This window comes from Neofelis nebulosa, chromosome 2 (assembly GCF_028018385.1).
Source record: "Neofelis nebulosa isolate mNeoNeb1 chromosome 2, mNeoNeb1.pri, whole genome shotgun sequence".
In the NCBI taxonomy this organism is placed as follows: domain Eukaryota; kingdom Metazoa; phylum Chordata; class Mammalia; order Carnivora; family Felidae; genus Neofelis; species Neofelis nebulosa.
Window position 1 is genome coordinate 112,672,553 of NC_080783.1, and position 144,179 is coordinate 112,816,731.

At 38.1% G+C, this 144,179-nt stretch overlaps 2 long non-coding RNA genes across 5 annotated transcripts; both read right to left on the reverse strand.

The window, feature by feature from the left end:
- Positions 1-23,842: 23,842 nt before the first annotated feature.
- LOC131493139 (uncharacterized) lies at positions 23,843-33,414 on the reverse strand. Its single transcript, XR_009252485.1, has 3 exons — positions 33,344-33,414; positions 24,538-24,599; positions 23,843-23,945 (listed from the first exon to the last, which is right to left on the reverse strand). It is a non-coding gene; the product is annotated as an uncharacterized LOC131493139 (long non-coding RNA).
- An 11,490-nt stretch (positions 33,415-44,904) lies between these two features.
- Positions 44,905-108,382, reverse strand: LOC131503896 (uncharacterized). 4 transcript variants are annotated; one of them, XR_009257682.1, is made up of 4 exons: positions 108,249-108,382; positions 95,798-95,898; positions 65,108-65,148; positions 63,433-63,542 (listed from the first exon to the last, which is right to left on the reverse strand). It is a non-coding gene; the product is annotated as an uncharacterized LOC131503896 (long non-coding RNA). The 4 variants fall into 4 exon arrangements; XR_009257683.1 differs by lacking the exons at positions 63,433-63,542; positions 95,798-95,898 and adding an exon at positions 44,905-45,201; XR_009257681.1 differs by lacking the exons at positions 63,433-63,542; positions 95,798-95,898 and adding an exon at positions 62,395-62,835.
- Between the last annotated feature and the right edge of the window lie 35,797 nt (positions 108,383-144,179).

The following is a 144,179-nucleotide window of genomic DNA, read 5'->3' on the forward strand; positions in this document are numbered from 1 at the left end:
CATCATATTTCCTGATCTCAAACTATAATTCAAAGTTATAGTAATATGGAATTAAAAACAGACACACAGACCAATGGAAATAGAATTGAGAGATCCAAATTAAACCCATAAGTATATGTCTAACTAATATTTTAGAAGAGAGCCAAGAATATGCTATGGAGAAAATACAGTGTTTCTAAACAGTAGTGTTGGGAAAACTGGGTGTTCACAAGCAAAGGAGTGATACTGACCTCCTATTTTACACCATTCACAAAAGGTAACTAGAACTGGGTTAAAGACTTGAATGTGAGACCTGAAACTATAAAAATTCTAGAAGAAAAAATTGAAAAAAATCTCCTTGACATTGGTCTCAGAAACAATCTTTTGGCTATGACACCAAAAATAAAAATTAACAAGTAGATTAAATCAAACTAAAAAGCTACTTAACATCAAAAGATACAATAAAAAAAAAACAGGCAACTCATGAAATGACAGATGTGAACAAACCATTTATCTGAACAAAATACTGGCAAAATGAATCCAGAAATATATTTTAAAAAATCATTCACGGGACTGGCAGAAGAAGGCGGGGTAGGAGAACACTGGGCTCACCGCGCGTTGTGCTGATCACTTAGATTCCACCTACACCTGGCTAAATAACCCAGAAAACCACCAGAAGACTAGCAGAATGGAGTCTCTGGAGCCAAGCGCAGACAAGAGGCCCACGGAAGAGGGTAGGAAGGGCGGAGAAGCAGTGCGCCCTGCACAGATTGGCGGGAGGGAGCCGGGGTGGAGGGGCGGCCTGCTGGCCAAGCAGAGCCCCTGACTCTGGCTTACAAAAGCGGAGGGGCCAGACGGAGTGTGTTCCGACAGCAAGCATGACTTAGCATCTGGGAGGTCATAAGTTAACAGCTCTGCTAAGAAAGCAGGAAGGCTGGAGGACAAAGGGAGGGAGAGTTTCTGAGCCCGGGAGGACAGACCTCAGTTTGGCGGGGAACAAAGGCGCTAGCCAGCGCCAGCTCCCTAACCCATCCCCCAGCCAAAATCCCAAAGGGAACCAGTTCCTGCCAGGGAAATTGCTTGCTCCCTGCAAACACCCAACACTGTGCTTCTGTGGAGCCAACCCTCCAGCAGTGGTCTGACTACCTCCCGCTGCCACAGTGCCCCTCCTGAAGTGGATCACCTAAGGAGAAGCGAGCTGAGCCTGCCCCTCCTGCCCCCGTGCATCTTGCCTACACACCCCAGCTAATACACCAGATCCCCAGCACCACAAGCCTGGGAGTGTGCAAGTAGCTCAGACGGGCCACGCCACCCTACAGTGAATCCAGCCCCTAGGAGAGGGGAAGAGAAGGCACACACCAGTCTGACTATAGCCCCAGCGGTGGGCTGGGGGCAGACATGAGGTCTGACTGCGGCTCCGCCCACCAACTCCAGTTATACATCACAGCACAGGGGAAGTGTCCTGCAGGTCCGCACCACTCCAGGGACTATCCAAAATGACCAAACGGAATAATTCCCCTCAAAAGAATCTCCAGGAAATAACAACAGCTAAAGAACTGATCAAAAAGGATTTAAATAATATAACAGAAAGTGAATTTAGAATAATAGTCATAAAAATTAATCGCTGGGCTTGAAAACAGTATACAGGACAGCAGAGAATCTATTGCTACAGAGATCAAGGGACTAAGGAACAGTCAGGAGGAGCTGAAAAATGCTTTAAACGACATGCAAAATAAAATGGATATAACCACGGCTCGGATTGAAGAGGCAGAGGAGAGAATAGGTGAACTAGAAGATAAAATTATGGAAAAAGAGGAAGCTGAGAAAAAGAGAGATAAAAAAGTCCAGGAGTATGAGGGGAGAATTAGAGAACTAAGTGATACAATAAAAAGAAATAATATACGCATAATTGGTATCCCAGAGGAGGAAGAGAGAGGGAAAGGTGCTAAAGGTGTACTTGAAGAAATAATAGCTGAGAACTTCCCTGAACTGGGGAAGGAAAAAGGCATTGAAATCCAAGAGGCACAGAGAACTGCCTTCAGACGTAACTGGAATCGATCTTCTGCATGACATATCATAGTGAAACTGGCAAAATACAAGGATAAAGAGAAAATTCTGAAAGCAGCAAGGGATAAACGTGCCCTAACGTATAAAGGGAGACCTATAAGACTCGTGACTGATCTCTCTTTTGAAACTTGGCAGGCCAGAAAGGATTGGCAGGAGATCTTCAATGTGTTGAACATAAAAATATGCAGCCGAGAATCCTTTATCCAGCAAGTCTGTCATTTAGAATAGAAGGAGAGATAAAGGTCTTCCCAAACAAACAAAAACTGAAGGAATTCGTCACCACTAAACCAGCCCTACAAGAGATGCTAAGGGGGATCCTGTGAGACAAAGTACAGAGACATCACTACAAGCATAAAACATACAGACATCACAATGACTCTAAACCCGTATCTTTCTATAATAACACTGAATGTAAATGGATTAAATGCACCAACCAAAAGACATAGGGTATCAGAATGGATAAAAATACAAGACCATCTATTTGCTGTCTACAAGAAACACATTTTAGACCTGAGGATACCTTTAGATTGAGAGTGAGGGGATGGAGAACTATTTATCAAGCCAAAAGAAAGCTGGAGTAGCCATACTTATATCAGACAAACTAGACTTTCAATTAAAGGCTGTAACAAGAGATGAAGAAGGGCACTATAGAATAATTACAGGGTCTATCCATCAGGAAGAGCTAACAATTATAAATGTCTATGCGCCGAATACGGGAGACCTTAAATATATAAAACAATTACTCCTAAACATAAGCAACCTTATTGATAAGAATGTGGTAATTGCAGGGGACTTTAACACTCCACTCACAGAAATGGATAGATCATCTAGTCAATAAAGAAACAAGGGCCCTGAATGATACCTTGGATCAGATGGACTTGACAGTTATATTTAGAACTCTGCATCCCAAAGCAACAGAATATACTTTCTTCTCGAGTGCACATGGAAACTTCTCCAAGATAGATCACATGCTGGGTGACAAAACAGCCCTCCATAAGTATACAAGAATTGAAATTAAACCATGCATACTTTCAGACCACAATGCTATGAAGCTTGATATCAACCACAGGAAAAAGACTGGAAGACCTCCAAAAGCATGGAGGTTAAAGAACACCCTACTAAAGAATGAATGGGCCAATCAGGCAATTAGAGAAGAAATTAAAAAATATATGAAAACAAACGAAAATGAAAATACAACAATGCAAATGCTTTGGGACACAGCGAAGGCAGTCCTGAGAGGAAAATACATTGTAATCCAGGCCTATCTCAAGAAACAAGAAAAATTCCAAATACAAAATCTAACAGCACACCTAAAGGAAATAGAAGCAGAACAGCAAAGACAGCCTAAACCCAGCAGAAGAAGAGAAATAATAAAGATCAGAGCAGAAATAAGCAATATAGAATCTAAAAAAAATGGTAGAGCAGATCAACAAAACCAAGAGTTGGTTTTTTGAAAAAATAAACAAAATTGACAAACCTCTAGCCAGGCTTCTCAAAAAGAAAAGGGAGATGACCCAAACAGATAAAATCATGAATGAAAATGGAATTATTACAACCAATCCCTCAGAGATACAAGCAATTATCAGGGAATACTATGAAAAATTATATGCCAACAAATTGGACAACCTGGAAGAAATGGACAAATTCCTAAACACCCACACTCTTCCAAAACTCAATTAGGAGGAAATAGAAAGCTTGAACAGACCCAGAACCAGCGAAGAAATTGAATCGGTTATCAAAAATCTCCCAACAAATAAGATTCCAGGACTAGATGGCTTCTCAGGGGAGTTCTACCAGACGTTTAAAGCAGAGATAATACCTATCCTTCTCAAGCTATTCCAAGAAATAGAAAGGGAAGGAAAACTTCCAGACTCATTCTGTGAAGCCAGTATTACTTTGATTCCTAAACCAGAAATAGACCCAGTAAAAAAAGAGAACTACAAGCCAATATCCCTGATGAATATGGATGCAAAAATTCTCAATAAGATACTAGCAAATCGAATTCAACAGCATATAAAAAGAATTATTCACCATGATCAAATGGGATCCATTCCTGGGATGCAGGGCTGGTTCAACATTCACAAATCAATCAACGTGATATGTCACATTAATAAAATAAAAGAGAAGAACCATATGATCCTGTCAATCGATGCAGAAAATGCCTTTGACAAAATTAGCACCCTTTCTTAATAAAAACCCTTGAGAAAGTTGGGATAGAAGGAACATACTTAAAGATCATAAAAGCCATTTATGAAAAGCCCACAGCTAACATCATCCTCAATGGGGAAAAACTGAGAGCTTTTTCCCTGAGATCAGGAACACGACAGGGATGCCCACTCTCATCGCTGTTGTTTAACATAGTGTTAGAAGTTCTAGCATCAGCAATCAGACAACAAAAGGAAATCAAAGGCATCAAAATTGGCAAAGATGAAGTCAAGCTTTCGCTTTTTGCAGATGACATGATACTATACATGGAAAATCCGATAGACTCCACCAAAAGTCTGCTAGAGCTGATACATGAATTCAACAAAGTTGCAGGATACAAAATCAATGTACAGAAATCAGTTGCATTCTTATACACTAACCATGAAGCAACAGAAAGACAAATAAAGAAACTGATCCCATTCACAATTGCACCAAGAAGCATAAAATACCTAGGAATCAATCTAACCAAAGATGTACAAGATCTGTATGCTGAAAACTATAGAAAGCTTATGCAGGTTATTGAAGAAGATATAAAGAAATGGAAAGACATTCCCTGCTCATGGATTGGAAGAATAAATATTGTCAAAATGTCAATACTACCCAAAGCTATCTACACATTCAATGCAATCTCAATCAAAATTGCACCAGCATTCTTCTCGAAACTAGAACAAGCAATCCTAAAATTCATATGGAACCACAAAAGTCCCCCAATAGCCAAAGTAATTTTGCAGAAGAAGACCAAAGCAGGAGGCATCACAATCCCAGACTTTAGCCTCTACTACAAAGCTGTCATCATCAAGACAGCATGGTATTGGCACAAAAACAGACACATAGACCAATGGAATAGAATAGAACCCCCAAAACTAGACCCACAAACATATGGCCAACTAATCTTTGACAAAGCAGGAAAGAACATCCAATGGAAAAAAGACAGTCTCTTTAACAACTGGTGGTGAGAGAACTGGACAGCTACATGCAGAAGGTTGAAACTAGATCACGTTCTCACACCATTCACAAAAACAATCTCAAAATGGATAAAGGACCTGAATGTGAGACAGGAAACCATCAAAACCCTAGAGGAGAAAGCAGGAAAAGACCTCTCTGACCTCAGCCGTAGCAATCTCTTACTCGGCACATCCCCAAAGGCAAGGGAATTAAAAGCAAAAGTGGATTACTGGGACCTTATGAAAATAAAAAGCTTCTGAACTGCAAAGGAAACAACCAACAAAACTAAAAGGCAGCCAACGGAATGGGAAAAGATATTTGCAAATGACATATCGGACAAAGGGCTAGTATCCAAAATCTATAAAGAGCTCATCAAACTCCACACCCGAAAAACAAATAACCCAGTGAAGAAATGTGCAGAAAACATAAATAGACACTTCTCTAAAGAAGACATCTGGATGGCCAACAGGCACATGAAAAGATGCTCAACGTCCCTCCTTATCAGGGAAATACAAATCAAAACCACACTCAGATATCACCTCACGCGAGTCAGAGTGGCCAAAATGAAGAAATCAGGAGACTATAGATGCTGGAGAGGATGTGGAGAAACGGGAACCCTCTTGCACTGTTGCTGAGAATGCAAATTGGTGCAGCCACTCTGGAAAGCAGTGTGGAGGTTCCTCAGAAAATTAAAAATAGACCTACCCTATGACCCAGCAATAGCACTGCTAGGAATTTATCCAAGGGATACAGGAGTACTGATGCATAGGGGCACTTGTACCCCAATGTTTATAGCAGCACTCTCAACAATAGCCAAATTATGGAAAAAGCCTAAATGTCCATCAACTGATGAATGGATAAAGAAATTGTGGTTTATATACACATTGGAGTACTACATGGCAATGAGAAAGAACGAAATATGGCCCTTTGTAGCAACGTGGATTGAACTGGAGAGTGTGATGCTAAGTGAAATAAGCCATACAGAGAAAGACAGATACCATATGTGTTCACTCTTATGTGGATCCTGAGAAACTTAACAGAAACCCATGGGGGAGGGGAAGGAAAAAAAAAAAAGGTTAGAGTGGGAGACAGCCAAAGCATAGGAGACTGTTAAAAACTGAGAACAGGGGCGCCTGGGTGGCGCAGTCGGTTAAGCGTCTGACTTCAACCAGGTCATGATCTCGCGGTCCGTGAGTTCGAGCCCCACGTCAGGCTCTGGGCTGATGGCTCGGAACCTGGAGACTGTTTCTGATTCTGTGTCTCCCTCTCTCTCTGCCCCTCCCCCGTTCATGCTCTGTCTCTCTCTGTCCCAAAAATAAATTAAAAAACGTTGAAAAAAAATTAAAAAAAAAAAAACTGAGAACAAACTGAGGGCTGATGGAGGGTGGGAGGGAGGGGAGGGTGGGTGATGGGTATTGAGGAGGGCACCTTTTAGGATGAGCACTGGCTGTTGTATGGAAACCAATTTGACAATAATTTTCATATACTGGAAAAAAAATCATTCACCAGGGTCAGTGGGATTTATCACTGGCATACAAGAATGGTTCAATATTTGCATATCAATCAACATGATACATAACATCGATAAGAGAAAGGATAAAAACCATATGATCATTTCAATAGATGTAGAAAAAGCATTTGACAAAGTACAAGATCCATTCATATTAAAAACCCTCAACAAAGTAGGTTTAGAGGGAACATACCTCAATATAATAAATTACATATATGTAAAATCCACAGTAAACATCATACTCAATAGGGAAAACTGAGAGCTTCCCCCCAAAGGTCAGGAATGAGACAAAGATGTTCCACTCTCACCACTTTTGTTCAACATAGTACTTGAAGTCCTAGCCACAGCAAGCAGACAACAAAACGAAATAAAATACAAATCAGTAAGGAAGAAGTAAAACATTTACTATTTGCAGATGACATGATACTTTATGTTGAAAAGCCAAAACACTCCATCAAAAATTGCTAGAACTATAAATGAATTCAGTAAAGTTGCAGGATACAAAATCAATGTACAGAAATCTGTTGCATTTCTATACATCCAATAATGAAGCAAAGAGAAGTTAAGAAAGCAATCCCATTTACATTTTAACCCAAAATAATAAGATACCTAGGCATAAACCTAACCAAAGAGGTGAAAGACCTATATACTCTGAAAACTAAAAACATTGATGAAAGAAATTGAAGATGACACAAACCAATGGAAAGATATTCCATACTCATGGATTGGAAGAATAAATATTGTTAAAATATCTATGCTACGTCGCTTCTTATCAGGGAAATACAAATCAAAACCACACTCAGATATCACCTCACGCGAGTCAGAGTGGCCAAAATGAACAAATCAGGAGACTATAGATGCTGGAGAGGATGTGGAGAAATGGGAACCCTCTTGCACTGTTGTTGGGAATGCAAACTGGTGCAGCCACTCTGGAAAACAGTGTGGATGTTCCTCAAGAAATTAAAAATAGACCTACCCTATGACCCAGCAATAGCACTGCTAGGAATTTATCCAAGGGATACAGGAGTACTGATGCATAGGGGCACTTGTACCCCAATGTTTATAGCAGCACTCTCAACAATAGCCAAATTATGGAAAGAAATTAAATGTCCATCAACTGATGAATGGGTAAAGAAATTGTGGTTTATATACACAATGGAGTACTATGTGGCAATGAGAAAGAATGAAATATGGCCTTTTGTAGCAACGTGGATGGAACTGGAGAGTGTTATGCTAAGTGAAATAAGCCATACAGAGAAAGACAGATACCATATGTGTTCACTCTTATGTGGATCCTGAGAAACTTAACAGAAACTCATGGGGGAGGGGAAGGAAAAAAAAAGAGGTTAGATTGGAAGAGAGCCAAAGCATAAAAGACTGTTAAAAACTGAGAACAAATTGAGGATTAATGGGGGGTGGGAGGGAGGGGAGGGTGGGTGATGGGTATTGAGGAGGGCACTTTTTGGGATGAGCACTGGGTGTTGTATGGAAACCAACTTGACAATAAACTTCATATATTGAAAAAAAAGAAATAAACATTAAAAAATAATATAAATAAATAAATAAATAAATAAATAAATAAATAAATAAATAAATAAAATATCTATGTTACCCAAAGTAATCTACACATTTATAATGCAGTCCCTATAAAAATCCAACAGCATTTTTCACAGAGCTAGAACAATCATAAAATTTGTATGAAACCATAAGAGAACCTGATAGTCAAAGCAATTTTGAAAAAGAAAAGCGAAGTTGGAGGCATCACAATTCCAGATGTCAAGTTATATTACAAAATGGTAGTAATCAAAACAGTATGGTACTGGCACAAAAATTGCCACATAGATTAATGGAACAGAGCAGGAAACCCAGAAATAAACCCACAACTGTATGGTCAATTAATATTTGGCAGGCAGGAAAGAATATCCAATGGGAAACAGACAGTCTCTTCAACAAATGGTGTTGGGACAACTGGTCCGTTACATGCAAAAGAATGAAACTGGACCACTTTCTTACACCATACACAAAAATAAATTCAAAATGGATTAAAGACCTAAATGTGAGATCCGAAGCCATAAAAATCCTAGAAGAGAGCACAGAGAGTAAGATCTCTGGCATCATCAGGTAATAACATTTCTTCTAGATATGTCTCCTGAGGCAAGGGTTACAAAAGCAAAAATAAACTATTGATATTTCATCAAAATAAAAGGCTTCTGCACAGTGAATGAAACAATCAACAAAACTAAAAGACAACCTATGGAATGTGAAAGGATATTTGTAAATGACATATCCAATAAAGGGTTAACATCTAAAATAAATAACTTACAAAACTCAACTTCCCCCCCCAAAAAAAAACATTCCAGGAAACAATATATTTTGGCAAGGATGCAGAGAAACATGAACCCTCTTAAACCATTGGTTGGAACCCAAACTGGTGCAGCCACTCCGGAAAAACACTATGGATGTTCCTCAAAAAGTAAAAATAGAACAATCCTATGATCCAGTAATTACACTATTGTTGGGATATCTACCCAAAAATACAAAAACACTAATTTAAGGGATTATATGTACTCCTCGATTTATAGCAGCATTATTTACAATAGCCAAATTATGGAATCAGCCAAAGTGTTGAAAGATGGATAAGTGGATAAGGAATCTTATTTAGCCATAAAAAATGAAATATTGCCATTTGCAATGACATGGATGGAGCTAGAGAGCATACTACGAAGCAAAACAAGTCAGTCAGGGAAAGACATGTACCATATAATTTCATTCACATATGGAATTTAAGAAACAAAACAAATGAGTTGGGAAAGAAAAAAGAGAGAGAGAAACCAAGAAACAGATCATTAACTGGTGGGTTAATGGGGAGGTGGGTGGAGGGGGATGGGTTAAATAGGTAATAGGGATTAAGGGAAGCACTTGTGATAAGAACTGGGTGTTGTTTGGAAGTTCAAATCACTATATTGTATACCTGAAACTAATATAATATTGTAACTAAATGGATTTAAATAAAAACTAAAAACAAAACAAAAGTAAAATAAAATAAAACAAAACAAAGTAAAAGTTAATTTAATTTAATTTAATTTAATTTAATTTAATTTAAAAAATGACAGCATCAAATACTGGAGAGAACAGAGAAACTGAATCACTCGTGTATTATTGGTGGGATTATGCAACCACTAAAAAATGTAGTTTGATGGCTTCTTAAAAAAAACTGCAAAACTACCATATAACCAAGCAATTATATTGTTGGGCACGTATCCCAGAGAAATGAAATGTTATATTTCCATAAAAAAGTGATGCATAAATATTCATAGTGGCTTTATTTTTAGTATCCAAACACTGGAAGTAGCATAGATGTGTTTAAACATGTCAATATTCACACAAATTGTGGTACACACATTAAATGGAATACTACTAATCAATTAAAAGATACTGTAAACAGCATGGAAAAACATGGATTAATATCCAATGAACTGTGCTGAGTGAAAAAAATATCCCAAAGGATACACAATATGTGATTTAGATTATATACTTTTGAAATGACAAGCTCTTAGAAAACAGGATAAATTAGTGATTGCCATGGCTTACGGATGGGGACAAAGGTAGGTGTGTATATAAAAATGCAAGAGGAGGGACCATTGCAGCGTAGAACACCTTCTATCTTGACTGTGATAATGGATACACAAACATACATAGGTGGTAAAATTAAAGGACTTAATACACACATACACAAAAATACGTACACACATACACATGTACAGCAAAACTGGGAAATCTGAATATATCAGTGAATTATATCAAGGTAAATATGTTGGTTGTGATATCATACTATACTTCTGCAAAATTTTGCCTTTGGGGCAATCTAGGCATAATTTATAAGGAATCTCTCCACATTGTTTCTTAAAACTGCAAGGGAATATGCAATTATCCTATTTTAAAAAGGCATAGTAATAGTTTTCCTTCGCGTTAATCAGTTGTTTTTTGTCATAGTGGTTCTGGTAGTGTTTGACGTATTCTGCCTTCTAGTTTTGTACCGCAATTCAGCTCAAATCAAATTTCAAAATTTTAACAAAAGAGCCCCGATAGAGCAGTATTCTTTATAGACACTGACACAATATTCCTTTAAAAAATTTAGAAAACCAGCAGCATATAAACACTTTTTTAAAAACTTCTTTTAATGTTTATTTATTTTGAGAGACATAGAGCATGAGCAGAGGAGGGGCAGAGAGCAAGGGAGACACAGAATCTGAAGGAGGCTCCAAGCTCCAAGCTGTCAGCATAGAGCCCGACATGGGGCTCAAAGTCACAGAGGTGAGACCATGGCCTGAGCTGAAGTTGGATACTTAACCAACTGAGCCACCCACATGCCCAGCAGCATGTAAACACTTTTATGTGACATGACCAAGTGGAATTTTTCCTAGGAATACATGGCTGATTTATCATCCAAAAGCAAATTAATGTTATACACAATGTAAATAAAAACAAATTTTTAAAAAAACCATCTCAGTAGATACAGAAAAATTATGACAACATCCAAATATTTTCATGTTCATGATAAAAATCTAGAAAATAAGAAAACTTTCTCAAATTGATAAGGGGCATCTGCAAAAACCTGACAGCACTATATTTAATAGTAAAATTCTGAATAAGTTGTATCTAGGATAAGGGAGAATATAAAGAGTTTTGCTTTTGACTCCTTTATTTAACATTGTACTGTGGACTTTAGCCAAGAGAAAAAACAAAAACAAAAACATTCAGATTGAAAAGGAGAAAGTAACAATATGGCTTGATATAGATACAACATCTATAGTAATTCAATGAAAAACATGTTAGAACTAATAAATGATTTCAGGAGGATCACAGTACAAAATCAATACATAAAAACAATGAAAACTAAAAATTAAGATATTTTGCTTTAAGATAGCATAAAAAAGAATAAAAACATGTAAGAATAAACTTCACAAAAGAGTGCCAGATTTTTTCACAGGGTTAAACTACAAAACACTGTTGAAAGATATTAAAGATCTAAATAAATGGAAAGATGTTCCATTCCCATGGATCTGAGGTTTAATATTGTTACCATAGTAGTAATCTCAAAATTGATCTACAGATTCAACGCACAGATGAAATCTCATCTGCCTTTTGTTTTGTTTTGTTTTGCACATGTTAACAAACTGATCCTAAAATTCATAAGTAAATGCAAAGGACCCAGAATAGCCAAAATAATCTTGAATGGGAAGAAAAAATTTACAGGACTAAAATTCATATTTCAAAGCTTACTGCAAAGCTACAGAACTCAAGACAATGCAGTACTAGCAGAGGGATAGACATACATCAGTGAAATAGGTTTGAAAGTGCAGAAGTAAACTTTCATATTTATGCTCAAATGATTTGTTAAATTTATTTATTTAAATTCAAGTTAGTGGGGCGCCTGGGTGGCTCAGTCGGTTAAGCATCCGACTTCAGCTCAGGTCACGATCTCACGGTCTGTGAGTTCGAGCCCCGCGTCGGGCTCTGGGCTGATAGCTCAGAGCTTGTAGCCTGCTTCCAATTCTGTCTCCTTCTCTCTCTGTCCCTCCCCTGTTCATGCTCTGTCTCTCTCTGTCTCAAAAATAAATTAAAAAAAAAAAAGTTAAAAAAAAATAAATAAATTCAAGTTAGTTAACATACAGTGTAATATTGCTTTCAGGAGTAGAATTCATCTACTTACAGTGATTCATCACTTACATGTAACACACAGTATTCATCCCAACAAGTTTCCTCCTAAATGCCCATCACCCATTTAGCACATCCCTCCACTGTACACCCCTCCACTAACTTCAGTTTGTTTTCTGTATCTGAGAGCCTCATATGGTTCAGGGTGCCTGGGTGGCTCAGTCAGTTAAGTGTCCGACTCTTGGTTTCAGTTCAGGTCATGATCTCATGGTACATGAGTTCAAGCTCCACTTCGGGCTCTGTGCTGACAGTGTGGAACCTGCCTGGGATTCTCTCTCTCTCTCTCTCTCTCTCTCTCTCTCTCTCTCTCTCTCTCTCTCTCTTTTTCTCTCTCTCTGCCTCACCCCTGCTCTCTCCCTCTCTCTCAAAATAAATAAATAGGCTTTAAAATTTTAAAAAAAGAGTCTCTTATGGTTGCATCCCTCTCTGTTTTTATCTTATTTTCCCTTGACATGAAAATTCACTGGGAGAAAAAAAAAAACAGTCTTTTCAACAAATGATTCTGGGACAACTGGGTATTTATATGCATTCAAAGTAAAACCCTATCTCACATCAAACACAAAATTTAACTCAAAACCAGACATGATGGAGAGATGGAATACTATAAAAATCTTAAGAGAAAATATACAGTAAATGTTCCTTCCCTGGATTAGACAATAGTTTGACATCACTGGTGATGACACCAAAATATATAAATGACAAGAAATTTTAAGTAAATTGTACTTCATCAAAATTTAGACTTTATGTTTCACCATCAAGAAAATGAAACAATCCAGTGAATACAAAAAAAAAATCTGTTGGTAAATTATATATTTGATAAGGATCTTAGATCCAGAATATATATTTAAGTAATTCTTTCATGTCCATAATAAAAAGACAACCTGACTAAAATATGAGCAAAGTATCTAAACACTCATTTTTCTAAAAAATATATGCAAATTGTCCTTAAACATATGAAAATATGCTCAACATTATTAGTTCTTAATGAAATTCACATTAAAATCGCAATGAAATATTATTTCACATCTACTAGATGCCTTATTAAAATAGAAGGCTGATCACAATTGTTGTCAAGGATGTAGAGAAATCAGAAGTCTGATACATTCTGGGGAAAATTGTATAATGGTGCAGCCCCTTGGAAAGAAGTTCGGCAGTCTTCCAAAAGTTAAATATAGATTAACTACATTACCCAGAAATTTCTCTCCTGTGTATATACTAAAGAAATTAAAACATATGTTCACACTAAAGCTTGTAGGTGAATATTCATCACAGCAGTATTCACAATAGACAAAAATTGGAAATAACTCAAATGTACATCAAATGAAGAAATGGTAAACAGTGTGGTATATCCACACAGTTAAATATTATTTGACAATGAAAAAAAATAAAATGTTCAGACATGCTATAACATGGATGAATTTTGAAAACATTATACTGAGTGAAAGAATCAAGGCACAAAATATAGCATAGTACAGGACTCCATTCATCTGAAATGCCCAGTAGGCAAATCTATGGAGTTGGAAAGTAGATTAGAGTTTGCCTAGGCTGGACATTGGATGAAGAGCAGTGACTGGTGAGGCACAGGGTTTCTTTTGGAGGGGATAAAAATGTTCCAAAATTTTATTTTGGTGATTTCACAACTCTGTGAATATAGTGTAAAAAAATCATTAACGTGAATTTTATGGTATATGGATTATATTTTATCAAAGCTGTTAAAAAAAAAAACACAAAACACCTGGTCACCGTCATTATTTTCCATGAAAACAGCAGTGCTATCCAAGTCATTTACACTGCCAAATAAAAGAAATAGCTGTAATGTCCTAACATTTATGTACTATTGTTCATTTTGTTCTTGACTCAGAAAAGTCCTTCAGGCTATATCATAAAATTTACAAAGTACCCTTTGGCTATTATTTCTGTGGATAAAACTTCAGGGAACAGCTATATTGAAAAGTTTAAATTCTTCTTAAAGTCCCTGATGTCTCTTGACTCACTGTTCTGTGACCTCTGCGCACTCCCACTTTTGACAGCTCGGAGACATGAGCTGTTAAACCATCCTCCTCTGCTTGTCTCCTGGCCACTCTTGCTTCTCCTCCATGTGGGGGTCTTGCCTGATGCTTAACAAAGAGTCCTATGCTGAGGACTGCTTGGAACTATTGCCTTTTTTGGCAAGAACACTCCATGATATATTTCTGATCTAGAACCAAGAGGTATACATTTCTTTTCATGTCATATTTCTTCTTACCTATTATTGTGCCTTCTTGTAATCCTTTTATTTGCTTATCAGATTTTCTTTTTTGTTTGTTTTAGTATTAGCTCAAACTTCAATTCCTTCCTGAATACTTCCGACTGCAATGCATTCTTAATTCTCTGTATTCTAATTACATCCATTTTTTATTCCTTTTATTTAGCATGGGCCACAAATTGCCTGGCACTTTGTTAGCTCTGCTGAGTATATTATGTGCCAAGCACCATCCAGCATATTTAACCATTTGAATTAATTTTTGTTTTCATTGTCACTATGCAAACCATTCTATGAAATTTCATTATTTCTATTTTTCTGTATATATTAAAATGTCCCCCAAAATCCATTACACAAAAGTTAGAGCTTGATAAATTCTAGCAAAGTACTTAAGTTATTAGTTATTTTCTCTTTTTACCTTTTGATTGAAGTATTAAAACCTATTAAATGTGGTTAAAAAATGTTATTTACTCACTGCCACATCTCAGTGAATACCAATAATTTTTCTTTGTATGTGTTTAATTAAAAGACTTTTTCAGAGCAGTTTTAGGTTGACCAAAAAATAAGTAGAAATTACAGAGTTTCCATATATCCTGTCATCACAAAACACAATTTCCATTATTATCAACATGTTTCATTAGTGTGGTACATTTGTACAATCAACAAGCCACTATAGATACATCATCATTAAGTAAAGTCCATAGTTTACATTAGGGTTCACTCTTTGTCTTGCTCATTCTATAGGATTTAACAAATGAATGATTATATGTATCCACCATTACAGTATCACACAGAATAGTTTCACTGCACTGTCACCTAATCTCCACCTATTCATCCCTCCCTCCCTCTCCCAAACCCTAGTTTTGCCTTTTCAAAAATCTCATATATTTGGAACCATGAATCAGTAAGCTATCTTTTAAATTAGCTTCTTTCACTCCTTGCATTTAAGGTTCTCCATGCCTTTCTGGCTTGATAGCTTATTTCTTTGTATCATTGAGTAATATCCCTACAGCTTGTTTATCACTTTACCTATTGAAGGGTATCTTGATTGATTCCAAGCTTTGGCAATGAATAGAGACCCTGTAAACATTTGTGTTTTCTGTAGACCTTAGGTTTTTTGTTTTTGTTTTTCCATGTAAGTGGGCAAATTCCAAGAAGTTCAATGTCTGGATCATATGGTAAGAGTATCTTTAGGTTTCTAGGAACCTAACAAAGAGTCTTCCAAAGTGTCTATGCCATTTTGCATTCCCATCAGTAATGAATGAAAGTTACTGTTGCCCCACTGCCTTGTTGGGATTTGGACTTACGGTATTTTGGATTTTAGCCATTCTAATACGTGTGTAGTAATATGAAATTATCATTTTAATATGTAATTTTCTGACGACATATGATGTTGAGCATCTCTCTGTTTGCCATGCAGTCATCTTCTTTGGTGAAGTGTCTGTCCAGATAATTCACCCATTTTGTAACTGGGCTGTCTGTTTTATTATTGAGTTTTAGGAGTTGTTTGCAAATTTGGGGTACCAATCCTTTACCAGATATATATTTCGTAAATATTTTCTCCCAGTTACTGATTTGTCTTTTCATCCTCTTAACAATCTCTTTCACAGATCAGGAGATTTTTAGTTTTATTTATTTATTTATTTATTTATTTATTTATTTATTTTTAATTTTCAAGAGTTTATTTGAGGAAACATTGATTCAAATATGGCAACACCAAACTGAAAATGGTAGAATACATCTCTAGGAGAAAGAACTTCATAGAGAATCAACAAAACAAGGAAATTATTTGTTCACGCTAGCTTAAGTGGTTGACTTACTCGGAAAATAGCTCTAATGTCTTGGTAGCCTACATAAGCGAATTGAAACCTAAGCCAGGATCAATTCCTGTATGCCCTTATATCTCAGGGGAAAAAAAATGCAAACAGCCAACTAGTTTTTAATTTTAACTGAGTGTAATTTATCATTTTTTTTTTCTTTCATGGATTTGGTTTTATATCTAAAAAGTCATCACCAACCTGAAGGTCACCTAGATTTTATTTCCTATGTTAGGAGTTTTATATTTGTGTGTTTAGGTATTTAGATATTTAGATCTATGATCCATGATCCATTCTGCATTTCTTTTTGTGAAAATTAAAAACTCTATGTCTATATTCTTTTTTCTTTCTTTTTCTTTTTTTTTTTTCCTTCATGGGAATGCACCTTTCCTTGAAAACATTTTTTTCTCCATTGAATTGCCTTTATTCCTTTGTCAAAGATCAGTTGACTATTTTTGTGTGGGTCTATTTCTGGACTCTCTTTTCTGTTCTATTTATCTATGGTCTACTCTTTGGTCAATACCACACAGTCTTGATTGTTATTGAGTATTGTCAGTCCTCTGGCTATTATCCTTCAGTATTAGGTTGGCTATTTGGGGTGTTTTGCCTCTCCATAAATTTGCCCATACCCACAAAAAACTTGCTGAAATTTTGATTGAGATATCATTAAATCTATAGATCAAGATGGGAAGAATACATCTTGACAATATGGAATCTTCCTAACCATGGACATGGACGATCTCTGCATTTACTCATGTTTTTTATTTCTTTCATCAGAGCTTTGTAGTTTTCTTCATATAAAACTTCTACACATGTTGTATAGTTATACCTAAGTATTTCTCTTTTTTTTGGTGCTAACATATGGAATTGTATTTTTTAATTTTTAATTTCAAACTCCAATTATTTACTGCTGACATGTAAGAAAGCAGTTGACTTTTGCATATTAATGTGGTATTCTATAATCCTGTATAAACATTTATTAATTCCAGACAATTTTTGTTGAGTTTTTTGATTTTCTACATAGACAATAATGTCATCTGGGAACAAGTAGTTTTATTTTTCTCTTTTCAATCTGTATTGAGAAGAGAAAAATATTTGTTCTCTTTTATTTCCTTTTGTTATTGTATTAGCTATGACTTCCAGTACAATGCTGAACAGGAGTGGTAAGAAGGAACATCTTTGCTTTGTTCCTAATTTTAAGTGAAAAGCATCCAGTTTCTCATCATTAAGTATAATGCTAGCTATAAATATAATATATAATTTTTATTATATATTATATATATATGATTATATATAATATATAAAATCAAGTGAAACAAGTTTTCCTATACTCCTAGTTTTCTTTTTTTTAAGTTTATTTATTTTGGAGAGATAGAGACAGAGTGTGACGGGGGGAAGGACGGACAGAGAGGGAGACACAGAATCTGAAGCAGGCTCCAGGCTCTCAACTGTCCGCACAGAGCCTGATGTGGGGCTTGAAACCATGAACTGCAAAATCATGACCTAAGCTGAAGTCAGACGCTTAACCCACTGAGCCATCCAGGCACCCTTATATTCCTAGTTTTCCAGTAAATTAATTTGCTTTTCTTTGTCAGCAAGGAAGCTACTTTCTTTTTTAATTTTTTTAATGTTTATTTTATTTTTGAGAGACAGAGCACAAGCAGGGGAGGGGCAGAGAGAAAGGGAGACACAGAATCCAAAGGAGGCTCTAGGCTCTGAGCTGTCAGTACAGAGCTGGACGAGGGGCTTGAACTCACAAACCATGAGATCATGACCTGAGCGGAAGTCAGCACTTAACCAACTGAGCCACCCAGGCGCCCCAGCAAGAAAGCTATTCTAAGAACTCTACTCTTTGTGATTCTTTGTGTATATATCAAAATGCCTCCAAATTCCATTATTACACAGAATTTATGGCTTATTAATATTCTAGTGAATTATTTAAGTTATAAGTTTATTTTCTAGTTTTCACTTTCTTTTATTGTCCTGGATTAAAGTACTGAAAAAAGCTGTTTTATTACATATGGTAGATGTGTTCTTTTTTTTTACTCACTGCCACATCTAAATGAATTCCAGTTATTTTTTTTTGTTTGTATTTTTCTTCATCTGAAGTCTCTAAGTTAGAAAGTGTGTTCTAAAGAACACTAATACTTTGAGATGTGTAACCAAAGAGTACTGAATAAGTACCCCTATTCTTCTTGGAAATACCTACTGTACATTAATACTAAAGGTTCTGAGAAACCTTACAAGAAAGAATCCTGAATAATTCTACCAAATATACTTGATTGTGAAACTTCGCTTTTCACTTACTCATATTCCACATATTTAGTGAACCACAAAATATACCTTGAGGAATGCTTCTAGTGGCTCTGTTCAGGTCATGAAATAAATAAGGCACACATTTTTTTTCTTTCTCTACTAGATATGATGCTTCAGGCACATATGAGGGTTGATGGGGGGTGGGAGGGAAGGGAGGGTGGGTGATGGGTATTGAGGAGGGCACCTTTTGGGATGAGCACTGGGTGTTGTATGGAAACCAATTTGAAAATAAATTTCATATATTAAAAAAAAAGAAAGAAAGATCAATACATCCTGCACAGCCAACATTTTTTTCTGAATTTATTGGCTTATTTATTTCTGAGACAAAGTGAAGGTCTTTTCAGCTGTCATGTAGGTGAATAGTGAATATTGAATTTGGTAGAATCACTTTATGATCACGTTTAAAACACACTGGGTCCAGTCTATGGTCCTCATGAGAAGCAGCCATGCAGAGACACTGAACATCCGTGTCACTGAAACTGATCCCTGCTCATCTCTGGTTCGCAGTGGCTTCTTCTGTAATAGGACCAGACAACTTCCAACATCATCAAGCTCTAGAACTTGATGGACATGTCTGCATCTTCATTTAGATTTGTTACACCAGTCCTGTCCCCACTTTGTGCTTCTTCAGTAGGCGTGTGCTCTAAGGCTGGAACTCCTGGCTTCCCATCATCCAGGGTAGAGTGGCAGGAAATGTCATGGGGAAACAAAAGGATCTGATTTGAAGTGTTACATCAGCTTATTCAAAAAGATTTAAAAGGAAAACTACACATTTTTCAGGTTAACATCTTTTTTCCTTTTGACTCTATAAAAACACAAAGTCCCTTATAACCTACTATTCTCAGTGGAATTTGTATTTAAAGAATGGCTTAAGAGTTCTTTAATGCACTGAGGTTATCATTGAAGTATTTATGGCAAATTATAATATAAAGTAACAGCCTCACTCTGTGACTGGTTAGCTTAGTTATAGGGCCATAAAATGATAAAGTATAAAATTGGAGGGGAACTTGGAGGTCATTGGCCTGACTCAAAGCAAAACAGGAATCCTCCAAGCTTTCCTGAGGAAGATTATTCACTCTCTGTATTAACTAAACCAGTGAGGACAGAGTCTCAGTCTCTGGGAAACTAGTTCCAATCTGGGGCAGCCCACTCTATTGTTTGCACAGCAGTGCTGCTTCCCCAAAGCCCTGACACTAACTTACAATGATGGAGCTCACTTGAAATTTCTTACTACTGGCCTTTTTGCCACAAAGGTTAGTTGGCGATTAGATATCTCCAATAGCAACTGAATATGTACTTCAAATTCTGGACAAAGAGTCACCTGCTGACCTCAGGCACAGGCTTACTCCTAATCTGGGGCTTGTTATTTCAGCAACAATTGCTGATTTTCAACATTCTTTCATGTGCTCTACCACATTAGGCCTTCCAAAGACTCCTGAGGAAGAAGTTAGAGCATTACTGATGTTCATCAAGAGAAAAGAAGTCTCAGGGGAGTTAGGTGATGGATCCTAAACCACACACTCCTGGGTATGGCCAACCGGACTCCAAATCTCAGGTCTTCATAATCTCACTGAAGGGTCTCAGTGGTGTTGCATCTACCATTGGTGTTCAAACACTAGTGTGTATTGGGGTTGTCTGGAATACTTATTGTAGGTGTAGATTCCCAAAGATGCTACCTCAGTGGCTCTGGAACATGTGTTTTCCAGTCCCTCATCCAAGTCTGTGGCTGTGTGTCTAGGTCAGGAGATTAGACTATGATCACAGACCTTTCACTTCTCATCAGCCTTTCTGGCAACAGTAGTGAGTATGAAGTACAGACTTCTATGCCTGCTATGAGGAATATATCCCACAGAACCCCTAATAGAGGTTGTTCAACAATGCTGCCTATTTGAGCTTCCCAAGTAATCTCTGAAATATCAAAATATTCCCAACCTGATTCCCATTTTACCCTACTCAGGATTGCAAGGAATATTAGTCTTTGTGATCCAATCAATCATTTATTCATTTAGTTATGTTTTATTACTACAAACCATGGAACTAGCTATTTTATGTTTCTATTTGTAGTACTCTGGACACTGTTAAACTCCTTTGAATAAGCCATAGCTGTAAACCATGAGCTATTTATCCTATAAATATTTATTGAGGGGCTCCCTACCATGTAATCAACACAATGCAGGTTTAGAATACAAAATACAACAAAATAGGCATGTTTTTGCACTCTTGCAGAAACTTAATTTTAGGCTCCATTGTTTTTTTTAATTTTTTTACATTTATTTATTTTTGAGAGATAGAGTGAGACAGAGCACGATCAGGGGAGGGGCAGAGAGAGAAGGAGACACAGAATCTGAAGCAGCCTCCAGGCTTTGAACAAGCAGTCAGCACAGAGCATGATGCAGTACTTGAACCCATGAACCATGAGATCACGACCTAAGCTGAAGTCAGACGCTTAACTGACTGAGCCACCCAGACACCCCTAGGCTCCATTGTTTTAATTGAGATGTTATTCTTATTACAGAGAAAGCAACTGATCACAAAGTATGTTATCTATTATTTGATATAGAATATCTGCTAATGATTGGAGTCATCTGGCATTATAAAGTCAGACTTTGTAATAAAATGATGAAAAACAAACATGCATATGCAAAGAGACAGATGAGGTGAAGCCATGTGACTGTGGGAGGTGCTGGAGACTGACCAGACATTTGACAATAAGTGTGACACTACACTAGTGTGGCCTGAGAGCAGAGACCAGGTGTCATGGTCAGGAAGAACTTCAAGAGCAGAGCACATAACCCATGGTCTCTATGTCTAGTCTCTTAGGGGGCTAGAGCAGGGAGGATAATGAGTCATGTTAAGGATGTTTTAAGAATGGATAGATGAATGCATGGACAGACGATGGGTTAGAGTCTAATATCCATTAAAGCAGAGATTGTGAAGGATTTTGTTTTTTTTTTTATTTAGAACATCAAATTTGTCTCTTAAATGGTAAAGAAAGGGAAAAAACAAATTATTCTGTTTAATTCTTATCATAAAAGAAACAAAGGACCCAGTAGCTAATGTAAAAGTGAGACCTTATGAGAAGGAGACAGTGTTACCTTAGAACTGGAACATCCATCCCAGTTTCGTCTTGGTCTGCTATGCCCACCCACTCTCAAAGTGCCAGGAACTGCCTTCTATGAGCCCCATTTCTGGTGACAGACTAAGACCACTTACCCTGTCTCACTTCTATCTATCTGCAAAATCATATATTTATTCCATTCTCTATCTTTCCTGGATTCAGAGATATCACTGTAAACAATACATAAATAAAATAAATACATAAACATCATAAACATTTTTTACTGAAACTTCACTCTCTTATCTTTCTCTGCATCAATCACACCCATTCCACAAAACTCCAACCCTAGATCACTTCAGTGTCTGCTGTTGTCACTTTTACAAATATGTTACTACGCATCATTTGAGAAAAACAAAAAACTCCATACATGGTGCCCAACCTAAAATCGTGAGAACAGACCTCCTATATTTCCATAAAAAAGCCCTCTTCCCCAATTTTCTACAGAGACTTCAAATTTCTATAGCCCCTTCTTCATCTCATCTCCTCTCCCAGCAGATATTCTTCACTATAGAGACAGACTCCACTCACAGGGAGTTTTCCAAACTTCCAACACCCAACACAGATGTGTGCAGATGAGAGTCTCAACCTGCCCCATCTTAGGAGAAGAGGCCTCCATGCACCCCCATTCTTTCTGTCTACCTTTAGGGACAGATTTTTTATCCTTCCTTTCCCCTCCTTCTGACTTTTTCCCATCAGCATGTTAACCTAACTCACCTTATGTTAAAAGAAAAAATCTACCTCAGTCACACATCCTTTTGGTAATTTCCCAAACTCGGGATTGTCCACACTCACTGTGTGCCCTTAACTTCCTTCCAATCACCTCTGAACACAGACCATCCAGCTCAGGCTGCTTATCATCAGGGTCACACTGACTTCTTCCCTTCCAGGTCAGATGGACTTCTCTGGGCTCTATGCTAGGAGGTTTTCAGCATCAACCAGCACCACTCCATGCCCTTCTTGATACTACACCAGCTCATTTCTCTACACACACATTCTACCTGCTTCACAGCCTCTGCATAGAACCTTGTTGCTTAATGTGAGTATTCCTGTGGGGCCTTAGGATTTTGTTTTTCTTATTATCACCTTTTCTCTGGGAGAGCTCATTTGAAGAGTAATGATGGCTTCAATTTATATAGTGATAACTCAAAAATCTACAATTTCAGTACAGATTTTTCTTGTACAGTTCAGTCATGTATATCCAACTGTTCACTGGATTCTCAACCTGGATATCCACAGGTACTTTAAATATGGATTGTAAACATGGGATAGTACTGGAATATTGTGTAGTTAATGTTAAATAAAACATTGGTTAGTTTGTGGACTCATTTTATTTCTCTGTTTAACATTTGTAAAAACAACTTTTCTGGAGTAGATTGACATATTCTGTTAAAAACTTACAGTGACCCATTTTGCTTGCACTGTTGCATCACAAAGGATGTGACCAGGGACCATGACCTGCTGATGTGTATGTATATTTACATACAGACAAACCACTCATTAGATACAAGGTAGAAATATCAAACCAAAAACTTTGCCTTTTTTAGGTCGAATACCCAATTCCCAAAGTTAGTTACAGTGGGTTTGTTTTTATTACAGGATATATTCAGATTTCTGTATTCTTCATCTGATGTAACAGAATGCTATTAATCTAAATATTTGTAAAAGTACTTATATCCAGATTTTAAAAAATAATCAGCAGACTCAACATAGCATTGATCATCTCTTCTCACTGCCCACAGAACAAAACACATCAGAATACGATGCACTCCTCCTCCAGATCTCTCTCTCTCTCTCTCTCTCTCTCTCTCTCTCTCTCTCTCTCTCTGAAAGACCCTACTATCTAGCAGTTTCCCATCATCTCTGCTCCTGCCTATCCCCACATCCAAATAAATGCAACTATTATTATTATACTTCTTAATGTACTATAGGCTTTTGAACAGTTTTCTTCATACTCATGTTCTTTTGAGAAGAGGCAAAGGGAGCAGCCTGAATATGGGCTTCTTCAAATGTGCTGATGAATAGTTTGACCTGGAAAACCAATAGGAGTCATACTGTTTAGAGTTACAAGGTGCATTAGTCTATATATGCTATGCTATGCTACGTTAATAAATAAAAGCCAAAATTCAATTGGTTTAACAGATCCAATGATGGATGATTTGTGTCTCACTCAAGCAAAATCCAATGGAGTTGGGTGGTAGTCTTATATTTTGTACCTCTGCCACCTGAAACAGGGAACCCAGGGTTCCTGGGTTCCTGGGAATCACAGAAAAGGAAGAGAGGCCTAGCGTATCATATGGGATATGGTTAAGGTCCAGACTCGGAAGTGGTTTACATCATGTAAAGCTACAACCCACTGCCCACAACAGTCCTGTGGTCACAATCAATTACAACAGAGGCTGGGAAATTAACATTTGGTTGCACAACAGTCTCGATCACAGTAAGGAATATGTTTTGTTTAAAATGCCATGTTAATTAGAAAGAAGCCTAAGTTGAACAAATCTTAAGCAAAAAAAGTTTTCAACACTAATTAAATTTGATCATCTTTAGTAAGATAAAAATGCAGTCCTGTTTCTTTGACAAAGGTTTAGAAAGAAATGAGACAGAGACTGATGAGCCTTACTTCTGCTGCAGCAATCTCTGGAAAATAGTATCCGAGGGTGCTAGTCTTCTGATCATCAGGAGCTGGAAGGAGAAGCATACAGAAGCCTGATTGGCTGGGAGTTTTGACAGCTAACATGGTATCAGAAGATAATTTAACCTCTTCTGGGTTCTCCTGTGGCACTCATCACTAAAAGCTGGTGCTTAGTACAATCATGTCTAAGATCGTCCACTAATGATTGCAACCACGCTGAAGAGCAAATCTCAGGCCTCACGAAAGTCTTACAATGGGAGCAGGACTAACAGGAAAGTTCAGTGGGCAGGTGGTGCCACTGTTACCTGCTTTGTCCAGAAGTCTGATAAACCAGCCACTCTTCTTTCTGCAAGGGCTTGGGATTAAGCAATCTGTTAAACCAAGAAAGGTTATCCATTTACATCAGAAAGAAGTTTTGATATGTTACTTTCAGCTGGCATCTGCCAAACTTTCTCCATAACCCACCCATAATTTAGGACTGCCTCCTCCACTGATGTTCAAATCACCATCCTCTGAATTACTAAAGTAGACTCTTAATTGGATTTTCAGCTCCCCTGGTCCACTAGACCTGTTCTAGGCAGTAGAGTCACTTCCAGCCTCACCTTCAATTCGTTCTCCATACTGGAGTCAAAAGCATGGTTTGCCTAAATAAAACATCTAAATGTCATGGTCATCTTTAAAACGCTTCCAGCTGCTCATGCAGTATAACCTGAGTTCCATGGCTTCATGACCAGGTCCTTCTCACCTCTCCACTTTCACCCTTCCCTCCTCTCCCCATGTTGTATACAGATTGGCATTTTTTTTTAACGTGTATTCAGTTTTTGATAGAAACACAGCGTGAGTGGGGGAGGGTCAGAGAGAGAGAGGGAGACACAGAATCCGAAGCAGGCTCCAGGCTCTGAGCTGTCAGCACAGAGCCTGATCCAGGACTCAAACTCACGGACTGTGAGATCATGACCTGAACTGAAGTCAGACGCTTAACTGACTGAGGCAGTTACAGGTGCCACTACAGATTGGCATTCTTTACCTTCCTTGGAAGTGGCAACATTTTTCTAATTCCTGATCCTTAATATACCCTTTCCCCTCTGTCTGAAATGTTCTTCCATCCACCACCACCTAACTCTTGCCAAGCATTCAAGTCCCAGCTTAAGGCTTTCCACAGCCATCCTGCTTCTGTCCACCAAGTTGGAGAGATTAAGGTCACCTCTTGGCAACTTCCACCACCCTGCAATTGCTACTCCATGTTTATTGCCTCCTTAGACAAAACTATTTAATTCATCATTCTATAATCAGAGCATAGGACAGCAGAAGAGGTACCAAATAAGCAATTACCAAATTAAGAACTTCCACTCTACCCCTTTCCATCTGGCTAATTCCTACTTGTCATTCTGACTTCAGGTGTCACCCCACTTCTTGAAGTCTACTGTGACTCTAGTTTGGACATGGCACACAGTGATTCCCTCCACCAGGGCCTCCATCTCACTGTGGCATAATTGTCTGTCCCCACCATTTGAAGAAAGGACAGAGATGGTGTTTACTTGACACAGTATCTCCAGTTACCATTACAACCCCCCAGTACAGAGTTAGCACCAGTGAGATCTACCAGATGCAAGAATGAATCCAGCATAGCTTGCTATCTAAGCTGGAATTTTGACATAGTCTGACAGGCAGACAAATCATGGTTGAGATAACCTTCATAAATTATCTTAATTAACAAGAGGTACCCAATTTGGTTGACCTCTCTGGGAAGTATCTGCCCTCCATGTGTGCATGGAGGTGCATTGGAAAGATCTTCCAGGGAGAGACTAGGTCATTCTCTAAAACCTCTCTGGATCTGCTTCAATGTTCAGACAGGCTCTCAGGCAAAGTCCAGAGTCCTATCACTCCAACCTAACCATTATCAAGGGGCCCTTCACAGTGACTGTAAGGTCATTTTGTTTCCTGATACCCAGAGACCAAGTCAGACCCATGAGTCTTATTATAGTAATATCAGTGCAAAGTGAACAAGATCAATCCTAGTAAAACAAATAAGGTCCTTCAAAGAATATGGGTTTTGCCAGTATGTGGTCACGATGCATTCATATTTTTTTATCAACATTCACTGAATATGTGATGAGTGCCAAGGGAGAGATTAAATGCTGCACGTGCATGAACACTGCATTCCTTATAATTGTTTGAGTGGCAGATGTTATCTCTGTTTCCAAAGATGAAGAAACTGAAGCTGGGAAGAGTTAAATAAATGGCATGGGGTGCCAGGCCCCCCGTTCATGTAACCCAAAGCTTATGTTCTATTCTCCAAAATCCTCTCATGGACAGGATCAGTTATTTGTCAACCATCACAAAGAAGACTGCCCACAAGAACTATTTCCCTGCCTTGGCCAGGCTCACTCTTCCTCACTTTTCCCTTCACTCATGCTTCGTGAAGCCCCAGGAGTCTCCTGGAGGAGTCTTCATGTGTGCTCATGTGTCATTCACCCCCGAAGCACCACAGCCTCCTGCCCAGAGCTGCTCTCAGTGTGCTGGGGTAAAGGTTTCTCCCTCCATCAGCAGGGTCTGAGTCTCACTGCCTGGGGACTAATGTCTTCTGAATTTTAGTCCAGACACCCTGCATTACATAAGACTCAAATACAGTTCCACAGGGAACATGGGCAGGTGATATCTACGTTACTATATTTCAGTCCCATGACCTGTCTCTCCCTGTGGCACTAGAGCAGCCTCCCTGTGCCTTGACCTTTTCTTCCTTCTTCTAGCAATCCCTCAGTCGTGAAAATAGATTCTTATTGGCTTATCTATGTCATCCTTTTAGGATTTAGCTTGGGATATGGCTACATAAATATCTTCTTACTACACTTGAGGGTCCCAAGTATGAACATACAGAAACAGAAATAGCTGTTTGAACTAGACACTATAAAGGACAATAAACTAAACAGTTCTCCCTGGTCTGTGTGTGCTTTAACTCAGCTCCTATACCCTTCACTCTCTTCCCTGAGGGGAGGGGAGATTAAACTGTGGAAAACTCAAGCTCCAGAATCCTGTTATGGCAGTGTAGTAGTGGTGACATTCTTCCTTCTCATCCAGGAGCTCATGGGCATTCCTGTGTGATTCCCTCTGTGCCTACAGAGTGCTCTGCTATAGAACTGCTCTTGGAGACACTTATGGGGTGGCCATCTCCCATAGTCAATGAGAATGAACTTCTATCATTTATGGGTGTTTCATATGTCCCCTGTGCAGTGGACTCACCTAGGAGTATTGCTGTGACATTTCTGGTTTTATGAGAAGGCAGGCAGATAGCTCTCAGCCCTTCTTCTGAAGCCCACTTGAAGGACTGTAGCTTCTGTGCCAGCTGCTTTGGAGGGAGAATGCATGAGAAATATCTGTGGGAATGTGTGGGGCAAAATGGAGAGAATGTCCTAGGAGGAAGAGAAGAGAAAGTAACCTTGAGATCCACGTGAAGATAAGTCTGTGGGCAAAGATATCCCAGCTGCAAGATTGAGAAAAAAAAAATGCCAGGAAAGGACAGCATGTCCTCGGCTCAGGGGAAGTTGTATCTGGGCTGGAGGCACCTTTGAGGGGAGAGGGATATACATCACAGAAGCTTTTCTGCTTCTGTACCTTGGTCTGGTCCTATTTTGTTATGGCTTTATCTCCACCAGCATGTAGACTGATGTGGGACAGTGTGCCTTGATAAGCTTGCTTCTGAAACTCGGCCCCTCTGCTTGCTGGGTGGTGCTGTCATGGGGATTGCTACTGGTGAGTCAGTGATGCAAATGTCTGTGTAAGGCTTGTGGCATTTGGAGACACACACACACACACACACACACACACACACACACACACACACACTGCATTATTTCACAGCATTGATGAGTCCCTGAAATAAATCATCTAAGTTATGTAGCTTGATTTGTGTTGGAGATCTTTAATGATTTTACAATTGCCATCCAAGAAACCCATAAAGTGGCCCTGAAGCATTTATAGTGTTTGTTTGAATATTTAATAGGAGCTTCTGGAAAACTGTTTTATCATGCACTACTTAGATTGGTAGGTGGATTGCTGTTTTATTTGGAGAATGATATACTTGCTAATCTTGCTATACAAAAAATGCTTTTATAGAGAGGTGAAGTTATGTTTCCTAGGATGTTCCAGGGTAGGGATCATTATTTAAATATTGTAGGTTGGAAATTCAAACTGATAGAAACACAATCTAGTATTAAGACCCTTCCACTCTTCCTAGCCATCAGGGTGTCTACAAAGGTTGACCCTTCAACTTGGCCCTGGAAGTGCAGGATCCTTCACATCACAGGCACTAATGAGTCAAGGGAGGTCCTCTCTTGTGAAGTGCTCTCCCTAGAGTGTGGCAAGGAGCAAGGTCAACCTGGAAAGAAATCAAAATGAGACAAGATATAGGGAGTTGGGACTGGGAAAGAAGAGTCTGTGGTTTCTCTGTTACTTTGTTTCTCCATTTCTTTACAACAGAAAAGATAAAATTCATAGGGTCAATATCAAGATGGAGGCATAGAAGGAGAAGGCAGGAAACAGGCTCATGGGCCTGGCTTTTTTTGGGGGAAAATTCTGAAGTCTGACCCACTATTTTAAGAGCCATCCAAGTGTGTATTGTCTAAAATGTGCTTGTATCTAGGTTGTTATGTGTAGATTTGTGTCCTCTCATCCTCAGGAATCTGGCAGGGATGCTATAGCACTGCTCTTGGAGACACTTATGGGGTGTCCATCTCCCATAGTCAATGAGAATGAACTTCTATAACTTATGGGTGTTTCATATGTCCCCTGTGCAGTGGACTCACCTAGGAGTATTGCTGTGACATTTCTGGTTTTATGAGAAGGCAGGCAGATAGCTCTCAGCCCTTCTTCTGAAGCCCACTTCAGGGACTGTAGCTTCTGTGCCAGCTGCTGGCAGCCATGGGAAAAAGAGTTGTGGAGATCTGGAGAATTCTAGCCATTTGTCTTTACTAGATCATGACTAAAATTTAGTGTTCTTGGCAAGTAAAATGGTTTATACTAAGAAAGGAACTCTGAAATATCAGGGTTTGTAAAAAGACAAGAATATATCAGGTTTTGCCCATCATGTATCTGTGACACTCATGTTTTTTATGTGACAGACTTTGTAGACAAATAAATGCCTGAGGAGCATGGCTGGAGTGAAGCTGCAGTGTGGTCCTGGGGCTTGTAGGGGACAGCGGTGATGCCCCTTGGCCTGACACACAAGTCAGGAAGGGCAGTGATTGTGTGGGACAGAAGTAGCCCTGAGGGAAGAATGGCTGGGAGCTGGGAGAGTCCACTGGGGGCTCTGCTGGGTCCTGGAGGACCCAATGTGGGTGCCCAGGATGAGTAGACAGCTTCAGGCTGAGAGCAAAGAGCTCTGACTGCCAGCAATGAAGCAGATGGCTCTTTGGAGGAATTATTATCCTGATACCTACTGGGTGGGAAATCCAGTCCTCAGATTCTTGCATAGGGATTCTTGCAGCCAGGAAGCTTCTCCTGCCCAAACAACTTTTCCTAGATGTTTTCCTAGGACACCTGCTGTTCATTATTCTGTCTTCACTCAACAGTGCCACCTGCCTATGCCATGCCAGACATGTTCTAAACCTGGAGACACGGCAGTGACCAAGTGAGACCCAGATCCTGTCTTCACCAACTCCCCAGGCTAGGACAAGTCACGTTAGCAAGACATGAGGAATTGAGTGTACAAACATGAAATGTTAGGGGGCGTCCATCTGGCTCAGTCGGTGGAGCATGTGACTCTTGATCTTGGGGTTTGAGTTCGAGCACCACGTTGGATGGAAAGATTACTTAAAAATAAAGTATTTTTAAAAACAAGTAAACAAACATGAAATGTTAGGTCAGGATCACTCTGAAACAATGTGACAAGGTTCTGGTATCACAGTAGACTTCAGCCTTGGAGATTAAACAGTTGCTAACAAAAGCAATTTACTTAACATTCTTCTAAGAGAATAGAGACGGTGTGGGGCTGGATTTGACTGGCTTCATTTCAGAACTCCTTTCAGTATTAAGAAGGGAAAGGTGATTATTCCTATCCTGTGTCTCCTAGTGCTATTGGGAGGAGATGGACAGCTGTTCTATAAACTAATAAATGGGGGCGCCTGGGTGGCGCAGTCGGTTAAGCGTCCGACTTCAGCCAGGTCACGATCTCACGGTCCGTGAGTTCGAGCCCCGCGTCAGGCTCTGGGCTGATGGCTCGGAGCCTGGAGCCTGTTTCGGATTCTGTGTCTCCCTCTCTCTCTGCCCCTCTCCCGCCCGTTCATGCTCTGTCTCTCTCTGTCCCAAAAATAAATAAAAAACATTAAAAAAAAAATTTTAAAAAAATAAACTAATAAATGAATACATTTTACAGTAAAATGAGTATATACACATTACATAAATAGAATTATGTATATGTATTTTTAATCCTAATATATGGTATGATCCTTTAGAATCCAACCATGTCTAATTGGTCTTTAAAACCACAATATAGGGGTGCCTGGGTGGCTCAGTCGGTTGAGCATCTGACTCTTGGTTTCAGCTCGGGTCATGATCTCACGGTTTTGTGGGTTTGAGCCCTGCATTGGGCTCTGTGCTGACAGTGAAGAACCTGCTTGGGATTCTCTGTCTCCCTCTTTCTCTGCCCCTCCCCCACTCATACTGTCTCTCTCTCTTATTATTAAAATAAATAAACTTAAAAAAACACAATATACATGCTGTCAAAGGTCCTTTATATAGTTTTTTTTTTTTTGGTAACAGATGAATATATGAATAATGTAACTCACATATGAGTAAGGCATGCATCTTCAGCTCTGGAATGTAATTAAAGCACTCCCTGTAGCATCTTAAAATCTGTGAACCCTCAGTAGCTTTCTGTCTTATCCTCCTTCTGCTTCCAACCTCTCCCTTCCAGTAAGTCCCTGGGCTCTTACATGCTTCCAAATGTTCCAAGGGCCAGGGCTGTCGTACCACTCCATTCAGGGAGACTTACTGCCCAGCAGTGACCTGTGCTCTGCACACATGGGGGAGAATCCCTCAGCACTCACCATGCTACAAGGCACAGACAGTACCAGGAAACCTCTGCTGGTCAATGGAGACCACTGCCACTGGGAGAGTGGGGCACTCCATTGACCCTGGTGTCCCACAATCACCACAATGCTGGAGCCTGTGCAGGCTGGAGTAGGAGGTCCAGCTCAGGTAGTGTGAAGAGGCCTTCAACACAGCTGGACCTGACTTTCACCTTTTGTGGCCACACCATCACGTAGCCTCTCCTGGCCCCAAGGGCCCCAGGAAGGACAATATCCAATCACACCTAGTTTTGATGTTCAAGTACTATTGCTCATAGTGTCATGACTCTTTAAATCACTTGGAGCCACTGCTTCTAGGAGCAGCCTATCCCTGGGACACAGATGATCATGAGCCCCTAGACCCCAGAGTCAGACTGACTGTTGGTTCTTTTTGATTCTGGGCCAGCTTGGCAATCAGCTTGCCTTTTCATCTCGTTCAAACCTTGAGAATTTTATTTCAGGGGACTTGTTCATCTCCATCCACCTGGAATTTGTGATCCCAGGCCATCAGGCTCTCCCCAACAGGTGTCAGCTGCTTTGAATCTCAGGCAAAAGCATGAGATGTCCTATCCATTCCTTTCCCTAAAGCCTTGGGCTCTGAGCATTCGTCCACCCTACCAAGCAAGCTGACAGTTTGGCACAGGAATAGGAATAGTTTCTTAACAGAGAATAATTCAATAAAGCCCTTACTCAGTAGATTTCCCCACTATTTTAAAATTAGAATTGTTTATTTTATTTATTAATGTATTTGTATACCAGTTTCCTCAACAATCTTTATCATGTTCTTTTTTTTTAATATATGAAATTTATTGTCAAATTGGTTTCCATACAACACCCAGTGCTCATCCCAAAAGGTACCCTCCTCAATACCCATCACCCACCCTCCCCTCCCTCCCACCCCCCATCAACCCTCAGTTTGTTCTCAGTTTTTAACAGTCTCTTATACTTTGGTTCTCTCCCACTCTAACCTCTTTTTTTGTTTGTTTTTTTCTTCCCCTCCCCCATGGGTTTCTATTAAGTTTCTCAAGATCCACATAAGAGTGAAACCATATGGTATCTGTCTTTCTCTGTGTATCATGTTCTTTAAAAAGGCAATGGGAATAAAAATAGTTATCTTTTCTGATTCCAGAGGCTAGGGAGGTATTGGGACTAGAACAGACATGAGGTAGTCTGACCCCCACACTCACTAGTGTATCTCACTGCACTTCTGGTAGCATAATGGATACCACCACCTGCAGCCAGTGGAGGGCAGTTCAGAGAATGGCCACCCAGCCATTCCTGTTAATTTATCTGGATGTATCAGGTGATTTTAATGCCAGTGAATGTGACCAGATTTACAGCCTGGAGCCTGGAGGTGAGGACAGCAGCCTTGGGCATTTTATTGAATACCCCCTTGGCATCCATTCAGAAATCCCCAACAACTCCCAGTGGATGAGCATGACAAGAGTGTATGTGGAAGTGCTTCATAAACTGTAGAGTACTAAACAAATGTGAACGGCAGTTAACAGTAATTATTACTGATAATACCCAGGAGAGGTCAGAGCTCTCTCATCAACAGTCTGGCTTTCTGGAAAGCAGTAGATTTAAGACACACACAGCTGCACACTTAGCCCTTTGGAGACTCTCAGGCCTGGTTCCCCAGTACCATTGTCAGTGTTTCTCATGTATATTATGTACACTTTCCCTTGTCAGTTTCCCAAGGATGTTCATGCTCACCCCCATCACCTTACCTGTTAACATTTGCCAGGTGCTCTCTCCAGCTGAACTTGCTTTCAGAGCTCTTTGTAGATGAACTTTCACACCTCACCAGAGCCTCTGAGGTGGAGCCATTATTATCTAATCTCTGTTCTTCAGATGAAGAAACTGGAGAGGTGAAGCACTTTGTTCAACGTTAAAAGGGAGAATGCAAGTACAAGGCAAATACAAGTCCTGGCACACAGGAAGAGCAGAAGGAGCTGGACTCATGGTCAGAAGAGGAACTGTCACCTACCTATGAGCTCTAAGGACTGTTAACCTGTCCTGACCAGGAGAAACCACTGCTTCAGTCTCCTGCCTTTTGATTTGTGCCATTTTCTACACACACACACACACACACACACACACAGTGATATTGTGTTTTTTAATAAGAAATATATATTTAATTTTCATCCTCTTTCTGGTTTTCCTAAAACCCTTGAAATTTCCTAAGGTTTGAGAGCAACTAAGGTGTCCTTTGTTATGTTAATAGTGATTCTTGGAACCCAAACAGGGCTGATTGCCAGGGAGCCAACCCTGTGATTAAAAGGTTGAAACTGTCAGTCCCACTCCTGACCTCAGGAGAGGAGAGTGGGGCTGAGGTTCAGTTCAGTGACCCAGAGCCAATAATTTAATCAATGGTACCTGTGTAATGAAGACTCTGTAAAACCCCAAATGAGCTGGGTTCAGAGAGCTTCTGCATTGGTGAACATGTGTTGGTGCTCGGGGGAGCAGCACCTGAACACCATGGAAGCTTGGTGCCCTTCCCCCAAACCTCACTCTATGCATCTACCATATAGCTATTCCTGAGTTATGTCCTTGTATGATCATCTGGTGATCTAGTAAAACATTCTGAGTTCTGTGAGCCTTTCTAGCAATACTTAAACCAAGGAGAGGTATGATGGGAACTTTTGCTCTGTAGTCTGTCAGAAACACAGGTAACAATGGGGGTTTATGTCTATCATCTGAATTGGGGGGAGGGCAGTCTCGTGGGACTAAGCTCTCAATCTGTGGAATCTGATGCTATCTCTGGGTAAATAGTGTCAAAACTGAGTTGAATTTTAGGAAACAAAGCTAGTATCCTGACAATTCCTGGAATGTGTGGGGAAATTCCCCCTCCAACACATTGGAATTGAGTCTAGGAACCCAAAATACACACACACACACACACACACACACACACACTACCTCAGCATTCCCTGCCCAGGCCTAAATGCCCCTCCTCTGTGCTTCCCAGACCTTCTGCTTCTCCTGCAGAGCATATAAGGATGCAATCAAGATTGTAAGACCCTGGAGCGTCTGGGTGGCTCAGTCAGTTAAGCGTCCAACTTCAGCTCAGGTCATGATCTTGCGGTCCTTGAGTTCAAGCCCCGTGTCGGGCTCTGTGCTGACAGCTCAGAGCCTGGAGACTGTTTCAGATTCTGTGTCTCCCTCTTTCTCTGAGCCTCCCCTGTTCATTCTCTCTCTCTCTCTCTCTCTCTCAAAAATAAATAAACATTAAGAATTAAAACAAAAAATTAAAAAAAAAAAGATTGTAATGCCCTGAGAACATGCGCATTCTTTCCTGTGCATTTCTGTAAATACATACCCCACACAAAGATCTTCTTATAGGAGATGGCTGTATGATTTTTAACTTGAATTATCTGACGCTTGGGAAAAGAATAAGGGGTATACAATTTGAATTTCGCATATTTATTCATTGATTAACCTCATGAACATCGAGTCATTGATCACTGAATGTGTTCTATGCACACTTTCTTCTTGCAAAGTGGTGGTATTCTTTGATATGACCAGCTACAACCAGAAAAAAAAAATGACAGGAAATATTTCCGAATTATTTGGTAAATATAACACTAGGAGAATTGTTCTTGGCAATATGAGTATGAAGTACATTGCTATGGAAACCAAAGGAAAGATGAAATTAATTTAGGCCAATCGTAGAAGGTTAGAGTCCTTCAGAGGAAAAATAAAAGGCTATATCTCATTACAATAAAATGGATTTCCCATTCTAAAGAAAATATATGTCTTCTTTTCCTTGTTCCCTCACTGTGTCCCCACTGTGCTAGAGTCAGACACTTTCACAAGAATAAACACAGATAGTGAGAAGAGCATTGATGAATGGTTCCCATTCACTCACAGCTGGGCCATGCCCTGTCCAAATAAGACAGGAGGCCACAGTCTTCTTTTGACACATACTACAACTACTAATTTATTCTCCATCTTTATACTTTTGATATTTCAAAAAATAGTGTATCAACTAAAATAAGACAGTTCATAACTTTGAGATTAGCATTTTTCACTTAACATTATTCCTTGAAGTTCATTCAAGTAGTTGCATATCAATAGTTTCTTGCTTTTATGGTTGAGAAGTAGCCTATGGTGTGGATTACTGCAGTCTGTTTAACCATGTGCCCAGTGAGTCATTTCCAGGTTTGGCCTCTATGAACAGAGTCCCGATGTGTTTGTTTTTTGTTTTTTGTTTTTTTTTAATCTCCTTTGAGATTTTCTATTTGACCCAAGGATTACTTAGAAAGAAGTATGCTGCTTAAATTCCGTGTGTTTGAAGATGTCCTTGTTGTTTTTCTTTGATACACTTCTACTTTGTTTCTATTCTAAAACACACTCTACATGATTTCCATTCTTTTAAGTTAGTTAAGGTTTATTTTATGACTCGGGATATGTTACATTATTAATAAAACTTTGAACACTTGTGTAAAGTTTTTATGTGAAAATAAGTTTTTCTTTCTCTGGGAACAATCCCATGATGTGTAAGCACTTGAATAGAATGTAGATTATGCTGTTGTCACTTAGAATATTCTATAAATATTAATTAGACATTTTTGTACAATGTTGTTCTGATCTTCTCTCTGTCTGATTTTTTTCTAGTAGTTCTATACATTGCAGGGAGAGGAGTGTTTAATTCCCCAACTACAAATGTGCATTAGGTGATTTCTTCTTTCAGCTGTCAGTTTTTGCATCATGTATTTTAGAGCCATATTGTTTTGTGTATACATATTTATTGTTATTCTAAGCCCCTTCTCTTTCTCTGCTTTTATCTTGCTCTTTTGGCTAGAGAGAACAGAATTTTTAAAGTTGTTTGTCTACATCTGTTAGAAATCCTAGCCTTCATAATTAGCCCCGGATAGACTAGAACCAACAAATACTTTTATTTAAATATGTTTATTTCATTTTCATTAATGTTAGAAGCTAAGTAATAAAAATAACATCACATCCATAAGTAAAATGACTTTACTTTGACATTTTCCTCCGCTCTCCCAGAGAAGAGGATAAAGGTTCCCTTTACCCAGCTGAATCAGGAGTTTAGGAATGCCTGGGAGGCAGAGAAATGGGTGTTCTAACTCCTTGGCCAGAGACTTGTTGAAAAGCAAGGAACCGTTGTTTGCATTTGTCTTTTCTCGTGAGGATGTTTTGTGGATAATGCAGGTCAAGAATGATGCTGTAGGCAGGGTTGAGAAACAGTAGCTAACTGTTACCAAGCAAAATTAGGATGTTATCTCTAGGATTTATGCTTTGACCAGGTAGTGCCTATGTTTGAGTTGGTGCCACTTCACTCTGTCATCCCTACATGGTGACCTATGAATTTCCTCTGTGTCCTCAGACTGCATGCTCACTGCAGAGAGAGAGCCAACTGCAAACATACATGCACCCAGGCACCATGCAGGGCCCACTACATATGTTGCAGCCTGCTGAATGAAAGTTTCTACTGAAACAGTGTAAAATAAGAGATGCAATCATTCCAAAGGAGCTGCCAGGACATGTGCAGGATTTGTAAAGAAAGCTGGTTACATGTGTCTTGAAACCACTCACCCAAAGTTGGAATATAAAATGTTAGCTGGTTGGGAATTAGAAGGAAATTTGGTGGGGGATATATTTGGAGGGAGCTCCTGGAGCCTGTGAGTCTTGTTCTCCAAACAAATGAAGAAGCTCAAAAGAGAGAATCAGGTCTTGTTTGACCCTGTCCTGTCCGATAGAATCAAATGGTAGCAAATAGGTTAAAAAAAAAAAAACAAAAGACAAAAAAAAAAGCAACCCACAACACTTGAGACCCACCTTTGTATTAGTAGGAGATGAGAATGAAGAAACAAACATACAAATGAAAAACAGTTGATGAACATGGATTGTGCAGCTCATATGAGTCAAAGAAATCACAGGTGAGAGACCTGTTACGCTGAGGGTTCAAGAGAGGGAATTAGTTTAAATATCTTCTGAGCCCAGAACAGAAGGCCAATCTACATCATGAAAATTATGAAAGAACTTTCTTGCCTCCTTTAGCTCTCTGTCTCCCAGTTCCTCTTTCTTAGAAAGATGGTAGAGGAGAGAGTGGACAGACATAGATCAGGCCACACCTCACCTTAGGAAGGCAGGATGACCATGTACTTCTGGTCCCTATGAGAGAATTGAGAAAAAGTCTTATTTTTAAATGTACTCAGAAGCTTGGATTAATACCTGAGATTATAAAATTTTAATTACTGAATTACAGTGTTGGATAATTTAGAGTGACCATAAGAAATCTCATTAATAGGGGCACCTGGGTGGCTCACTCAATTAAGTACCTGGCTCTTGATCTTGGCTCAGGTCATGATCTCATATTTTCATGAGTTTGAGTCCCATGTTTGAATCCCTGCTTGGGATGCTCTCCACCCCCCCAACTCTCTCTCTCTCTCAAAATAGATAAACATTTAAAAAAATGAAAAATCTCAGAGCGCCTCTGTGGCTCAGTTGGTCAAGCATCCAACTTCGGCTCAGGTCATGATCTCATGGTTTGTGAGTTCAAGCACTGCGTGGGGCTCTGCACTGACCACTCAGAGCCTGGAGCATGCTTCGGATTCTGTGTCTCATTCTTTCTCTGCCCCTCCCCCACTCTTTCTCACTCTGTCTCTCAAAAATAAATAAATGTAAAAAAATTAAGAAAGCTCATTAACAAATAATGACAGGAAAATCTTTGTCTCCACAGAAGTGGAGGAGATAGCAGTGGACAAGATAGCTACATTGCATAAATACATACAGGAAGTAGAAGACAAAAATCATAATACTTTCTGATTACAACTAAAAGGTTTGTTAAGCCCTGCATGTTCTGTCATTTACTGAGAGCCTTTCATGTGCTAGGTATCATATTGGGAGCTTTAGGAATGAAATGCCAATCTTCCTCAGAACTCTTGTCAATGTCATAGTCCCCTCTTCATACAGGAGTCAACAAGATCCAAGATATGTAACTTGTCTAAGATAATGCAGGTAGGAAGTGACAAAGTGATAGACTCAAGTTTGTTTGGCTCCAAAGAACTGCCAGTCAGTTCTTTAACAAGTAACTATTGGACATTTCCTATTTACCATTGTAGGTACTGAGGAAATCATGATAAGCAGAATCACACATCATCCATCTTCTTATGGAGCCCGTAGATTAGTGGGTAAGTGAGACATGAATAAAATAGAAATACTAAAGACAGGGTTCCTGGGTGGCTAAGTCAGTTAAGCATCCAACTTGATTTAGGCTCAAGTCATGATCTTACCATCGTGAGATTAAGTGCCTTGTGGGGCTCCATGCTGGGCATGGAGACTGCTTAAGATTCTCTCTCTCTCCTTCTCTCTCTCTGCCCCTCCCCTGCTCATGTGCACCTGCTTGTTCTCTCCAAAAATTAAATAAATAAATAAATAAATAAATAAATACCTAACTTAAAAAAAAAAACTACTCAAGTAAGATAAGTGCTTCAAAGGAAATGAAGGTGGTTCTAGGTAAAGAAGAGGTCTGACTTTACAGACCTTATTGGGAGTATGAGAAGATAACTGGGTGGGAGAAGGAAGGGAAGGGAGAGCATTCCAGTCAGTGGGAACAACACACACACAATTCCTAGGAAGGGAGGAAACTCGGGACTTTGAATACCAGGGACTGGAGTCAAAAGAAGGTCCAGGAGGCTGGGGATTAGCAAAGGCGGGGAAGAGCGGCCTTGTGAAAGGAAGCTGGAGAGTCCATGCAGGGCCCATGCATGAGGCTTGTCCATGGCAAGGAGTTTAGTCTTTGTCTTAAAAGCCTGCCAGTGCTTTCTTCCCATTTTGCAACTGAGACCTTAGGTCTACCAGCTCACTGGATTCCTTTCCAGGTAGGTGTGAGGTCCACATTGGGGAGTCAATACATCATACAAAGAGCAGAGGCTCTGAAAGGTGCCAGACAGACCTGGTTCTGCTATTTGTTAGCCATGAGACTTTGGGCATGTTGAGTTACCTCTTGACCTTCAGCTCCCTCACTTTAATATGGGAACAATAATAGTGACTACTTCATAAGGTCATAATGAGGAATGAATTAGATTATGTAAAGTGAGTTACACCCAATCATCCCAGCCTGTAAATGTCCAATAGACGTTAACTATGGTCCCTGCATTGTGCTCAAGGAGACCTGTAGGGACTCTCTTCTCTTTTGGCTTCTAGGAAACTAGTGAATGATTCTTTTAAACCACTGGTGGCACAAAAATTAAATTTTGGGAAAGGAAGCACCCTTTTTGACTTAATAATCAAAGAATAAATTTCTGACCACACATCTACCTCTATTCTCATTAGATAAAGTACAAACTTCCCTCTAGGGCATTCTGTCCTGCCACCCCATAGTGGCACTGGGAAATAAGAAAATAAAATCAAGTTTATTAAGAATATACAGGGCTGCCAAATCAGAGAAAGGATGAGAACACATCAAATATTCCCTCACTCAGCATAAAAACCCAGGCACATCTGTGTCAAGAAGTGGTTGGGAGTAGATAAAGGAAGGAAATGACATATTAACAAAAGGTAGAGAGCAGTAGTATTTTGTCACTCTGATATCAGTAAACACGAGGAAATGTGTGAAGTTGTTTCAAATAAATTCTGAATTTTAGAATTAAGACCAAGAGAGTAAACTGAATTTGGGAGAACCAAGTTAGGGAGAACATAAGAAGGAGATTTATGGGTATAATTACATTCTTTTCCATCCAACTAGATTAACTAATATTGCTAAAACTTGCATTGATTAAATAGCTGCTGTGTTCTAGGACCTGTGCTTTATGCTTTACACTTCAGGATATGACAGAAAAACAGATTTTGTAGATCATGGAAATATCTCATTTTTCATCTAAATTTTCACCAACGCTTAGGAAAATGACACTGAAGTGATCTTTAAATTTTCTGTACATTAATTTCTCATGTACATCAGTAATAATACTTACTAATAGGGTTATTGTTGAGAGAAATTAAATGGCCATCAAGTCAGATTCCAATATTATTGGATTGCAAACCCAATACGTGTAGTTTGGCCTGGGCTGGGTGCTATGAGCATTACTTAAAACAGAGCTAAGCACAGATTGTGAGGATGATACCCAGGGCTTGGCAGAGCACCTGTCTTCAGCATGGCTATACCCCCATCACTATGTTATCCATACCAACCTGGAGTGTCTGGATGACCCCTCTCTTTTTCACATTGAGTACTGCGATGATTCCTCTATGAGAAACACATTGCATTAGAGCACGGGCTCAAGACATTTTTATCAAATGAAATGCAATCAACCATATGAAATTTCAGAGCCATGACTCAATTTCTAGTCATGGCAACTGGAGATGACCTTAGACATTGATGCAACAGAGATGTACACAGTGTTAGCAGAAAGGGCAACCCATGTGTGGTGTAGGTGGTCAGTGGAAAGCCAATGGTTGCAGTTATATTAGCAGAGGTGTGCATGCAGTTTAAGAAACTGCTCATAGACCTCCACTTCTAGCCAGATGAACAGAGACCGAATTTATCCCCTGCCTAAAGAAAGCTAAAAATAACAGTAAAAGTAGACAAATTATAAAACAGTAGTCTTCAAGATACTACATATCTGGCAATAAAACCTGAAACATATAGTAGATGCATATTTAACTTTCTAAGAAACCGCTAAACTGTTTTCCAAAATCGCTGTACCACTTTCTTTCTTTCTTTCTTTTCTAATTTATTTTTTCTTACATTTCCAGCAGTATATTTGAATTCTAGTTCCTCTCTATGCTCACTAGCATTTGCTATAGTCAGGCTTATAACTTAAACATGCTAATGGGTCTCTGGTGACATCTAATTATGTTTTTAATTTGAATTTCCTTGATATATTTTGCTTTTGGTCTCAATACTAAAAAAAAAAAAATATATTTACCCAAAACAGGGCACAATTTTTTTTCTCCTTTGTTATCTTCTGAAAGTTTCACAGTGTAGGTCTTATGTTAGATCTATGATCCACTTTGAGTTAAATTTTGTGCATCATGTGAGGTATGGATTTTGTTACTATATTGTTGGGTCCTATTTGATAAAACTTTGGAGTTTTAACTATATGAAAGAGATCAGTTTGTAGCATTCTTGTTTTCAAGGCAGAAATTTTTGTTATAATAGAAAAGTCTATTTTCTTCATTCAGTTTCCTTTTTTTTAATTTTATTTATGATTTTCTTCAATTATAGCTGACGTACAATACTATATTCATTTCAGATATACAACAGAAGTATTCAGCATTTATATATATAAGAAAGTGATCACCAAGATAAATCTAGCTACTGTGTGTCACAATACAAAGTTGTTGCAACAGTATTAACTATACCCCCCATATTGTACATTGCATCCCCATGTCTTATTTATTTTATTACTGGAAGTTTGTACCTTTCAGTACTCTTCCCTTATTTCACCTATACCCCCACCACCTTCCCCTCTTGTAGCTACCAGATTATTCTCTGTATATATGACTCTGTTTCTGTTTTGTTTGTTTTCTTTTTTAGATTACACATATAAATGAAATTACATGGTATTTGTCTTTCTCTTACTTATTTCATTTGACATATTACCTTCTAGGTCCATCCATATCATCATAAATGGCAAGATCATTTTTAATGGTTGAGTAATATCCCATTGTTTACATACCACATCTTCTTCATTCACCTATGAATGAGCAGGTGGGTTGCTTTCATATCACAGCTGTTGTAAATACTAGTTCAATGAACATAAGTGTGTATGTATCACTTTGAATTAGTGTTTTCATTTTCTTTGGATAAATACCCAAAAGCAGAATTGCTGGATCATACGATGGTTCCATTTTTAAATTTTCTGATGAGTACTGATGTTGAGCATCTTCTCATGTGTCTATTGACCCTGTTTGGAGAAATATCTATTCAGGTCCTCTGCTCATTTTTAATTGGATTTTTTTTAATATTGACTTGTGTGAGTTCCTTATAGATTTTGGATGTTAACCACTTATTGGATATATATTTTGCAAATCTCCTCTCCCATTCAGTAGATTGCCTTTTCATTTTGTTGATGGTTTGCTTTGTTGTGCAAAAGCTTTTTAGTTTGATGTAGCCTCATTTGTTTGTTTGTTTGTTTTGTTTGTTTGTTTTGCTTTGCTTTGCTTTGCTTTTCTTGCCTTCACCTGAGAGGACAGATCCAAAATAATATTGCTAACACTGATGTCTAAGAGCTTACTACCTCTGTTTTTTTTCCCCCAGGAGTTTTATGGTTTCTAGTGTTACATGGAAGTCCATACTCCATTTTGAGTGTATTTTTGTACATGGAGTAATGAAGTGGTACAGTTTCATTCTTTAGCATATAGTTGTCCAATGCATCCAGTTTCTTGAGAATAATAGCTTAATTCTAAGATAAAACCATTTGTCAATACAGGCAAAATGTAGTTTCTCACGTTATTGAAATTTCTATTTTAATTTTTTTTTTCCAGGGTGAGGGAAGGAAAGCCAACTGTGGTTTACCATGGTTGACTATAGATAGATAGAATGTTTAAATTTGTCAATAAAAATTTGTAATGTTTAAATTTGTAAATAAATGTTTAAATTTGTAAAAAAATGTTTAAATTTGTAAATAAAAATTAATGCAAATGCAAGCTCTGAAATATGTTAGCACAATGGAGCAGGATGTGTTGGGGTAAGGCAGTCAGTCTTTTTGGTGGAAACCACAGCAGGAAATCTAGATTACCTATCTCCAGCACTTCCATTTACAAAACAAGTGCCTAGCAATAAGTGATTGGTATTGATATAATTATGATCTGCTTAGAGTATCATGGATATTGCATTCTAGGTGGAGAAGCAGGATAAACAGAAAATGGAGAATGAAATGAGCAACTTGACTGCAAATGAGACTTCCATCTACAGTATTAAAAAGGCAGGAGCTGGGAGACACCAGAAGAGTGAATCCAACAAAGGAGCAATAAACAGATAAATCAAAATTAAAACTAGGAAATGGTGAATGCCATCTTTTGATGTGAAAGAGAGACTTTTTTTTTATTTTTTTTTATTTTATTTATTTATTTATTTATTTTTATTTATTTATTTTTAATATATGAAATTTACTGTCAAATTGGTTTCCATACAACACCCAGTGCTCATCCCAAAAGGTGCCCTCCTCAATACCCATCACCCACCCTGCCCTCCCTCCCACCCCCCATCAACCCTCAGTTTGTTCTCAGTTTTTAACAGTCGAAAGAGAGACTTTTGAGTTGTATTTTCTTGCTATGAATGCTATCTATGGAGATGAAATGTTGACAGTCTCTACTCTGCAGAAGGTAACCATCTTGGAGAATAACATTCTCAGATCACATTCCAGAGGATACTTGATGTAACGGAAAGAGGAGTATGTGGAGTCAGTATCTTACTTGCCAGTGACATTGGCAAACCACTTCACCACTATGAACTTGTCTTCTCATCTGAACACTGAAAACAATTCTCTTTTCCCTCTAGAGAGAAGCATACAGCAAGACTTCAGAATGGGTGCCATTACCTTTGCCTATAGAGCTGAGTGACTACCATGTGCACCCACCCCACCTTATCAGTCTGCATACCCCTCCATGACCCTGTGCAGGAGCAGCTCCAGGTGCTCTCACTCATCTTGTAAGTCCTACCATGGTGGAAGCTCTGGACGAGGGGAGACTTTGGCTACCCACCCACACGCCATCCCTTCCTGGTCCACACTCAAGAGCTGGCACCTCTGAAGACACTGGAGAAAGAGCCCCATTAGCTCTCAACTGAATGCTGCCAGTTATTTTATGAACACCTTAGAAAGCAAAATCTGGCAGAAAGACAATATATATATTTTTATAGATCTTTACCCTGGAAATAAACAAATTAACCTTCCTTCCTTGGCAATAGCATGAGAAATGTCTTTGCTTTAGTGGAAACCTTGTCATAGAAGTCTTGGCTTTTCACCATCGCAGATGTTTTATAAGCTAAGGCCTCAGACAGAGATGAATTGATGATTTTTTTCTTACTTCAAAGCCTCACAAAAGATAGTGTGCCTGAGAATTCATTAGAAGAACAGGATTTGTCAATGTTTCTATGGTTTTATTATTTAATGACAAACAGTTTAAAGCCACAGGTAATTGTTTTTTATGTTTCATTGACTGCCTTTGATTACCATGCTAATTATATTGTAAACAGACTCCAAGATTCTCAGAAAGTTATGACTTTAATGTTATTTCAAGGTAAAAGACCTGTTCAGAGATCATCAGAGCAGGACTCACTCCATTCTTCTGAGGATTAAAAAGCAGAATGAGACTTTCAGGGAAGCCCCTGAAAACTAATTTCAGTTTCACATATATTATGGTGCATGCTTGAGACACTAGGAGCCAGGGAAATTCCAACTATAGAGGTCCAAAACAGACAGGAGTGTGTTCACATGTGTGAAGTGGCGTGATAGGGGCAGGTGCCAGGTCTTTGGAGACTCCTCTGAAGGCTGTGAGTCAATCTAATCCTACCTTGGAAGACTTAAAGTAGAGCCCATGCTGCTGCCACCTCACAAGGACTCCCCTGGGCTCCCATAGCACTTCCAAGGTCCCACAAATGAAGCATAACTGGCTTCTAATTGGAAAAAAAACATGCTTCATTATTGTGATATCACAAGGACCAACAAGCCAGAAAATAAAAGAAAAACCCTGACCTCTTATTCTTTCTCTCAGGTTTGGGGGCAGGGTTTATGTTCCATTGCCACTGACTCCCTGCTTTATGATTTCATGTAATGGTTTCTTCCAATATTTACCTCTTGTTTCTTCTTTTCTGACTCATTTCAGCAAGGACAAGGAACAGAAATAGGCTGTGTCAAAGGTATACAGTGGCCCCCACATTTTTGTACACAAGTCCCGTAAAAACCAAGATCATGTGCATGCAGAAGAGCATCTTTGTCCATGGCCGGATGCTTATAATGTAATAAGGTTCAGCTTTTCACTTTCTACATGATGTCACCCATACTTGTACCACAGGTCAACCTAGGGACTGTATAGAGCTCACCCGCTTTGTCTTTCTTTTGATCCTTGGTAGAATAGAGAGAGTCTGGGCTTGCTTTTCCTTTGATCCTTAGTGGAGTATAGAGGATCTGAGCCTTGGGAATCTGGGGCAGGGACAGGAAAGATCCCAAAGATTAGTGCTCTCCTCCCATGGTGAGTAACTGTGGCTAGGCTAGGGTTGCCTCACCAAGCACCAACCTCCCTAATTGTCTGCATTGAGGTATGATCACATCACTGGTTCTTACTGATGCAATGCCAGTGGAAATCCTGTGAATCATTCTCAGGCTGTGGTCGTTAAATACTGGGTGAAAGATTCTCCATCTCATCTGCTTTCTTCATCCAGCAGCTGGATGGTGCCAAAAGAACTGAAGCTACAAAATGGCAAGTCTTCAGAGGAAGCAGCCTGTGTTGCTGAGCTGAGTGACTGCCTGGGGCAGGGGCTGTCTGTCTAGGTGTATGTTGAACTTTGCATTAGTGAGAAAGCAACTTTATAATATTAATCACAGAAGTGTGTAAGCTGTTAGTTATGATAGCTGTGAAAGTAAAGCCAGTGAATAGAATACATGGTCAGACTGTTCTGGATTGAAATATGGTCTCTTCCATGTTACCTTTGATCCTGGGAAACTACTTACACCTATGAGCCTATACAACAATACATATTGTATTGTATACAATATATACATATTGTATATAACAATACATATTTTTGAACATAATATATAAGTAGACAAAGAAGACACATTAGTTAAACTTAGCTAAGAAGGGTAGTTGGCTCACAAAATCTAAAGATAGATCAACAAGGAAGCCATGAAAAGAACAGGGAGGGCTTTCCACTGGGAAATGAGAGCCCCAAGGTCTCAATGCAGGGCTAACATCACTACATTCCAGTTCTGCCTCTCGTCTTTGCTGTCTGTGGATACCATCCTAATTTTCATTCACTAGCGATCACTTTTCTCCAAATGGCCAAAATTGTAAAAAAACATATACTAACAACACCTAGGTTATATCTCACAATCTTCACTCCAGGAAAAGATGTATCTAGCTTTCAGGTTTTCAAGTCCAAAGTGCCAACACAGGGATCTGTGGTCAGGTGTTTGTGTTTGTAGAAACTGGCTATAGCAGGTGGTATTGGGAGGAAGGTGGGGCAACATGGGACAGGCTGTATAATAAAAGGTCAGCTTTTGTGGAAGCCAGGTGCATAGGAAAAGAGCTAAGCCATGAGTGGTGTCCACCATGTAATACCAATCCTACAGGGTTAGTAGCAGGACAAGCAAATGGACGCAAGTGTGACCATGGGATCTCCCTCAGCTCTGAAATAATAACCCCAGCCACAGCTTTTCAAATGCCTAATGAACCTCACTACAATCTGAAGTTGATTTTTGGTAGATCTAACCAGATGGCCTTCCTGGTGTCTCTGTACTTGGGAGAGGCCCCACCATCAAATACCAAAGCTGAAAACTAGATGCAAGTGTACCTCTACTATCTCTGGTTACAGTCCCCAGTTTTCTTATTCTTTACACAGTAAATATTCATAAAACCCCCTGGGGTTTCCCCCACATGCCCAGCAGTGAGCCACCTTTGGGCTCAGTTTAGTTATTTTCCTCCTTGGAATGCCCATCTGCACTCCTCCTCATCTCTCTCTCATTCCCTCCTCTACAATCAGCTCAGTACAAAGTCTCCAGGAAGCCCCTCAACACCCCCAGGCTGTGTGGAGGCCCACCCAGTTCACAACCCCTTATGTTTTAATTGCACACATCTATCTGCTTCTCCCACTGGACCGTGCCTCCTGAAAGGCTGTGTGGACTGTCTTCTCATGTCTGTATTTTACGACTGACATCTAGCACAGTACCTGGCATGTGGCTGATGGCTTAACATCTGTTAAGCTGAATTAATTACTACAGAAAGAAAATATAATTCATCTAAAGCATCTACTTTGGTACCTCCTTTAAATGCCTCCTTTCAGCAATCCTGGTCAAGATATTCTTTGTAGCTCAGTCAGAGTGACCCTCCCCACACAGCCCCTTATGTCTCCTGCACCCAGAGGGAGCTCACCCTCTGGAGCCTGAGGCACTTTGTAACTGTGGTTTTCACTGGTTTCTCTGGAACACATCTGGCCTGAGCACATCCACACAGTACAGCATAGGGACTGGGAACAGATGCCAACCAGACCTGATTTTCACTGGGGGAACTGAAAGTAACTTCTTTATACAAAAATAAATCTTAAACTATGCTGTATTAAAACATAGTGTAGGGGCGCCTGGGTGGCTCAGTCGGTTGGGTGTCGGACTTCGGCTCAGGTCATGATCTCACTGTTCGTGAGTTCGAGCCCCACGTTGGTCTCTGTGCTGACAGCTCAGAGCCTGGAGCCTGCTTTCGATTCTGTGTCTCCCTCTCTCTCTGCTCCTCCCCTGTTCATGCTCTGTCTCTCTCTGTCTCAAAAATAAATAAAAACATTAAAAATTTAAAAAAAAAAACATAGTGTAATAGTAAAAAGCAGGGATTTAGGGAAATTTTATCAGAAACCTTTCCCTTTTCTACTGAGTGACTTTGAGGGAGTCACTGGCCCACAGTGGCAGCTGTCATGTCTGTCAGATGAGGTTAAGAAGAAGATCTAGGGAGCTATTCAGATTAAGTGTGATCATGACTAGGGAAGCAGCACCAGGGCCACAGCACAGCACAGAGCTGCCACTTGTCATCATTATTGCCCCAAAATGATTTCTCCTAGTTAATAAGTAGTATTTTTAATGTTCCATAGTAGATGAATAAATACTGTGTTAATTATTTTATAATATTTTATAACATGGAATTATAAAGAGTAATAATAATAGCTAACACTTAGCCAGGTCTGTTCTAAACACTCCTCATAAATTAAATAGCTTAATCCTTGTAACAATCCTAGAAGTAGGATACTAGTTACTCATATCAAGGATAAGAAACTGATGCCTACAGAAGTTAAGTGATGTGCCCAAGGTCACCCAGCTTTGAGAGGTAGAGGTGGAATTCAAACCAAACCATGTAACTCCTGTCTCTGTGTTCCTGGGTGTGGTATGGACTAAATATTTGTATGTCCCCCAAAATTCATTTGATGAATCCATAACTCCCAGTATTTAGGCATAGAACTCTAAGGAATAATTAGGATTAAATGAGGCCATAAGAGTGAGGTCTTAATCTGATAGTGTCTTTATAAGAAGAGACATCATAGAACCTGTCCTGTCTCTGTCCACCACTTAAGGATACAGTGAAAAGGAAGCCATCTGCAAGCCAAGAACAGAGGCTTCACCAGAAGCTAACTGTTGGCACCTTGGTCTTGGACTGCCTAGCCTCTAGAACTGACAAATTTCTTTTATTTAAGTCACTCAGTCTATGGTATTTTGTTATAGCAGACCATGCTAATACAAAGTGGAATACCAAGAGTTATGTCTCTCATAAGCAAAAATAGCAATTATATCACTGATAATTAGCAACAACTTATATCATTAAAAAATAATTATATCTAAAGAAATGGGGCAAAGATTCATGTCCAGGAAGAGAAGCAGCATCATAAAGAGGGTGATGGATCTATGGCAATAACGTCAGGTGGCTAGAGGGAGCTTGGAATCTGAGCAGAAGGGAACCCTAACCACCAGTTCATCCCAATATTACACCCACCATGTGCCTGTCACTCTGGTGAGAGCTGGGTCTGACATGAAGCAGGAGGCACAAACTCCCACCATGGAGTTAGAAGGAAACTGAAAGGATGTATGTGTTCTGAAGCATTATGCTCCTTGGCAATGTGGACATTGGGTGGCTTTGATGATCCAGATTTGGTGACAGTACTCTGGACTTCTGTCTGCTCTTCTCTTCTTATATAGGATGCAAAGATCTGGGCATCTGGACATTGGGTATCACTGCACTTGTGAGGATTTGTCCTTTACACTCCATATACACTCCATGATTCTGTTCATTTGTACCTGCTTTTAAAAGGCATACTGCATCTTTTATCCTTTGATCTACAAATAAAGCAAAATTTACATTCCTGTTGTATAGACTAAAGAGATATACTTCTTTGTCTCCACTTAACAGAAAGTCTGTGCATCCAATGTTAAGAATGTAATGAAAACATGACATCACCTCACACGTCCCTGGAACACATGTCCAGCCTTGCCTTACAGAAGCAGGCAGAGTTCCAGAATGGGGTCACTGGAGTGTTATGGGAAGGAATGGAACTTCAGAGTGGGCATGCTCTGCCCAACCTTGCTCCAGCTTTTATTGGCTGTGTGACATTAGGCAAATCATTTAGTTTTCCAAATCTCAGTCTTTTCAATTCTACAAGAGAGCTAAAATCACCTACCCTGTGTGTTGCTATAATAATTAAATAATTGAAAATGTGTCACAGGGTTAGCCCATGTGGAGAACTCCACACCCCACAAATGCTTCCAAGAACTACTGGTTTAAGCATCGGCCTTGCACATTTCCTCAGTGTCTGTACCTGGAGGGAGTGGAGGGTTCACGAGGCCATTGACATATGTGCACTTTCAGATGACCACCTGAGGCTGTGAGGGGGCCACCTATCAGGGAGGAACTGCTTCTTCAGCATGAATGGAGACTCTGGCATATGGTAACAAGGTGGGTTCAGTCACTTGAGTGCAGAAGGAAGCACTGTCCTGGCTGTCCCACAGCCGTGAATGATGGAAACATTCTCATTCCACCACACAAGTGGCAGAGTCTATTCTTAACCAGTTCTACAGTTAACTCTGATATGCTTTCCCTTGAGGCAATCATTCTTGATTTTTTTCCCTCTTAGCCACCCATTGCAGGTGACTCATACACCTGGAGGCAGAGTATGAGGTGGATGGGGTGGGATGTGTGAGGACAGAGGACTGGCAGCCCAAGGTCATACCTGCTGCTCTCAGAATGCCTTCTCTGGGCTTTGGGTCCAGGGACAAACTGTATTTTAAAAATATTTCCCTTAGGCCACAATCAGTTATCATACTTCTGAGTGCACAGACATGAACCAGCTCACATCATGTCCCAAACCACTTTAGCCACCCACATGAATATGGTTGACATGAACAGGCTAAGCTGTCCAGAGACCCCAGAACTTGCAGTGAAGACTGCAATGTCATACTGTGGTTTTGCCCTGTTTTCTAATTTTTAGTTAGAAAAAAAGTGATAAGTGGCAGAAGGTATAGAAAGGAGGTTTGATAACTATCTCAGAGAAATGAACTTTTTTAAAATTTGAGTATAGTTGACACATAGTGTTTGTTGCATTAGCTTCAGGTGTCTAACTTAGTAATTTCACACATTTATACATTATGTTATATTCACCACAAGTATAGCCACCATATGTCCCATTACATCACTACTACAATATCATTGACTGTATCCCTTATGCAATGCCTTTTAATCCCATGACTTATTCATTCCATAAATGGTGGCCTATAACTCCTACTCCCCTTCACACATTTTATCCAACCCCCTTCCCTCTGGCCACCATCAGTTTGTTCCCTGTATTTATAGGTCTGATTCTGCTTTTCATTTGTTTGTGAATTTGTGGGATTTTTGTTGTTGTGGTGGTGGTGGTGGTTTTAGATTCCACTTATTAGTAGAATCATATGGTATTTGTCTTTCTCTTACTGACTTATTCCACTTAGCCTAATACTCCTTAAGTCTGTCCATGTTGTCTCAAATGGCATGATTTTTTCAATACTAAAATTTTGTAAACCTCCCAGTACGGGGTCCATTTACAGAGAAGCAAAGAAAAGGATAAGTGTTCCCCACTAATGCTCACAGCCTCCTAGCTTGCACGACTAGACTTCTAGAGACAGGTTTGAGCCTGTCCTGTCTGGCTCAGAGTTCCCCTAGGGTATGCTGTGCAGAGCCCAACAGGGTGATGGTTGCCAAGATGTGCTGGGCACCGCCTGGCACAGAGAGTTGGCTGTCTGCAGAGGTGCAGCCTAAGCACAGAAAGGGACAGCTCTAAGTGTTGATTTTGGGACAGAGAGAAAGGGGTGTGGAACCCAGAGCTCTGACCAACTGAGAGAGCTCAGAAAGGTCTGAGCTGGACATGTCCTTCTCATCCTCCCTGACAAAGAATCTGAAAGTATTTTATAAACTGTGAAGCTTTCATTAAAGGAAAGGTATCTTTGACATGACCCAAAAGGGACCTATTCTAAGATATAATTGTGGGGAATATATTTTCATTATTAGTTAATTCATTAATTTCTTTATATGTATTTATCAGGCCATGTTATATGCTTTGTCATGTCTTATATTAGAAACAAGGATAAAATGAGAGGTCAGATTTAGCTCCCATGTAGAGTCTAGTAAGGGAGATAAAAGCAAAAACAAATAATTGTGATATGATTGAATTTTACAGACACTTTTCTTTTTTTTAATTTTTTAAATGTTTTATTTATTTTTGAGACAGAGAGAGACAGAGCATGAGTAGGGAAGGGACAGAGAGAGAGGGAGACACAGAATCCAAAGCAGGTTCCAGGCTCTGAGCTGTCAGCTCAGAGTCCAACGCAAGGCTCAAACCCACAAATTGTGAGATCATGACCTGAGCCGAAGTTGGACTCTTAACCAACTGAGCCACCCAGGTGCCCCCAGACACTTTTCATCACCACTGACAAGTTTTGCACCAGACTCTTGACTACAAACATGAGGAGGGCCTGGTGGCTACTTCCTTAGCACAGCCTGGCCATATCCTGGATATTATAATGAGAGTCCTGAGGACTCTCAGAACTTGGGAAGGCATACTGAGAAGGGGGCCATGGGCTGAGCCTTCCAAGGGAGCTGACATCTTTGCCATATCTTAAGAGAGGAAAGGAAATTTATAAAGTGGCTATATGGCACAGAAGGGCATTTCTGACAGAAAGACCAGCTGTTCAAAGGTGCAGAAGCAGGAATAAGGCATGCTGAGAAACTTGCCTGGTTCCCAGTACATCTGTGATGAGCTGGGTGGATTAACCCTACCATATCCTTATCATATCCTGGAGTCATTGATTCATGGACTTACCTGACCTATCTCTGTGGGTGGGGCCTCAGGGTGGTAGAATTTCTTCTAAAACAGGTGGTAGAGAAGGTTCAGCAGGGAAGATAGAGCCAGGCTTCCCACCACCTATCCTGCTGTCTCTCCTGTTCTGTGGCCCATCCAGGTGAGCACATCTGCACCTGTACTAGTCGATGAGCCTCAGTATGGAGGGACATATCCTATTCATCTTAGAATCCTGGCTTTGTCAGGGCGCCTGGGTGGTTTGGTCGGTTAAGCGTCCGACTTCAGCTCAGGTCATGATCTCACGGTCCATGAGTCCAGCCCCGCATCGGGCTTTGTGCTGACAGCTCAGAGCCTGGAGCCTGTTTCAGATTCTGTGTCTCCCTCTCTCTCTGCCTTTCCCCTGTTCATGCTCTGTCTCTCTCTGTCTCAAAAATAAATAAACGTTAAAAAAATTAAAAAAAAAAGAATCCTGGCTTTGTCAAAACGTCTGCCTCAGATTCTGAGCTTTCTAAAAGTTTGTTGATTGTGAATCGAAAACTGGACAACTTTCCATTCTTACTGAGGAACAAACCCTTAAACAGGTATTAAGTCACTTTAAGGGAACAAAACAAACTTCTAGAATAAAAGCCCTTCATGCAAATAAAGCTGGTATGGGGAAAGGCTGTCTGGAAATTAGACTCTGAACATTCAGAAGAGAATTGCTTCTATCAGATCTGGCTCATATTATCAAGGGTCCTTGCTCTATCGACACTTGTTTGTTGAAAAGTTAAACACTACAGAAAATTTAGCAAGATATTCCAAGTTTTCAGGCAGTTGAAGTCATTATTCAGAGTCATTAAGTGGCTGACATTTCATAGGTGTGGAATTAAACAGATGTGATTTGCAGACCCACTACAAGTTTCAGTAATGAAATGTAACTTTAAATATTATAGTCCCCAGAAAGATCTCACCATTTCCACATAGGCTAAATTTGATAAAAGCATCCTAGATGTCTCAATTTTTATCTACCTGAGAGACAAGATTTCCTTTGACATATCTAAAGGAATTCAGTTAGCACCATTTGCTTCTTGGCTGCCCTCTTGTGAATTCAAACAGTGGGCTTCGTTATGAGTTGTGTTTCAGATTGGCCAGATTGTCTTTTAGATGTGGATGTGTTTTAGACACATGAGACTATTGTAATGTGTCTCGAGGAAATAAAACAAGAAATTAAATTTAACTACATTTATACAGTCTTACTTCAGTATAGGACTCAAGGGGAAGTGGAGGCAGGGGTCCTTCTTGGCTTCCTAGCCTGTCACATTTCTAGTCCTTCAGACTATGACAGTTATAAAGTAGACAGATGGCAGAGAAGGGCATTTCTGACAGAAATGGGTTCAGTCCCAAGAAGCCTGGGTTCTGGTTGAATTTCAATGGCCATCAATCACTTTGGCTTGCAGTACATAGTCTTCTATTCCAGACTATATTTGGAGCATTATGTCTGGAGAAGCACTGTGGTCTGGTGGTACTAATTTAGATTTGAGGTCTAGCAGGTTTAAGTTTCTGCTCTTAGTAATTGTGGCTGCATAAATGGCCTCCTAGTATCTGCATGTTTGGTCATATAACTTTATACTTTCCACACTCTCTGATTATGGAATTGGCATGTGACTTTTAACAAAAGAATTAATAACAAGGCTGACACAAAGATAGTCTTTACAAAACACTTATGTATTTCACTTCTTTCTCATTTCTCTGTCATTGTTTTTAAGCAAGTGAGCAAACAAACAAAAACAACAACAAAATCCCACCCAGGCTGGCCTTCTGAAGGGAGATGTGAGACATATTCATGTGAGAAGCCAAAGGAGATGCCATTTGTACCAGTTGAGGCTACTCTAGACCAGCCTGCAGCCAACTGACCCACAGAAATGGGAGAAAGCCCAGCCAAGAGCACCAGAGCTGCAAATGAATGCCCAACCTGCAACTGAATGCACACACAAGAGACCAGAAAAACCACTTGGCTAACTTGGGAAACTTGTGAGAGGCTTATTATTTTAAGCCTCTGAGTTTTGAGGCTTAGTTTTGAGGTTAGTTTTTTTATATATATAAACTAAAAGACAATGATACAATAGCTCTGACAATTTGAACAAATCATATGATATCTCTGAGTTCCTAGACACAGATACTCACACACGAGCCCATCTTTTTGCATTGTTATAAGTGCTAAGAAAATATACCTGGTATTGAGTAGGTCTTCAACAAATAAAAGTCACCCCACCTGGCACCCTGCAATTGCCTACTCATATTACTGTTTCTTATCCTTTCCTTTGCAAAATAATTGTCTGTTTGCTATTTGATAAAATTCAACTGTACTAAAGTGTTGTTCAGAAGATTCTGCCCCACATCTATTTCTGTTTTATTTCCTCTATTTCTACAGTTGTGAACTTTGTTCAGACAGTATTGATTACTGAAGGAGAGATGATGAGACTGACTGCATATGCATCTGAGCATGTATGGCACAGTTCTGGATGCTTTCCACTCATGATCTCACTTAACCCATTCTTCTCAATAGGTATAATCATGTCCTTTTGTAGGTGAATATACTGAAGCTTGCTAAGATTAAGAAGTCTGTCATCAATATTACACAATTTGTGCTTAAACTGGGGTTTGAGCTTTTAATTATCTGACATTCAAACTCATGCTTTCCTGCTTTTTCCAATAACTGCTTAAGATTAGGTGGACTGGACCAGGTTAAAACACTGAGGAAGATAGTAGATAAAATTTTAGTCAGGAGTCAGGACAATAAACTGAAATATTAAGCAATTAAGTGAACAATTCTCAAAATGTCAGAACTTACTGCTTGGATATAATATGCCAAGGGGTTAGGTTGGGGCATGTATACAATTGATAAGTCAAGTGCTTGAATGTTACCTTATATTCTAGGGGAAATAATTCACTGAGAAGACATGGGAAATAAATGGAAAAGGACCTGTGTCTTCTGGCTTGGTTAATGGAGATCCAAAAGGGAGAGTTTGGGGGCCCCTGGGTGGCTCAGCTGGTTAAGCATCTGATTCTTGATTTGGCTCAGATCATGATCTCATGGCTTCTGAGATTGAGCCCTGTGTCAGTCTCTGTGTTGACAGCACAGAGTCTGCTTGGGATTTCTCTCTCCCTCTCTCTCTGTCTCTCTGTCTCTCCCTCTCTTTTTTTCTCTCTCAAAAAAAATAAATGAATGAATAAATGAATAAATAAATAAACTTTAAAAAATAGACAAAAAAGGAGAGTTTTAGTAGACAAGTTTAAAATGTGATGGTAGATCAGGGTTTGAACTCATGTTCTTATCCATTCTAATAAAGAACAAAATGCATAGAGCTTTCTCTTGAAATAAAATCACAAATTCCTCTAATATGAAACTATTTGAATTAGAGTGGATATAAAAGCAGCCAAATTTCTTAAGAACTATTGACAGCTATTAACTTTTTCCCCATTTTTAAAACCTTTATTTTTAATTTTGAAGTAGTATAGTTTTATAGGAAAGTAAATTATTACAGACAGAGCTTATTCATATTTTACCAGTTATATGCCCGTGTGTGTGTGTCTCAATGTAATTTTATCACACGTGTAGTTTTGCATAATTGTTACAAACATAAACATCCTGAAATGTCAAACCACGACAATACTCTCTCATTCACCCCCTATAGCCACATCCCTACCAGCTCTATCCCTAACCCCTGACATCACTACTGTGTTGTTCAGATCTACAACTATGCTATTCCATGAATATACACTATAAGAAATCCTGAAATACATCTTACCTTGATTTTTCCCACATAACATAACTTCAATGAGGTTTATTCCTGTGGTTGTGTGTATTGATGATTTATTCCTTTTTATTGATGCATAGTATTTCATTGTACAGATGAAACAGTTTGTTTAATTGTTCATCCATTGAGGGACATTTAGGGAGTTTCCAGTTTGGGGGATATTTACAAACAAAGCTACTACAAATTTTGGTTTACAAGTTTCTGCCTGGAAATAAATTTTCATTTTTTTTAGAATTTATTTCCAAGAAGGAAATCGCTGGGTTGTATGAAAAGTTCATTTTTACTTTCTAAAGGAACTGTCAAGATATTTTCCAGAATGGTTGTACTATTTTCCCTCCCCACCAGCAATGAATGGGATGCTCCAGTGTCTCTGCCACCTCACCAGTATTTACATGTATAGTATCTCTCATTGTAGCTTTAATTTGCACTTACTAAGAGCTAACAATATTGAACATCATTCCATGTGTTTATACGACATTTATGTAGTATAATTTCTTCAGTGAATTATCTGTGCATTTCTTGGTCCATTTTCTTTTAAATAATATTTATTTTTATTTTTGAGGTGGGTAGGGGCATAGAGAGAGAGAGAAATCCCAAGCAGCCTCGGCACACAGCCCTACACGGGGCTCCATCTCACAAACCATAAAATCATGACCTGAGCTGAAATCAAGAGTTGGACACTTAACCAACTAAGCCACCCAGGCATCCCATTTTCTTCTCAATTACTTGTATTTTACTGGTGAGTTCTGAGAGTTTTTTGCATATTATAGATATGAGTCCTTTGTTAAATACATAACTGGACAATATTTTCTGAGTCTATAATTTGTATTTTCAAACTCTTAACAGTCTTTCACAGAGCAAAAGTTTTTAGTTTTGATGAAGTTTAATTTATGAATTTTTCATTTTATGTATAATGCAATTGGTTTTGAGTTTAATAATATTTTATCTCATGTTTTATTCTAAAAGATTTATACTTTCATATTTTATATTTAAGAATGGCAATCCATTTTGAGTTATTTTCGTATTAAGCATGAGGTTTAGGTCGAGAATCAGGTGCTTTTTGTTTTTTGAGTTTTTTTGCTTATGAATGTCCAATTGTTTCAGCATCATTTATTGAAAAAGCTGTTCCTCCTCAATCGGGTTGCTTTTGCTCCTTTGTTGAAAATTAATGGAGCATATTTGTACAGACCTATTTCTATTGATTCGTGTCTGTCCTTCTGCCAATACCACAATGTCTTGATTACTGTAGCTATAGAGCAAGTTTCAACATTGGGAAGAATGATTTCTTTCACTAAATACTTTTCAGCCGTGTTCTGGCTATTCTAGAATGGGTCCTTTTCCTGTAAATTTTACCACACTTTTGTCTACATCTACAAAAACCTTGTTGAAATTTTAATAAGAATGTTGTTAAACCTACATATCAATTTAGGGAGAATTGACTTCTTTACTATGTTTAGTCTTCCAATACTGGTACACTACTTTTCATAAAGCATTTAAGTATGCTCTGATTTTTTCCATTAGCATTTCATAATTTGCATTGTATATATCCTGTACATGTTTTGTCATATTTATATCTATGTATTTAATTGTTTCAGTAATATTGCATGTTTATATGTGCTTCCACTTGTTCTTTGTTAGCACATAGACATATAATTAATTTTTGTGGGTTTATCTTATATCTTATGATCTCACTTAACTCACTTGTTAGTTCTATGAGTTTTTGTTATTATTGTAAATGTCTTAGTATCTTCTAGGTAGTCATGCAGTTTGCAAATAGAGATAGTTTTATTTCTTCTTTTCAGTTTTGCATGCTCTTAATTTTTCATGCCTAACCACAGTGATGAAAACTCTTAGAAAATTGTTTAATGTGTGTGGTGACAAAGGATTCTTCCTGATACCAGAGGTAAAGCATTCAGTCTTTTACTATTATGATGTTATCTGTAGACTTCTACAAATACTGTGAGTTTGAGGAATGTCACTTCATTCCTAATATAATTAGTTTTTATTGTGACTGAGTTTGAATTTTGCAAAATATTTTTTTTTCTGTATCAATTGATAAAATCATGATTTTTCATCTGGAGTTTATTCATATGATGAATTTCACTGATTGATTTTTTTTAATATTGAACCAGCCTTGTATATATGGAATATATCCCACTTGTTAGAAGACTATATAAGCATTGCTAGATTGTAAAAATTGTATTGAGGATTTTGCATCCATGTTTATGAGAGATATTGGGAGTATGCATGTGCGTGTGCATGCAGGGTGTGCAGGCACATACTGTTCGGTTTTGATAACAGGGTAATCCCGACCTCACAAAACCAGTTGGGAAAGATTCCCTTTTCTTCTTTTTCCTGGAACAGATCATGTAAAATGTTAATTCTTTTTCAAATATTTTGTAAAATTCTACAGTGAAATCATTTGGACCTGAAGAAATGGGAAAATGGATTTTAATTACAGATTAAATTTATTTGATGGTTATAGGTCTAGTCAGATTATCTTTTCATCTTGACTGAATTTAGGTAACATGCAGTTTTTTTACTGAATTGGTCTGTTTCTTCTAACTTGTCAAATTCGATTTTAAATTTGTTCATAGTATTCCTTACTACCCTTTTAAAGATTTTTTAAGCTTATTTATTTATTACTTGAAAGAGAGAGACAGTGCACGTGGGGGAGGGGCAGAGACAGAAGGAGAGAGAGAGAATCCCAAGCAAGCTCTGCGCTGAGAGCGCAGAGTCTGACACGGGGCTCAAACTCACGAAACTGTGAGATCATGACCTGAGCTGAAACCAAGAGTCAGAGGCTTAACAGACTGAGCTACCCAGGTGCCCCTTACCCTTTTAATGTTGGCAGGATCTGTTATGGTATACCAGGTTTTATTTTGATATTGGTGATTTTTGTCTCCATTTTTATCCTTGTATTGTTATCGTTTTATATATTTTTTAATTTTAGACAAAATTTTTCCTCATTGATTTTTCCTTTTGTTTTCCTGTTTTCAATTACATTCATTTCTTTTTGTCTTATTTCCTTCCTCTTCTTTTGGGTGTATTTAGTTCTAATCTTGAGACAGAAGCTTACATTGTTGCTTTGTGGCTCTATTAATGTTGATTCAAACTTGATGGTTCAATGTTATTCAGTCCTTCCATATCCTTGCTGTTGTTCTCCCTAGAAGTTCTATAATTACTGACAGTGGAGTATTGAAGTCCCCAACTGTGGATGGAGATTTGCTTATGTCTCCTTTAAAAACTATAGTGTTTGTATCATAAATATTGAATCTCTGTTGTTGGTACATATGCATTTAGCATTATATGTTATTGGTGAATTAATCTGTTTTATTATGATGCAACATCATGTTTCATCCTTTTATCTGAACTCTTTTATCTGAAATCTTCTTTAATTGATATAAGTACAGCCACACTTACTTTTTATAGTTAATATTTGCATTATATATCTTTTTCCACCCTTTTGTTTTCAAACTATCTATAACATGGGTGTCTGAGTCTTGAATTTCTCATATGCATGTTTTTTAAACATATTCATGTTTTTTAATCCAATCTCTTTAAAGGCCATTACATTTGAGATAATTATTGATATGTTAGACATACATCTGCAATTTTATTACTTTTGCTTAATCTTTCTGTTGCTCATACCTCTGTTTTCTTCCTTGCTTCTGTTACTTGAACATTTTATGAAATTTATTTTTATTTATTTTCAATGATTTTGAGCACGGTGTTTAATAGAGTTTTTAATGTTTACCTTAGATATTGCCATATACAAATTTAAAATACCAAAACCTACCAGTGTCCATGTTTTATCACTACATGTGAAGTATCGAAACTTTACTTACATTAGGTTCCCTTATATCACCACTTATTAAGTATAATTGCCTTAAGTCTTTTCTCTACATTGAGCACTGCATCAGATGATGTTACAATTTTTGTTTCAAAGTTAAAATATAATTAAGGAAATCATAAACAGAAAATCTATTATGTTTACTTCTACTTTTATACATTTAATTATTCTATTTTTCTTCATGAATTTTCCAAGATGTTTCTTTTGTTTTGTTTTTTGGGGGGAAATATTTCTTCAGTTATTCTTTAAGGATCAGTCAGTTATCAACAAGTTCTCTTGGCTTTTCTTCATCTGAGAATTTCTTCATTTCTCTTAAATCTTGAAGGAAAATTTTGTTGATATAGGACTTGGAATTTATAGTTCTTTCTTATAAGCACTTAAAAAATGTTATGTCACTTCTTCTGGCCACCATGGTTTAAGAGGAGAAATTTTCCATCATTTAAATTGTTTTCACCTATAAGAAAAGCAGTTGCTTTTAGAATATTTTTTCTTTGTCTCCAGTTTACAGAAATTTAAACATGATGTATCATGACATGATTTTTTTAGTTTATCATGAAATCCTCTCAGCATATTAGATCTGTGGGTTTATGTCTAATGCCGTGTTTGGGGATTTTTAAGTGATTATTTGATTAAATGCTTTTTTCAGCCATGAATTTGTACTCCTTCAACTCTGATGATACAAATTTTAGATATTATTATTATTATTATTAAATTATTTCACATGTTATCAAGGCTCTGTTCAATTATTCTTCATTGATTTTCTCTCTATTGTTAAGTAAATATTATTGATCTATCTTCAAGTTTACTGCTTCTATTATCTGTTACCTTGACTGTAGTATCTTCTCCAACCAGCATATTTTTTTTAATTTTAGTTATTTAATTTTCAGTTTTATGATTTCCATTTGGTTCTTTTATATATTTGCTGAGTTTTTCCATCTGTTTCAAGAGATTTTCTACTTGATTATTGAAGTTTATTTATGATGGCATCTTTAAAATCCTTGCCAAAGGGCTAGTATCCAAAATCTATAAAGAGCTCACCAAACTCCACACCTGAAAAGCAAATAACCCAGTGAAGAAATGGGCAGAAAACATGAATAGACACTTCTCTAAAGAAGACATCCGGATGGTCAACAGGCACGTGAAAAGATGCTCAACATTGCTCCTCATCAGGGAAATACAAATCAAAACCACACTCAGATATCACCTCACGCCAGAGTGGCCAAAATGAACAAATCAGGAGACTATGGATGCTGGAGAGGATGTGGAGAAACGGGAACCCTCTTGCACTGTTGGTGGGAATGCAAATTGGTGCAGCCACTCTGGAAACAGTGTGGAGGTTCCTCAAAAAATTAAAAATAGACCTACCCTATGACCCAGAAATAGCACTGTTAGGAATTTACCCCAGTGATACAGGAGTGCTGATACATAGGGACACTTGTACCCCAATGTTACAGCAGCACTTTCAACAATAGCCAAATTATGGAAAAAGCCTAAATGTCCATCAACTGATGAATGGATAAAGAAATTGTGGTTTATATACACAATGGAGTACTACGTGGCAATGAGAAAGAATGAAATATGGCCCTTTGTAGAAACGTGGATTGAACTGGAGAGTGTGATGCTAAGTGAAATAAGCCATACAGAGAAAGACAGATACCATATGTGTTCACTCTTATGTGGATCCTGAGAAACTTAACAGAAACCCATGGGGGAGGGACAGGGGAAAAAAAAGAGGTTAGAGTGGGAGAGAGCCAAATCATAAGAGACTGTTAAAAACTGAGAACAAACTGAGGGTTGATGGGAGGTGGGAGGGAGGGGAGGGTGGGTGATGGGTATTGAGGGCACCTTTTGGGATGAGCACTGGGTGTTGTATGGAAACCAATTTGACAATAAATTTCATATATTGGAAAAAAAAGAAGAAAATGAATAAATAAAAAGTTTTCAAGTAAAAAATAAATAAATAAAATAAATAAAATCCTTGTCAGATAATTTCAACGTCTGGTTCTTTTTGGAACTAGCACCATTTGATTATCTTTTCTGATTCCACTTGTGGTTTACCAGTTCTTTCTATGACATGTTATTTTTTTATTGTACTTCCTACATTTTGTTTATTATATTAGGAGACTTTGGGTCCTATTTAAATCTTCCAGTTTAGTAGATAATTGTCCAATTTTTTTCTCTCTGCTTTATTCTTCAACTGTGACTGGTTCTCCCCCTCATTCCCTGCTAACGCCATCAGCAGTGGTGGAAGGCACATCTCTGGGCATTCAACAGTCCCTACAACATTCTGGGCAAAGGAAGGGCAGAAGCCACTGGGCATGAGTTGTCTTATGCCCCTGAGTGTAGGGCTTCTTTGATGCTGTCACTGTGGATAGATTGGTCCTTCTGCTAGTAAACTGGTTGTGTGGTATTGACTGCGATGACCAGGGCTTGGCTGATGCTGGTGTGTATTTGACACTTGAGTCTAAGTTGTGGAATGAAGGGAGATTGTGAGACTAGTTCAGACCACCCACTGAAACTCCCTTTGTGAAACAGGAGTGGGATTCCACACTTGGTCCTGCTTGGGCTTCTCTTTTCCCAATCCTGTGGACCTGGAGAGAAGGTTTTTCATTTGTCTTTTCTTGGGGGTAGTGGAGGATGTTGGCTTTCAAGCCTGCATGATGCCCAATTCAAGAGCACATGGGACATAAAAAGGAAGTACTGGTAACTCACAAAGGATTGGTACTCAAGCCCTAAAATCCCTAACCTTTTACTTCTTCTCTCTAGTCTTTAGAACCATCTCATTGTTTGTTATATAACTTGCAAGGAATTTAGTTGTATTTGTAGGGAAGTATAGACAAGACCACCCATCAGAGAAAGTAAATCTGTACCATCTTGTTCTGGAACTGGGCAAGAATATCTTTTGCCTTTTATAAAGTTGAATAAAATATGACCTAGTGTGGGGAAATGAGTGACAATCCCATTTAATCGCTGGACTCAAATGCAAAGCATAGTATTCTCCATTTCTTGAGAAAAGGCAAGAGGAAGGCTACCTATCTATAATAATGACCAAAATATTTCTCCAACATTTCCTTGCAATGTCTGGAATTATAAAATAATTTTTCCCTTGAACTGATGTCTGGGTCTCTTAAGTTATCTTTCTTAATGGTGAAAGATATTTGCAAACTTTAGTCATTAACATTTTGGTGAAAGTAGTTTATTTGGCCATGACAGTCACTTCTAGTTACAGTCTATGAGGTTGAATGAAAAGAGAAAGGCTAATACTTCATGGGGCCCCACACTGTGGATCCCTGGAAGACAAGAAGGCAAAAGACAGCTGTAAGAACCAGAAAGGGTGGCTTGGGGGAGGGAAGGGTGTTGGAAGAAGACAACTGAGTCTGATGCTACAAAGTCTCAGATTCAATTTCTTAAAGTAGTACAAAGGACTGTCCCCATTCACCCAGAGAATACCTCACTTACCACTCTCTCTACCTACCCCAGCTTTACCTTCTTGGTGATTCTGTTATTTGGTAATTGAGTTGGTTTAGGTGTCTGTGCTCTGTTTCCCCATTGGCATATAATCCCTATGTGTATAGTGTCCCTTTCTGTCTACTGTACCCTTGGCACCAAGAAATTTGCCTCAAACACAGAAGCTGAGCTCAATGCCAACTCCAGGAAAATCAACACTCAACTATCATGGGACAGCATCCAGGTTCAATTAAAAATGTGAAAATGTGGGGGAAATATGAATAATGACTCAATCAAGTGGGGCTGAGCACAAGGGCTTAACTGCTGCAAGAGGGGGAACAAGCCTGGGGACAGTGAGCAGCTCACCCTCCAATTTCCATCAGCACTAGCCCTGAGGCTGAGAGGAGTACTTGAAGATGGAGTAAGGGTCTGGGGGTTGTCTGGATCTATTTATTAAGGAATTAGGTCATCTTTGATAATCTAGACAACATCAGTTAGGTAAGATATGAGAATAAATATCAGCATGTCTAAAATAAGAGTGCTAGACACTGAAGTAGACTTCCATTACTGATGAATTCTCAGTTATTAATATTAGCATTTCGCAAGTGAGACATCTATATTTTGGAGGAAACTTCCCAAAGATCACACTGTCTCTATGATGTGTTGGCATGAAGATTTTGAACCAGCTCACCCTGACTACAAAGTGGAGTCTCTGAACTACATGTTCTCACTCTCCTACTGTTCACACCTCAGAGCATATGGTCAAGGAAGATGTAGAGCAATAAAATTAAATATAAGTATATTTAAAAGTATTGGAAGGGATGACTGAAGAGCAGGAAAAAGCAGTGTTTATTAAACAGGAATATTTGAATAAAAGCTAAATAAAACTTTTTAAAATTCAAGTGCACATATATTTTCATTGAATTAAAAAGATAACAGTGGGATTAAGTATAGTAGTACTAGAAAGATCTGAAGACACTGGCCAGAATTCAGTGAAGAGTAGTAAGACAGAAAACATTAAAAATAATTCATGTTCAGTGTGCCTGGGTGGCTCAGTCAATTAAGCATCTGACTCTTGATTTTGGCTCAGGTCCTGATCTCACCATTGTGAGATTGAGCCCCATATCAGGCTCCACACTGTGTGAAGCCTGCTTAAGATTTTCTCTCTCTCTCTCTCCCCTTCTCCCTCTGCCCCTCCCCACTTGTGCTCTTTCTCAAAAAAAAAAAATGATGTTAATCCAGAGATGAACTTGTAATGAGCTTGGAAATCATCACTACCATCCTTACCAGAAAAAAAGCTAGGTAAACTTGAACCCATAAGAAAACTGAGGTCACAAGGCAAACAACCACCCTGAAATCTGGAGAGACAGACACATCCAGAGAGATCCAGCACCCAAGAGTTGCTTACCTGGAGTTGTTTACATGGTTTAAGCCTCTGAAGTCACAAACCTGTAGAAATAAATGGTCATTTTGAGAATTTACTGGAGGTTGAATGTGGACTAATTGAATGGGAAACTCCAGGGAGGCTTCTGTATTAGGGGCTCTCACACCTCCATGACTCTTTCTTTTATAAGGTTCTTATGATAAGGATCTGTGAAAAATACACTGGAAGGGGAATGGAAATATTAATAATTGTCAAACATACCCACAACCTTCTTCTTCCCCTTAGTCTCCAGGGGGAATGACTTTACCAGGGCACAATTCTGAAGCCCTATCCAAGCTGGGAATGGTATTCTTCCTGAGTCCAATTCCCTTTGGCCTCCCTATCTCGCATAAGAAGAAATAAAACAAAGTTAGCTGGGCACAGGCATGATGCAGTCAAGGAAAGGAATCAGAGGGAAGGGGAAGTGGGAGAAAGTTGTGTCAAGACTACTGCCTTAGAAAAAGCCACTGAATTACTGAGCCTTCATCAAAAGATTCTAAAATGCTCCCATACCCAAACCCTTTCCCCACACCAATTCTCCAAAATTACAGTGGATTACATTGGAATGAGCTACAAGACAACTTTTCTTTGAGGGGTAGTTTATAGGGAAGCCTCAAACCAAGATGAGAGATGAAAATTTGAAGACACTAGCGCTGACAACTACAGCAAGAATTAAATACATCTCACTTCCTAGAAATAACAGCAGAGGGAGCCTGGGTTGCTCAGTCAGTTAAGTGTCTGACTCTTAGTTTTGGCTCAAGTCATGATCTTCTGGGATCAATCCCTGCATTTGGCTCTGTGCTGATAGCACGAAGACTGTTTGGGGTTCTCTGACTCTCCCTGTCTCTGAACCTCCCCTGCTGTCTCTCCCTCTCTCAAAATAAATAAACTTAAAAAAATAGCACAAATTCTCACACTAAAGACCTGCTATCTCAGCACCAGTTACCCAATAGAACATGTCTGCTTGCAACAACAAAAAAAAAAAATCACAAAGCATGCAAAAACATAAGAACAAACAGTTTTTGACAAAGAGACAAAGAAAGTATAAAAGCCATATTCATATGGGACACAGATGTTTAAATTAGCAGGCAGGGAATGTAAAAGAATTAACATGTTAAGGACTCTAATGCATAAAGTACAAAATTTGCAAAATCAGATATGAATTGTCACCAGAGAAATGGAAACTATAAAAAATAATCAAAAGAAAATCATTGGCATCAAAATCACAGAAAAAAATAATGAAGAATACCTTTTACAGGCTCATCAGTAGGCTCAGCACAAAGAACCAGTAAATTTTAAGAAAAGTTAACAGCAACTTTCCAACCTAAATTCAATGACAAAAAAAAATTTAAAAATATAATAGCTCTAAGAGATCCAAAAAGTCAGGGAAGTTATTAAAAAGTGTAACGTTCATATAATTGAAATACCAGATAGAGAATAGAGAGGATGCCATAAGAAGTACTTGAAATAACAGTGACTAAGAATTTTCCAAAATTAATGACAGGCCAAAAAACATGGAGCTCAGAGAACACTAACAACACAGAGAGAATCTTGAGCGAAATCTGAAAAAAAAAAAACCTTACATAGAAATGAGGATAGAAATTATATTAGACTTCTCATAAGGAACCACATAAGCAAGAAAAGAGTGAAGTTGTAAAATATTAAGGAGTGCACTTGCTGTGATGAGCATTGGGTGTTGTATGGAGGTGTTGAATCACTATATTGTACACCTGAAACTAATATTATACTGTGTGTTAACTAACTGTAATTTAAATAAAAACTTTCAAAAAAAATTAATAAATAAAATAAAATGCAAGGGGAAAATGTCATCCTAGAATTCTATATCCAGTGAAATTATATTTCAAAAGTGAAGGAGAAATGTTTTCTTAGCAAATTATAACTGAAAAAAAATCGTAGACAGCAAATGTTCTCCGGGGGAAAAAAAATGTTAATCTTTTCAAGCAAAAGAAAAAAAAATAACACAAACCAGAAATTTGGATCTACATAAAGCAAAGATGAGCATCTGTGAAGGAATAAAGGTAAAATAAAATAATTTATTGTTTGTATTCTTAATTGATCTAAAAGATAATTCAATGCTTAAAATGATAATAATAATAATAATAATAATAATGGATGATAATAGAATATAAATAATTGAATTCAATGACAGCAACATTCCAAGAGATGAGAGGGGGAAATTATAAATATAAGGTGACTAGAGCAAATGTTAAGTAGTATAGTACTATTTGAGGGTATTTTATACTAGTTAAAAATGTATAAAGTAAGAGAAAACCACCAGAGGATTAGCAGAACGGAGTCTCCGGAGCCAAGCGCAGACGAGAGACCCACGGAAGAGGGTAGGAGGGCGGTGAGGCTGTGCGAAATCCACGGAATGGTGGGAGGGAGACGGGGTGGAAGGGCAGCCTACCTGCCAAGCAGAGCCCCCAGTCTGGCTTGCAAAAGTGGAGGGGCCGGACGGAATGTGTTCCGACAGCAAGCGGGACTTATCATCTGGGAGGTCATAAGTTAACAGCTCTGCTCAGAAAGCGGGAATGCTGGAGGACAAAGGGAGGGAAAGTTGCTGAGCCCCAGGAGGACAGAGCTCAGTTTGGCAGGGAACAAAGGTGCTCGCCAGCGCCATCTCCCTCACCCATCCCCCAGAAAAAATCCCAAAGAGAACCAGTTCCTGCCAGGGAACTTGCTTCCTCTGCGCAAACACCCAACTCTCTGCTTCTGCGGAGCCACCCCTCCAGCAGTGGATCTGACTCCCTCCCACTGCCACAGGGCCCCTCCTGAAGTGGATCACCTAAAGAAAAGCAAGCTAAGCCTGCCCCCTTGCACCTTGCCTACCCACCCCAGCTAATACGCCAGATCCCCAGCACCACAAGCCTGGCAGTGTGCACGTAGCCCAGACGGGCCACTCCACCCCACAGTGAATCCTGCCCCTAGGAGAGGGGAAGAGAAGGCACACACCAGTCTGACTGTGGCCCCACCCACCAACTCCAGTTACACACCACAGCACAGGGGAAGTGCCCTGCGGGTCCGCACCACTCCAGTGACTATCCAAAATGATCAAACAGAAGAATTCCCCTCAAAAGAATCTCCAGGAAATAACAAGAGCTAATGAACTGATCAAAAAGGATTTAAATGATATAACAGAAAGTGAATTTAGAATAATAGTCATAAAATTAATCACTGGGCTTGAAAACAGTATACAGGACAGCAGAGAATCTATTGCTACAGAGATCAAGGGACTAAGGAACAGTCAGGAGGAGCTGAAAAACGCTTTAAACGAAATGCAAAATAAAATGGAAATGACCATGGCTCGGATTGAAGAGACAGAGGAGAGAATAGGTGAAGTAGAAGATAAAATTATGGAAAAAGAGGAAGCTGAGAAAAAGAGAGATAAAAAAGTCCAGGAGTATGAGGGAAAAATTAGAGAACTAAGTGATACACTAAAAAGAAATAATATACGCATAATTGGTATCCCAGAGGAGGAAGAGAGAGGGAAAGGTGCTAAAGGTGTACTTGAAGAAATTATAGCTGAGAACTTCCCTGACCTGGGGAAGGAAAAAGGCATTGAAATCCAAGAGGCACAGAGAACTGCCTTCAGACATAACTGGAATCGATCTTCTGCATGACATATCATAGTGAAACTGGCAAAATACAAGGATAAAGAAAAAATTCTGAAAGCAGCAAGGGATAAAAGTACCCTAACATATAAAGTGAGACCTATAAGATTCGTGACTGATCTCTCTTTTGAAACTTGGCAGGCCAGAAAGGATTGGCACGAGATCTACAATGTGCTAAACAGAAAAAATAAGCAGCCGAGAATCCTTTATCCAGCAAGTCTGTCATTTAGAATAGAAGGAGAGATAAAGGTCTTCCCAAACAAACAAAACCTGAAGGAATTCGTCCCCCCTAAACCAGCCCTACAAGAGATGCTAAGGGGGATCCTGTGAGACAAAGTACCAGAGACATCACTACAAGCATAAAACATACAGACATCACAATGACTCTAAACCCGTATCTTTCTATAATAACACTGAATGTAAATGGATTAAATGCGCCAACCAAAAGACATAAGGTATCAGAATGGATAAAAATACAAGACCCATCTATTTGCTGTCTACAAGAAACACATTTTAGACCTGAGGACACCTTCAGATTGAGAGTGAGGGGATGGAGAACTATTTATCTTGCTACTGGAAGCCAAAAGATAGCTGGAGTAGCCATACTTATATCAGACAAACTAGACTTTAAATTAAAGGCTGTAACAAGCGATGAAGAAGGGCACTATATAATAATTACAGGGTCTATCCATCAGGAAGAGCTAACAATTATAAATGTCTATGCGCCAAATATGGGAGCCCCCAATTATATAAAACAATTACTCCTAAACATAAGCAACCTTATTGATAAGAATGTGGTAATTGCAGAGGACTTTAAAACTCCACTCACAGAAATGGATAGATCATCTAGACACACGGACAATAAAGAAACAAGGGCCCTGAATGATACATTGGATCAGATGGACTTGACAGATATATTTAGAACTCTAGGGGCGCCTGGGTGGCGCAGTCGGTTAAGCGTCCGACTTCAGCCAGGTCACGATCTCGTGGTCCGTGAGTTCGAGCCCCGCGTCAGGCTCTGGGCTGATGGCTCGGAGCCTGGAGCCTGTTTCCGATTCTGTGTCTCCCTCTCTCTCTGCCCCTCCCCCGTTCATGCTCTGTCTCTCTCTGTCCCAGAAATAAATAAAAAACGTTGAAAAAAAAAAAAATTAGAACTCTACATCCCAAAGCAACAGAATATACTTTCTTCTCGAGTGCACATGGAAACTTCTCCAAGAAAGATCACATGCTGGGTGACAAAACAGCCCTCCATAAGTATACAAGAATTGAAATTAAACCATGCATACTTTCAGACCACAATGCTATGAAGCTTGAAATCAACCACAGGAAAAAGTCTGGAAAACCTCCAAAAGCATGGAGGTTAAAGAACACCCTACTAAAGAATGAGTGGGTCAACCAGGCAATTAGAGAAGAAATTAAAAAATACATGGAAACAAACAAAAATGAAAATAGAACAATCCAAACGCTTTGGGACACAGCGAAGGCAGTCCTGAGAGGAAAATACATTGCAATCCAGGCCTATCTCAAGAAACAAGAAAAATCCCAAATACAAAATCTAACAGCACACCTAAAGGAAATAGAAGCAGAACAGCAAAGACAGCCTAAACCCAGCAGAAGAAGAGAAATCATAAAGATCAGAGCAGAAATAAACAATATAGAATCTAAAAAAACTGTAGAGCAGAGCAACGAAACCAAGAGTTGGTTTTTTGAAAAAATAAACAAAACTGACAAACCTCTAGCCAGGCTTCTCAAAAAAAAAAGGGAGATGACCCAAATAGATAAATCATGAATGAAAATGGAATTATTACAACCAATCCCTCAGAGATACAAGATACTATGAAAAATTATATGCCAACAAATTGGACAACCTGGAAGAAATGGACAAATTCCTAAACACCCACACGCTTCCAAAACTCAATCAGGAGGAAGTAGAAAGCTTGAACAGACCCATAGCCAGCAAAGAAATTGAATCAGTCATCAAAAATCTCCCAACAAATAAGAGTCCAGGACCAGATGGCTTCCCAGGGGAGTTCTACCAGACGTTTAAAGCAGCGATAATACCTATCCTTCTCAAGCTATTCCAGAAAATAGAGAGGGAAGGAAAACTTCCAGACTCATTCTATAAAGCCAGTATTACTTTGATTCCTAAACCAGACAAAGACCCATTAAAAAAAGAGAACTACAGGCCAATATCCCTGATGAATATGGATGTAAAAATTCTCAATAAGATACTAGCAAATCGAATTCAACAGCATATAAAAAGAATTATTCACCATGATCAAGCGGGATTCATTCCTGGGATGCAGGGCTGGTTCAACATTCGAAAATCAATGTGATACATCACTTTAATAAAAGGAAAGATAAGAACCATATGATCCTGTCAATCGATGCAGAAAAGGCCTTTGACAAAATTCAGCACAATTTCTTAATAAAAACCCTCAAGAAGGTCGGGACAGAAGGAACATACTCAAACATCATAAAAGCCACTTATGAAAAGCCCACAGCTGATATCATCCTCAATGGGGAAAAACTGAGAGCTTTCTCCCTGAGATTAGGAACATAACAGTGATGTCCACTCTCACCACTGTTGTTTAACATAGTGTTGGAAGTGCTAACATGAGCAATCAGACAACAAAAGGAAGTCAAAGGCATCAAAATTGGCAAAAATGCAGTCAAGCTTTTGTTTTTGCAGATGAGATGATATTATACATGGAAAACCCAATAGCTCCACCAAAAGTCTGCTAGAACTGATACATGAATTCAGCAAAGTCGCAGCATACAAAATCAATGTACAGAAATCAGTTGCATTCTTATACACTAACAATGAAGCAACAGAAAGACAAATAAAGAAACTGATCCCATTCACAATTGCACTAAGAATAATAAATTTATTCCTAGGAATAAATCTGACCAAAATGTAAAAGATCTGTATGCTGAAAACTATAGAAAGCTTATGAAGGAAATTGAAGAAGATATAAAGAAATGGAAAAACATTCCATGGTCATGGATTGGAAGAATAAATATTGTTAAAATGTCATTGCTTCCCAGAGCTAGCTACACATTCAATGAAATCCCAATCAAAATTGCACCAGCATTCTTCTCAAAGCTAGAACAAGCAATCCTAAAATTCATATGGAACCACAAAAGGCCCCGAATAGCCAAAGTAATTTTGAAAAAGAAGACCAAAGCAGGAGGCATCACAATCCCAGACTTTAGCCTTTACTACAAAGCTGTAGTCATCAAGACAGCATGGTATTGGCACAAAAACAGACACATAGACCAATGGAATAGAATGGCAACCCCAGAACTAGACCCACAAAAGTATGGCCAACTAATCTTTGACAAAGCAGGAAAGAACATCCAATGGAAAAAAGACAGTCTCTTTAACAACTGGTGCCAGGAGAACTGGACAGCAACATGCAGAAGGATGAAACTAGACCACTTTCTTACACCATACACAAAAACAAACTCAAAATGGATAAAGGTCCTGAATGTGAGACAGGAAACCATCAAAACCCTAGAGGAGAAAGCAGGAAAAAACCTCTCTGACCTCAGCCTCAGCAATTTCTTACTTGACACATCCCCAAAGACAAGGGAATTAAAAGCAAAAATGAACTATTGGGACCTCATGAAGATAAAAATCTTCTGCACAGCAAAGGAAACAATCAACAAAACTAAAAGGCAACCAATGGAATGGGAAAAGATATTTGCAAATGACATATCAGACAAAGGGTTAGTATCCAAAATCTATAAAGAGCTCACCAAACTCCACACCCAAAAATCAAATAATCCAGTGAAGAAATGGGTAGAAAACATGAATAGACACTTCTCTAATGAAGACATCCAGATGGCCAACAGGCACATGAAAAGATGCTCAACATCGCTCCTCATCAGGGAAATACAAATCAAAACCACACTCAGATATCACCTAACACCAGTCAGAGTGGCTAAAATGAACAAATAGGGAGACTATGGATGCTGGAGAGGATGTGGAGAAACAAGAATCTTCTTGCACTGTTGGTGGGAATGCAAACTGGTGCAGCCACTCTGGAAAACAGTGTGGAGGTTCCTCAAAAAATTAAAAATAGATTTACCCTATGACCCAGCAATAGCACTGCTAGGAATCTACCCAAGGGTTACAGGAGTGCTGATGCATAGGGGCACTTGTACTCCAATGTTTATAGCAGCACTTTCAACAATAGCCAAATTATGGAAAGAGCCTAAATGTCCATCAACAAATGAATGGATAAAGAAATTGTGGCTTATATACACAATGGAGTACTATGTGGTAATTAGAAAGAATGAAATATGGCCTCTTGTAGCAATGTAGATGGAACTGGAGAGTGTTATGCTAAGTGAAAGAAGTCATACAGAGAAAGATACCGTAGGTTTTCACTCTTATGTAGTTCCTGAGAAACTTAACAGAAGTCCTTGGGGCAGGGGAAGAAAAAAAAAAAAAGGAAGCTAGAGTGGGAGAGAGCCAAAGCATGAGAGACTCTTAAAAACTGAGAACAAACTGAGGGTTGATGGGGGGTGGGAGGGAGGAGAGGGTGGGTGATGGATATTGAGGAGGGCACCTTTTGGGTTGAGCCCTGGGTGTTGTATGGGAACCAATTTGACAATAAATTGCATATAATATTGAAAAAAAAATAAGAGTAGGAACAGAAATAATAAAAAAAATAATAACCCCAGCATTCTTCAAAGAGCTAGAACAAACAATCCTAAAATTAGTATGGATCCAGAAAAGACACAGAATAGCCAAAGCAAACTTGAAAAAGAAACCAAAGCAGAAGGCATCACAATCCCAGACTTCAAGCTGTATTACAAAGCTGTAATCATCAGGACAGTATGGTACTGGCACAAAAACAGACACACAGATCAATGGAACACAATAGAGAACGTAGAAATGGACCCACAAATGTATGAGCAACTAATCTTTGACAAAGCAAGTAGTGCTAGGAAAACAAACTGGACAGCGACATGCAGAAGAATGAACATGGACCACTTTCTTACACCATACACAAAAAACTCAAAATGGATGAAAGACCTCAATGTAAGACAAGAAGCCATAAAAATCCTCGAGGAGAAAGCAGGCAAAAAACCTCTTTGATTTTGGTCGCAGCAACTTCTTACTCAACACGTCTCGGGAGGCAAGGGAAGCAAAAGCAAAAAATGAGCTTTGGGACCTCATAAAAACAAAAAGCTGCTGCACAGCAAAGGAAACAATCAGCAAAACTAAAAGGAAACTGATGGAATGGGAGAAGATATTTGCAAATGACATAGCAGATAAAAGGTTAGTATCCCAAATCTATAAAGAACTTATCAAACCTAACACCCCAAAAAACAAATAATCCAGGGAAGAAATGGGCAGAAAACATGAATAGACACTTTTCCAAATAAGTCTTCCAGATGGTTAACAGACAAATGAAAAAATGCCCAACAACGCTCATCATCAGGGAAATACAAATCAAAACCATAATGAGATACCACCTCACACCTGTCAGAATGGCTAAAATTAACAACTCAGGCAACAACAGATGTGGACAAAGAGGAACCCTCTTGCACTGTTGGTGGGAATGCAAATTGGTGCAGCCGCTCTGGAAAACAGTGTGAAGGTTCCTCAAAAAATTAAAAATAGATCTACCCTATGACCCAGCAATAGCACTGCTAGGAATCTACCCAAGGGATACAGGAGTGCTGATGCATAAGGGCACTTGTACTCCAATGTTTATAGCAGCACTCTCAACAATAGCCAAATTATGGAAAGAGCCTAAATGTCCATCAACTGATGAATGGATAAAGAAATTGTGGTTTATATACACAATGGAATACTATGTGGCAATGAGAAAGAATGAAATATGGCCTTTTGTAGCAACGTGGATGGAACTGGAAAGTGTTATGCTAAGTGAAATAAGTCATACAGAGAAAGACAGATACCATATGTTTTCATTCTTATGTGGATCATAAGTAACTTAACAGAATACCATGGGGGAGGAGAAAAAAAGAAGTTAGAGAGGGAGGGAGCCAAAACATAAGAGACTCTTAAAAACTGAGAACAAACTGAGGGTTGATGGGGGGTTGGAGGGAGGGAAGAGTGGTGATGGGTATTGAGGAGGGCACCTGTTGGGATGAGCACTGGGTGTTGTATGGAAACCAATTTGACAATAAATTTCATATTTAAAAAATAAATATAAAAACATAGACACCAAAAATAAATAAATAAATAAATAAATAAATAAATAAATAAATAATAAACAACAAAATAAAACATATAGCTAACATCATACTTAAAAAATGAGCAACTGAACAATTTTCTAAATAAGACAATGAAAAGACAGCAATGTCCTCTCTCACCACACCAATTCAACATTGTCTTAGAAGTCCTGTACAGGTAATAAGCCAAGAAAAAGAAATAAGGGGAGCACAGTTTGAAAAGGAAGAAACAAATCAGCATTTTTCCTGATGACATTATCGTCCATGTAGAAAACCACAGGGAGTCTACAAAAAACTCCCAGAAGTAATAAGTAAGTATAGAAAAATTGTAGGATACAAGGTCAATGTACAAAATGTAATAGCTTTCCCATATACCAGTATTAAACTATTGGAATTTGAAATCAAGGAAACAGTATCTTTTACAATAGTCCCAAGAAAGAAAGAAAGCAAAGAGAGAAAGAGAAGAAAGAAAGAAAGAAAGAAAGAAAGAAAGAAAGAAAGAAAGAAAGAAGAAAGAAAGAAAGAAAGAAGAAAGAAGGGGAGAGAGAGAGGGAGGGAGGGAGGGAGGAATGGAGAAAGGAAAAGAGACTGATATGTAAATCTAGCGAAATATACATGGAATCTATGTAGAGAAAACTAGAAATACCAATAAAATAAGCCTACACCTGAAATCTTATGCAAAAATAAAAGCAAAATGGATTATAGACCTAAAGGTAAAATGCAAAAGTATAAAATGTCTTGAATAAAACCTGGGGAAAAATCTATGTGACTTTGGGTTTGGTAATAAGCTTTTCAGATAAAACTCTTAAGAGCGTGATCCATGAAATAATAAATAGGTAGGCTATACTTTATTAAAATTAAAACATAATGATCTGCAAAAAAAAAATTATGCTAAAGAAAGACAAGTAACTCCTCAGAGAAAATACTTAAAATACACATATCTGCATAGTATCTGTATGATACCATACAGTACAATAGTGTATGATTCTGCATGATCCCATGAGGGTAAATACATGACAATATATGTTTGCCAAAGCCCATAGAACTTACAACACAGAAAATGCACCTTATTGTATACAAATATTTAAAATTAATTTAGGAGGTTGGGGTGTCCCAGGACAGAATACAGACACTGGCTAGAGAATCTAATTGTATTACAAATCTATGATACATTCTCACTGAACGGAGTTTTAGAAAAAGTGTTGACCTAAGTAACTTAGGAATAAGTGGCCATTATAATATCAAAGGTAAAAAGAACAGTACATAAAGCACCCTACTCTAATTGGCAAAGTTGATTCCCCCTGGACTACAGGTTAAAAGTTCTGAAACTTCTACCACATTGTGGTGAAACCTCTAACCATATTGTGATTTATGATAAGAAATATTATGATAAATATTTGGTCTTTGTGCCCATTTTTGGAATCAACCATGTGATTAGAGGGTTGGAACAGTTAGTCCCATGCTTGACTTCCCAGGACCTCCCAGCAGGGGGGAGGAGTTGGAGATTAAGTTCATTCACCAATGACCAATGATTTAATCAACATACACAGGTAATGAAGCCTTCATATAAACCAAAAGGACAATGTTCATAGAGCTTATGGGTTGGTGAATATGTGGAGATTCTGAGAGTAGTGCCAGGAGAGGACATGGAAGCTACATGCCTTTCCACATACCTTGCTCTATGCATCTCTCCCATTTGTATGTTTCTGAGTCATATTCTTTTATAATAAACCAGCCACCTACCAATTACAATGTTTCTCTGAGTTCTGTAGGGTGCTCTAACAATTTAATCAAACCCAAGGAGGGGTTTGTTGGCACCTCCAATCTATAGCTGTTGGGGTCCAGCTGCGACAACCTGGACTTGCATTTGGTGTCTGAAGTCAAAGAGACGATCGTCGTGTAGGACTAAGCCCTTAACCTGAGGGATATGATGCTATCTCTGGGTAGATAGTTGAATTATATGATACCTAGCTGGTGTCTAGAGCATTGGAAGCACACAGACACTGAAAATTGAGAACAGAACCATTTTACCATGTGTACTAAAATCAAAGTAAATGAGTAACAGAGGTGAGAGCTTGTTTTCTCACTGTTGATGTGAAGGTTACAAATAAGCAATGAGCTAAAATAATCAGTGCGGTACTTGACTGGAGTTGAATATATCAGTGTCTACTTATATTTAGCTTGTTTTGGTTCATATGTGTGAAACTCAAATATTTATAGATATATGTAGATACATGAAATAGCATATGAACATATATTCCCTTGCTTTGTCAGCTGAGAGGACCTAGAAGCAACCACACTGCATAAGTATGAGCACATTCAGTGTCCAGATATTTATTGTACTATTCTCTACTATAAGAAAATAAGCCTCTTCAGATAAATGACTGATTTTAGGGCTGAAGCAGGGAATATGCAAAATATGCCTGAAACAACTTGTAGTGCCACAAGTTAAGAAAGTACTCAAAAAATGTAAATTCACATTGATGGGTATGTCAAAGGGGAACCAGGAGTCAATTGAAAGAACTACCAATGGCCAAAGCTGAAATATTTGAGTATCTTAATAAATAATGTACCATAAGATTTTAGCCCAAAGTATAAAATAAATATCCATGAGTCCATACCCATATGAATAAGTTATTGAATAAACATGGAGGAGTGACCAATACCCTGTGCAGAAAATTTCTGAAAAATTGTATGTAGCTCTTTCTCCTCAAGTATGCAGAGTATCATTCTCCCCCTTTTAAATCTAGGCTGTGAATAGTGGACTCCTAATAAAGACTCCAGTATGCAAAAAGGGAGGAAACAGTAACTTTAGAGTGGAAAAACCTAGCAAACATCTTTTCAGCCCAGTGGTCAAGGTTAACACCAGCAGTGATAAGTCATGTTACAGGACAGACATTTGATATGATGTAACATAATTCTGTGCTGTTTCTCCGCAAAACTTATAACTTTAGTCCAACTATGACAAAAGCATCAGACAAATTCCAATCAAGGGCATTCTATAAAGTGTCCTACCTGTACTCATTGGGAATATGGATAGGAAACATTTTGACAATTCAGTTAATGTGCCTGATATAAGAGACATAAGTAAAGCCCAAGAAGTCAGAAAAACAGAAGGAAGGGAAACCTAAAGAAATAAAATACACCCCAAATAAGAAAAAAAAATAAAGGTATCTTCATACAAGGAAGATAGTTTAATAGTCATTTCATTATTTTATTCAAGCATCTATTTGTGGAGGGCACCTTTTGGGATGAGCACTGGGTGTTGCATGGAAACCAATGTGACAATAAATTTCATATATTGGAAAAAACAAACAAACATCTATTTGTGAAGGATCATTCTGTGCAGACGTATTCTGTACTATAGAAACGGCACAAGGAAAGCACACAGATACCTCTGCTTTCAAATTTTTGGCACACTGGATAGGAAGACAGATCATCACATCACCAACTCTATGTGGTAGATCCACTGATGATAAGTACTATGGAGAAGAAGTAAGCAGGGAAGAGGAAATCATGTTGTTTTAAATCAAGTCTGCAGGGAACGAACTGAAAACTAATACCTGAACAAGGAAGGATAGGCAGGAGGGTCATCAGGGACAACATATTGGGGTGGGAGTGTGCTTTCAGTCTTTGAGGAGCAGTCTGGAGGCTTGAAAGGCAGTCTGCAAACCCACGGGTACCACTGTGACTGCTGTAGGGTATGTGAGGGGCCCCTATCTGTTTAAAATACATTCAGCTTTAAATAAAAGGGCTGGACTGCATCAGAGATGGTGAATATGTAACATTCTCCCCACCCCACCACCCCAGACAGTGCTAATTAATCACATTTCCTTTTCCAGATGTGCCCTCAAAATCCCATTGGCATTAAGTGCTGAAATCCACTGTCACCTATTGATCAGGGATGACAGAGTTCCTTTTGAAAATATGATGGCTTTACTAAAGGAAGACATAGATCTGTCATCCAGGAGTGCTTTGGGAAAACTGGGACACAGGAATAGGGGCTGAATTAGAACAGGGTAAGCGAGGAGGAAATCTGAGCACCATGTGTAGCAGATGCTTAGATGAGCAGCTGTGAGAAGTAGTGCAGCACACACAAGACAGGCCTTCCCCACAGAACACTCTGAAGATGCAGAAGGTTCTGAGAAAGTGGTGGATGTCCCCTCCTCCAAATGTCTGTAAGCTCCAGGGCTACAGACACCCATTTAGCCTCCCACATTGCCATGTCTTCCTTCTGTTTTACCCTCCTTGCATTTTCTTTAATGTAGTAAGTAACTACAGATTTATTGCAAGGCACCACTTTTATTGAAGGAAAAAATGTGCCCTTCTTTATTTGCATTATGGGCACAGATAAAATATAATAATTATATCAAATGGTATCTTGAATGAGTCAGATTTATAATTTCTCCCACTTTGACTTGGTTCCAGAATTAGAGAGATTGAAAATATTGTTGGCAGTATAAAATGGCAACTTAATTGGTGGTTAAATAAAACTCAGCACCAGATATTAAAAGGCCTTCCTATTGATGTTAAATTGTTCCTTCCCAGGGAGGATGAACAGGTATTATTTTATGCCTAGGGGTAAAATAAGTTCCCTTCGTTGCATAGCACAAAGCAACAGTCTTTATATGCATATTTAAAGCAAAATTAAGTAAAAAGTGCTAATTATGTAAAGGGCTAATGGAAATGGCGTAGGTTGGCAGGGCTAGTTCAAATGTAGGGTCCAAAAGACACTGTAAATTCATCTATGACTCATTCCTCCTGTCTTGGTCTAAGGATCACCAAAGGACTTTGGATTTTAAACTACCTATGACTTGCACCGTGTGATCTGCATGATAAATGTCTCTGATTGCTACTGGTCAGCACAGGGTGAGGGAGAGATGAGTCATTTATTTAATACATATATATGACTGCTTTCTGTGTGCTATCAGTACACGAGGTGCTAAACACAGCATGGAAAATATAAAAGACTTGGTACCTGTCTTTGTAGGTCTTAGAGTCTAGGACAGGCCACCTAGGAGAAACCTGTTTCTAAGATTCAGACCACAAGCATAATCAATCGTCTACCAGAAGATACAAAACGGTGATCATTGAAACTTCCAATCTATAGCAACTTGGTCAAAAGCACAGGTGACCACCTGGAATTGTAATTGGCATCTTTGTGATCCGAGACTTAACCTGTGGGATCTTCTGTTATCTCTAAAGTGTCTGAATTGAGTTGAGTGGTAGGGCACCCAGGTGGTGCAGGAGCATTGCTTTCTGGCATGGAGAATCAATACTTTTACTCTTAGTACGGATATGCCACATGTTATTTATCCATTGATCAGTGGGTGGACTTTTTTTTCCTTTGGGGCTATAATAATGTTGCTATAAATACTTGTGTAGAAGATTTTTTGTGGAAATATGCTTTTATTTCCCTTGGGTATATATCTAGGAATTGAGCTGCAGGGTCATACAGTAACCCAATCTTTAACATTTTGAGGCGCTACCAAACTGTTTTCCAAAATAAATGCACCACTTTAAATTCCCCAAAGCAACACATGGGGGTTCCAATTTCTCCATTTCCTTTTCAAAATTTGTCATGATCTGCCTTTTTAATTTTAACCATCCTACCATATGTGACTGGAATCTCATTGTGGTTTTGATTTGCATTTCTCTAACAACTAATTATGATTATCATCTTTTCCTATGCTTATTGGCCATTCGTATACCTAGTTTGGAGAAAGGCATATTCAAATATTTGCCCATTTTTAAAACTGTATATTTTAAGAAAAATTAAATAAAAAGTGCTCATTATATAAAGGGCCAACAGAAGTGGTCTACACTTGGTGGTAATAACTTAAATCTAGGGAGCTGAAATCCCTGTAAACTCACCTATGACTCATTCATCTTGCCTTGATCTGAGCTGTGCCAGATTCACTTGAGGCCTTTAGTTTTTGAGTACTCTCTCCCTTCTACTCCATGGCTTATCTTCCTTCCTTCATAGAAAGTGTCTTGATTTGCTACTAATGTTTAGCAGCAAATTATCATTGAATTATATTTCAGAAGTCTTTTATTAGGTATGATTTATTGATATTTTTCCCCATTCTCTTTTTAATCTTTTCAAACCCTTGATGGTGTCCGTTGTAACATAAAAGTTTTCAGTTTTGTTGAAGTCTCATTTTTAATTTTCTTTGTTGCCTTTGCTTTGGTGTTATATCTAATTTTAAATGCCCAACCCAAGGTTATGAATATTGAATCCTATATGTTACTCTAAGAGTTTTATAGTTGAAGCTCTTAACTTCAGTCTATAATAAATTTGTGTGTGTCTTTTAAGAGGCAGGAGGTAGGGCTTCAAGAGTACTGAGGAAATTAGTCATAAGTACCCACTGAGTCCTTTATGCTCACTGCTTTTCTGTTGATTCAAAAGGTTGTTGGTAGGTCCCTCTTAAATATTTGATCTCACAGCTTTTAAGTTATGACTTCTCTGACTATTTGAGCATTTTCTTGTCTGGACTGAATCTTACTTGGTTTGAGGCCTCAGGTAGATAAAATTTTATTTTAAGGGGAAAAGAAGAAAGTGGGCTCCTCTGAGTCCAAAGAGTCTTGGCCTTCTCCATCTAGGACTCTGGCTAACTGTGTGTATAAAACATAAGACCCCAGAAATGTGCTTGTTTGAACAAGGGGGCTAACCTTACCAAAAAACATCTTGAATTTCAATGTCCACAGTGAGGAAATTTTAACATACATAAACCCAACCATTTATGAAGTACCTAAAGAGAGGCCTGAAATTCCCCCAGACAAGATGCGTATTTTATTCGTATGCAGAAGTTTCAAAGACTAAATGAATCAAAATTTGCCTCTTTAAGGCTTTAATACTGACAAGAATATTATTTGTCCCAGATGAAACATGATAATAAAATATTTGAAAGGATTCTTTTTCTCTAAAAGGAGCTCCATGCTTAGGAATCTATACACCAAGAAGACCTAACAATTGTAAACATTTATGTGCCAAATGTGGAGCACCCAAATATATAAATCAATTAATCATAAATATAAAGAAACTCATTGGTAGTAATACCATAATAGTAGGAGACATCAACACCCCCTTACAGCAATGGACAGATCATCTAATCAAAAGATCAACAAGGAAACAATGTCTTTGAATGACACACTGGACCAGATAGACTTAACAGATATATTGAGGACATTTCATCCTTTTTTTTTATTTTTTAATAAATGAAATTTACTGTCAAATTGGTTTCCATACAACACCCAGTGCTCATCCCAAAAGGTGCCCTCCTCAATACCCATCACCCATCCTCCCCTCCCTCCCACCCCCCCATCAACCCTCAGTTTGTTCTCAGTTTTCAACAGTCTCTTATGCTTTGGCTCTCTCCCACTCTAACCTCTTTTTTTTTCCTTCCCCTCCCCCATGGGTTTCTGTTACGTTTCTCAGGATCCACATAAGAGTGAAACCATATGGTATCTGTCTTTCTCTGTATGGCTTATTTCACTTAGCATCACACTCTCCAGTTCCATCCACGTTGCTACGAAAGGCCATATTTCATTTTTTCTCATTGCCACGTAGTATTCCATTGTGTATATAAACCACAATTTCTTTATCCATTCATCAGTTGATGGACATTTAGGCTCTTTCCATAATTTGGCTATTGTTGAGACTGCTGCTATAAACATTGGGGTACAAGTGCCCCTCTGCATCAGTACTCCTGTATCCCTTGGGTAAATTCCTAGCAGTGCTCTTGCTGGGTCATGGGGTAGGTCTATTTTTATTTTTCTGAGGAACCTCCACACTGCTTTCCAGAGCGGATGCACCAATTTGCATTCCCACCAACAGTGCAAGAGGGTTCCTGTTTCTCCACATCCTCTCCAGCATCTATAGTCTCCTGATTTCTTCATTTTGGCCACTCTGACTCACGTGAGGTGATATCTGAGTGTGGTTTTGATTTGTATTTCCCTGATAAGGAGCGACGTTGAACATCTTTTCATGTGCCTGTTGGCCATCGGATGTCTTCTTTAGAGAAGTGTCTATTCATGTTTTCTGCCCATTTCTTCACTGGGTTATTTGTTTTTCGGGTGTGGAGTTTGATGAGCTCTTTATAGATTTTGGATACTAGCCCTTTGTCCGATATGTCATTTGCAAATATCTTTTCCCATTCCGTTGGCTGTCTTTTAGTTTTGTTGGTTGTTTCCTTTCCTGTGCAGAAGCTTTTTATCTTCATAAGGTCCCAGTAATTCACTTTTGCTTTTAATTCCCTTGCCTTTGGGGATGTGCCGAGTAAGAGATTGCTATGGGTGAGGTCAGAGAGGTCTTTTCCTGCTTTCTCCTCTAAGGTTTTGATGGTTTCCTGTCTCACATTCAGGTCCTTTATCCATTTTGAGTTTATTTTTGTGAATGGTGTGAGAAAGTGGTCTAGTTTCAACCTTCTGCATGTTGCTGTCCAGTTCTCCCAGCACCATTTGTTAAAGAGACTGTCTTTTTTCCATTGGATGTTTTTTCCTGCTTTGTCAAAGATGAGTTGGCCATACATTTGTGGGTCTAGTTCTGGGGTTTCTATTCTATTCCATTGCTCTATGTGTCTGTTTTTATGCCAATACCATGCTGTCTTGATGATTACAGCTTTGTAGTAGAGGCTAAAGTCTGGGATTGTGATGCCTCCTGCTTTGGTCTTCTTCTGCAAAATTACTTTAGCTATTGGGGGCCTTTTGTGGTTCCATATGAATTTTAGGATTGCTTGTTCTAGTTTCGAGAAGAATGCTGGTGCAATTTTGATTGGGATTTCATTGAATGTGTAGATAGCTTTGGGTAGTATTGACATTTTGACAATATTTATTCTTCCAATCCATGAGCAGGGAATGTCTTTCCATTTCTTTATATCTTCTTCAAATACCTGCATAAGCTTTCTATAGTTTTCAGCATACAGATCTTTTACATCTTTGGTTAGATTTATTCCTAGGTATTTTATGCTTCTTGGTGCAATTGTGAATGGGATCAGTTTCTTTATTTGTCTTTCTGTTGCTTCATTGTTCGTGTATAAGAATGCGACTGATTTCTGTACATTGATTTTGTATCCTGCAACTTTGCTGAATTCATGTATCAGTTCTAGCAGACTTTTGGTGGAGTCTATCGGATTTTCCACGTATAATATCATGTCATCTGCAAAAAGCGAAAGCTTGACTTCATCTTTGCCAATTTTGATGCCTTTGATTTCCTTTTGTTGTCTGATTGCTGATGCTAGAACTTCCAGCACTATGTTAAACAACAGCGGTGAGAGTGGGCATCCCTGTCGTGTTCCTGATCTCAGGGAAAAAGCTCTCAGTTTTTCCCCGTTGAGGATGATGTTAGCTGTGGGCTTTTCATAAATAGCTTTTATGATCTTTAAGTATGTTCCTTCTATCCCGACTTCCTCCAGGGTTTTTATTAAGAAAGGGTGCTGGATTTTGTCAAAGGCCTTTTCTGCATCGATTGACAGGATCATATGGTTCTTCTCTTTTTTTTTTTTGTTAATGTGATGTATCACGTTGATCGATTTGCAAATGTTGAACCAGCCCTGCATCCCAGGAATGGATCCCACTTGATCATGGTGAATAATTCTTTTTAGATGCTGTTGAAATCGATTTGCTAGTATCTTATTGAGAATTTTTGCATCCATATTCATCAGGGATATTGGCCTGTAGTTCTCTTTTTTTACTGGGTCTCTGTCTGGTTTAGGAATCAAAGGAATACTGGCTTCATAGAATGAGTCTGCAAGTTTTCCTTCCCTTTCTATTTCTTGGAATAGCTTGAGAAGGATAGGTATTATCTCTGCTTTAAATGTCTGGTAGAACTCCCCTGGGAAGCCATCTGGTCCTGGACTCTTATTTGTTGGGAGATTTTTGATAACCGATTCAATTTCTTTGCTGGTTATGGATCTGTTCAAGCTTTCTATTTCCTCCTGATTGAGTTTTGGAAGCGTGTGGGTGTTTAGGAATTTGTCCATTTCTTCCAGGTTGTCCAATTTGTTGGCATATAATTTTTCATAGAATTCCCTGAAAATTGTTTGTATCTCTGAGGGATTGGTTGTAATAATTCCATTTTCATTCATGATTTTATCTATTTGGGTCATATCCCTTTTTTTTTTGAGAAGCCTGGCTAGAGGTTTGTCAATTTTATTTATTTTTTCAAAAAACCAGCTCTTGGTTTCGTTGATCTGCTCTACAGTTTTTTTTAGATTCTATATTGTTAATTTCTGCTCTGATCTTTCTGATTTCTCTTCTTCTGCTTGGTTTAGGCTGTCTTTGCTGTTCTGCTTCTATTTCCTTTAGGTGTGCTGTTAGATTTTGTATTTGGGATTTTTCTTGTTTCTTGAGATAGGCCTGGATTGCAATGTATTTTCCTCTCAGGACTGCCTTCGCTGCATCCCAAAGCGTTTGGATTGTTGTATTTTCATTTTCATTTGTTTCCATATATTTTTTAATTTCTTCTCTAATTGCCTGGTTGACCCACTCATTCGTTAGCAGGGTGTTCTTTAACCTCCATGCTTTTGGAGGTTTTCCAGACTTTTTCCTGTGGTTGATTTCAAGCTTCATAGCATTGTGGTCTGAAAGTATGCATGGTATAATTTCAATTCTTGTAAACTTATGAAGGGCTGTTTTGTGACCCAGTATATGATCTATCTTGGAGAATGTTCCATGTGCACTCGAGAAGAAAGTATAATCTGTTGCTTTGGGATGCAAAGTTCTAAATATATCTGTCAAGTCCATCTGATCCAATGTATCCTTCAGGGCCCTTGTTTCTTTATTGACTGTGTGTCTAGATGATGTATCCATTTCTGTAAGTGGGGTGTTAAAGTCCCCTGCAATGACCACATTCTTATCAATAAGGTTGCTTATGTTTATGAGTAATTGTTTTATATATCTGGGGGCTCCGGTATTCGGCACATAGACATTTATAATTGTTAGCTCTTCCTGATGGATAGACCCTGTAATTATTATATAATGCCCTTCTTCATCTCTTGTTACAGCCTTTAATTGAAAGTCTAGTTTGTCTGATATAAGTATGGCTACTCCAGCTTTCTTTTGACTTCCAGTAGCATGATAAATAGTTCTCCATCGTCTCACTCTCAATCTAAAGGTGTCCTCAGATCTAAAATGAGTCTCTTGGAGACAGCAAATAGATGGGTCTTGTTTTTTTATGCATTCTGATACCCTATGTCTTTTGGTTGGCACATTGAATCCATTTACATTCAGTGTTATTATAGAAAGATACGGGTTTAGAGTCATTGTGATGTCTGTATGTTTTATGCTTGTAGCGATGTCTCTGGTACTTTGTCTCACAGGATCCCCCTTAGGATCTCTTGTAGGGCTAGTTTAGTGGTGATGAATTCCTTCAGTTTTTGTTTGTTTGGGAAGACCTTTATCTCTCCTTCTATTCTAAATGACAGACTTGCTGGATAAAGGATTCTCGGCTGCATATTTTTTCTGTTTAGCACACTGAAGATACCGTACCAAGCCTTTCTGGCCTGCCAAGTTTCAAAGGAGAGATCAGTCACGAGTCTTATAGGTCTCCCTTTATATGTGAGGGCACGTTTATCCCCTGTGGCTTTCAGAATTTTTTCTTTATCCTTGTATTTTGCCAGTTTCACTATGATATGTCGTGCAGAAGATCGATTCAAGTTACGTCTGAAGGGAGTTCTCTGTGCCTCTTGGATTTCAATGCCTTTTTCCTTCCCCAGTTCAGGGAAGTTCTCAGCTATAATTTCTTCAAGTACCCCTTCAGCACCTTTCCCTCTCTCTTCCTCCTTGGGATACCAATTATGCGTATATTATTTCTTTTTAGTGTATCACTTAGTTCTCTAATTTTTCCCTCATACTCCTGGATTTTTTTTATCTCTCTTTCTCTCAGCTTCCTCTTTTTCCATAACTTTATCTTCTAGTTCACCTATTCTCTCCTCTGCCTCTTCAATCCGAGCTGTCGTCGTTTCCATTTTGTTTTGCATTTCGTTTAAAGCGCTTTTCAGCTCCTCGTGACTGTTCCTTAGTCCCTTGATCTCTGTGGCAAGAGATTCTCTGCTGTCCTGTATACTGTTTTCAAGCCCAGCGATTAATTTTATGACTATTATTCTAAATTCACTTTCTGTTATATTATTTAAATCCTTTTTGATCAGTTCATTAGCTGTTGTTATTTCCTGGAGATTCTTCTGAGGGGAATTCTTCCGTTTGTTCATTTTGGATAGTCCCTGGAGTGGTGAGGACCTGCAGGACACTTCCCCTGTGCTGTGGTGTATAACTGGAGTTGGTGGGTGGGTCCGCAGTCCGACCTGATGTCTGCCCCCAGCCCACCGCTAGGGCCACAGTCAGACTGGTGTGTGCCTTCTCTTCCCCTCTCCTAGGGGCAGGATTCACTGTGGGATGGCATGGCCCATCTGGGCTACTTGCACACTGCCAGGCTTGTGGTGCTGGGGATCTGGGGTATTAGCTGGGATGGGTAGGCAAGGTGCACGGGGGCAGGAAGGGCAGGCTTAGCTCGCTTCTCCTTAGGTGATCTACTTCAGGAGGGGCCCTGTGGCAGCGGGAGGGAGTCAGATCTGCTGCCGGAGGTTTGGCTCCGCAGAAGCACAGAGTTGGGTGTTTGCGCGGAGTGAGCAAGTTCCCTGGCAGGAACTGGTTCTCTTTGGGATTTTGGCTGGGGGATGGGCGGGGGAGATGGCGCTGGCGAGCGCCTTTGTTCCCCGCCAAGCTGAGCTCTGCTGTCCAGGGGCTCAGCAGCTCTCCCTCCCTTTGTCCTCCAGCCTTCCCACTTTCTGAGCAGAGCTGTTAACTTCTGACCTCCCAGACGCTAAGTCGCGCTTGCTGTCGGAACACAGTCTGTCCAGCCCCTCCGCTTTTGCCAGCCAGATTCGGGGGCTCTGCTTGGCCGGCGAGCCGCCCCTCCGCCCCCGCTCCCTCCCGCCTGTCCGTGGAGCGCGCACCGCCTCGCCGCCCTTCCTACCCTCTTCCGTGGGCCTTTTGTCTGCGCTTGGCTCTGGAGACTCTGTTCTGCTAATCCTCTGGCGGTTTTCTGGGTTCTTTAGGCAGGTGTAGGTGGAATCTAAGTGATCAGCAGGACATGCGGTGAGCCCAGCGTCCTCCTACGCCGCCATCTTCCAGGACATTTCATCCGAAAGCAGCAGAATATGCATTCTTCTCCAGTACACATGGAACATTCTCTAGAATAGACCATATACTGTGACACAAATCATCCCTAAGTAAGTACAAAAAGAATGAGATCATACTGCTCATATTTTCAGACCACAACACTATGAAACTCAAAATCAACCACAAGAAAAAATTTAGAAAGGTAAGAAATACTTGGAGACTGAAGAACATCCTACTAAAGAATGAATTGGCTAACCAAGCAGTTAAAGAGGAAATTAAAAGTATATGGAAGTCAATGAAAATGATAACACCACAACCCAAAACCTCTGGGACACAGCAAAGACGTTCATAAGAAGAAAGTATATAGCAATCCAGGCCTTCCTAAAGAAGGAAGAAAGATCTCAGATACACAACCTAAACTTACACTTTAAGGAGCTGGAAAAATAACAGCAAATGAAACCCAAAACCAGCAGAAGACAGGAAATAATAAATAATGGATCAGAAATTAATGTTATTGAAACCAAAAAAACAGTAGAACAGATCAACGAAACAAGAAGTTGGTTCTTTGAAAGAATTAACAATTTTATAAACCACTAGCCATTTTGATCAAGAAGAAAAAGGAAAGGACCCAAATAAATAAAATCAAGAATGAAAGAGTAGAAATCACAACCAACACAGCAGAAATAAAAACACTAATAAGAGAATATTATGAGCAATTATATGCCAATAAAATGGGCAATCTGGAAGAAATGGACAAATTCCTAGAAACATATACACTACCAAAACTGAAATATCAGGAAGAAATAAAAAAGTTGAACAGACCCATAACCAGTAAGGAAATCGAATTAGTAATCAAAAATCTGCCAAAAGACAAGAATCCAGGGCCAAATGGCTTTCCAGGGGAATTCTACCAAACATTTAGGGAAGAGTTAACATCTATTCTCTTGAAACTGTTCCAAAAAATAGAAATGGAAGGAAAACTTCCAAACTCATTCTATGAAGCCAGCATTACCTTGATTCCAAAACCAGACATAGACCCCACTAAAAAGGTGAACTATAGACCAATTTCCCTGATGAACTTGGATACAAAACCTCAACAAGATATTAGCCAACCGGATCCAACAATACATTAAAAAAATTATTCACCATGACCAAGTGGGATTTATACCTGGGATGCAGGCCTCGTTCAATACCCACAAAACAATTAATGTGATTCATCACATCAATAAAAGAAAGGACAAGAACCATATGATCTTGTCAATAGATGCAGAGAAAGCATTTGACAAAATACAGCATCCTTTCTTGATAAAAACCCTCAAGAAAGTAGGGATAGAAGGAACATACCTCAAGATGATAAAAGCCATATATGAGCGATCCAATGGTAATATCATCCTCAATGAGGAAAAACTGAGAACTTTCCCCTTAAGGTCAGGAAAAAGACAGGGATGTCCACTCTCACCACTGTTATTCAACATGGTATTGGAAGTCTTAGCCTCTGCAATCAGACAACACAAAGAAATAAAAGGCATCCAAATCAGCCAGGAGGAGGTCAATCTTTCACTCTTCGCAGATGACATGATACTGTATGTGGAAAATCCAAAAGATTGAACAAAAAAACTGCTGGAACTGATTCATAAATTCAGCAAAGTTGCAGGATATAAAATCAATGCACAGAAATTGGTTGCATTCCTATACACCAGCAATGAAGCGACAGAAAGAGAAATCAAGGAATTAATCCCATTTACAGTTGCACCAAAAACCATAAAATACCTAGGAATAAATCTAACCAAAGAGATGAAAAATCTATACACTGAAAAGTATAGAAAGCTTACAAAAGAAATTGAAGAAGACACAAAAAAATGGAAAAAGATTCTATGCTCCTGGATAGGAAGAACAAATATTGTTAAAATCTCAATACTACCCAAAGAAATCTACATACTCAATGCAATCCCTATCAAAGTAACACCAGCATTCTTCACACAGCTAGAACAAATAATCCTAAAATTTGTATGGAACCAGAAAAGACACCGAATAGCCAAAATGATCTTGAAAAAGAAAACCAAAGCAAGAGACATCACAATTTCAGACTTCAAGCTATACTACAAAGCTGTAATCATCAAGACAGTATGGTACTGGCACAAGAACAGACACTCAGATCAATGGAACACAATAGAAATCCAGAAATGTACCCACAAATGTATGGTCAACTAATCTTTGACAAAGCAGGAAAGAATATCCAATGGCATAAAGACAGTCTCTTCAGCAAGTGGTGCTGGGAAAACTGGACAATGACATGCAGAAGAATGAACATGGACCACTTTCTTACACCATACACAAAAATAAACTCAAAATGGATGAAAGACCTCAATGTAAGATAGGAAGTTATCAAAAGCCTCGGGGAGAAAGCAGGCAAAAACCTCTTTGATTTGGTCGCAGCAACTTCTTAACACGTCTCTGGAAGCAAGGGAAACAAAAGCAAAAATGAACTACTGGGGCCTCATCAAAATAAAATCTTCTGCACAGCAAAGGAAACAGTCAACAAAACTAAAAGGCAACCGACAGAATAGGAGAAGATATTTGCAAATGACGTATCAGATAAAGGGTTAGTATCCAAAATCTACAAAGAACTTACCGAACTCAACACCCAAAAAACAAATAATCCATTGAAGAAATGGGCAAAAGACATGAATAGACACTTCTCCAAAGAAGACATCCAGATGGCCAACCGACACATGAAAAAATGCTCAACATCACTCGTCATCAGGGAAATACAAATCAAAACCACAATGAGATGCCACCTTACACCTGTCAGAATGGCTAACATTAACAATTCAGGCAACAACATGTTGGCGAGGATGAGGAGAAAGAGGATCTCTTTTGCATTGTTGGTGGCAATGCAAACTGGTGCAGCCACTCTGGAAAACAGTATGGAGGTTCCTCAAAAAACTAAAAATAAAACTACCCTGTGACCCAGAAATTGCACTACTAGGCATTTATCCATGGGATACAGGTGTGGTGTTTTGAAGGGACACATGCACCCCATGTTTATAGCAGCACTATCAGCAATAGCCAAAGTATGGAAAGAGCCCAAATGTCCACCAATGGATGAATGGTTAAATAAAATGTGGTATATATATATATATATATATATATATATATATACACACACACACACAATGTAGTATTACTCAGAAATCAAAAGGAATGAAATCTTGCCATTTGCAACTATGTGGATGGAACTGGAGGGTATTATGCTAAGTAAAATTAGTCAGTCAGAGAAAAACAAAAGTCATATGACTTCACTCATATGAGGACTCTAAGTGACAAAACAGATAAACATAAGGGAAGGAAAACAAAAGTAATATAAAAATAGGGACGAGGACAAAACAGAAGAGACTCATAAATATGAAGAACAAACTGAGGGTTACTGGAGGGGATTGTGGGAGGGGGAGTGGGCTAAATGGGTAAGGGGCACTAAGGAATCTACTCCTGAAGTCATTGTTGCTCAATTTGGGTACAAATTTTTAAAAATGAAAAATAAAAAATAAAAAATAAAAGGAGCTCCAGTTCAAAAACTGGACAAATTAGAGACTAATATTCAAAATCTGATAGTAAAAATTTTATGTTCTTTCCTAGGATAAAATGGAAGTATGTACCCAAGAGTAAAGAAACCTTTGTAAAGTCTTTATGAAATAATTTATTATAGCATTCCAAAACCACATAACTCTAAATCTATAACATCATAATTGTTTGATTTCCACCTTAGTTGGAAATCTCCCTGATATGTAAAAAAAAAAAAAAAAAAAAAGCAGATAATGCAGTTGGATGGGTGGGTCATCCCCTTGATATCATTTAGAATGCAACCTATTTGAGGAAGTAAAAACAACAGTTCTTGTCTTACAAATCAAGTTTTTACAAAAATAAAAACAGGTCTCTGGAAGGAATTTGAAGCCCAACTTCTCCTTTCATCAATCCCAATGGAATAAAATGTCATTCACTGGCTGTCATTCCCAGGGAAATATTCTTAACCCATCTTCCCATTGCATCTTGGTAGCAGAATACCCAAGAAAAACACAACATAAACAATGGATGGAAAAATGTTTTACATTTAACATTAACATTAAAAAAAATGTCTTCTATAGCAGTTATTGGTCCCTGTTGGCCAGTAGTCTTTCTCAACAGCCAAAACAGTTCAATTGACCTGCCACATCCCTTTCTTCCTTCAGTGGAGAAACCCATCCTCTCCTAATGGAGGGCAGATATAACAGTGGGTTGCTCAGATGCCACATGATGCATATACTTTAAAAAGAAACAAAGGAGTCAGGGCACCTGGGTGGTTCAGTGGATTGAGCATCCAACTTTGGTTCAGGTCATGATTTCAGGGATCATGAGTTCAAACCCCTCATCACGCTCTCTGCTGTCAGCACATCGCCTGCTTTGCATCCTTTGCCCCCTCTCTCTCTGTCCCTCCCCCACTCCCCGCTCACTTTACCTCTCAAAAATAAATTAAAAAACAAACTAACAAAAAGAAACAAAGGACTACTCAGAGAGTTAAACAAAGTGAGATAAGGTGTCACAAGGTGAAAATGCTGGCACAGGCCGAGTGGGCTCTATCTTGACTGGTAGGAAAGTATTCCGGACCCAATGCCCATTCTTGTGTGGCTAAGTGGGGATTGTGGGACTGCATACATGAAACTATCCTTCCAACAATTTCCAAATAAGATAGAATTCTAATATTTTGTTTGCTAAACATAGGTTTATCTACTTTTACCTTCTTATTACAGAGAAGCTAGAATGTTTGGGTTTATTAATAAACATGTTTTGTGCCACATTGAAATTTTTCCTATGAGAAAGGACATATTTCCAGGAATTATGAAATGTAGTCACAAATTTGCCAATCTACAGAATGCTGCTGTAACAGTCTACAATCGCTTACTTAGTTTTCACTAGAAATTAAGTTCTCTAAGGGTTAAGAATCCTAATCAATATATGGAATTGAAACTACTAGCAATAAGAGAAATAACTTCGTATGCAGGGGATAAAGGATTTTTTTTGGTAGGAAAATGTATGAAATATGAAAATACATTTCTGAAGGAAAAGAGTGATTTTGTCCAAAGCAGAATTATTAGTTATTCAGAATGAGAAAGAAGAAAAAAAAACTAAATGGATATAGAAAATAGAGAGGCAGAAACTCTTAAGTGGTCAAGTTGGCTAAAATATAATGAATTTATAAAGTTTTTTTTAATGAGCTTTAATATCAATAGTATGCCTATGCAAAATTAAAATGCAATTCTCTTTTACTTGTTAAAAGGAAAACATTTTCTTGGACTATCGTTCTACTCTTGGTAAGAGATTATGAAAAGTTTTCCTTTACCTTTTGGGTAATTTGGGTTTTATCAAAATAATTTTCTTTGCTTCATGTTGTCAATATCACGTCTTTTATTACTTAGGAGAAGATTCAGTTCTTTCTCAAGGTTTTTCACAAAACAGTAACTTTCTGTATTTGCCTTAGAAGTCTTTGTCATTTTGATTTACTAGATAAACAACAGTATTCAAACCTTTTGCATTTTTTTACAAACTTTCCATAATTAAATTCTAAATGACTTTTTGACCTTGAGGCAACTTTGGGAATTACCAAAGGGTCCCTGGAACATCTCAAAATAATTTTCTCTCACTTTATAAAAGAGAGATGTTAACCTGACTAGATTTATTTGGTATGTTAAAATACACAAGAAAAATTGTCAAATAAGAAGTGATCCTAAACATTCTTTAGGTTATATTTGTATGGATATATGTTATTTATGTAAGTATTCCAGAAATTGTATGAAATTTTTAGAAATCTTATATGTCTGGGTGCAATGTTATCAGTCATCATTGTAGTTGTCTTAAAACGTATGCCACAGAAATGAGGGCACTTCCTTGTAATTTCATCATATTCTAACCAGATACTGTTTTACTCTGATGTTTTTACACAAGTGCTTCCTCTAAAAAGATTCCTGGAAAGGATTTTGACAAGTACCGATTTCTTATATCTTTAAGATCATACTACTGAGCAAGGTAAAATTTTTTTCAGAACTCTAATACATAGGTTCATAACACTGCTAACTGAATATCAAATGTTAATCAAGAATTAATTACATGGGACTAAACTAACTGATGACTATCATTATAATTTTTTTTGACAGAGAGTGTGTGAGCAGGTGAGGGACAGAGGGGGACTGAGAGAGAGAGAGAGAGAGAGAGAGAGAGTCTTAAACAGGCTCCAAGTCCACCACAAAGCCCAACACAGGGCTTGAACTCATGAGCCATGAGATCATGACCTGAGCCAAAATCAAAAGTTGGAAGCTTAACTGACTAAGCCACCCAGATGCCTCTATGATTATAATTTTTATAGCTGCTTGAAACATTGCTGGTTCTTCAATGTTTTGTTTTCCATATTTAAATAACCACTTTTCTCTTTTGTTTTAAGCTCCTCATAACTTATAGCAATTTGGTAAATTATTCTCTTATAAATAAAAAGTGGATATTTTTACTCACTCTCTGATCCCTGCAGAATTCAAAACTCTTATTAAACATTTCTAGTGTTTCATGATGATATATTAATGTTTGTAAGTTCAGTAAGCATCCATTGTAACAAGACACAACTGAGCAAGTCCTTGAATTGGCTTATCCCAAAGAGGCTTTTAAAACTCTCATCTGATATTCTTTATTACCTGACAATTGTAAGAAACCAAGATGGATTTTATGTAGTCCATAAAACCCTTTAACTATCACCAAACTTTAACTGCAATATCATATTTGAGAATACTGTTGACTCTCTAACAACATAGGGGTTAAGAGCACTCCCACTCCCACACAATTGAAACTCCAAGTGTAACTTTTGGGTCCCCCAAAAACATAACTACTGATGGACTAGAAAGCCTTACCAATAACTTAAACAGTCAATTAACACATATTTTGTGTCTGTATATATATATGAAAATGTTATTAAGAAAATCATAAGAAAGAAAAATACATTTACAATACTATACTGTATTTATTTTAAAAACCTGAACATAAGTGAACCTGCACAATTCAGACAGTGTTGTTCAAGGGCCAACTGTATGCATGAAATCATTATTCTCACTGCACTTAGGTAAATAAGCATAGTTTAACAAGACTAGGCTTATTTTGCAAACAAGTGTGCCTTACTGTGATTGTCTTTTTTGGAAATTGGGAATAATTAAAGACAGAAAACTTAAGTTTTAGTATAAAACCGTAAAACACCCTTGTGGATATGAGATTCGAGTCCTATTCACTGTCTTTGAGGTTTTGCTATTTACCTATAAAATTGACTGGATCCAAAATTTTTCATATTTCCTCCAATATCTGGCTACAAGTCTCCAAATTAACATTTTCAATTTTCTTCCAGCTTTTTGATTTGGAATCACTAAGAACAAAAATGCCCATTTTCCAGTAGCCCTGCAAGCTGAAGCTGGATTATCTAATATAAACTTCATAGACATCATCCCAATAGTTCATGTACGGACAACCTTTGTGCCTGCTGCCATGTGAACCACCCAGAAGGTTCACCAGTACACTTACTGACATCACCAGAAACATTCACATTACAGAAGATGCTTCAAGCCTAATGTCTAGGAGCCCAACATCTGGAATTGTTGGCTCATTTTCCTGTGGGCTCAGAAACTGATTTTTAGTCTGCTCCAACTATTACCTTTGTTTTTCTTTTGTTTCCATAGCAATGCTTCTTAATAAATATCTGCTTGCCCACACCATATAGGCCTCATTTTGGGAGCCCACCTGCAACACCACTTCCTGAAATGAAAAACAACTGTTTAATGAATTGACCTGTTATCAAGAGTAAAAAACTGATTCAGTGAGATGAAGAAATCTACAAATTCAACTTCTAGACTATAAAATTTTTTAAAGAAATTTCAAAGGCAGGGAATAAAGGGTAACAAATATGCCATCCCAAAATATGCCTTTTTAGCATAAGGATTGTTTAGAGCTGATAAGTTGGTTTTAGAAAGTAGAATTTAAATTACTTGTTGGCTATACAAGGAGAATTCTGTGCCATAGCAATTACTTCCTGCTGTATGTAGATCAACACATTTGGTATTATAAAAACTTAAATACAAAAATTACTTGCCACTTGACTAAAACAGGTTGATACTTTGTCAGGTACACTGTTGGATTTATTTGGTACCAATTGATTTGGCTCACGGGGGCTCTGGCTAAGAAATATACTTCAATCTCTTGATATCCTCCTCTTGAGAGTCATCACTTTATTCCCCCTAGTGCACTGGGTTTTCTCATGAGTCTTAAATTTCTGTGTGTAGCCAGCAGCACTATATCAGATCGTCTCACTGTGCTTGGAGAAACAGAAACAATATCAACAATGAAATGAACAGCAGAAACAATTCTTCCACGAACATGACATACAAATGAATTTTATGACAAGACAAGAGCAATTTAACCTAATGATGCTTGAGAGTGGTGCTAATACCAAATTTTTGGTCAATTTGTTATGATCAAACAGGATCATAACATCAAAGGATGTTTGATCATCAAAGGATGATCAAAAGGGATAAATTGTTAAAGTAATTAAATGAGGAGGCCAGTAGACCAGGTGGTACTAATGCCCTGGTAGCTCATATAAACAAAACCTAAGCTGGAATCAATGCACTGGAATCTAAGAAAATGAAATCTAAGAATAACCAAGTACAAACAGCCAACCAGGCTTTCCCCAAAAAGGAAATTGTTTAACTATAAATAATCAAATAATCTCTGGCTTTTCTTCCACATGAATGTATGCTCAAATAAACTCTTTAAAATTATAATATACTTCAGTTTATCTTGCAACACTCTAATCTCTATTTCTTTCCTTCTAATTGCCTTGAATTTACTTTGCTTGTTTTTTTTTTAATTTCTTTAAGTGGAAGGATGGGTTATTGATTTTAGGTCTCTCCTTTTTAACATAGATATTCTTACAGCTATCAGTTTCCATCTGAGTTCTCCTTTTGTTGCATTCTGTAAGTTTTGGTATATTATGTTCCAGTTCTCATCTATGTTAAAGTGTTTTCTAATCACTTTTGTGATTTCTTCTTTGATCAATTGTTTATTTAGGACAATGTTGTTTTGTTAATTTACCAAATTCTCCTTTTATTGCTTTCTAACTTTATTCCATTGTAGTTATTTTACATTTATTGAGTCTTAATTTATTGCCTAGCATTTGGTCTATTCTAGAAAGTTTTTCATGTAAACTTGAGAAGAATACATATTTTAATCATTTGGTGTAGTGTTATAGAGTGGTCTTTTAATGTCCAGTTGACTTATATTGCTGTCAAAGCCCTCAGTTTCTTTGCTGATAATCTTTCTAGTTTGTCTATCAATAATCAAAAGTGTGTTATTGAAGTCTCCAACTATTATATGATCTACTTCTGTCTTAAATTCTGTCAGTTTCTGCTACATATATTTTGATGCTCTGTTGTTAAATATGCAATACATACATATTTTCAATAATTATATCTTCTTGATACATTGACCCTTTATCATATTTTTTGTCTTAAAGATTTTTTATCTTAAAATTTATTTTAACATATTAGCACAGTGAATTTAAGTCACATTTGGTTGTTGTTGGGATAGTATATCCGTCTCCATCCTTTTACTTCCAGCATATTTATGTCTTTGAAGCTAAAGTGTGTCTCTTATACACAGTATATACTTTAACAGGTTTTTATCCATTTTGCCATTTCATGTTTTTTAATTGGAGAATTCAACCCATCTTTATTTAATGAGATTACTGATAAGGTAGGATTTACATCTGGTACTTTGTTATTTATTTTCTATATGTAATGTACTTTTTGTTACTCTACCTCCATTGTAATCATCTTGGGTGTTAAATATGTGTTGTCTATTGTACCATTTTTATTCTTTTTGTTTTTGTTTTTTCCTATGCATTTTTGAATAATTTTTTATTGGTTTCCCTGAGGATTCCAATTAATATCTTAATTTATAACAATCTAATTTAGATTAGTATCAACTTAATTTCAGTAGTATACAATAATTTTGCATAGATAGATAGACAGATCCTACTTCCCCCTTTATTCTGGTATTGTCACAAAAATATCACTTTATTCATTGTGTGTTCATCAATATAAATCAGTAATTATTGCTTTGTGTAGTTAACTTTTAAATCATCTGATTTAAAAATGCAAAAATGTGCATTAATACCATCTATCATATTTACCTATGCAGTTACTTTCACTGGGGTTCTTCATTTCTTTAATGTGTATTGTATCCTTTTACTTGAGCCTGAGTGACTCCCTTTAATATTTCTCATGCAGGAGAACTATAATTGTACTTTCAAGTCCAGAATTTCCATTATGTAATTCTGATGCATTTATTGATATTCTCTATTTGGAAAGACATAATTCCCACACTTTCTCTTAGTGATTTGAACATATTTAAAATAGCTAATTTAAAGTCCAATAAGAACAATGACTGGACTTCTTCCGAGACAATTTCCATTCTTTCTTTTTTTTTTCCTGGCTCTAGGTCATACTTGTTTTTTATTTGCATGTCTCATAATTTTTAATGTTGAATACCGTATTTTTGGTTTTTTTTATTTTAGAGAAATAAAGAGTTCACATGCACAATGCACATGAGTTGGGGAGGGGCAGAAGAAGAGGGAAAGAGAGAACCCCAAGCAGGCTCCATGCTCAGTGCAGAGCCCTACCCAGGGCTCAATTCCATGACCCTGGGAACATAACCTGAGCTGATGTCAAGAGTCGGCCACTCAACTGATTGAGCCACCAAGGTGCCCCAGAATACTGTACATTTTAATTCAGCAATCCCAGAAATAAAATTCTGCCCTTTCCCCAGGTTTGTTGTTGGCTCTGCCCAGTCCAGCTGTGATTTGCTTATTTAGTGACTTTTCAGAACTAATTCTTTAAAGTCTGTGCTTTTTCCCCCCACATGTGGCCTTTGCAGTCTGTTCTTAGCTTTGTGCTTATCCAATGACTGAACAGAGATCTCCTTGAGTCCACAGAACCAATAAATATCCCAGTTTTTGCCTAGGGGTTCTGTGTGCACATTCAACAATCAGCTGAGTAATTTATACCTCCACTTTAGCTTTCACTTCCTGATGGTGTGTAGTCTCAAGCTCAGCTAGAGACACTGGTTTATGACATTCTTATGTCTTCCCTGAGTTTGAATGTAGCCCCACCCATGTGTGTGACCTAACAGAATCTCAGAATATGTCAGACCTTTCAAAGAACCTATGAATAGCTCATTCCTCAACTCTCGATAAAACTTTTTAGTCAATTGCTCTCCCTAACTCTTATTGCCTCTGGCAGCTGCCAAATTAAAAGGCTTACCTGTAATTTTCTTCAACAGAAGCCCCCAGGAAGATAGCTGTTCACACTGGGTGACATTTGAGCCACTTTCTGAAATCAGGTCTTTGTTGAAGCAATCACACATGTCAAATAAAGACAATTCTGTAAGAATGAGGTTTTGAAACAGTTACACCATTCCAGCAGCATCTGTGACGCTTCCATAGAAATGTGTGCTATTATTTTTGAAGAGTATCACTGAGCTAGAGAACAAGAGATGGGACTAAGTCACATTAAAACACCACTAAGTTTGCTGTTATTACAGATGGTTGTTTTTCTTAAGTAAACATTCCTGGGAAGCTGTAGGTAAATTTCAGACCTCTGCATAAGTTGATTCTGACAATTTTTGAAACTTAAAAATGTCTTTTATGGAGTGGTAAATTTTTGGAAGTCCTTATTCCACTATTTTCACTGGCATCATTATATTTGTTTGGAATGGATTTTTAAATATTCAATAAATCTGCTGTTAACATGAGTTTGTTTCCACTGGAAGTTTACCTCATTTTTATTTTTAGGGAATTTTCCTTGGTTTTGTATTATAGAAAAACACATTGTATTTCATTAGTTTGAAAGTACTATTCCACTTTCTTTTGGATTCCTTTATTTTTGTTGAGAAGTCAACTGACAATCCAATTATTTCTCTTTTGAAGATAATATGCATCCCTAGTAGCTTTTAATATTTTCCATTTTATTTTGCTTTTAATAGCTTATATTTATTCTGCTTTGGTGTATGGAACTTTGAATTTTTGAACCTTGATACCATTTATTAGTTTTGAAAATGTTCTCAGTCCTAGTCTTTCAATTTTCTTTCTTCCTCATTCACATTTGCTTCTTCTGGTAGAACTTCTCTTATCCTTTACCTAAACATTGAATATCCTAGGTTCTCACTTCCTCTTTTGTGTTTTCCGTGTATTTTTAATATTAATTCTTTATTCTACATATTTTATTGTGACATCAGTTGTAGCTAAGAAGGTCCCGCTTCTGTTTAAAATATAGAAAAAAGAAAGGCAATGCCACCTTGATCCTTACAACTCTCCTATCATCCAGTAAGTGATAAAGTTGCATAACCTATAAAATCATAACACTTTTTAACTCACAAGAGGGCTGAAAACACAAGGCAATCAGGTGAACTGGATTTTAAGGAAATTCAAAGCCTTTCCAAGAATAGACAGGATGCATGAACTCTTTCATTTTGGGCAAAGCAAACTAGGAAAAAGTAGCTGCCATAAAAATTAGAAAAAAATGCAGTTAAAAATTTTAACATTTTAAAAGTTTAGCTATGTATTAACATATTAGTTGAAACAATTAGAATATCAGACACAAAGGAAGTTTTCAGTCACTTGCAAGGTTTTTCTCATTGACTTTCCACTAGACTCACAGAAAAGATTCACAAGTAAGAGAGATATGAAACACTGACTGCTTCCCCGGACTCTTCTCTTGCAAAGCAAAAACCTTAGGTTAGGTTACCAAGGAAGAGACAGAAAAATCTCCTGCCCCTAAGTCCTAGGCAAAGATACACTCTTTCTGATGTAAGGGAGTCAATGAAGACTTCTGTCCTTGGAGAAGGACAAGGAAAACTTAGTCAAACTGCTACAAACCAAGGACATCTAAAAATCAGATTTAAAAAAAAAGAAACATTACATAGAAAGAAACAAAGATGAGAATTGCATTATAATTACAATTAACGGATATTGCCAGGTCTCTTGAACTAGGTAGCTGAAATTTCAGAATTGGCAAATTGGTGTGACCAATTTTTCTTTTATTATAAATGCCTAAGACTCAGGAAATGGACATTCATCTGTCAGAAGTTTCCAAGTAATTTGCAAAGGATGCTATTTAATTCTGAAGGACATATAATTCAATTATGCTGTACCAGTTTTAAACAATCAAAGGAACAGTCCAGAAAAGAGGGATAATTGGAACTGATTTTTCTCTTCCTCAAAGCAGACCATTAGGAATAATTTCATCATGCCTTAAGTCACTCTTTGGGATGTCATAACAAGAATCCCAAGGCACTCTTCATGCAGACTTCCATTGAGTTCTTTCTTTCACTTAATCACCAATCTCTTAATGTGCCCTCACTACCCAAGCCCTTCTACTCTGCCCTGCAGATTATCAGTTCTCATTAGCGAAATCCTCTATATAGTAAATCTCTTTGAAAATTCCCTTCACAGTCTTGTTCTAAACAAACGCTAGCTTTCCCCTGAGGACTTACTTCTCTATTAGTGGGTTCTTTTCCTTTCCCCATGTCATGCACATTAAGCATAAATGTGCAGCTGGTTTTCCTTCTTCCACATTGCTATTTCCAGAGCACTCTTTCTTCCTCCTCTCTGAAACTTTGTAGGCCCTTTGAAGTCAATGCCGTTAGTTCATATCTCAATTCTTTTCCTACCTACCTTTCTTCCCTCACTATCCTTTATTGAGGCTTACTCACAGTTTTGCTATCTGCTTTCTGCCTTTCTCTAAAAGTTAATCCACCTAAAACTCTGGCTTTCAAACATATCTCAAATCTGCTTCTCTTAGTGGCATCCTCATGTAAAGTATCCTCACTTTTCTCATCCTGACAAATAAAATAACTTCCTCCCTGGTATCTGTAAATCCAATCTTGCCCTTATGCAGTCCATTCTGTCAAATAAGTTAGAACAAGGCTCTTAAAATGTAAATATGTCACATAAGTGATTTCTCATCACACTTAGAATGAAACATAGAAGCCTTAGCATGGTCTGTAAGCCCTACATTTAGTGACCTCTTTTCCATTAACTTCTCCAAACTCAACAGTTACAAGGCCTGCTGATCTTGCTGTTCCCCAAACATATAAAGCACATTTCTGTCCAGAATTCTTCCATTTTCCTCCAAACTGTGTGGCAGGTACAAATGGTGCTCAGAAATTCTCAATCTTTAGCACAGATTAAGAGCCACCCCTGCAATATTGATTCAGAGAAACCTTGAACCTCCAGGTGTGAAGCACTTTAGACTCAAACTCTGAGTTGAATGCTGAGGATGAAAGTGTCAAATTACTGCATATCAGAAACACATGCATGTATTTGAAGTAACTGTATGCCCTTTCTTTTTACTTGATATGTTTTTGTTGTTTATGAAAAACTTTTTTTTATTTTTCAGTGATGCAGTACACAATAATATTTGAATTGGTCAGAGGAAGAATTTTTATTTTATTTTAAGTGACCTTAAGGGGTGCCTGGGTGGCTCATTCAGTTAAGTGCCCGACTCTTGATTTCAGCTAAGGTCATGATCTCACAGTTCATGAGTTCGAGCCCCAAGTGGAGCTCTGCTGACAGAGCGGAGCCTGCTTGGGAGTCTCTCTCTGCTCCTCCGCTGCTCTCATTCTCCCTCTGCCTCTTTGTCTCTCAAAAACAAACAAACAAACAAACAAACAAACAAACAAACTTAGAGCCAAAGCATAAGAGACTCTTAAAAACTGAGAACAAACTGAGGGTTGATGGGGAGTGGGAGGGAGGGGAGAGTAGGTGATGGGCATTGAAGAGGGCATATTTTGGGATGAGCACTGGGTGTTGTATGGAAACTAATTTGACAATAAATTTCATATAATAAAAAAAAGAAATCTTTCTCAACATTTGCATCAAGGTTCACAAAAATTAAATTATATTAAAAATTAAATTGTATCAAAAATAGTAATGTAAAATTACTTTAACTTTTGATTGTTTTGCTATTTAGCATTATTTATTTGAGATTTATTTATTTATATTTATTTTTTTTATTTATTTTTATTTTTATTTTAGTTCAGAGAAGCTATTGTTCGTGTCTCTCTTTCACTTGCTCTATCCTGTCTTCTGGAATTCCCAATGTACCCATTTCAGGACTGAAAATCTTTCTACTTCTTTTTATCACTCATATATTCCCTCTGTCTATCTCTTTCATCTGAGCTGCAGGAGAATCCCTTTAAGAAATTATATAGTTTGCTTTTCCTTAGTTTCCAATGTGCTGTTTATTTCAGTAATCATGCCACTCTTTTTTTTATTTTTTATTTTTTAATATATGAAATTTACTGTCAAATTGGTTTCCATACAACACCCAGTGCTCATCCCAAAAGGTGCCCTCCTCAATACCCATCACCCACCCTGCCCTCCCTCCCACCCCCCATCAACCCTCAGTTTGTTCTCAGTTTTTAACAGTCTCTTATGCTTTATGCCACTCTTTTTTTTTAACATCTAATAACTCCTTGAAATTGCTGCTTTTCATAACTTTCTACTGCTGCCCACCAATTCTCCATCTTTCCTGCAGCTTTCAAAAATACGATTAGAGTTTGGGCGTTTATTGTTGAAGCAGTTTGCTCTCTCTTTTTACTGTTCATTTCTTCTTCCTGGGGTAAGTTTATCTGACAGGAAACCATTTGTTTTAAATGCTCACACTGTGCTGTTCTAAGAGAATTGTAGTTTTCCTAGGTTCTGTGATCTTGCTCTTTGCAAACATTCACATGCTTCATTCATACTGAGAGTTAAAGATGAGCTGTCAGAGATTTTGTAGGTCAGTGTTCAATTTTTTATGGCTACTGACTGTGATATAGAATTTGGTCTTTTATATTTGTTGAGTCATTATAGCGGGAAATTGGCAGAGGAAAGTGTTTAAACATTATCACTTAGGATATCATCTTGATCCTGAAGAATCTCAGGTTTATTTCTTTTAAATATTACCTTAGAGGTAAGTCTGTGTTGGCTCACCTCTTATATAGTGGTACTAGTAAAAACTATAGTGTTTTAAATGTTGTTTTAAGAAAACAAAAACAAGAAATGTTGTGGTTTTTATGTGGATGTTTAAATATAAACACTATATTCTGAAGGCACCTATAAAAACTACTGTCTACTCCTACAAGATGCTCATTTATATGGAGACTAGAGCCATCCACCATCACCCATGCTTCTGATGACCCTGGGGCACAGATTGCTCTGAAGTTTCCAAAGGCCTTCTACTGCTTTTTTATATGAAATTTGCTCATGCCTGCTTATTCTGCCAGTTCCATAATGGTCAAAACTTCTATATCTGAAAGACCTTCCCCAGAAAACCTACTCATTGCTTCTGTGCAATATCTATAAATACTCTCAATGTAATCTCCAGAATTTTACCAGACTTCCCTCCATCTGCCTTTATCCACTTCATTTCCCTCATGTAGTTATCTATTCCTTAGCTTCTCCCCTATGCTCATGCTTCAAAAGGAAGGCATACCACTGTTCCTTTCCCCATGAGCCTTCTTGGCATCTGTGTGTTATTCATTTGTTACAACTTCAGGCCCATGAGGCTTGGCTCAGGGCCCATCCCAAGCCCCAGCACACCTTTCAGGCCTCGCTGTGCTGACCCACCCTCCCATACAGATAAGGGAGATGCTTTAAAGAGCTGCCTCCAATTTGACCCTGTTTGGTTCTAAAGGCTTTTAAGATGCTCCTTAGGCTAGGGGTGCCTGGGTGGCTCAGTCGGTTAAGCGTCCAACTTCAGCCAGGTCACGATCTCGCAGTCCGTGAGTTCGAGCCCCGCGTCAGGCTCTGGGCTGATGGCTCAGAGCCTGGAGCCTGCTTCCGATTCTGTGTCTCCCTCTCTCTCTGCCCCTCCCCCATTCATGCTCTGTCTCTCTTTGTCTCAAAAATAAACATTAAAAAAAAAATTTTTTTTAAAAAAAAGATGCTCCTTAGGCTCATCGCAGGCAGATACCCAAGCTGTGCTGGCCTTCCAAATACTCCATGTGGGTCTCACTGCTCTCAAACTCGTCACTGGTGAGCTTTAGCAGTTCTCTTACACTGCTTTTATCTTACTGTGCCACCATGTCATACATATTCACTTTTGTCTCTACAGTCAGAATGCAAGTCCATTGAGGGTTTTTTTTTTTCCTTTTTCTTCTTTCCTTCCTTCCTTCCTTCCTTCCTTCCTTCCTTCCTTCCTCCTTCTTTCCTCAAATTTGTAAAAGAGATTACAGTGATGGGTTTAAATGTATTCTATGTGCTCCTTTCTATGATACCTGGGCAAGATATTCAATCTTGTCCAGTCTCAGATTCCTTTGCTGTGAAATGGTGATAATATTGATCCAGAAGGATTGAGTAACAGCTAGAAATAATGCTTATAAGGGGTGCCTGGGTGGCTCAGTCAGTTAAGTGTCCAACTTCATCTCAGGTCATGATCTTACAGCTTGTGAGCTCAAGTCCCACGTTGGGCTCTGTGCTGACACCTCAGACACTGGAGCTTGCTTTGGAACCTGTGTCTCACTCTTTCTGCCTCTCCCCGACTTGCACTGTCTCTCAAAAACAAACAAAATTTTTAAAAAAGCAATAATTCTTGTGCTTATAAAATGTCACATCTATTCAGGAACTATTTTATTAATAACTTATTTTGGCAAATAGGAAATTCTTTCTGTACTCATGTTGAGCAGACAAATTAGCCACACTACACAAGAGTAATGTCTCCAGTTAAAAGATGTGCACCTCATAACTGGTCATTTCCACTCTCTCCCCTAATTATTTTGCTACATAGAATTCTACTCAAAGTCATATGTCTCCCATATGCTTTTCAAATTCCAAAATTATTTTTATGATTTAGTTCCAAAATCCCTCTTTCCCCAAGTAAAAAGTAAAATACTCTGTCACTGAAAGCCAAGGATTCAGAAAACTTCTTGGAGAGGACCAACTGGACTGTGTAACTTTTTAACAAGTACTGCCAATCTTGTCTCTGAGACATTGTGGCTCAAATGAGATGCTCCGTCTCCTCTCCCCATTGTGGTCCACACTCCTGAGGACCATTCTAGACTCCCAGGTCCCCACCCATCCCTGTTCTTTCCTGGCCCCATCCCTCAGTGTCCCTTCTGACCACAGTCCCAGGCCCCACAATTCCTTCCATCTAGAATTCCAGCCTCCCTGTGCCACCCAGTCAATGCCAATCCGGGAGCAGCTAGCAGCTGTAAGAGCAGGTTTGTCTTCAAAGATCTCACCAACTAGCACAACTCAGGAATCACAATGCAGTGTGATATGCAACCTTACAAATATGTGATGTGAACATGCATATTTTCTCTGGGGACAAGAGTTAAGCAAGGCTTGGAGGAGGATAATGAGAACAGAGGCAGGCCTGGCCTGGACACAAAGCACCGCCTCACCACATGCTGTTGTGTGTTCTCTTATGTGCCTTCATTTATGAAATGGGACAGTAATATCTCCTCCCTCCTTTTGTTGTAACGGTGGCATTTGAAGGTCACTTTGTACTTTATCCCACAAAGGTTAGCCATTTAACTCTAATAAGTATGCATTAAATCCCTGACAAATCATTGAGGATGATCTAACTTATTCATTCATATAGTTGCCGTTTTCAGACACCTACCTTCTGCTATTGGAATGGAATAGAGTAACGAATAGAACATATCCCCTGTCTTTATTCTAACAGGTGAGATAAATGAGATGAAAACACACTTCCCACCAGGAGATTATGGCAGAACTATGATTAGGTAATCAATGTCAAAGAAGAAGTAATTGTGAATTAAAGTACCCTGTCCTTCCACATCATCACTTACAAGAGTTGGGACAAGCAGATTTCTAATCCAGTTCTAAGGAGACGGCCAGCATTCCTGCATCAACTGTGTATCCTCTAGTCTAAGGAAAGGTTCTGCTTCCCTTTCCTGAGAATACAAAGCCAAGGTTATAAGCAACAATAAATTATAATGCAAAACTTAGCTACCCTCTAAGGAACCTGACTATGATCCAGGCCTAGGAATCAATTGATAAAAAGCTAATCATCCTTCTCTTCTTCTTTATTCCCTCAGAACTGGAGAAGCTCACTTCTGGGGCCTGATTTATAGATCTGGGAACAGTTTGCTGGATCTCCTTGGTCTGCTCAGCAGCACACCTGGCACTGAAGCATGTAGGAACTGTGTTTATATTACCTACACTTTTTAATGCCTACAGGATGCCATCTAACTCAGCCCTAAGTTAAATTTGGGATTAGAAGATGAAGAAATAACAACTGCAAAGAGAATGCTCCAACTTTCCTGGTCACAATGGGCACATTTTCATATTTCCCTTTGTTGTTAAAGCTCCGATCAATGAATGGCTTTTGAATATTTTTTAGGATTTCCCTATGAAGGAAAAACAAATTTCCAAAATAAAACACAGCTTAAATTTGAACCCAAATCACAAGGAATATTTAAACATCAATGAAACATGCTAAGTGGTAGAGAAAATAAGAAAACCAGAGCTTGACCTTCCTCTTGGGATCTCATAGCCTGGGGAATGCAAGGTAAGAGAAGTCAAAGCCAGAATTCAATGATAGGGCCATGTCAAGTGAGCCAGGGAGAGCTTCCTGCAGGGGCCAAGGGCTGAGAAGTGTTGAAGAATGGATAACAATGGTGTGTGCAAGGGAAAGACAGAGCTGAGATGGGACGGAGATCTCCCTGTGGACCCACAGAAGTAGAAAGGGTATAGCTTGCTATGAATGACCTCTGATCAGTGGGCAGAGGGGCTAGAGAGGAGGTTGAAAAGTTGAACAGGGTCTGTGCTGCTGGGAGCTCAGGTACCAAAATAAGGATTTAGGCCTGCTGTCAGTTTTCGGGTATCACATGCTGGGAAATGGCATTTTACCACCTGGAAGATGCAGAGAATAAATTTGAGAGTAATGAAACCAAAATTATCTTGTAGCACTGTAGGGCCAAGACCCAGGTTTTGTCTTCACACAAAAACATCCCAGGAACAGGATGACCTGCGAGGCAGAGGGCCAGTTCCCCAGACTTTTTCTCTGCACAAAGACGTCCTGAGAATTGAGCTGTATTACCATACTGCTGTGTTGAATTCTCTCTGTGGCCACAGGCCCTGTCCACCATCTGCTTCCAGGACTCAGCTGGCCCCTCCATTTTGCCTCCCAGGTGATAGTTCTCCCTTCCAGCCCTGTGGTTAGTCCTTGGTCTGTGCTTGTCCTTGCTGCTTAGCAGCTGATTTACATTGTCACCTCACTGCCAACCAGCTGGTGACATCACTCACAGCGGCCGCCAGCCCCGGAGGGAAGCCAATCTCCTCCGGAATCAAATTCTGTCCAGACATATGCACCAAGAAGGCTGGCACTTTCCACTTGATTGATGCATGCAGAATTTCCTGTTAGTGGATCTGATGGAATGAGGCTTTGCTCTAGTCTGCTTTCATTCCCATGGTTTCAAACTCCTGTGTTCATCAGACTGATCCTACTTTTATTTCTTCCTAGCTTCTCTCCTTGTCTTTACCTCCTAGACACTGAGGCAGTAGCTCACAAAATGAAACTCATCCTTTCTGGGGCTATGAGCTTTCCAGTATGGTTTAGAGTGAAAAGGTGGTACACACATGTGGACCTATGACAGCCCAACTGAAGGCAAGTGTGATGCACATGTGCCTAATGGCCAGTGCACTGCCTGTGTTTGTCACCCCACATGCAATGTTTTCCTCACATGACAGGTTATGGACAATTTGTGGTGCTTTTTACTTTAGAGTACATAATGGTCAGTACTGCTGAGTGGTGTCTGCTGACAGGTACTATGTGATGTTCATGTGTGGAGCCCAGCCAGCCAGAGGACCAGCTTCCTGGAACGGTGTGTTCAGAGTAGAATTAGTACTATCATGAGGAACTCTGTTTACATACATGCAAATGAAAATGTGTTAGAGCTGTGATCCTGATGACATGGCTATAACTCATGATGGTCACTGTCATAATTATAGTCTGTTCCAGGTTTTGTGTCCCTGTTGAAGAAATAAATCCATAAACGCTTTGCTCATTTTTGTATCTCTTATAAGATGGTGATTGACAGAACTCAGTGAAGACCCCTGCCCTGACCCACCTTTTATTTCCAAATTCCAATTTTAAGTGTGAAAGCTATTGACTATTTTCACCAGGAGAGTGCAAGCAGTGCCATCAGTCAGAGTCCTGTTTGATCATAGCTTAAGGACACAAGAGACCTTTGTCACAAGTATCTTGCTAGGTTGTATATTTACGTGCTACGGAAAGATGCCTCAGACGTTAGTGGAACATTTGTTGGACTCTGTGTACTCAGAAATTGCAAAAATAACATGAGAGACAGAACAAGTTGAGAGCTACATTGGCAGGGTCTCTTGTTAAATTGCACAAACCTTGGGGTGCCTGGGTGGCTCAGTCAGTTAAGTGTCCAACTCTTGATCTCAGCTCAGGTCTTTATCTAAGGATTCTGAGTTCAAGCCCCATGCTGGGCATGGAACCTTATTTTAAAAAATTGCATAAACCTTGCAATGTATCATAGAAGGCTTCAAAGCAAGTCTTCTTCAAGTGAATATTCAAATCACCATGGCTACTGGTGACTCTCGGGGATTTTAAATAGATCACTAAAAAATGGTGATCCCCCAAAAAATTTGATCCCCCAAAGGCATCAAAAAGATTTGCTACACATGATCTCAACAGAATATTAAAGGATACAAACTGGTTCATTTAGAATCAACAATATACTGCAACATAAGAAAATAAATCAAGATGTGTTCTCTGGTTAAATGAGTACCCAATATTACCATCTTCACTTCCATTTATTTGGCAAAGAAGATATTGCCTCCATGATTGCAGGACATTTTCTCTACTGGTGGGAGCATCACTAATGCCATCACAGGACATGTTCCAAACCAATGCATCTCCCATGCTGGTGTGGCTCACTTGGCACTGAGTACTGTGTGTGCTTTATTATAGCCTTGGACTTGTTAAAATTATAGGAAATTGGAATCATTTGTTAATTTCTTCACTCCCAAGCAGGAATTTTGTTACTGGCTTTGAAGTGGAGAGTTTATAAATTGGCTCCAGTACATGGCCCAAACACCCAATGCCTCAGTGGCCTGCCCGACATGTAGTGGGATCGACAGTAGAAATAGCCCAAAGAAGCTATTTTCTCAGGCTTCTGCCTGTTGGGCCTAGCAGAGATACCCACCCAGACTACACATTAAGATCACCTAAAGAGCGTTTTAAAAAATACATATATTGATAGGAGCACCTAGGTGGCTCTGTCGGTTAAGCATCTGACTTCAGCTCAGGTCATTATTTCACAGTCTGTGAGTTTGAGTCCCACATCAGGCTCTGTGCTGACAGCTCAGAAGCTGGAGCTGCTTCAGATTCTCTGTCTCCCTCTTTCTCTGCCCCTTCCCTGCTCATGCTCTGCCTCACTTTCTCTCTCAAAAATAAATAAACATTAAAAAACAAAAACAAAAAACACATATGCTGGGCCCATAGGCCATGAATTTGATACAACTGGGCTGGAGTTGGTTCAGACATTTAGCTTTTCTAAGGGTCCACCAAGAAGTGAATCCAGTGCAGCTGTGGTTAAGAATGACTGGCAGAAAAAAAGAAGTCTCCCCACTTTTCCTTTTCTTGAATAAGCAGTATTTTTTTAGGTAAAGAATATTTTCAAAACAAAAGTGACATTTGCAACCTTTGAGTAAGAAATTTCACAAATATTCTGCAGTCAGATTACCCCAACTCTCAGTTGCTAACCTCTTCTCTCTGAACCTCTTCTTCAATGCTGGTGGCAGTGTCTGGTGGTATGTGGCTGACTTGGGTAGACAGTGACCTGACTACCCAAGCACTGGGGCTGCCAAACATGAGCAGATGAATAATATCCCTCTCTTTGATTTTTACTCTTCTCAACAGCTGACCTGCTTTGCCAATGTCAACATGTTCCTTGCCAGCAGAATTTAAAGTCACACATATCCAGTTAGGGCCAAGTTGGAAGAGTGCTTTATTCAGCTGGTTTCATTCTAGGATATATAGCCCCTCTGATCTAGGCAGAAAGCCTCCAGGTGGCCCGGACATACTCCCTGTGATTCCATTCAGGGTGTTACGCCACAGACCAAAGCAAGTGTTCTTTTGCTATTGTTCCCACTTGTATGAGAGCTCATAGATATAGCTAGACCAGGAGAAAAATGAGTGTTTGGGGACCTATGCCTCTGGAAAAATATGGTTGTTATCACAAACCATCTGCAGAACAGGACCAAATGAAAGGTGGGGCACAGGAGCAGCCCACTCCATGTAGAGGCAATAGGCAGCACATTGTCAATAGAGGACTTTAAAAATGATAAAACTTACTCAAATTTGATCTATTTTCTATTATCACCAGTCTAAAGAATGTCACTAATAACTTCTTTATCCTCTGGAAAATCTTATGTTGGTCTAGGTTTTAAACAATTGCTATGGTTCATGTTGAGTTCATGAGTTATATTATTAAAATTATATAATTATATTATTAAAATAATATAAACATTAGCCTAATATTAGCAAATTTTCATTACTTATGTTTAAGTAAAGATTGTATTCCACGTGGAAGTTGATTCAGAGACCTCCCCTCATACAGTATACCCCAACACACACCAACTCAACCAACTCAGCTCTTCATGTATATTCAATCATAAAATGGGAACCATTCAAAATTTCATCAAAATTTCATCTCCTTTGGTGCAGTTTGCAACTCCATCCCTGAAAGTACTCATAGTCTTGTATTTAAACAGTATATTCAAAGTCATCAGTGGTAGCATAAAGGCAAACACATGAAACTAGTCATTTCGACTCTAATTCTGTATGACCCCATTGAGTTTTCAATTTTGTTAAAACTTTAAACTAGTGAAACAGTAGAGATTACAATATATTTTGTTTGGTAAGTGCAAAATTTATTTCATACATGAAATACTTTTATTGAATTTAATAATAGATTTAAAATTGAATCTACCCAAGAAAACAGTATCCCTGGCTATGACAGGATCATTAATGACAGTAATTTGGTTAAGCAAGGAAGGAAAGAAATGTTGTATTTTGTGTGGTAACTGTGTTGGATGTTCCCATGCAGCCCAGTGTTGACAAGCAGGAACTCACCTTTGCCATCAGTCCTTGGGGTTGCTGAGGTCCAGCCCCAGACCTGCTTCATGCCCCACAGAGTTTTGAGGACTCATGTACACTTTCAGGGTGTTTCTTCATCAGCAAAATAAAGCTTGAGGAGAAGAGCATCTTTCATAATTGAGATCAAATGTTCATTCTGAAGCATATGGTGCACTCACTACTTTGAGGTACTTGCCACACAGAAAGATGAGACATGCATCACGTGAAAAGTTAACTATAGAAGATGCCAGCACAAAATAAATCACAAAGCAGAAAAACTGTAGACAAGGAGTAAATGGAAGCAGCAATTCCTGCTCTTAGTCAGAGCCTGGAAGGTTCTGGAGAGGCATTCCTAAACACAAGGTGTCTTGGGGAAGCTTCTGGAAGAGCTTCAGTTAGTTATATTTAATTTATAAACCAAGTCTCATTTTACTGGATTAACGCAGTCTTTTTTGGGCCAGGACCTTCAAGCCCCAGGGATACCACTGACATAGTGCAAGGATGGAAAACGCTCCTGGGGGCAGCCACAGACAGCTCTTTGCACTCAGCCCACAGGTGTCCATGATCATAGTGCATTCTGCTTCTCTCCCATCAGATGAACAGGTTGTAACCCCCATCTTCCCAGACACCAGCACATTTCTCCCAAGAGAACAGAAATCATGTGTATGTTTCCCCATTAGCCTGGAACTTCGTTTTTCAAGGTTCATTCCCACTTCTTCCCGGGATCCAGGACTACCACCCAGCCTGTGTTCAGGCAGAGCAGTAGGAAGTGGCTGGACAGCATTTGGCAGTGCAGACATCTTTAGGATGGCCAAGAATGAGCATATGTGCTCAGACATGTCTTGAATCTTCACACAAGAAAGCTAATTTTATTTTATTTTTTTCTCCTACACTGGAGAAATCAGCTTTCTGCATATTCAGATTTACAATGTTGCTGCCAGTCAGGCCATGTGTAGCTGTCCTCACTGTAATTCTTCTGGTTTATTTATAAGGTTTCTTTCTGAATTCTTGCGTCTCCAGATTTTTTATTCCCCTAGGGGCAAAGGGAAACCAGGCTGCCCCACATTTATTGCAGCTTAGTGTTCTCTGAAATGCAATTAAAATGTTAAGGAAGATGGACAATCAATATTTAATAATCTACACAAAAACATCCCTTTCCTAGTGGACTGGTGTGGGTTGCAATACTGGCAGTGAACCCAAGGCTGTATCTACAAAATGTCAAAGCACCTGCTTGCAAAGTGAATAATTTCTAACTCATTGTCAATCTCGTCTACCAGATCTGATCTTGGCCCTCCTCCCCATAACCCATAAGTGGTTAACAGGACAATTTGTTCTGACATTGTGGAAGGCAGATCCACAAAACTGGAGACCCAGATACAAAACCAGGGTGAATAGTGCCTGACAGAGTCTTTCTGTGACTCCCTTTCACACTGTCTCCAAGAGGAGAGCTACAAAACATAACCATTCCCTTGTCTTAAAAACATGTTATCCTAGGAGGAAATGACACATACAGTTGCTGAGAACACACGTTACCACTCCAGCTTTCTCTGTATCCCAGACTTGGCCCCAGAATCCTTTCCATGAACCCCAAGCTGTCCATGACCACCTAGCAGCAGAACTTGAAGGAAAAAGGATTTGCTGTCAGGGGTTCAGTGCTTCTCTTATGTCATTTTTCACTCTGGAAGCCCAAAGAATAGCAAAGTTTCTTATTGTTTAAATGTGGCAAATGGGGCACAGAGAGTTGCCTAATAGCTTGTCATGCTCTGCAGCTAGTAAGGAGCAGAGTGAGTTTGTAGTCACTGTCTGCAAAGCCCCAGTCTCCTTCCACTGACCCACATGCTGCTTACTCACCATGCATCAAATGAGCATTAGCTGTGCTCCCAACACCATGTGAGACATCAGGACATCAATAAAACAGAGCAGCCTTTCCTTTAAGAGCCCTCACACTGTGGGGATAACCGTTACCTCTGTTCATAATAAGTGAGACACTCCTCCTGCTTTGGGGGATAAGACAAGGCTGATAGCATTTGCAACCTAAGCAAGGATGTTGCAAACCTGGCATATCCTCTGAGGTGAGGCAGAGAGTGATGCCTGTAGGACCTCAACTGGTCACACCCCTGTGGCCTGGGGTGACCGAGGTGGACACACATGGACATGGAAATTGGTGCCTGAGGAGGTTTTCCATAGGAGACTAAGACAGGCAAAGAGGTAAATAAAGCTAAGAGGCACCTGCAAGTGAGGTTAGAGGACAGGGAAAGGGCATAGAGAGAGACTTTGTGTCAGGAAGTGAGAAACTTCATGGTTGTGGAGTGGGCAGTCTGTGGTGAGAGCTCTGTGCCAGCACTTCTAGGGCTACCAACCATGTGAGAAGAGCAGAAGATAGGGGCCAGAGATGTTAGGGATGCACACGCATGGATGGAGCAGAGCAGGCATGCCTAACCCAAAACCTGTGGTCCCTACCCATCCCTGCAAGAAAAGGACCTGAGGGCAGGTCCTGGGAATCCAAACTAGACTGACACCATGTTGTGCATGTGAGAAGTGGGAAGCTGAGAAGATCAGCTTCATAGTTTAGACAAAGGATAGCTGAATATTTTTAATAAAGAAGATTAAATGACATGGTCAAAATTGGGTCTTATGAAGGTTGGTCTCACTTTGGTGTGAGGCATGAAGGGTTTGAGTGAGGTGGCAATTGGGAGATGATCTTACACCCAGGTAGAATGACAGTCTGGATGGAACAGGGAGGAGAATAGATGAAGGAATGGGTGTGGGGGACCCTGAGAGGGGCTTACTCCTGACTGGTGGCTGGAATAAGAAGAGTCAAAGGGAATTTGAGTTCCAGGTGCCCAGGTTACAAGTCATGGGCCAGGAGGCTAGGAATGGGTACTGGAAGGACGATGCCAGACCTCAACAGTGTGCAGCTGTCTCCATTAGTACACTACTCCAGCAGTGTACCAGAAGTGATGCTATTTTCTCAAGAGCACTTGGAAATGGAACTAAATAAACCAGGTTATTTTGAGCATATAAAGCCCAGAGTATCTGCTCAGAAACCATTTCAATGGGAGAATTGAGTTTCTGGAAGACACAAAATCAGCATTTTGGCATAGATTAAGACCTAGCAGGCAAGACACTGGCCAGACCTTAACGCTCTCTGAAAGCAGTGGATGGAAGCAGACATGCTGCCTGTAACACTGGACTTCTTTGCCTCCCCCACCTTATCTTCACTGCATCATGAGATTCTGTGGCTCACTTGAATGTGGAACGGAGGCAAGGGAATGGAGCTGTCACGCAGTTCTGCCACTGCCCATATTGTGGTCCACTCTGGTGCTCGGTACCCTCTCTGAAAGCAGGAGGTCAAATAAGATTGTCTCTGAGGCCTTTTCCATGAATCTTTGAGTATTTCTGAATACCCTGTTGGGGTCATGCTCACAAGTAGTAGAATATTTCCATGAACACCTGAAGACTTGCTGAGGAAATGATCAAATACCCAGGTGAGACAGGAAGATTGCAGCTATGGGCTTTCTCTCTCAGAAAATAAGACATGGACTTTTAGCCAGGCACATCCATATTCAAATCTGGTCTATCACTTGCTTCTTGTGAGCCCTGAGTAAGGCTGTTATAGAATAAATCAGTGTATAATGAGCAATACACTGAATTCTTCATATAATAAATGCTACAAGGCTCAACATGGGGTGATACAGTCCAGGAAGGTGTTTTGGAGGAGGTGGGGTTTGAAGTCCTGTGAGTGTATACATAGGAATAGGCATGATTGGGTAATGACAAGTAGAAAGGCTCTGGGAGAGAATAATCAATGGCCTGCCCAGACATAGGGGCAGTGTGATTTACAGAAATGGAAGACAGGATCATGAGATCAAGTTAGACTCAGGACAGAATAAGATGGACCAAGAGGGCTCCCTTGACAAGTTACATCCATCTCTGACTGAGACAAATGCATCTTACTGGTGTCCCAATCCCACAACTTTCTAAGAGGTCAAATAAGTCCACCTTTCATCATATCTTGTTTTTCATCCTCTGAGTATACACCATGGGGCCAGAGCCACTGGGACATGTCAATTTTGCTTAGCTAAAAGGAAATTTTTTTTATTAATACAGGCATGTGGTGGAAAAAACTCCTACAAAATTTTATGTTTAAACACAAGATGTCAGAAAACATTATTTGAAGTGACTCCCTTGGGCTCTTTCAGAGGCTTGCCTCCAACCTCCTCAACCAGGAGAAAAGCTGGTCTCTTGGCTTTTTGTTCTCTCCTTTCACCCATATCTTGGCCCTGAAACTCCAAGACAGTCAAAGAGGCAGGAGACACATAATGAATGAGTGGTGGTATCTTGTGGCTTTGCCCCTGCCCTTGATATGGAGCCCACGAAGTCCAGGCAGCCATCAGGTCCTCTCTCTGCACCCAGACGTGGGTCTTCCACACCCCACCATCTGTCAACACTAAGGTGCTGTGCCCAGCATCTTTATGCTCTCCTGCAATAATGCTCTGAGTGACTGACCTTGCTGTCTCACACTGGGGTCCCAGCCAATGGCCAGCACACCACACCCTGTTCCCATTTATGCTCAGTTCCAAATTGGTAGCATGCACTCCAAACATAAGCTTGTTGAACAAAGAAGCACACAACTGAGCCAAGAGTAGATTTGTATCTCCCAAAGCCAAGTCATCTTCTGGAGGTGTGGAACCCCTTGAGAAGCCCCAATTTTGTCTAATGATTCATCAAAAGTTCTAGAAAAGAAATATGTTTGCCTGATAATGAACTTATTCTAAATACCTTACTCTGAACAGAAAAAAGTAAAATATATTTTCCTATGTGAAAACATGGCTTTCCGTTAATTGTGCTCTTATTCCCTTAAGAAAGAATATGAACTCCATGTGGCAGTTTCTCTTCTTTTAAGAGAGGCAATTTCTCATATTGCCCTGACAAGTAGGGCATATGTTCTGAAGAGTATAGGGATTATAATACCAAACAAATTCTTATAATCCACATCCGCAGTGCACTCAGAGGGCTTTGTTGACAAGGTTTTTAACAATGTGTCCCCAACTCCAGATCCAGCAGTAATTTGAAGAATAAACACAGTCCCCAGGACATATGCAATTCATCTTTTATTTTGTAATTATTATTATTTTAACTAGAAATATTTCTTATTATGATGAACCAGGCTAAAGGCATCAAGGTCTCAGCTGAACTGGGTTTCTTGTTTTGACTCTTACAAGCAAGGCTTCCCAATGTCCTGGTGTAACCTGTGTGGGTGTACACCAGACCCTAGAGGGAACTAACCCTTCTCAGTTACTGAGACATTGAGCAGGTGGGGTTTCCTTTAAGAAATCCAGGAAACTGGTGCGTGTTCCTCTTTCTTCCAGACAGCTCTCCACCACTGCCTGAACAACCAACTGGGGATGGTGTAAAGACTAGTAGTCAGAGAAACTGGCCTCAAATCAGGCCAGCAGCAGTCTGAAGGTGAGCATGATTTACAGTCTCAGAGGGCCCTGATTATTCCACAGAGCATCTCTGCATGGTTATAGGGATAAGGGCTCCAAACCTAACCCCCATCCTGGCTTCCCACCACACACAGACATACATAGACTTTTTCGCTCTCTCTCCCTCCATCTCACCTCTCTCTCTTCTGTCTTTCTCTCTGTGTATCACTCTCTGTCTCTCTCTCTGTCTCTCTCTCTCTCTGTGTGTCTCTGTCTTTTTGTCTCTCTCCTCTCTCTCTGTCTTTCACACTTTCTCTATACATTGCTAGTCTAACCAGAACACATTTTTCCTCAACTGTTCTACCTCAGGCTGGAATTTAAGAAAGGTTATCACACCTCAAAATACTTGATTGCCATTGGCTTAATGACTGAAGAATTAACTTTGGACACAGACAAACTTGTTTGGTGTGGGCTTGCATACATCAAGCAACCTCTCAGAATCTCATTCCTCTTAGCTATAAAATAAAGCAAACTCTGGATATTTTGCAGTTTTGTGACAAATGAGAGAGAAAAAAAGGGTTTTGTTTCCCATAGTACCTGGCACTGAGAAAATAATAAGTAAATATTAGTTATTTTCTTAAGTAATAATATTATGTGGAGCTTGCCCTCATCTATTCACTCATTCATCCAAAAACTATTCATTGAGTGCCTTCCTTGGACCAAGAAATGCTTTTATTCAATGTTATTACCTATAATAAATTATACCTATATTACAAATACTGGTAAAAATATTGAAGCATTTATATCTTTACCCTCAAAAATCAATGCATGTACAAATATCAAATCATTATGTTGTATACATGCAGCTAACATAATGTGTCATTATACCTCAAAAAAAAAAAAGAATCAATTCAGCAATACTACCAATACTGCATGTCTCTGTAGGTCTATAGTATGTTTCTGTGCACCCCATGCCTGTTCACTTGTACCCCAGCACACCCTTCCTGGGTTTGGTACACTGTAGAAATGGGATGCAGACTCTGAAGGAGTGCACAGTTTGACTGTGAAAATAGGATTATAACAAATGGAGAGGGGAAATGCTATAGGACAAGCAGACACTGAGCAAATGAGAGAGGGTTTCCCAAAAAAGGTAAAATTTGAGTTGAGTTCTACTATGTCATTGGTTGATATACATTTCTTGAGTGAGCCCATGAACATCCAGCACTTCTCTTACCTCCCACCATCCCGATTTCTCTAAAAAAAAAAAAAAAAAAACACCTTTATCCTATCAGTCCATTCCATTCACCACAGTGGTTGGTCCTGGGTGGGCACACATCCGTATCAAGGCCAGTGAGAATGACATCTGGACCTTATGCTGCATTGCTGGGAAATAGAGGTCTTCTCTTTCTTCTGGATGTGCATTAAGGAGACACTTCCTGACCCATCAAAGAGACTGATCCAGACCTAACAAAGCCTTGACCTTGGACTCCAGTTATTCCAGAAAATGGAATCAATCCAATTTGAGTGTGATTTTCTGAAAGAAGAACTTTGAAAGACAAAGACATAGAGTGTATTTTAACAAACACTTCCCATCACTCCTCAGGGAAAAACTGGTTCAAGCCCTTAGCCAGCTATCTCTAAGGGAAGAATCTGTCCAGATTTGTCTGGACCTTTTCTCCTCTTGTATCACCAGTTCTGCTGGTGCCCACAGCTCCACACTGAGTTTTAATTTCCATTTTACATAGTTCTAGTAAGTTATATAAATACATTTTTTCTGGTGTCTTGTCATAAATTTTATCTAAATTTAGAGTAATTCTCAAGTATATACCTGTGTTTCCAACATTTGACTTCTTCCCAGACCCTTGCAGAGATAAAACTGACTTGTGTCAATCATCTGCCACATCCAGGGAAACATCCTCATAACTGGGTGTTATTCATGGAGGGCTCAGCCCTTACTCATCCTAGTATTTACTATCCCGAGTCTTCCTACTTGTGCATACAAGTTTTGTCTTTCAGGGTGGCAAGCAGGTATTTACCTTGACCACATTTTACATTTAAGGAAGATCCTTTGTGGGTCTGAGCTAAGAATCCACTTTATGGTGGAAAGAAGAGTTACATGATACTTCTTGTGCAACATGTGTTGCACTATTAAATGTCCTTCTTGTCCTGGTAACTTTGGGCTTCATGTTTAATGTTCCTCATTTGCTCTCACATGGACTATATTACTTATATCCTTACCTTTGTCTGAAATGCTCTCTAGCCCAGCCCTTCCCCAACATTCTCTGGGTCCTCATCTTTCAGGGATGAGATAACATTCTTTCTCTTCTGTTGAGTCTTTTCCACCCATAATTCTGAAGTAATGACCACGACTTGATATCTGATAACATTGGTGCCTCCACCTGCCTTGTTTGTGTGTTTCTCCTGCACTAAGTTTTGAGATCTGCTGAGAAACATTGACTGACTTGGCCTCCTGGGACAATGTTGGTGGTTAACAAATGTGTGCTAAAATAAATTTAATTGAACTGAACTTGAAGTAATCTAGAAACTAGCAGTAGGAAAATAATTTAGCAAATTAACATCTCTAGACAGGTACAGTCCTAGGGTTTATAGTGGGAGGCCAACATTTAATGATTTGGTGCATACTTTCAGATTGAGCTGTGCACAATCTTCATGGGCACTGTTCATGGCCTGAGCGGTATTAATAATTCAGATACTACATTTGGAGAGGATCATGTGGTGCTAGAGCTGGAGCAAAAAGCAAAATGACTCAAGTCAAGACAGGTGGGAGGAAGAAAATGGCACAAAACAGCTCTAATTTTGACTGCTATTAAAAAATCTCCAGCTTTCAATCTTATATGCAGAGCATGTCAGACTCACAAATGAACCAGGGGAGATTTCTTCAATAGCAACCAAGGAAAGGATACAATTTATATTGAGGATTCAAAGAAAAGCATGTAAAGTTACAATCCTTGATAAATAATTTGAAGAATTTTTAAAACATTTGGGACAGCAATTTTGAAGTGTCACTGGGTATGTTCATCCCTGAAGTGGTTTCCCCAAGGCTTTGTGTCCTCTTGGTACAGAGAGAGCAGCATTTCTGTGAAATGCTGCAGTCATAATGAAGGCAGGGTGTCTTGGGAAAAGAGAGCAGTTTATATGCAGAAGTGGAGGATAAGGACAGGAAATGAATTGCACTAGCTTTTCAGATCAACAAATATTTACTATAGCCACCAAACCTAGGTGCAGGCTGCTAAGCTGGGAACTAGGAAAATAACCAGACCCAAAGCTCTTCCTCTCTCTTCCCCAAAAGCTCACTGTGGGAAGCAAAAAACAAGACAGGAATGTATGAAAAAATAAATAGTGATATAGTACCTACAGGACACTGATGAACATGGAAAGATAGAGAAGGCTACTCCCTATCTGAACAGTTTACAGTATCGTTGGAAAATAGTTCACAAAGCCACATAAAATTACACAATAAAAATTTGCTAATGACAAAGGACAGTAAAGAAAGGCATAGTTTGTGTACTACACGCAATGGTCACTAGAAGAGATTAGAGAATGGAAGAAGTGCTTTAGATCATAGCAATAGAAAAACTTTGTTGAAGACATAGGATCTGAGCTAGAGAGTGAAGAGCAGTTGTAGACACAGAACAGGAAATAAGTCTGGAGGAAGTGTCAGGCTTTAGGAGAAAGAGTTCATGATGACAAGTTGGAACCTGAATCTAGCACTAACCAGCACAAGATATTCTTTTTCCCTTCACAGTCTCCATTTCCCCACCTTTAAAATAGAATATTAGAGGCTCACTATTAGAAAATCCAGTTTAACATTCTATGAATAGGTGATTGAAGAGTTGAGGTTTATAAGGAGTATGGGAAAATAGCACAGAACTAAATGAAGACACGTGAAAGAGAGAGGAGTAATCCTATTTGGCCATAGATACGCAGAGAATAAAGCAGTCAATTCTGCAATGGCTGTGACACTGTCAAACATGAACTAATTGTGTTCAAATATCTAGCATAGTGCCAAGGATTCTTGTTGATATATCAAAAACTTTTTTTTGAAAGAACTAGCCAACCAAAAATTAAAATTTTAAATACAGATTTTGGCTAAATTGTATTTCTTCAGTGTTCAACTCAAGATTCTGGGATTTTTTCTACCCAGAATAATTTCTGAGCTAGGCTCGTGGCAGGGATGGCAGGAGATATAATCACCATAATGATTCTGGAGTAAGCATGCCAGAAGTTCATTTTATTCATTTATGACTATTTCAACCTTTTTTAAATATTTATTTATTTTTAAGAGAGAGAGACAGAGTGTGAGCAGGGGAGGAGCAGAGAGAGAGAGGGAGACACAGAATCTGAAGCAGGCTCCAGGCTCCGAGCTGTCAGCACAGAGCCCGATGCAGGGCTCAAACTCACTAATGGTGAGATCATGACCTCATGATCACCACCATCATGGTGGTGGCTCATCATGAGCCAAAGTCGGACGCTTAACCAACGGGGCTACTCAGGCGCCCCTATTTCAACCTTTAAACAATGTTTAAATATAACTTGCAAATATTAAAATTAAATTAAAAGATAGGAAAATATATATCAGGAAAAATATAAACTGAAAGAAAATGGTTTAACAAAATAGGTTTTAAGGCAAAAGGCAATTGTCATTGAGAAAAAGTGAACTTGAAAATGATATTTTTAATCTAAATCACTAGAAAAATATAGAAATCCAGAGCCTGTAGGTAACTAACAAAATAGTTTTTGAAATGTATAAAGGTAAAGCTGACAGAATTACAAGGAGAAATTGAAGAATCTAAATATATAGATGTGAGTATTGAACTCACCTCTCAAAATCTGAGAAATCAGTTGTATAAAAAAATTAGTAGGGGCACCTGGGTGGCTTGGTCAGCTAAGCATCCAACTCTCAGTTTCAGCTCAGGTCATGATCTCATGATTTCATTAGTTTGAGCCCCACATCAGGCTCTGTGCTGACAGTACAGAGCCTGCTTGAGATTCTCTCTCTCTCTCTGTCCTTCCCCCATTCACGCTGTCTCTGTCTCTCTCAAAATAAATAAATAAACCTAAAAATTTTTTTAATCAGTAAGAATATTGAACAATATGATGAGTGATGTAATAGACATACAGACTTCTGCAAACAGTAATTAAAACTATGCAAACTTTTTAATTTTTTTTGATGTTACAAGCCAGAGAATGACTATAATAATTTTATTTTTTTTCAATATATGAAATTTATTGTCAAATTGGTTTCCATACAACACTCAGTGCTCATCCCAAAAGGTGCCCTCCTCAATACCCATCACCCACCCTCCCCTCCCTCCCACCCCCCATCAACCCTCAGTTTGTTCTCAGTTTTTAACAGTCTCCTATGCTTTGGCTCTCTCCCACTCTAACCTCTTTTTTTTTTTTCCTTCCCCTCCCCCATGGGTTTCTGTTAAGTTTCTCAGGATCCACACAGGAGTGAAAACATATGGAATCTGTCCTTCTCTGTATGACTTATTTCATTTAGCACTCTCAAGTTCCATCCATGTTGCTACAAAAGGCCATATTTCATTCTTTCTCATTGCCACGTAGTATTCCATTGTGTATATAAACCACAATTTCTTTTCTTTTCTTTTTTTTTTTTTTTGTCTTTGCAACTTTTTTTTTTGGATTTCATTATTATTATTTTTTTTATTTTTTTTTATTTTTTAATATATGAAATTTACTGTCAAATTGGTTTCCATACAACACCCAGTGCTCATCCCAAAAGGAGCCCTCCTCAATACCCATCACCCACCCTGCCCTCCCTCCCACCCCCATCAACCCTCAGTTTGTTCTCAGTTTTTAACAGTCTTTTATGCTTTGGCTCTCTCCCACTCTAACCTCTTTTTTTTTTCCTTCCCCTCCCCCATGGGTTTCTGTTACTTTTCTCAGGATCCACATAAGAGTGAAACCATATGGTATCTGTCTTTCTCTGTATGGCTTATTTCACTTAGCATAACACTCTCCAGTTCCATCCACGTTGCTACAAAAGGCCATATTTCATTTTTTCTCATTGCCACGTAGTATTCCATTGTGTATATAAACCACAATTTCTTTATCCATTCATCAGTTGATGGACATTTAGGCTCTTTCCATAATTTGGCTATTGTTGAGAGTGCTGCTATAAACATTGGGGTACAAGTGCCCCTATGCATCAGTACTCCTGTATCCCTTGGGTAAATTCCTAGCAGTGCTATTGCTGGGTCATAGGGTAGGTCTATTTTTAATTTTCTGAGGAACCTCCACACTGCTTTCCAGAGCGGCTATGCAACCTTTTTAAAAACAGATTACATACAAAGCAAAGACAAACTGATGTAAAATTATTTATATAATATTTTTTCCTGATTATAACATATAAAATTAAAAATAAATAACAAAGAGGAAGCAAACATACCCTTCATATTTCTTTGGATATATAAAAAGGGCACATTGAATCAGTTTATTGCTTAAAGAAATCTTAATGGAAATTATAAATTATGAAGAACTCAATATATTTCATTACATACATTTCACACAAACACATACATACACATAGGTTCATAAAGAAAATATCAACAAGCAAAATCTAAGTATGAGGTTAGTTGTATATATTAGAAAAGATGAAAGATCATGCAGACTTGCACCTCAAGAGATTAGAAGAATGAAAGTCAAAACTTAAACTGTGCAAAAATGGAACAAATTGAACTGGGTAAAAAAATACCAAGTAGGAAATGAAGAAACAATAATGGAAATTATGAAAAACAGAAGTTTATAATATAAAAATTAATAACTGACAGACTAAAAATAAAGAGAAAGAATAAATGGACAATACTAGGAATAAACTAGGGTCTAAAACTATAAATATAAACAGATTTTTAAATTATAAGATATGTGAATTATTTTGTGCAAGTTAATTTGAAAACTATAAAATGGATAATTCATCAAAAAACTTATAAAAACAGAAATAACTAAATAGATTTTTGACATTGAAAGAAATTGTAAAAACTAATCAGTAGCCTTTTTTAATGTCTTTTATTTATTTTTGAGAAAAAGACAGTGTGTGTGAGCAGGGGAGGGACAGAGAGAGGGGGACAGAGGATCCAAAATGCACTGAGAGCAGTGAGCTTGATGTGGGGCTCACACCCACAAACCGTGAGATCACAACTTGACCCAATGTCTGATGCACAACTGACTGAACCACCCAGGCACCCCAGTTAATCAGTAGTCTTAAATTTACCTAACAAATATTAACAATATCAGGCTTAGGCATTTTTAGAAGAAAATCATACCAAACATTCAAGAAATATCTACCCAAAAATACTACTCCAGAACTTATGTTTCCAACTGAGATAGAGTAAAAGAGACTGAATTTATGTTTACAGCTGATACAACCATTAACTGGGCCACATATATAAAACCTTGGTCTTCAAAACACTATAACAAAAGGCAAGGATCTTGGAAAGATGAAAAATAAATAAGATAAACCCTATAATGGTTCCAATTTACTACACTGAGTTTACTGGTCATGACATAAAAGGAAGAACTCTAGAGGATTCCCTGAGACTTCCCACGTTGACAAGATGGGGAATATGGAAAGACTAAGGTAAATAGATTGTGATCCCCATCTTGGAAAGGAGAGAGCTTCTCAATAAGATAACCCCAGGGAATAACAGAGGGTCCTCAACATGTACCAATAAAGTATTGATCAGTACATATGCATGAGAAAACTATCTGGGGCTGGAAAAAAATAAAAGGACTAGAAGCAAGTATCCATAAAAAAAAATTGAACCAAGAATGAAACCGGTTTCCAACAACCAGACTGCAAATATCCAGGATGCATGGATCTTTGGTTAGAATTCTCAGAAGAGTACTGTCTCAGTAGTGAGTAATGATCAACCCCAGACTAAACGCTGCCCTGGATTGACCTAAAACATATTAAAAGAAAGACTTGAAAAAATAAAGCTTTCTCAAATTATGTAACTGAATCCCTCAACACAGCTCAATAGGACTAAAGAACGCAAAAATATTCAGGAACTAACAACATGAAATTCTCAATATTTACTATCTAATCAAAACACTAGATGAGGAAAAAAATCAATCAGGTGAATTTAACCTAGAACTGACAAAGATATTAGCTTACAAGAACATACAAGCAGCTATTATAATTGCACCAAAACAATATGATATCTAGGAATAAACCTAACCAAAGAGGTGAAGGACCTATACTCTGAAAACAATAAAACACTGATGAAAGAAATTGAAGATGACCCAAAAAAATGGAAAAAAAAAACCATTTTGTGCTCATGGACTGGAAGGACAAGTATTGTTAAATTGTATATGCTGGCCAAATAATACACAAATTGAATGCAATCCCTATCAAAATACGAACAGTGTTTTCCACAGAGCTAGAACAAACTGTCCTAAAATGTGTATGGAAGCACAGAAGACCTAAAATAGCCAAAGCAGCCTTGAAAAAGAAAAGCAAAGTGTGAGGCATCACAAATCCAGATATATTACAAAGTTGCAGTCATCAAGACAGTATGGTACTGGCACAAAATAGACACATAGATCAATGGAACAGAATAGAAAACCCAAAAATGAATTCACAATTATATGGTCAATCAATCTTTGACAAAGTAAGAAAGAATATCTAATGGGAAGGTTGGGGGGCAGGATTTCTTCAACAAATGGTGTTGGGAAAAGTGGACAATAACATACAAAGGAATGAAACTGGACCACTTGCTTACACCAGACACAAAATTAAATTCAAAATGGATGAAAAATTAAATGTGAGACATAAAAGCATAAAAATCCTAGAAGAGAACACTGGCAGTAACTTATTTCATATAAGTCGTAGCAACTTCTTTCTAGATATGTCCCCTGAGACAAGGGAAATAAAAGCAAAAATAAACTATTGGGACTACATTAAAATAAAAAGCTACAAAGTGAAATAAAAACTAAACAGTCAACAAAACTGAAAGGTAACCTACAGAATGAAAGAAGGTATTTGCAAATAACATATCTGATAAAGTACACATAGTATCCAAAATATATAAAGAACTTATAAAATTCAACACCAAAAACCAAATAATATAATTAAAACTGGGAAGAATCCATGAATACACATTTTTCCAAAGAAGACATACAGATGGCCAATAGATACATGAAAAGATGCTCAATATTACTCATCATCAGATAAATGCAAGTCAAAACTATAATGAGATATCATCTCACACCTGTCAGAATGGATATAATTAACAATACAGGAAACAACTGGTGTTGGTGAGGATGTGGAGAAAGAGGAACCCTCTTTACAACTGTTGGTGGGAATGTATACTTGTCAGCCACTCTGGAAAATAGTGTGTAGTTTCCTTCAAAAGTTAAAAATATAGCTACCTTATAATCCAGAAATTGTGCTATCAGTTATTTACCCAAAGAATACAAAAGTACTAATTTAAAGGGATATGTGCACCCCAATGTTTATAGCAGCATTTCCCTATAGCCAAATCATAGAAACAAACCAAATATCCATCAATTGAGGAATGTATAAAGAAGAAGTGATACACACACACACACACACACACACACACACACACTGGAATATTACTCAGACATCAAAAAGAATGAAATATTGCCATTTGCAATGACATGGATGGAGCTAGAGAGTATTAAGCTAAGCTAAATAAGTCAGAGAAAGACAAATACCATATGATTTCACTCACATGTGGAATTTAAGAAACAAACAAATCAGCAAAGGGAAAAAGAGAGGGGGGAAAACCAAGACTCTTAATTATAGAGAACAAACTGATGGTTTTACTAGAGCGGATATGAGTGGGGGGATGAGTTAAAGAGATGATAGAGATTAAGGAGTGCACTTGACATGATGAGCACTGGGTGTTATATGTAAGAGTTAAATAACTATGTTGTATACCTGAAATTGTTACACTGTATGTTAACTGGTTTTTAAATACAAACTTTAAAAAAAGTTATTATAACTGGGCTGAATCTGTTCAAAAAATAATTTGAGACAGAAGATGTGATAAAGACCAAACTTAAACTTTTTTATATGAAATTTATTGTTAAATTGGTTTCCATACAACACCCAGTGCCCATCCCAAAAGGTGCCTTCCTCAATACCCATCACCCACCAAAATTAAACTTTTGAGATGAAGTCTACACCATTGCAGATGAAAAATATACTGGATGCTCCAGTTTCAGATTTGATATGGAAAGAACTTTGCAGTTGTCACTCCCATCATTACAACAAGAAAAAAAAAAAGTGGAACAAACTGAAAATCAGTGAATTTTCTTGGATCTATAGGAGAACCAATATCATAGAGGAAACCAAAAACCTAAAATCTGAAGACAGGTGAATGGGGAGGTTTAGAGATGAAATCAGCATACACTGCTAGGTCATAAACTTGTAGAAACACTTAAATCAATTTTTTTTGACAAATCTCTGTATGCTGAGTGTGGAATAACATGAAAGTGTAACACTTCTGGGATCCATAGCCTTAGGGAGGGGCCCACACTTTCATAGGTTTTATGTCTGGGAACTTCATCAAGTTATCACTGTGAAGTGTCAAAGTCACTTTTGCTTCTAGCAGTGGGAAGGAAAATTCAATCATTTGGATTTATTCCAGTGCATTCTTTATAACAAAGCCTTAATCTCTATCAGAAAGACTTTATTTAATCCTTATTTCATACAGGGGGAAGAGTATACAACTTGAGCCCCTTCTTGCCTTCATGCCTAACATAATGGAGGAATGGAAAAACAACTAAGAAACACTTATGTACACATCAACCCATAAACACAGGATCGCTAAAAGATGGAGATTCAATCATAAGATTATAGAACACTTTCCCACTCCCAACTTTTAACACCAAATTAACAAATTTCCAGTATAGTAACATTGGCTGACAAATGAAAAAGTGCCTCAGATTCTACTTAAGAAAGAATTCTTAGGGAAACTGAAAAGCAACAAGAAAGACAAAAAAACAATGATATTAGAATAATTTAAAGCCCCTGGCCCTATAACTACAGCAAACATTAAGAACAGCCCAACTCCTAGTCAGATTGACATCAAACCTCATAGTAAAGACCTGTTTACCTCAAATCCTTTTATCCTATAAGTCATGTCTGACCTTCAACAAAAGTTATAGGCATTCTAAAATTTAAATAACAAAAGTCATAGCCTGAAGAAAAAAAGCAAGCTCCAGAATCAGACTCAGATATGACACAGGTTTGGGAATGATCAGACAGGAAATTTAAAATAATTATGATAAGATACGGATCATAATTTTTGAAAAGCGAATATGTAAGAACAGATAGATAATGTAAGCAGAGAGATTAAAAAAATACTCTAATAAGGAATAAAAAGGAAAGATCAGGATTCAAAAACACTAACATAACTGAAGAATGTCTTTATAGTGCTCATTAATAGATCGGACAGTGCCAAATAATCAGTGTGTTTGAACAGATGTCAATATATCAATAGAAACTTCCTGAACTGAAGTTCAAAGAGAGAGAAGAAAGGAGGAGGAGGAGGAGGAGGAGGAGGAAGAGGAAGAAGAAGAGAAGAAAGAGAATAGAATAATCAAGGACTATGAGACAATGCTAAAAGGTGTAATATATGTATAATTGTGCTACAAGAGATTAAAGAGAAGATAAAGGAGAGGTAGTGCCTGATATAAAAGGGCCAAGAACTGTGCTAAATTATAGCAGACACCAAACCACAGGTCTAGAAGCTGAGGGAATACCGAGCAGGATAAATACTAAAAAATCTACACCTAAGCATGTCATATTCTAACTTCAAATAGATCATTATGGATGAGGGAGTACATGAAGATCCTTACCTATAAAGAATAGGAGTCAAGAAATAAAGTGAACTTGTCATTAAAAATCATGAACATAAAGATTAAAGATATATATTTAAAATAATTTTTTAAAAAAACAAGAATTTGGGGCACCTGGGTGGCTCAGTCGATTAAGCTTCTGATTTTGGCTCAGGTCATGATTTCATGGTTTGTGGGTTTGAGCTCCATGTCAGACTCTGTGCTAATAGCTCAGAGCCTGGAACCTGCTTTGGATTCTATGTCTCTCTCTCTCTCTTCCCCTCCCCTGCTTGTGCTCTCTCTCTCTCTTTCTCTCTCAAAAATAGATAGACATTAAAAAAATTAAAAAAAAAACAAGAATTCTACATACAGAAAAATTATTCTTCAAAAATGAAGGAGCAATTTTAAAATGTCCTCAAAGAAACAGAATTTAGGGAATTTATAACTAGAAAATTGGCCCTGAAAAAAAGTCAAAATAAGTTCTTCATGGGAAGAAAAATTACATAGGTCAGAACCTCACATCCACATAAAGAAAGAAAAAGCATCAAAGAACAAATAACTAAAGGCAAAATAAAATATTTTATTTTTTATACTTAAGAGAGAACTGTCTCTTTGAAGTAATAATAAGAACAATGTATTATGTGATTATCATATGTATTAGGTTCCTAATGAGGTTACACAAACTGTGGCTTAAAACAATAGAAATTTATTCCCTCACATTCTTGGAATCTAGAAGCCCAAAATAAAGGTGTTGGCATGGTCATGCTCCCTCTGAAACCTGTAGGAAATCTGTTTCTCTTCTTAGCTTTTGATGGGTAACCAGAATCTTTGGTGCTCCTTTGCTTGCAGCTGCAACAATACAGCCCCTGCCTGTGTCATCACATGGCATTCTTCCTGTATGCCTCTATCTTCATAAGATCATGTTCTTATAAGGACACCAGTCATATTGGATTTAGAACCTCCCCTAAGCCAGTATGATCTCATCTTAACCAATTGATTCTGCAATGACCCTATTTCAAAATAAGATCATATTGTGAGGTACCGGGGGTTAGGACTTCAACATATCTTTTTAAGGGAGATATAATTCAACTTAAGCATTACATACAGATAAACCAAATAATAGTAAAGATGTAAAGGACAGGAGGGGATAATTTCAAATAATTTATTTTAAGGTACCTACACTAACCATAAAACAGTATGGTATTATAGAAAGTAGACTTAGCTTAACTCTATATATATGTATTATAAATTCTAAGGCAACCACTAAAACAATGTTTAAAATACATATAATTTGTATGTTAAAATAAAAGAGAAAAAGGAATCATATAAAACCCTTGATTAAATCCAGACAGGACAGAAAAAGTAGTTACAAATACAGTAGATATTAATCCAAACTACATCAACAAATACTTCAAATAGGAATAGTCTAAATACATAAATTGAAAGACAGAAATTGAAAGTCAGAGAAAATTTTAAAAAACTGTTCAGTCTACCAAAAATCTAATTTAAATATAAAGACACAGACTGTTTAAAATTAAGAGTGGAGAAATATATACCCCACTAACACTAATAAAAGAAAGCTGAAGAAGATATATTAATTTAAGATAACACAGATTTAAAAAAAAAAGATAAGACAGACTTCAGAGCAAGGAACATTATTAGCTTTTAAATGGAACATTACATGATAAAGGGATTAGTCCTCCAAGAAAATCTTGTAACCATTACCATGTATATACTTAAAAACAGAGTGTCAAATGTGTGAGAAAACATTGATAGAACTGCAAGCAGACAGAGACATATTCACTACTGCAGGTGGAAATTTCAATACCCCTCTTTCAGTGATCGATAGCTCAAACAAGCAGAAAATCAGTAAACGTATACTTGACCTTCAAATTGTCAATCAGTTGGGGGACATCTGGGTGGTTCAGTCAGTTAAGCCTCTGACTTCAGCTCAGGTCAGACTTTATGATTCATGGCTTCAAGCCCCACATCAGGCTCTGTGCTGACAGCTCACAGCCTGAAGCCTGCTTTGGCTTTCTGTGTTTCCCGCTCTCTCTCTCTGTTCCCCCCTCATTCTCTCTTTCTCTCTCACTCTCTCTCTCTCAAAAATAAAGATTAAAAAAATAAATAAAAAATTGTCAATCAGCTGAATCTAATTGAAATGTATAAACTATCCTATTCAACAATAGAAGGCATGTTATTCTCAAGCTCATATTAAACTTGTGCCAAGATAGATCACATTTAGTGTTATAAAATACAGCATAGCTACATTAAAAGTCTAACTACATTTTATTGATGTTTAACTGCTGCTAACATCTTGCAAGCTCACCCCTCTTTCTTCCTCATCTGCATCACATCTAGGAAGACTGATAAGAAATCACAGGTGATCCCTCTGGTGCCAGTGGGAGTTTTAAAATGTGAAAACCCTTCCATCATGAGAACATTTACCATAGCTTTACCTGAGCAAACTCCAAATTGAATAAAGACACACACACACACACACACACACACACACACACAATCTATGTCAAGACATATCATAATTAAAATTCTGGAAACTGAAGAATTGTAAAAATCATGAAAGAAGTCATAATTAAGTAACCTTCTATTAGATAACATTAATTTGGATGAGAAATTTTTCTTTTATCTGAGACCATGGAGGACAGAATGAAGTGGTATGACATTTCTCAAATGCTTATAACAAAGAACTGCTTACTCTGAATTCTATATTCTCAAAAATACCTTTCAGGAATTGAGGAGAAAGAATCAAGATCTCCAATTGATAGCATAATTTTCCATCTTATTAATCTAAAAATTGAGGAGAAAACTAAGCTAGAGGTAACCAGAAGGAAGGAAAGAATAGAGTAGAAATAAAACAGAAGTAAAAAAAAAAAACAGTAGAGAGAAACAACAAAATAAAAACTAATTCCTTTAAAAAATAAAAATAAATTGATAAGCCATGAGTGTTTGAAGAAAAAGAGATACACAAATTACTAGTATCAGAAATAAAAGAGGGACTATTACCAATCTTATAGAAATAAATAATTTTTACATAAATTATAATGGAATACTATGAACAATTGTATTAAGACAACTTAGACAAGTGAAATAAAAGAGATTTCTAGAAAAACACACACTGCCAAAAAAAGATTCAGGGGTACAAAGAAAATCTGAATAGGTAGATAACAAACATACATTGAATTAGTAACAAAAATTTTCCCACAAGGAAAAACCCAAGACAAGTTGACCTCACTGGAGAATTCTAACAAACATTTGAAGCACATAAATGAGATGACAAGCACACTTATCTTGAGAAGTACTGAGAAATGTATAGAATTGTTGAGTCATCATGTTGTGCACTGGAAATGAATATAACGCTGTATATTAATCATACTTAAATTTAAAAATAAACAAATAAATAAATGCAATAAATTATTAAAGAATAAAGTAAAAAAAATAACACCAATCCTTCAAAAACTCTTCCAAAGATGAAAGAAAAAGAAGTATTTCCTAATGCAGTTTATGATGTCAGTATTACCCTGATAGCAAAACAAGTCACAGATATCACTAAGAAAATACAGCTATAAACCAATAGCCCTTATGAATATGGATAAAAAAACTTTTAAAAGAATATTATCAAGTCAAATCTAGCAACATATTAAAAAATTGATACACCTTAACCAATTAGAATTAACTCTAGTAATTCAAGTTTAGTATAACATACAAAAACCAATGTTATATACTATATTAATATAATAAAGAAAAATAACACATGATCATCAAAGAAAAATGATTTGACAAAACCCAGGATCCTTTCATAATGAAAATACTAAAAAAGCACAAGTAGAAGGGACCTTTCTCAACCTGAAAAAGAGCATCTATGCAGAAAACACAACTAATATCATATGTAATGATGAAGGACTGAAAACTTGTTCTAACTTCAAGAAAAAGTAAATGATACTCCGGCCACATCTATTTAACATTGTATAGGAAATATACTAGTCAGCCTTATTGAACAAGAAAATAAAATAAAAGTTATTAAGAATGTAAATATAGAAAAAGTGAAGCTATCTGTATTTACAATGACATGAGATTATAGAGAAAATCCTTGAGAGTATCCCCAAAGTATAAAGCTAAAAAGTAAATTTAATGAGATTACAAGACACAAGATCAATATACAAAATCATTTTCATTTCCATGCACCAGCTATAAAAGAATCCAAAACTTAAATTAGGAAAAATATATTTAATGCACAATACATTTCAAAAAATATAATTAGGCACAGATTCAAAACAAAGGCAAAATTTGTGCACCAAAAACCTGCAAAACATTGCTGAATTAAATTAACCAAGTCCAAAAAGGGAGGAGAAAAAAGCAAAGATTTCCTATGCAATGGACTAAAAGACTTAATATTGTTAAGATGATAATATCTCAAATTGATCAAGATCTACCACAATAGTTAACAAAATTTCAATTACTGTTTTCACAAATTTGGCAAGCTTATCCTAAAATTCATATTAGATTTCAAGGGAATAACCAAATATCTAGGGAAAAGCAAGGAAAAAACCATAGTAACACGACCGTCTTGAAAAAGGAAAACTAAGTTGGAGGAATCACACTTCACAAATTCAAAACCTACTATAAAGCCACCATAATACAGAAAATACAGTGCTGGCATGAGGATGGAAATGTAGATCAATGTAGAGTTATCAAGGACCCACAAACAAATCTATTCATCTATTATCAATTGATACTGATAAGCATGTAAAAACTACTCAAAGGAAAGAACAGTTTTTTCCTTAACTAAAGATGGTACAGCTGCATATCCACATGCTAAAGAATAAATTTAGACTTCAGCCTAACAAAATATACAAAAACTAACTCGAGACATAACAAAGACCTAGATATAAAATTTGAAACTGTAAAACCGTTCACATAAAAGAAAGCATAAATCTTTGTAATCTTGATGTATGTAGCAGTTTCTTAGATAGTACAATAAATGTTCAGTTAACCAAAAAATAGATAAATAGGGTTCATTAATACTGAAAAAGTATGCATCTAAAATATTTCAAAACAATGATACAACACATGATATAGAAGAAACTATGAGCAAATTATTTATTTGGAAACGGTTTAGTGTAAGAATATATAATATCTCTGGGGCACCTGGGTGGCTCGTCAGTTAAGCGTCCAACTTCAGCTCAGGTCATGATCTCACGGTCCGTGAGTTCGAGCCTCGCATCAGGCTCTGTGCTGACAGCTCAGAGCCTGGATCCTGTTTCAGATTCTGTGTCTCCCTCTCTCTCTGCTCCTCTCCTGTTCATGCTCTGTCTCTCTCTGTCTCAAAAATAAATAAACGTTAAAAAAATTAAAAAAAAAAAGAATATATAATATCTCTTACAAAGCAATAATAAACACATGCAAAAATTAAATATATATATATATTCATAATGGAAGAATACATTATGCAAATATTAATAAAAATAAAGAGAGGCCATATTAAAATTAAAATTATGTAAAATAGATTTCAGGGGAAAATACTAGAAACAAAATTTATTAAAATACTAGAAAATAATGGAAATTGGATAAATTCTATAAAACCTACTACATAAATGTAGAGATATACTATGTCCATGGATTGGAAAATCAACTTACTATATATAGATGTCAATTATCACCAAGTTAACCTGTAGATTTAACAAATTCCCATGAAATCTCACAAAATTTTTTGTAGACACACACATGTTTATTATTATATGTATACCAAAAAAATCAAAGGATCTATGATAGCTAAAACATTAAAAAAAAAATAAAGTTGGAGGAATTTCCCAACCCAATGTTAAAACGTTCTATTTAGCAACAGTAATACAGATAGCATGGTATTGATGGAGAGATATACATATAGATTAATGGACTGGAATCAAATAACAGGAATAGACTGACACAAATATACCCAAATTATTTTTTATAGCAGTTCAAACAGTTCAATGATGGAAGAATAGCTTTTTCAGAAAATGGTTCTGGAAAAATTGGATCTACAAGGTAGGAGGTAGGAGGCAGGAAAACACGTGCTTACATGTAATACATGAAACTATAATTCTTTTAGAAAGAGGAAAAAAGAAGTCTTTGGGACCTATAGCTGTCTAAAGTTACTAAGTTTGACACTAAAAGAAAAATCATTAAATTGTATTTATTCAAAATTAAAAACATTTGGTCTGTAAATTGACTTGTAATGATAATAAAAAGATAAGCTACAGACTGAGAGAAAATATTTTCAATCATATATCTTAGAAAAGGTCTTGTATCAATAAAAAACAATAGAATAAGAGATGGCAGAAAAGGCAAATATACAGCCAGTCTTATGAAATAAATTCAAATATCCAAAATAAAATAATTAAACTGGGTTTATATCAGAACTGTTAAATGTTTAAGCATTAGAAAACCTATTACTGTATCTCATTAAAATGAGATGTTATTGATTGTATTACACCAAATTTAATATACCACTAAGAAAGAAAAACTTTTCCATTCTAATACTCTCACAGACTATTAATTATAAGATGTATTCTAACTTCAGAAATGTTGAAATGTGACAAAAGTGTGTCTTGAAAGATATTAAGTAATAATTAAAATAAATAATAGAAATATATATATTATATTTATACTTACATTTTAATGGAGGAAAATATTAAGATTATTCCAATGGACACTGAAAAAGATTTAATAAAGAGTACCATGGCTTATAAATAATTAAAATTAAACAGAATGGAATTTCCTAACTTGATAAAGAATATCTACCAAAAACACTTAATATAATGATTAATCATTAAAAATTTTTCTTTTAACATAGAAGTCATATTCATCATGATGCCAAGTAAAAACAACAAGAAGAGTCAGAGACATTATAATTACTTAGATCGTCCTAGAAAATTTACAAACTACTAGTTCCAATAAAGATGAACAGATGGATATACAGAAATTAACAAAATTTTTAATAACCAATTAGAATAGTCAACAAAATAGATTCCAGTCACAAAAGCAAAGAAAAATTATGTAAAAATAATTTTAAATAAATATGAGTGAGGCCTCTGTGTAAAAAAATTATAACTTAATTAAAAGACAGAAGAAAGAGCTGAATAAATGGAGAGATCTATCATGCTAATATCTGCCAAGACTCAATAGTTTAAACACCAAAACTAATTTTAAAAAATTCAGTGTTAACCTAATCTGAATCCCAACAGTTCTTCCTGAAAGTTGCCAGCTGATATTAATATTTGTACAGAATTTTAAAGACCCAAGAAAATCATAGAGAATTTTTACAAAAAAATAAGTTGGCATTGCACACCATATTATATTCAAGATTTATCATAAGTCAATAGTCATTAAAATACTGTAAGAACTGGGGAAAAACAATGGCATAAAATAGTAGGCCAAAAATAGGTTTGCACAGATATAAAAACTTGATATACAGCAGTAGGGTGATTACAAATCCATGGAAAAGGACTGGGTCCAGCAGATGATGCCAGTACAGTTGGCAAATACCAGACTTATGTGAGGAAAGTAAAACCTCAAGGTTTTGAAAAAACTATATGGAAGGATATCTTTGTGGTAAACAAGTCACCAAAAGTAAAATATATGAAAGAAAAATCCACATTTGACTATAAGAAAACATAGATCATTTGCCCTGTTTAAGTAAACTGAGGCAGGGCAAGGTTTTCACAAAGGGACAATTTGGGAACATGATTACATCCTCTTTTCACAGAGAGTATTTTAAGGTACTGAGAAAAATATGACGGTGAACTATACACAGGATGGTATACAGGCACTTCCTCATCAGAGGGAAGGTGGTGATTCATCTGTGAGGACCCAGGGCTCTTTGCAGCCAACCCATGGGTTTACCTTACCTAAGATTGGCATTTTAAAAAATCCATAAATGTTTGCTGTAGGCCAAATGAATGAGCAAGAAAACTTCAGCGAGTGTTACTTCTTTCCCATTTACCAGAAACGCAGCCAGGACTATACTGGTGGGGAGTGTCACCTCTTTCCCACTCACTAGAAACCCAGTAAGGAATATACTGGGAGTAACTAGATTGTGACACCGGCAACGTCAAGAACCTATATTCACTCTGGTGAAAGGTTAAGCATGCTTTGTGATTAATCATGTAAACCCACTACACTTAGGTCAATATTTAAGACAGAAAATATGCTTCTCAAAGCTAAGTGAAGGGTGAGTCTGTGTCTTAAAGAGGATTGAGGAATTATATGGAATGGCTAGCACAGCCCTACTAAAATCAACTGGACATTAAGCCCTCCATCATTGTGAATATACACAAGGAGAAAAAGAAATGTGTGAGCTTATTTCACTTTAGCCTCTAGCACCATGAGTTTCCAATAGTAGACATGAAATAAATGTGTTAAATAATGCACATTGTGTTAAATAATGCAAAATGATATGATACGGCACATGTACATGAATGCTATATAAAAAGAAGGGATGTCTACACACTAGGAACGTTGTTATTATTATAACTCATTATAAACTAAAAAAACCTTTTAGGATTAATGTTGTTCTTCACATCTTAGAGATGGGCAGTGAGGTTAATTGATGCTGCCCAAAGTGGCTAAGAATTCTGGTACAAAACCCTACAGGCTCCACTCTCTCCCTGCAGTACAATCTCCCCAGAAAGGTAGGTGAAGCTGGAGAAAATCTAGAAAAGTCTAGAAAAGTGTATAGAGGTTTTGTAGAGCCCACAGGAGATTACAGATGGGCTTCAGAGCTGGGGCCTAAAAGAAAGACTTCCATTCACGGTGTTTGGGAGAAACAGCCAGACATTGGCCCAGCTGGAAGGAAGGAGCAAGTTCTGATGACTGAGTGACCCAGCCTGAGGCTAAATGCTGGAAGTACAGCTCCTCCCCAGGCAGAGGTATGCATTTGTAGCTGATGTTGATTCAGCTTGACACAGGTGCTATGTGATTCTTCCTCCCCAATTAAACTCTGCAGTTCTATCACTCATGGAAAACACTTTGTCATAACAAATACGCAATTAAGTTGCTATGTGTCCATGCTAATTTGTAGTGTAAAATGGATTTTGTATATTGGTAATTCTGGAAGGGATACCCCCATAGCATTCTCTCTGCTCCTGGTTGAAGTCCTTATCTTATTTTTTCACATTTTCTCTTTTCAGAAATGATGTATTTGAATTGCCATCTTTCAGAGGGAATGAGTTTGAGTCATTAAAATGTTGATTCTAAACAGTGCATCTGTGCTATTGCTAGATGGTCACCCCTCACCACCAATTAACACAGACACACTCCCCTACCCTCCTGATTTGCTCACCTACCAGGCTTAACCCAGCTGTCACTCATGAGTCAAGGGACTCCCCCAAGACACTGTCCCCACCTAGAAAGGGCTTGACAGACAGCTACAGAATCCCTTCCCCTATACACAGAAACACACACACACACACGGAAAGGGAGTCCCTTTGTTCTTGCCAAAACCTGAACACTACCATCAGCCCCAGCGCTTTGCTCTGGGTACCCACACATGAAAGGTAGAGTCATTCTAAAAATTTATCATAAAAATGTGGTGACTATTGGAGATCCAACAATGGTGGAAAAGTAAGGGGACCTGAAGTTCCTTTGTCCATCAAACACAACAATGTTGAGGCCAAAGGACTTTGAATTCCAAGAGTCTACCCTACAGAGTGACAAAGACATCTCCAGGAGCCCACAGAGACAACCTGGCAGGCAATAGGTACATGACTGCAAACTGGGAGAAATAAAATGGTGTACATTGACATGGAAGGGATGTATCCCCTTCTGTGGAGAGACAAAGGGAAGAGAAAGAGAGGCTGGGGAAGCATAGGACTGTATCTCTACAAGAGAAAACCCATGATTGGACAGACAAAGATCCAATCTCTAACTGTGGTTCTTTCTCTGGACTAGGGCCGGATGCCCTGTTTGAGCACCCAGGGAGGAGGGGAATGAGCCTTGGTCCCAGTGACTAGTTCAGAGACAGTCCACAGTGGGAGAAACCAATCCCTTCCCTGGAGTACTGTGGGAAGAAGGTATATAACTGTTAAAAGGACAAAGACAGCCTGCACCTGTCAGAGGCCATATATCTGTGAACCAGAGCTCACGGAGCAGGACCCTTTGAGACACTGGGGTTTAAGTACCAGTCAAACACCAGGGTAGCAGGGGAGTTGGCGCAGTGGGACAAACCAACTGTGTTCACACCCTTGGTGGCACTGTGAGGAAAGCCTGAACAGTGGTTTGGGACACCCGGTCCGGGGAGGAGAGGGGGGTGTTGCCATTTTTCTCCCCATCACCAAGAAGGTGGGGCTTCAGGGAATGTACATTTGATCCACAGTGGAGGTGAGACCTGCCTACACCAAACCATGCCTGGTAACAGCTTATCTACTATAGCAGGATTCACACTGATGAACCAGATAGCCCCTCATCCAGACCAGCACTGCCACCGGTTCCAAGGCACCCAGTGGTTTTGCATTGCCTGATTTAATTCTTGGACAATTCTTATTATATACTTTTTCTTCCTTTTCTCCTTCTTATTTCTTCCCTCTTCTATACTGGTTATTCTGGTTGTTGGTTTGTTTAATCAGACATATTTAATCTAGTCTCTTTATACCTGTTCGACATCCCCTTCTTTATTTTCCTCTCTGTCTCTCTCTCTGGATTGAGCCATACAGTTTCTCTGCCTGATCAATTTTCTTTTCTTTTCTTTTTCCGTGCCCCTGTCATTTGTCTCTTTGTATAGAATAAGACCACATACATCAACAATGGCCCAACCCTCTTGTTTTGTTTTAGCTGGTGGTTTTGTTGTTGTTTTGTTTTGTTTGTTTGTTTTCTTTTCCAGGTCTACTTCAATGAATAAATAAAACACATCTGATGGAGGATCCAAAACATCACTACAAGTAGGGAGATAAAACAACCAGAGTCACAACAAGAGAGGGCAAGTAACACATTCCAAAAAACACCTCCTGAAGGGCCAGGGCCAGGACAATGTAGGACCCCTCTTTGATATAGGTGCAGGACACATAACGAGATTTTAAAACACACAAAGGGACAGAAAACTAGCTGAAATGATGAAATGGAAGAATTATCCCCAAAAGAAATTCCAGAAAGAAATTACAGCTAAAGAATTGATTAAAACAGATATCAACAATATAACTGAACAAGAATTTAGAATAATAGTCATAAGATTAATCGTTAGGCTTGAGAAAAGTATAGAAGGCAACAGAGAATCTATTGCTGCAGAGATCAAGGAACTGAAAAATAATCATGATGAGTTTAAAATGTTGTAAATAAGGTGTAAAATAAACTAGAGGTGATGACAGTGAAGACTGAAGAAGCAGAGAGGAGAATAAGTGAAATAGAAGATAAAGATATGGAAAAAGATGAAGCTTAGAAAAAGAGAGATAAAAAAAACTATGGACCACAAGTGGAGAATTAGAGAACTAAGTGATTCAATGAAGTGTAATAATATCTGTATCATAGGGTTTCCAGAAGAAGAGAGAGAGAAATGGGCAGAAAGTGTACTTGAAGAAATCATAGCCAAAAACTTCCCCAACTTGGGAAAGGAAATAGACATTGAAATCTAGGATGCACAGAGAACTCCCTTCAGATGTAACAGGAATTGATCTTCTGCACGACATATCATAGTGAAATGGGCAAAATACAAAGATAAAGAGAGAATTCTGAAAGCAGCTAGGGACAAATGGGCCTTAATCTACAAGTGTAGACACATAATGGTAACAGCAGATCTATCTACTTAACTCAGCAGGCCAGAAGGGAGTGGCAGGAAATATTCAATGTGCTGAATAGGAAAAATATGCAGCCAAGAATCCTTTATCCAGCAAGCCTGTCATTCAGAATAGAAGGAGAATTAAAGGTTTTCCAAAACAAAAACTGAAAGAATTCATCACCATTAAACAAGCCCTACAAGAAATCCTAAGGGGGACTCTGTCAGTAGAATGTTGCAAATAGCACAAAGAACCAGAGACATCACTATAAGCAGGAAGCTACAGATAACATGACTATAAATCCATATTTTTCAAGAATAACACTGAATGTAAATGGACTAAATGCTCCAATCAAAAGACATAGGGTATCAAAGTGGATTAAAAAAAAAAAAAAAAAAAAAACAAGACCCGTCTATTTGCCATATACAAGAGACCCATTTTATGCCTGAGAACACCTTCAGATTAAAAGTAAGCGGATGGATAACCATCTATCATGCTACTGGAAATCAAAAGAAAACTGGAATAGCCATCTGATAGCAGAATATATTTTACAATAAAGGCTACAAAAGACATGAAGAAGGGCATTAAATCAAAATTATGGGGTCTATGCATCAAGAAGAGTTAAAAAATATAAATGTTTATGAATCCAATGCGAGAGCACCCAAATATATAAAACAATTAATCACAAACATAAGCAATCTGATTGGTAAGAATGTGGTAATTGCAGGTGACATTAATATTCCATTTACAACAGTGGACAGATCATCTAGACATAAAACCAATAAGGAAACAATGGCCCTGAATGATACACTGGACCAGATGAATTTCACAGATGTATTCAGAACTTTTCATCCTAAAGCAGCAGAATAGACATTCTTCTCGAGTGCACATGGAAAATTCTCCAATATATATCACATATTGGGTCATAAAGCAGCCCTCAATAAATATAAAAGAACTGAGATCATACCATGCACATTTTTAGATCACAAAACTATGAAACTTGAGCTCAACCACAGGAAAAATGTTTGGAAAACCTCCAAATGCATGGAGGTTAAAGAACATCATACTAAAGAATGAATGGGTCAACCAGGAAATTAAAGAAGAAATTTAAAAATATTTGGAAACAAATGATAATGCAAACACAACAGTCCAAACACTTTGGGATTCAGCATAGGCAGTCCTAAGAGGAAAATACATTGCAATCCAGGCCTATCTCAAGAAAGAAGAAAAATCCCAAATACAAAATCTAACAGCACACCTAAAGGAAACACAAACAGAACATAAAAGAAACCCCAAGGCCAGCAGAAGAGAAATAATAAATATCAAAGCAGAAATAAACAACACAGAATCTAAAAAACAAACAAACAAACAAAAAAGATCAATGAAACTAAGAGCTGTTTTTTTACAAATAAACAAGATTGACAAAATCCTAGCCAGACTTCTTAAAAAGACAACAGAGAGGACCTAAATAGGTAAAATCATGAGTGAAAATGTACTTAGTGCAACCAATCCCTCAGAAATGCAGGAAATTATCAGAGAATATTATAAAAAATTATATACCAAAAAACTGGACAACCTGGAAGAAATGGACAAATTCCTAGACACCCACACACTACCAAAACTCAAAAAGGAAGAAATGGAAAATTTGATCAGTCCCATAACTAGTGAAGAGATTGAATCAGTTATCAAAAATCTCCCAACAAATAAGAGTCCTGGGCCATCTGATTTCTCAGGGGAATTCTACCAGACATTTAAAGCAGAGTTAATACCTATCCTTCTCAAGCTGTTCCAAAAAATAGAAACAGAAGGAAAGCTTCTGGATTTATTCTATGAAGCCACCATTACCTTGATTCCCAAAACAGAAACCCCACAAAAAAAGGAGAATACAGGCCAATATCCCTGATGAACATAGATGCAAAAATTGTCAACAAGATATGAGCAAATTGAATTAAACAGCACATAAAGAGAATTATTCAACATGGGGTTCATTCCTGGGCTGCAGTGCTTGTTCATTATTTGCAAATCAATCAATGTGATATATCACATTAATAAAAGGAAGGATCAAAAGCATATAATCCTGTCAATTGATGCAGAAAAAAGCATTTGATAAAATACAGCATCGTTTCTTAATAAAAACCCTCAAGAAAGTCAAGATAGAAGAAACAGACTTAACCATCATAAAAGCCATATATGAAAAGCCCACAGCTGATATACTTCTCAATAGGGAAAAACTGAGAGCTTTCCCTCTGAGATCAGAAATAGGACAGGGATATCCACTCTCACTACTGTTGTTTAATATAGCGTGGGAAGTCCTAGCATCAGCAATCAGACAACTAAACAAAATAAAATGTATCAAAATTGGCAAAGAAGAAGTCAAATTTTCACTTTTCCCATAATACCCTACATGGAAAACATGAAAGACTCCACCAAAAGGCTGCTAGAACTGATCCATGAACCCAGCAAAGTCGCAGGGTACAAAATCAATGTACAGAAATGAGCTGCATTTCTATACACCAATAATGAAGCAACTGAAACAGAAATCAAGAAATGAATCCCATTTACAATTGCACCAAGAACCATAAAATACCTAGGAATAAACCTACCAAAGATGTAAGGGATCTGTATGCTGAAAAGTATAGAAAACTTATGAAGGAAATTGAAAAAGACACAAAGAAATGGAAAAACATTCCATGCTCATGGATTGGAAGAATAAATATTGTTAAAATGTCAATACTACCCAAAGTAATCTACACATTCAATGCATTCCCAATCAAAATTGCACCGGCATTCTTCTCAAAGCTAGAACAAACAATCCTAAAACT